The 117,996-nt window shown below is 36.4% G+C and overlaps 5 protein-coding genes across 7 annotated transcripts in view; 2 read left to right on the top strand and 3 right to left on the bottom strand.

Annotated features, from left to right (window-relative positions):
- Positions 1-1,342: 1,342 nt before the first annotated feature.
- Positions 1,343-15,801, bottom strand: tbata (thymus, brain and testes associated). Its single transcript, XM_051914862.1, has 7 exons — positions 15,453-15,801; positions 14,935-15,150; positions 11,876-12,031; positions 10,079-10,173; positions 7,675-7,845; positions 6,900-6,981; positions 1,343-2,112 (listed from the first exon to the last, which is right to left on the bottom strand). The coding sequence occupies exons 2-7, from the start codon at positions 15,143-15,145 to the stop codon at positions 1,955-1,957; spliced, it is 873 nt and encodes a 290-aa protein (XP_051770822.1). The 5' UTR covers positions 15,146-15,150; positions 15,453-15,801; the 3' UTR covers positions 1,343-1,954.
- Positions 15,802-17,616: 1,815 nt separating this feature from the next.
- Positions 17,617-30,714, top strand: qrfprb (pyroglutamylated RFamide peptide receptor b). The gene is made up of 6 exons (XM_051915022.1): positions 17,617-18,177; positions 21,982-22,140; positions 23,992-24,053; positions 24,739-24,974; positions 26,860-26,957; positions 28,425-30,714. The coding sequence occupies exons 1-6, from the start codon at positions 17,817-17,819 to the stop codon at positions 28,823-28,825; spliced, it is 1,317 nt and encodes a 438-aa protein (XP_051770982.1). The 5' UTR covers positions 17,617-17,816; the 3' UTR covers positions 28,826-30,714.
- A 679-nt stretch (positions 30,715-31,393) lies between these two features.
- On the bottom strand, positions 31,394-61,559 carry polr3a (polymerase (RNA) III (DNA directed) polypeptide A). Its single transcript, XM_051915021.1, has 31 exons — positions 61,347-61,559; positions 61,055-61,190; positions 60,822-60,959; positions 59,483-59,654; positions 59,247-59,401; positions 58,882-59,121; positions 55,572-55,734; positions 55,279-55,415; positions 54,966-55,069; positions 54,495-54,636; positions 53,921-54,061; positions 53,770-53,839; positions 53,517-53,644; positions 52,962-53,100; positions 52,580-52,744; positions 52,326-52,498; positions 52,103-52,214; positions 49,440-49,558; positions 48,799-48,936; positions 48,239-48,409; positions 45,821-45,934; positions 42,091-42,177; positions 41,933-42,015; positions 41,495-41,665; positions 40,470-40,563; positions 38,431-38,523; positions 38,027-38,191; positions 35,576-35,740; positions 34,377-34,508; positions 34,141-34,273; positions 31,394-32,058 (listed from the first exon to the last, which is right to left on the bottom strand). Exons 1-31 carry the CDS (start codon positions 61,388-61,390, stop codon positions 31,910-31,912), a joined length of 4,173 nt encoding a protein of 1,390 aa, XP_051770981.1. The 5' UTR covers positions 61,391-61,559; the 3' UTR covers positions 31,394-31,909.
- An 8,788-nt stretch (positions 61,560-70,347) lies between these two features.
- LOC127523841 (zinc finger MIZ domain-containing protein 1-like) lies at positions 70,348-111,818 on the top strand. Of its 2 annotated transcripts, none has more exons than XM_051914945.1 (23): positions 70,348-70,498; positions 86,143-86,210; positions 90,805-90,922; positions 91,824-91,937; positions 93,060-93,165; positions 97,775-97,913; positions 98,021-98,135; positions 98,212-98,414; positions 99,131-99,329; positions 99,407-99,631; positions 99,749-99,925; positions 101,173-101,232; positions 101,324-101,492; positions 101,628-101,769; positions 103,202-103,412; positions 103,497-103,602; positions 103,678-103,838; positions 105,219-105,286; positions 105,368-105,436; positions 105,600-105,841; positions 107,864-108,021; positions 108,278-108,511; positions 108,588-111,818. In XM_051914945.1, the coding sequence occupies exons 3-23, from the start codon at positions 90,854-90,856 to the stop codon at positions 108,693-108,695; spliced, it is 3,075 nt and encodes a 1,024-aa protein (XP_051770905.1). In that variant the 5' UTR covers positions 70,348-70,498; positions 86,143-86,210; positions 90,805-90,853; the 3' UTR covers positions 108,696-111,818. The 2 variants fall into 2 exon arrangements, with proteins under 2 accessions (XP_051770905.1, XP_051770906.1); XM_051914946.1 differs by lacking the exon at positions 70,348-70,498 and adding an exon at positions 80,052-80,071.
- A 4,727-nt stretch (positions 111,819-116,545) lies between these two features.
- The window catches only part of plaub (plasminogen activator, urokinase b), an 8,062-nt gene continuing 6,611 nt past the window's right edge, over positions 116,546-117,996 (bottom strand). For both annotated transcript variants that reach the window (XM_051914334.1, XM_051914333.1), the window contains 2 exons: positions 117,969-117,996; positions 116,546-117,036 (listed from right to left, as the gene is read on the bottom strand). The exon at positions 117,969-117,996 is cut by the window's right edge and continues 121 nt beyond it. In XM_051914334.1, the coding sequence (XP_051770294.1) occupies positions 116,851-117,036; positions 117,969-117,996 (214 nt within the window). In that variant the 3' untranslated portion in view covers positions 116,546-116,850. The remainder of the gene's footprint in view (positions 117,037-117,968) is intronic.

Below are 117,996 nucleotides of genomic sequence, written 5' to 3'. Positions count from 1 at the left end.
TCTGGACTGCTTCCTCTTCTGGCGCTTGGGTGCTAGAGATGTCTGGTGTAGAATTTGGCTGCAGTATCAGGTGAAGGGGGGTGACCTAGGGGGGACAGAGGGGGCTGGGCCCACGCTACCAGGAAGCAGAAGCTCTGGGCAAGGCTTGTTAGCGTTCTTGGTAGCAGAAACCCAAGCTGAGCAGAGAATAGCATAGTATTTAACGGGCTGGTGTTTTGTGATCTGGTGCCAGGATTCATCCGCAGACGGTCCTGCTGCATCTGGTCAGTGGTAGAACAAGGGAACAGATCCATTAATCCACTAATATGCTCTAACTGGTTAAAGAAGAAACTTAAGTTGCGGAGTGTTCTGTAAGCTGCAGAGTAATGAGGATTTAAACGGGGAGGTACAGAGCTACTAAGTAATGTTAATACTTTTATGCTATTTTACATAATTACATAACATTTTAAAGTTAAATACATCAATCTGGTGCCTTTGAGAGTTCAAATGAGAAGCTTCAACCTATGTTCAGTGATGCAAATTGAACGGAGTAAAAAGTCTTTGCATTGACTTGTACCTGGACTTTTAAAGTGGATTCAAACCTTTTTTTTTTTGTGATAGAGTGCTTCAGTTTATATACATTACATTCACGCTGGTGTTTTAGAAAGCCAAGCAATTACAATATAATTAATAATACTTTAATATTATTATTATTATTATTATTAATTATCCTAATACAGTAATACATATTGTAAAACAAATGCACTGTAAAATGAAAAATGAATATTTCACATGTATATTATTTTAAAATTATGATATTTTTGTCCTAATTTATTCACTTGCATGCAAGAGACACAGCCTTGAGCTTTTATTTTGGTGGGAAACTGCCATCTCTGTGAGAACAGGTTTACAAACGCATGTTTCACAAATCTCCACAAAAATGTTGGAAATTATGTGAATGTGAAAGTAATGGTGGCTGTTTTTCTCCCAAATGCATGTTAAAATCAATAGTGCAAAAAACAATGTTAGAGAACTTTTATGTTATGAGAAGTGAACCGAAACAAATTTCGGTTCATATGAAACTGTGTGGACAGATTAGACTGTGGCGGCCCACCAGAGTCTAGGTAATTAATGGTAAACACTTAAAGTTTTTTTTTTTTTTTTTTTTCATATTGGTGTGTATATATATATATATATGATATATAAATTATGTATGTAATAATATGTATACCACACATAAGTTATGAAACACAAACTTTTTTAGATGTGGTTAATCACGATTAATCAATTTGGTGGAGAAATTTAGTATCTTTGCGTTTCTAATTACAAGCTTGCCGTTGTGAATCGGGCTATGGTAAGGAGATAGTTTTGAAAACTGGCTGGTTATGTACTTGCTCAAAAAATAATTTTGGATAATTTTTAACCAAAAAAAAGTTACGGACAGCAGCTTTAAGAAAGTTTAGATATTTGTACTGGAAAACAGGTTGCATTTTATTTCACAGTACCTGTACTTACAGTGTACTTACCTAAGCAAATACTGGCAAATACAGGAGTTAAGGTTAGGTTTAGGGGTAGGTTCAAGATTACTACCTAGTTATTACCCAGTTATTATAATTACTGCAATAAGTACATTATACATTGTAATAAGTACACTTTATTTTACAGTCCTGATTCGCATGAACATACTATGTACTTATTGTAGTAATAATGACACTAACTAGGTACTAACCCTGAACCTGCCCCTAAACCGTAACTTAACTCATGTAGTTACCTTACACTACTCAGTACTTTTGTGCGCAAGTAAACTAAATAAAGTGCTACTGGAAAAACAAGACAAAAATACCAAGTAAGAAAAACATGTTTTGCAGTGTAGAATGTTAACATTGCATTACTCATGCGTTCCTAGTTATTCAATATGAATGAACAGTGTTACCAAAAATAGTAAGACAGCATCACTAAACCCTGCTAGAAACACTCACCTGGTCTTTCTCTGGCTGATGGACGAGCTGAGGAACATGTGATCCGGCAGAGCTTCAGACGTCAAGGGCAGCAGTGGGGATCCAGACGTCTGCTGGGTCAGAGAGCTCGAGTCGGCCATGGCTTGCTGGAGTAACCCCTGAACCAGCTCTTTCTCTGCCAACACAAACACATCTAATGAGCTTTCATTAGCACACAAATCTACAAGCGGACCGGGTCGAAATAATGAACTCACAGATGTTTTCATAATGGAAACTAATATAACTATATGTGCTGACCGGTTGTGTTTGTGGTGATGGTTGTGGTGATGATTTTAAAGGAAGTACATCATAACCAGCTTGAATGAACTTTTTTTTTCTCATGAAAAATTACATGCACACACCGCAAAACCTAACAAATGTCCTAACTAATACTTTTCAGTTGACTTTACTTAATGTACAACAATTTGTTGAACTTAAATTTAAAAATGTAGTAATCTGTACTATTTGCACACTACGCCTTTGTTACTCTAAAGCCAGAAAAGCTCGAGCTCTTAAAGCAGGATGGATTCTGATTGGCTGTCAGTGTTTTTATTGTTCATCAGATGGAAAAAATAGTTCTGAAAGTGATTCGTTATAGTATTGATGTGGATTCTGCTGTTCTTTTATCCATCTTTTTCCTAAGGCCCATGATGCTTTGTGTGAATTATGGGAGTAACTTCCGTTAAGCTGTAAACAATCAGCGAAATGTTAAACGCAATAATAAGCATTTTAAAAAACTAGCCACAATGAGATGACATTTATTCTACTCATCCTTCAAGTATCAAACATTAAAAGGACATTTAAAAGTGTAAAAGCATTAACGGGTCATTGACGAATGAGGTTTTTAAAAGTGTAAAAAAAAAAAAAAATGGAGATACAATTAATTTTGAAGTTTCATTAAGTGTTAACAATGAGATTATGTGGTTTTTATAATCAATTAACACTGTTTTTGTCATTTTTTACAAGATGGACAAAATTTGTCACCAAAAAAAGTAATTCGGTTTAACCAAAATTTCGGTTTTACCGAATGACACTTTTGGTTATACCGAATGACGATATTTTCAAACAATGCTAACAGGCTGATATCTATCTAGCTAGCAAAAGGACAATCAAACGTTTTATATTTAGTACAAGTTTTTAAAATATTACAACATTTTCTATGTTTTATAGCAGTTGTACCGAATGACCTGATGTTTCGGGACATGCGTATGAGCAAGTGAAAACATGAATTTTTCAAGTAGTTAAAAGAGAGTTAGTTACTTTGCTTTATGACCATGTGGTCCTTTGCAAGTGTCTGAATGATGTCACATCCTGTCACATGATATTGAACGCATGACTTGATGGTAATAGTCGCTTTATATTGTTACTACGAATGACATTAATGAAATTCATTTTTCCAGACATTCTTTCTCATAACAAAGCAACGACTTCTACACATAGTTTTAATCCCATTTTGCACTATGTTGATATATGATGTTATAAAATCTTGGCAGAATAAAAAATATATACATTTTACATTTTAAGATGTTTTAAATCACAAATGAAATGGCTGTATTGGCCTTTGGACGGTTAAACCGAATGACCTTTTGACACTTCAAAATCTTTAAAATACCTTTATATGTAGCAAAATATAATTAAAACCTTTTGGATTCAACAAAAGAGATCTAGTTGTACTACCTTACATACTTTGGATGTCATATCTTTGTTTTTATTATTATTAAGACCTTTGGACAAAAAATTGACCCATCACATCATTGACCCTAACAAATGACTACAACAGACCATGAATAACCTCCGCAGCAATATTACAGACGTGTTAAATATCACTGTAATAACATATGTCTGTATTATGTAACATGTTGCCTTAATCAAAAATGTTATTTAACTGATAATAATTCAAAGTGATTTCCGTCATTGTGACAGACGATAAATATATATTTAGCTGCTTTAGAAACATCCCAGTAAACACTGCTAATAGGGATTAGAAGTGAAAAGGAGAGACATTTACATTTTAAAGCATCCTGTGTGTAAACAAACCTGGAAAGAGACGTGAGGATTTGAGGAGAAAACGAGATATTCTTAGTGCATTCTAGTGAATTATTCATGGGATATATCGCAAATTAAATTGGGAGAACAGACCACAGATAGCGTATGTTGTCTTTTTCAGCAAGAATACAGCGAGAATACCAAGAAATAAAATATTTCAGAGGAAAATAAATGCAGCGACTGAAAAAAACTCTCGCCATAGATATTCTTGTTATACCAAGCATTTCTTTATTCTCCTGACGTGTGAAAATAGTACATGAAGGAAATTTTACAGGTCATTCAGTCAAACTGAAGGATAAAGATTATTTATAGCGCAACCTTAAGATTTGTTTCAGACTTTTTGAGTGGAACTTTCCCCAAAACAAGAAGTGCCTCCCATAATTTAAAACGCAGTAGACTCGTTAGGAAAAAGCTGGATATTTAGAAATATACGCTCTAAAAAATGCTGGGTTAAAAACAACCCAAGTTGGGTTAAATGTTTGACCAACCTGCTAGGCAGTTTTATTTAACTCAACTATTGTTTAAAAATGACTATATGGCTGACTTAAAATGAATCCAAAATAGGTTGGAAATTAAAAATCAGACACACAATTACTAGAGGCAACAATAATAATCAAAAGATGAACATTTATTAATAAGCAATTTAATAAATGTTTATTATTTAATTATTATTTATTAAACTTTATAAATGTTCATTTATTAAACACATTAATAAATGTTAAATTCCAACCTATTTTGGGATCATTTTAAGCAAGCAATATAGTAAATGTTAAACAATAGTTGAGTTAAATAAAATTAACTCTAAAAAATGCTGGGTTAAAAACAACCCAAGTTGGGTTAAAAATGGACAAACCCAGCGATTGGGTTGTTTTGACCCGGCGGTTGGGTTAAATGTTTGTCCAACCTGCTGGGTAGTTTTATTTAACTCAACTATTGTTTAAAAATGACTGTATTACTTGATTAAAATGAACCCAAAATATGTTGGAAATGAACATTTATTAATAAGATTAATGAATAATAATTAAATGATAATTGCTTATTAATAAATGTTCACCTTTTGATTATTACTGTTGCCTCCAGTAATTATGTCTGATTTTTAATTTCCAACCTATTTTAAGCCGGACATATAGTAATTTTTAAACAATAGTTGAGTTAAATAAAACTATCCAGCATGTTAAGCAAACATTTAACCCAACCGCTGGGTTTGTCCATTTTCAACCCAACTTGGGTTATATTTAACCCAGCATTTTTTTAAAAGTGCATCTTTACTGTTATCGTTCTAGTTAGGGATGCACCGATACCATTTTTTAAGGACTGAGTACGAGTACCGATACTTTTTTTCTGGTACTCGCCGATACCGATGCCTATACATTTATTAATTTTTCTCTTTCTCTCTCTTTTTTTTTTTTTTTGATGATGTTGCAGTTTTCCGAGCACAACACAGTGAGACTAATGAATGTAGGACAGCTTCTTTATTATTAGTCCAATGAAAAAAAGTAATCATTTTTATGTGCTTGTCACAAAATTAAAGAACAAAAATTTCACAGTGTCCAATAACCTTCAAAGGGCATAATTGACCGTTCGCAAAGACCCGCCCCCTTCAGTTACTGTTGCTACGTCCGACAAGCCATGCCGATCTCACGCCAGACATCATGTTCTCACGCAGTGAAAAATACATCGTGGAGCAAAGAGGACACTGACAACGCATTGACAGACAAGACAGAGCAGGTCACTTTTGGTATGAAACAAAGACATTTTTAAAGAAATTTAAACAATAAATACCATTTTGCGGCTCTTTAATGTGCCGTGACAGATCGCTGTAGCGCCTCGTGAACCTATCATCTCTTCCTACTAGTTCATTTATAGCATCAATTAAACATGAATGAACATCATAAGGAATGTTGTTTAAATCGTGAAAAGACGTCAGTACACACAATTTTTCAAGTTCAAGTCCACCTACATTAATCTGCTAACTCCCCTGACTGCCAAACAAAATGGCGGATTCGGCATTATGATTGGTTAGATCGCCTGTCAATCAAACTCCTGGCGAAGGGTCAATTACCAATAATTGTTGTTATATAAAAAAAATTTTACAAACAAATTACAAACAATACAACAAATACTATAGAGATACAAATTAAATAAACTTGTTTTTCAGATACAGTAGGTTTATTTACCATGTATACATTTATTTAACATCTTTTGTTGTTTTATTAACATTAATGACAAATATAGGCTACGGTCGCTTTAAGACCGAATCCATGGATACTGACACATATCCTGTTTTCACCCAAATGTTTACGTCCACTTAAGCCATAACCAACTGTATTTACGTGAGATACTCAACATGATGGACATTTTGACAACTATGTGTGCATTTGACCATTCAGGCGTGAGGAGAACTGACCGCGCGCTGTCTGAGAGAACTGGGATCGCGCGCGAGAGAGAGCGCTTCTGGTCTGTGTCATTCAGCGCGATTCCGCCTATCCCGCCTTCACTAATCGATAACGAATTGTGATTGAAAGCATGCAGTTTGCAATTGTCATCATTAATTTTGCAGTATTTGCACACCCCTGAGGCTGACATTGTTTCTGCTGCTGCCGCCGGTGTCTCTGTGCACGGAAAATTCTGTCAGTTACGTCACGCGAGGTATCGGTCTTTGGTATCGGGGGTATTTTTTTAAGAGTACAAGTACACGAGCCTGGCATCGGGCCCGATACCGATACTGGTATCGGTGCATCCCTAGTTCTAGTGATCGTCATTGGTGTGAACTTGCCTTAAAGTTTTTTAAATGATCTTCAAAGCAGACCACACGTCAGTTAATTATGGTTAACTGCTAATAAATGTAATCAATCTAATGAAAGGGCAAGTGTTCACCTTTGTCACTCGCCAGCAAAAGCCACTGCTGAACCATGGAGAGAGAATCAGTCTGCAGTATCTGACACAAGAGCTCCAGCACCTGAGAGAGAGAGAGAGAAGACTGATATCAGCAGCTCATTCCCACAGGGCAGGATAAAACCAGCTAACCAAATATTCAAATTCTGAAATAGTAATTAAATATTTGATTTGCTTATTAAATCTCTTTAGCATGCAGTCCGTGTCCTGTTTTCATATTCGCCATATCTTAAATTGAAAATGAGCAAAGAAGAAGAGCTTCAGGAGCTGCGCTCAGAACGGATTATTATTACTGCATATTCTGCAGTGTATATAGATTGCATAGTATTTTATGTGACGATAGACATTTTAAACAGTAGTAGGCTATATGGTTATCCACATCAGGTTGCATGTTGAATTCAGCAAATGCAATAAATACAACTGTATCCAATTTTGGGTAGAAATATAAACTTTTGGTAGTACGATCAAGTGAGTCCAAGATTATTCGTCACAACCCTGCTGAAAAACCAGCCTAATCAAACCTGATCTTCCAGGCTTGTTTTAGAGGGGATTTGACCACTTCTTTAGATGGTCAAGCTATTTTTTATTTCAGCTGGGAAAGGAAATAAAAAAAAATGTCAATACTGTGTACTAACTAGTTGGAGGTCACATTCACTGAACACTTTCGGATGTAACCATCAAACTGTGACATGAATGTGTTCAGATAAAACACTTGCTGTCATTGCTGAAGGTAAATAAATAAGTGCAGGTGTGTCACCTTGAGCTCCACTCCTTCCAGCGTCTGCGCCTGCCATCGCTGCATCCCCAGGCGTTTGTGTGACGTCCGGCTGCTGCGTTTCTTCCCTCCCCAGGACGAGGCGGGGATGATCCGGCCGGACTGAGCCGAATACTGCGTCTTCCTGCGAGGAGCTTCCTCATCACGGAGTTTCTTTGAGTTTATTCACAGACAAACACTTTAGTATTCAGGCTTCTCCTGTGAAATGTATCTGCTTCATTCAGCATCATCTAATACAGGGGTTTTCAGAATCAAAAATGTGCACATAAAACTGGTGCATAAAATGCTAAAAGAAAAGTTTACATTTATGCATTGGGCAAAAGCAAATTGCATTGCATTAAAGGTGTTTTTATCAGTTACTGCATTCCCTGGGAATCAAACCCATGACCTCCTAGAGAGTCATTTCACAAAATCTGACTTTTATAAGCCTAACTGAAACCAAATTCATAGGTAATTAATTTGATATCAGAAATAAATCTGTTTTTTTTTGTTGTTGTTGTTGTTGTTGTTTTGTAAATTTGTTTATCATATTTCAAGTCATTTGGGAGAGAAAATACAAAAGTTAAAGGGGCTATATCCTCCTGACTACCAGAAAAAAAGTTTTGTAAATTTAGTATTTTTTTCATGTCAATACATTGTTTAGAGCATAAGAAAAAAATGGGAAAATAAAATTTTTGAAAAATGATATTTTATTCATATGTTATGCTATATCCTCTGAAGTGGACACCAGGACTTAGTTTTTAAAAAATAAAATAAGACATGAATAAACATGAAAAGGCAAAAACAATAGGATTTTTTTTTTTTTTTTTAAATCGCCAATACATTTTTAGGTTTCAGCCTTTCAGGATTTTTTATACCAAACTTTATATAAAGATGATTCTTAACTATGTTATAAAATTTATAACAGAATGATTTGTATACAGCATTTTGCTTTATGCAATATGTGTGTAAAATGGCCATAAACATGTTTTCCCATTATATACAATGTATCTATACACTGTATCTAATTTGCATATTCATGTGTTTTTTGGACAATATGTAATGAAAAAAGAAGTGTAATAACTGGAGTAATAAATGGCGATATTTTTATAATAATATCTAATATCTTATAGGAATATTGTTATATAATTTCTTTCCCTATTCACTTGTTGTGTCTCCCAAAATGCATAATAAACATGCTTGAAGTCCTGGTGTCATCTACAGTGGACATGTATGAAATCAATGTCCTGTTTCATAACAGAAAGTCATTTTTGATTTGAAACCCCATAACATTTTCCTGAGATGAATTTTGAAACAATTTGAAAATGTGTCAGATTTAAATGATAATTACAAAATATGATCACGACTTCCTGGGTTGTCTATGTATGAAAGCCTGTAGACTGATTTTTATGTGAAGGACTCGGGACGTTTTTGCCGGGAAAATCAAAAGAATGCGACGGTTACGCTCACGACAGGAGAGCCTCTCTTCCGTTTAATGATTAAAGCTCAGGATGATACCAAAAGAGCCATTCTGTACTGTAATGCCAATGTTTCATAAAAAGACAAGAGATTAATTCAAACTATAGTCTCACATAGTCACAACTATATAGTCTCAAATATACTTTATATTCAAACTATCATAACAGATTTTAATTACCTTATCTGGCATGACATGATGCCGATGAATTGCAGAGCTGGTGTAAACATATCCACATCACTATTATCAGATGTTTTCTGAACTGTTGTCACTTACCACTCTCATTTTTGTTGTGTGTTTATTTTGTTCTTGAGAGGAAAGCGCGCGGCACATATTTACATATTCATCTAACCGTCGCTCTCAGCAGCGTGGACGGCGTCGGGGTGTTTGTTGCAAAGGTATTTCCAGTTTCTTTTTATTTCTAAGCGAAAAAGAACTTCGTCGTGAGTTTATCGCGGCCTTGAATCGCGTTCAGTCTCTTGAATACGAGCACGTGCAATAAGTAACTGGCTGCAGTTCACTTAACGGCCACTGGTGTCGCTAATAACAAGTGTTTCTTAATTCTACATATAGCTCCTTTTATGTTGCACAATATCCGCTCTAGAAAAGAATATTATGAAATATTTAACATTTTACATATTAAAAGAGAATTATTTGGCATTTTACACCGAGCCCTGGTTAATATCTCACTCTGTTACAGTCTGAAGAAATCTGATTTCACTGTGTGGAGAGGCAGTTGTTGACAAATCTGTGTCGTGTGAATTGTGCTCAAAGCTCCTGACAATGTGCCACTGCGATTTAAAAGCTGTAACGAGATGTTTCATAAAGACGGTTGGTCTTCGCTGTGGTAGGCTACTTTAGCTTCCTGCTCATTCATCAATCAGTGTTTTGGTCATTTGTGATGCCTACAGTAAAGGAAAGGTCAAGTACCTCTCTCTTGTCATGGTGGGTCTCAGCAGCTGCTGAAAGACTGACTTTAGTGGCCAAATCCTTCAGTTCCTCACGCCAGCTTTCAGAAATAAGTGCTGTGGAAAGACACAGGTGAAGGAGAGCATGAAGAAGAAACAGAAACGAGAAGAACAAAAAGGGCAAGAAAATGTAAATAAATAAGCAGAACTGTTTTTCTAAAGATCCTCTGAATATGGCCTGGTAGGTGCACTGAAAAAATTGGGGTAGGATTTTTTTTATTTTTTTCACACAAATAATTGCAAAGAAATGCCAAGTAACGCTTGATGTTTAGGTTGAATTAAACATGAAATTAAGTACAAAGACTGAAAAACATACTCCAATAATCTTGGTTGTATGTACAACTTTGATAAATATTTTTTTTACAGTGTAGTATACATACTTTCTGAAAGTCAATCTTACTAATAATGCCTCCTCTTACACCTAATTAACTAATTCTGTCCAACTCAAATGGCTGTTTCTGACAGCTTAAATACTTTTGTTCATCTAATGAGTTACAGGCAGTCCATCGAATTTAAAATATGAACACTGAACCATATGACAGTATAAATTAAGCCAGTAAAATGTAAAGTAATAATAGTTTTTTAATATTACTGTAGTAACCATTTAGTAACAAAATATATTTTTTCAAGCTGCAATGCATGTTGTGAACTTGTGCAATATTGTTTTAAAAAAAAGCATTAAATACAAAATAAATATAAATAAATTAGGCCTGTCAAACGATTAATCGCGATTAATCGCGATTAATCGCATACAAAATAAAAGTTTGAGTTTGCCTAATATATGTGGGTGTACTGTGTGTAATTATTTTGTATATATAAATACAAACACATTCATGTATATATTTGTGAAATATTTATATGTATAATTTATATTATATATAAATAAAAATATTTTGTACATAAATAACATATTTCTCTTAAATATATACATTAATTTGTGTATTTATATATACATATTAATTATACACAGTACTCACACATATATTATGCAAACTCAAACTTTTATTTTGTATGCGATTAATCGTGATTAATCGTTTGACAGCCCTAAAATAAATAAATTTTATTTATTTATAAAATTTCAAATCTTGACAAGCAGTTTTGGATATTTTGGTCTTTTCTTATTCAAGAGGCCATGAAGTGACTGATCTCATTTAAAGGCACCTTGATTTGGACAATGCATGTTTCTCATTATCTTAATGTGATTTTTATGCTAAAATACTTTGTTTTATCACTGTTTAATATTCAAAGTCAAACAAAGAGTAAGCCATGCATATGATGTGCATATATAACTACCTCCACAAACAATCATATTAAAAACAAAACAAAAAAAACCCACTTTACTTAAGGTATTCATAATGTACATTACATTGCATTATATCTTTTCATAAATAATTGTAACCAAAGTTAAAATGCATCATAATATTTGCAAATCGCATCCGAAATTGGTTGTTTGTCATGTGTTTTATGCATTATACTTTCTAACGGTGTAACATAAACATTATAATAACTGTGGTTACAATTATTCATGACATCATACAATGCATTATAATGTGCATTACAAGGCATAATTAATGAATTAAAAAAATTCCTTGTAATGCATTATATATAAAGGCTTTAAGTAAAGTGTTACCAAATATTTTTCTATGCATTTTTCTCTTTTTTTTGCTCCCTGAATAAAGAAAGTCACGTGTGTTTGGCACAACCTGAGGGTGATTAAACAATGACAGAAATTTGAGTTTTGGATGAACTATTCCTGTACCTGCTCGCGCTCCAGAGCGACCTGAGCCGATCTCAGGTGTGAGAAACGCCGCTGAACGACTCACAGACACTTGACTTTTAATGAGTGGATGCGGACAGAGAGGGGTGAAACCGTACCAGTCATCATTCACCATGCAAACCGGCTTGCCATTCAACCCTGCGGAAAGAAAAGACCGTGTGCTTGAAATGTGATCAAACTTAACTTTGACTTTCATCTCTCCCCGGCCCGGATTCACACAGCGTGTTGCGCACTGAACGCCTGCTGTGGCTGCAGGATTGTTCACAGGATAAAAGTCAGTTTTAAACAGATGCTAAAGGAAATGATCACAGGTTCTTGCAATCGGAAGGTTGTCAGAGAAACCAGCTGTGATGATGGTGCATGGAGGTCTAAGATGCCCGTGTGTGAATTTCCACAGAGACCGATCTGAACCGAGGCTTTTTTGTGCTCATTCTATTGGCTGACGTTGCTGTGATCTTACAGTAATTGCATATCATGTTTTCAGGCTAAATTAGTAACTTGTGGGCAGAATGGTGAGGGTTTTCAAATACAGACCTGCACATATTCACACTTCCTCGCGAAGTGTGAAGAACTCTGCGTGAAGTATGTAAATCAGTCGTGTTTGTATTTATCACAAAATATACTTTCTTCACATCTTTTATCACTCACTCATGCGTCAGCATTTTCTGACAGTAAAATAATGCACGGTCATGACAAATCTAGTATTGAACAATCTATGTGAGAAAATCTGAGGAGTTTGACAATCATATTTTGCATATCGCACATGCACTAAAACATTTGTTTTGTTTTTCTGGTGCTGCTAGACCTATAAAATGAGAGAAATTATCTAAAAATCTCAGTAACACTTTACAAAAACGTGTCATTTAACTAACAATGAACAGCATTTATGAATTTCAACATTTACTAGCACATTTTTTTTAAATCAAAAGTTAACAAAAAATAATGAATGACATTTTTTATTAATTACTATCGTTAACAACGATTAATAATTGCTGCAAAAATATTGCTAATTGACAGTTCTTTTTAGCTAATGTATTAAATACTGTTAGCAAATAAGACCTTAAAAAAAAATAAATTTAAATGATTAAATACACTTTGCTTCAGTATGATCGCTTTAATATCACCTGATTTTGTATTTATAGTGTTGTCTAGAACTGAAGTTTTCAAACCAGGGGGTCCGTGAAAATGTTTAGAGAAAAAGTTCTCACGCCCCCTACTGCTGATTGGCTCACTGTCTCTCCTTCCCCATCATAAATGTACACGCCCCCTACTGCTGATTGGCTCACTCTCTCTCCTCCCCCATCATAAGTGGACACGCCCCCTACTGCTAATTGGCTCACTCTCTCTCCTCCCCCATCATAAATGTACACGCCCCCTACTGCTGATTGGCTCACTCCCTCTCCTCCCCCATCATAAGTGGACACGCCCCCTACTGCTGATTGGCTCACTCTCTCTCCTCCCCCATCATAAATGTACATGCCCCCTACTGCTGATTGACTCACTCCCTCTCCTCCCCCATCATAAGTGGACACGCCCCCTACTGCTGATTGGCTCACTCTCTCTCCTCCCCCATCATAAATGTACACGCCCCCTACTGCTGATTGGCTCACTGTCTCTCCTCCCCCATCATGAGTGGACACGCCCCCTACTGCTGATTGGCTCACTCCCTCTCCTCCCCCATCATAAGTGGACACGCCCCCTACTGCTGATTGACTCACTCCCTCTCCTCCCCCATCATAAGTGGACACGCCCCCTACTGCTGATTGGCTCACTGTCTCTCCTCCCCCATCATGAGTGGACATGCCCCCTACTGCTGATTGGCTCACTGTCTCTCCTTCCCCATCATGAGTGGACACACCCCCTACTGCTGATTGGCTCACTGTCTCTCCTTCCCCATCATAAATGTACACGCCCCCTACTGCTGATTGGCTCACTCTCTCTCCTACTCCATCATGAGTGGACATGCCCCCTACTGCTGATTGGCTCACTGTCTCTCCTCCCCCATCATGAGTGGACACACCCCCTACTGCTGATTGGCTCACTGTCTCTCCTCCCCCATCATGAGTGGACACGCCCCCTACTGCTGATTGGCTCACTATCTCTCCTCCCCCATCATAAATGTACATGCCCCCTACTGCTGATTGGCTCACTCTCTCTCCTTCCCCATCATGAGTAGTCACGCCCCCTACTGCTGATTGGCTCACTTTCTCTCCTGCCCCATCATAAATGTACACGCCCCCTACTGCTGATTGGCTCACTCTCTCTCCTCCCCCATCATGATGGACACGCCCCCTACTGCTGATTGGCTCACTCTCTCTCCTCCCCCATCATAAGTGGACACGCCCCTTACTGCTAATTGGCTCACTCTCTCTCCTCCCCCATCATAAATGTACACGCCCCCGACTGCTGATTGGCTCACTTTCTCTCCTGCCCCATCATAAATGTACACTCCCCCTACTGCTGATTGGCTGACTGTCTCTACTCCCCCATCATGAGTGGACACGCCGCCTACTGCTGATTGGCTAAATCTAGCTCCTCCCCCATTATGAGTGGACACACCCCCTACTGCTGATTGGCTAAATCTCTCTCCTCCCCCATCATGTGTGCACACGCCCCCTACTGCTAATTAGCTCACTCTCTCTCCTCCCCCATCATGAGTGGAAACACCCCCTACTGCTGATTGGTTCTCTCTCTCTCCTCCCCCATCATGAGTGGACACGCCCCCTACTTCTGACTAGCTCACTCTCTCTCCTCCCCCATCATGAGTGGACACACCCCCCACTGCTGATTGGCTCTCTCTCCTCCCCCATCATGAGTGGACACACCCCCTATTGCTGATTGGCTACAAGTGTCTTACAGTGCTCGGTCTGATCCACTTTCAACAGCGTTTCTCAGAAATCGCTTACTGTGATTCAGCGCATTTTCATGTCTAAACCTAAAAATCAGGATGACCCGAACAGATTACAAATAAGCATAAACACATTTTTGAATGTTCCAATAAAACAGAATTGACACAGGTCTGTGTGTCTGGAGCGGCTCACCTTGCAAATGCCTGACTCTGTGTGGATGAGGATTGTGTCTGGAGAAGAAGGAGTGATGGCTGAGGGTCCCGAAGCGAAGGCTGCCTCTAGTGGTGGTCCTGCTTGTGCCCGCGCTCTCAAACAGCGGCTTCTCATGTTCCATAGACTTAGAACTCTTCTGCAGGCCTGTCCCCGGCAGACTTTCATTCACTCGCTCATCTGATGTCTCCATAATCTCTGGAAGGAAAATTCCAAGGTCATGTTAGAATATTCCAAATGCTTTTTCCTTTTACAGCAGCAAAATGTTCACCATTTAAACAAGCTTAATGCACAACAGCAGTCACTCACAGATAAAAGTGTTTCAAGAGCTTTACTCGCGTCCTTTGACACAAAAGGAAATATTACGTACTTAGACTTCATCATTTTAAGCTATTTAGACACACAAAAGACCACTTAGATTTCATTCATGCATTCATTGATTTTTGAACATGTAATGTAACTCATTTATAAGTACAGTTACTATAAAATACGCTGCTCACCTCAGTTCACTGTGTTCCTTCTGATGTTTGTTGTTGTTGCTTGGAGACTCTGAACAAAGGAACCTTAAAGCTCCAATAGCAGAGCTACTCAGAGACTGATAAAACACCTCGACCTACTCGTTTTACATTATTTTAAGCAACTTTGATTAGCCATGAGCTGAAGTAAATGCATTAAACTTTAATCTCTGTGAAGGATTAAAGTTTGGACACAAGGGTTACGTGAACATATGGGGATTAAATATGGATTTGAGGGATGTTTGTTCACAAATAGAAACCACTTAAAGGATCAATCAACTTATGAATATAAACTAACCTATGCAATAGCGTGACCATTTCTGATGAGTGCCAATTGTGGGCCCCACTTTTGTACGTCAGTCATGAGCACTCTGCAGTAATTTTCTGCACCATATGACGTATGTCTTACATAAGTACCATCATCACAGACGCTACAGGATGAACAACAACTCTAATAGCTCAATATTCAGTGCCTCTGTGTGTGATAAATTGACCCATGCGGACTGAATGCACACAAATAATTGAAAATGTCAATATATAGCTCAACCATGGAAACCCAAGTTGTTTGAAGAAAACGTTTGCCATAAATTGTGTGTGTGTGTGTGTGTGTATGTACATATTAGTGCTGTCAAATTGATTAATCGTTATTAATCGCATCTAACATAAAAGTTTATATATTAAGTTTTTCAAACAATGCTAACAGGCTGATATCTAGCTAGCAAAAGGACAATCAAACATTTTATATTTAGTACAAGTTTTTAAAAAATTACAAAATTTTCCATGTTTTATAGCAGTTGTACCGAATGACATGATGTTTCGGGACATGCGTATGAGCAAGTGAAAACATGAATTTTTCAAATAGTTAAAAGAGAGTTAATTACTTTGCTTCACGACCATGTGCAGGTGTTTGAATGATGTCACATCCTGCCACATGATATTGACCTCATGACTTGATCCAAAATGGTCCCTTAATATCGGTTACTCCGAATGACATCAATGAAAGTCATTTTTCTGGATTCTTTCTCATAACAAAGCAACGACTTCTACACATAATTTTAATACCATTTTGCACTATGTTGATATATGATGATATAAAATCATGCCAGAATAAAAAAATATATACATTTATTACATTTTAAGATATTTTAATCTCAAATGAAATGGCTGTATTGGCCTTTGGACGGTTAAACCGAATGACCTTTTGACACTTCAAAATCTTTAAAATACCTTTATATGTAGCAAAATATAATTAAAACCTTTTGGATTCAATAAAGAGATCTAGTTGTACTACCTTACATACTTTGGATGTCATATCTTTGTTTTTATTATTAATAAGGCCTTTGGACAGAAAAATGACCCATCACGTCACTGACCCATATATATATATATATATATATATATATATATATATATATATATATATACATATAGGCTATACTGCATAGTGTGTATGTATATATATATATATTTACGATTAATCAATTTGACAGTGCTAATATATATTACATTAAAAAGTAGAAACTGACATTAAATCGAAATTATGACATACTAATTCATAATTTTGACTGTCATAAGACAAAAAAAAACAACAAACAACAGTCGAAATTACAACATAGGCTACGCTAAAAATACTATAGTAATTCATAGTAAATACTATATTGTTTTTGAACCATACTATTAAAGTACTTGAACTAATTTGTTGTGGTAATTCTATAGTTGCTGTGTTAATATAACAACTAATATAAACAAATTACTATACCTAATACTGTACTAAGTTTTCTACAACTATAGGGTATATTATACACAACAATACACTTCAGTTTACTGTAGTAAAAACTACAATATTACAGTTTATCAGTTCACTCTATAGTGAATACTTCAGTTTGCTGTAGCATTCATTAAAAGTGTTGAAAATACTATAATATATATACAGTATACTACAATTTACTATAGTATGGTTTAAAAACACTATAGTATTTACTATAAATTACTATAGTATTTTTTCATGTGTGCCAATTATGACCTAAAAGTCGAAATTATAAGATAAGAGACTTAGTTTCGACGTTTTATATCATAATTATGAATTACAAAAAAAAATGTTTTTTTTCTTATGAGGTAGAAATAAGAAATAAGAGTTTCAAGCCCTATTTTGTAGCCTGTTCATGGCAGATACAGTACTGGCGAACGCGCACTGACGCTCCCCACAGACTCGCGCGCGCGCGCGAACGTCAGATGGAGCGAAACATCCTGACAGGAGCAGGGATTTTATTACAGTTCACTAAACGTCACTGGATAACTGGATTTGTACTTTTTCCCTTTGTATGTGATTAACTGAAGCAAGAAAGCGAGATGTCTTCGTCCACAGAGATGACGGCCACTACGAAGATCACTCCTGAGGTGCTCCATGAACTCCTGCAGTACTACAACCTCTCCCGGCAGGAATTTATCGACACCTACGACATTCAGCCTCTGGTTTACATCCCTGAACTCCCTGCCAGAGCCAAAACCACGTTTGTCGTCATGTACGTGATTATTTTCGTGCTGGCGCTGGTTGGAAACAGTTTGGTGGTTTATATTGTGGCGCGTAAACGCGCGATGCGAACGGCGACCAACATCTTCATCTGCTCGCTGGCGGTCAGTGATCTGCTCATCACCTTCTTCTGCATCCCGTTCACACTGCTGCAGAACATCTCATCAGAGTGGCTGGGAGGTCAGAGTCTGCTTAAAATCAATTTGATCACTTTAATTAGTCATTTATTGACATGAAGACGGTAGTTGGCAAGATACTAGGAAGTCATCAAACACTGAGAAGTGATTACATGCTGCTGTGTTCTTCATCTGAAACTATTTAAACATTTCTTGTTATTCTTCAATTTATAAGCTCATATTAATTAAAATACGTAGTGATTATATCATCTAAGCAAACACTATTGGAGCAGGTGGCGCATATAAAAACACATTTGCCTTATAAAATCATGTAAATGTCAACCTAAAATGTTGATGTTTGAGTTTATTTGTGAACTACACACAAATCAAATGTTATTATAGGTAACAATTTATAATAATTACAGTGACACACTTTAAATAATTTTTTTTTCTCATACATGCTGTTTTTTAATGATCTCATTAATTAAGAGGCTACGAGGAATATTAGTAGGTTTATGAAATCATTTATCACACTGCAGGACCATTTTAAATGAATATAAAAATGTGATTAAAATGGTGAAACATGAAAGAAGTGACCAGTCACAGCACTTGAAATATACATATTACATATATTAGTGACAGTATAACAGCATTATATATATATATATATATATATATATATATATATAATTTATAAAGTTTAACCTAAAAACTCAATGCTGAAAAATGTGCTAAATATATGTCACACACACACACACACATATATATATATATATTCATGATTAATCGATTTGACAGCACTAATATACATATATATTACATTAAAAAGTCAACACTGACAAAAAGTCTGAGATTATGACATAGGCCTAGTCGAAATTATGATTTTTATAACTATAATTACTTAGCCTATGACATTAAAAGTCGAAATTGACATTAAATCGAAATTATGACATACTAATTCAAGATTTTGACTTTGTCATAAGACATAAAACAACAAAAAGTCGAAATTATGACAGGCTACTGTCAACTATGACCTAAAAGTTGAAATTATAAGATAAGAGACTTAGTATGTCATAATTTCGTCATAATAGGCTATATATATATATCCTACAAAGTACCTTGGTACATGATATAAATATCGATTAGATAAATATAGATTTATGAATATGGCAATCATTCACGAATGTATGTTTAAAAAAATCCCAAGGTTTCACCATCGGACACCATTTCTGTCTGGTAACGCAGCAGTATTTTATAAGTGATGTTTTCCTCTGGGGTTCAATTAAAGAGACGCTTCAGGTCTAATACTAAAGTTTGAATATTAGGAACTGAGCATGAAGCAAACAGATGGCAAATATTTGCTTCCCTTATTTTTGTGGTTATCTTCACTGTATTAAAACTTCAAAAACTCTGTTTTTTAACAAATATACACACGTGTATGGAAACAAACATACTAACAACCGCAACAGAGCACTTTGGCAAGTTCAACTTTATGCAAATAAGCAACGACATGATCCGGTGACAACCAGTGAGAGCAGAGACTATTAAATTTCTGTTTTTAATACATAATAAATCACAAATGTGAAATATAGCATCTACTCCACTTTCCTATAAAACTGTCTGTAAATTATGTTGAATGTTGTATTCTACGTACTAAGCCAAGAGCTCAAAAGGTCATCAAAGCTGAATGTTAGAATGTAATGAAAAAGCTCTCCTGCATTAGTATATGTGTGAATGGACATGAATGGAGCACAGTGTCCAGTGTGACGCACCTTTAATCCTCAACACTTCAGTGTTTTGTGCTGCTCATTAGCTCTCCTTCCCTCTGGACACACGTTTTACTGCCCAGAAAATCACTTTGATGACTTTGACTGTTCATGTTGCAACTGCAAACAATATATGACTCAGTTCAGTGTTGGGTGCAATGCATTACTAAGTAATTAATTACTGTAATTTAATTACATTTGACTTTTACCCTTGAAAAAGTAAAGGGATTACTCTTAATGTTTCTGTAATTTAATGTACAGTTACTTCTGATGCAGTTGCATTAAATACTGTATAGACTAGAACAATTTTATAAAAATATAGCTGCAAGCAGCAGTTAAAGGGCCAGGCATGCCAGCATGGCTGGGAGCATCAGACCAACTGCAACAATGAGCAATTAAAGACATTTTAAGATGATTTTAATAAAAAGGGCTGAAAAATCAATGTTTTAATGGTTTATCACTTTCGACCAATAGGTGGCGCTGTGATCAAATTGATGTGGTGTGGTCAGAGTAAGGTGACAATGACACTTGCAAAGTTTGGTGTCAATATGCCAAAGCATTGCAGAAATACAGCCTCAGAGTCGTTTTGGCATCATGCCATCAAATTAGTTGAAGTGGTACATGAAAATGGTTTCGTCTATCTACACGATATCCTTAACTTTTTGCCGGCATGGTCTGAAGATGATCAGACTCGAACTTGGTGAAAATCGAACAAACAGTCTAGAAGGAGCTAGAAAAACTAAATTCTTTAAGAAAATCAAAATGGCGGACAGGAAGTTCAGCCGACTATGGCAAAATTGGTATCTATGTTCTCGGCGTGACCCAAGGAATCTATTAGAATATTTACTTTTATTACAATAGGCTAATTTAATCAAAAGTTATAATCATTTTTGGAAATTTCATTATAACTTTTGACCACACGGTCAACTTCTTTAGTACATTCAGGGCATGGTGCAGATTACACTTACCGAATTGTAATGATAAGCTAATGTGTTCGTAAAAAATAGCATTTTACGACAAAAATTCAAAATGGCTGATATGGGTATTGTTCAACTCGGCATGCTGCACCGAATCTAAAGAGACTAGTTTTGTGATTTTTGGCCAAACCGTTCAGAAGTTATAAGCAAAAAGAGCAATTTTCCATATCTCCTGACCACTAGGTGGCATTGTACCGAAACTCTGCAGGTACCCTCAGGTCATGGTTGTCATAACGCGCACCAAGTTTGGTCAGAATACGCTAAAGCATTGCGGAGATACAGCCTCATGTTCAGTTTGTTAAATTTGTTCATGTGTTATTCAAGAACGGTTTGATGAATCAGCTTGAATTCCATAACTTTTTGACGGCATTTTCGCAAAAACCGTACGAGGAGTTCGAAAATGGAATTCAAAATGGCAGAAAAATGTTCATGTCAGAAAATGACGTCATATGGTGGTTATTAGAAAGTGCAAATTGAGTGCAAATTTGGACAGTCAGTGGCGCTATAGCGATTGAGTTAGAGACTCCAAAATTTCTGTGATTAAAGGTCAGACTGTCCTCTATCTGTGTGCCAAATTTCGTAACTTTCCTGTAAGCAATTCTATGGGACTTCAAGAGCGGAATAAGAACACCACTAACGATTACAATAGGTGCTTACACACCTTCGGTGCTTGGACCCTAGCAATAATGGATTTAACATAAAAATTTAATCTCTAATGTTAAAATGTATGCTTTTAATGTAACCTTCTACCTTGAAATACTTTGGTCAGTTCAAGAATATTTTATGCAATTTTATATTATTTATTTGATGGAATTAAAAGACCAGTTTCATGTCTATCCTTGTATTGTTTGACGATACTGATATTGATATGGGATTCAGAAAGTAATTAGTAATGCAATACTTTTTAGGTAGAGTAATTATTCAGCATTATAAAGCATTCATAATAAACATATTCTGTTGTGGTTAGGGATTTTAGGTACAGAATGAGTGCTCATTTCATTGAATTTACTATCCATAAAATGTATTATAAATATCAGGCAACTGTAGATATCAGTTGAGCACTACTGTAAAGTGTCTTCAGGCTTTCACTGTGTGTGTATCTTGTTTTTTGTGTTGTACGTACAGGGGTACTAGTATGTAAGACCGTTCCTTTTGTGCAGACCACTGCCATTGTAACCGGCATCCTCACCATGACCTGTATCGCTGTCGAGAGATACCAGGGCATCGTTTATCCGCTCAAAATGAAAAGGCAGTACACACCAAAACGAGCCTACAAAATGTTAGGTAAGATCAAACACCCACACGCTCAACTCTGTTTACCTTCTTAACATGCCCGAGAAGCCCTAAAAATCAAATTTGACTCCACTTACGGTCCTGGTGTTACTGTACATGATTCACAGGTTCATGTTGTTATTCTAAAAAAAAAAAAAAAAAACTTGCTGCACTACTGAAGTGACTTTCCTTTCCAGATGACGTCACAAATCCATCTTACTTTTCAATGTCATCTCAGTAGGCTGCTCATGAGCTAGTGCCTCTGAAAGTCCTGATGAAGTAAATCCCATTAGTCACTGCAGCGTATCGAGATTTCTAAAGGATGGAGAACATCATTCTATCCACAAACCGTTGTGCTTTCTAATGTAAGGGTTTTCATTTGGAGGTCTGTGGACTGATATATAGAGAAAGTTCGAAAATTGATTAAAAGTAATGCGTTACAATATTGCGTTACTCCCCCCAAAAAGTAACTAATTGCGTTACTTTTTCTCACTTGGGTTGGGCTTCCTTTTTTTTTTTTTTTTTTTTATAACAACAAAAAAGTTATATTTTTGGCAAATATAAAGGCCTTTACACAATTAAAAAAATTTAAATAAATTTGCCTTGGGCTGAAGGAAATGCAAATTCACGTGTGTACAGTAGAGGGCGCTGCTCAAACAAACGAAGAAAGATCAACACTTACTATGGACTTTATATCTCGCAATTCTGACTATATATCTCGCAATTCTGACTTTATGTCTCGCAATTCTGACTTTGTCTCGCAATTCTGACTTTGTATCTCGCAATTCTGACTTTATATCACGCAATTCTGACTTTGTCTCGCAATTCTGACTTTGTCTCGCAATTCTGACTTTGTATCTCGCAATTCTGACTTTATATCTCGCAATTCTGACTTTGTCTCGCAATTCTGACTTTATATCTCGCAATTCTGACTTTGTCTCGCAATTCTGACTTTATGTCTCGCAATTCTGACTTTATATCTCGCAATTCTGACTTTATGTCTCGCAATTCTGACTTTATATCTCGCAATTCTGACTTTGTGTCACGCAATTCTGACTTTGTGTCACGCAATTCTGACTTTATATCTCGCAATTCTGACTTTGTGTCACGCAATTCTGACTTTGTGTCACGCAATTCTGACTTTGTGTCTCGCAATTCTGACTTTGTGTCTCGCAATTCTGACTTTGTGTCTCGCAATTCTGACTTTGTGTCTCGCAATTCTGACTTTGTGTCTCGCAATTCTGACTTTATGTCTCGCAATTCTGACTTTGTCTCGCAATTCTGACTTTATATCTCGCAATTCTGACTTTATAACTCGCAATTCTGACTTTGTATCACGCAATTCTGACTTTGTATCTCGCAATTCTGACTTTGTATCTCGCAATTGCGATTAAAAAGTCAGAATTGTGAGATAAAAAGTTGCAATTACCTTTCTTTCTTTTTTTTATTTTTTTTATTTAGAGGCGGAAACAAGCTTCCATATCTTACTACAGCAATAAAAAAGAAAAAAAAAAAAGAAACACAAATGTCATGTTTATCTAAAGTCATTTTTGCTTTTATATGGTTGAATTGGATTATCGAAGGTCAGCAGCAAAGACATTGGTTAATAAAGTGAGATTAAATACATAAAGCGAGATTAAATACATAAAACATAAAGCATCCCCCCCCTCTCTGTTGGGAAATACAGTGACAATGAAAACTAGTTTGTCATTTGCCTGTGCAAATATGAACAGTTCCCCCGAGGGCTTTTGTCGAGGTTTTTTCAGCTAGGTTTGGGTATATGCAGCGCTGCATTTCTGTTGCTTATTAACAAGACGGGCTCATGGGGAAGAATCCACTAATGATTTATATACATCTATGCAGGGCTGGTGTGGATCGCTGCGGTCATGGTTGGATCACCGATGCTGTTTGTGCAACAGTTAGAGGTGAGTGCCGTCACAAAAGCGCTGATAAAGAAACCGAGAGCAGCCACATAAACGGTTTAATTGAAATCACTGCAAGTTAATCACGGTCAACCGACAACATTTAACAAGCACAAGGTTAATTGCTTTCACATGTGAAAATCAGACACGCTGGTGCTGCATCAGTCTGTCCTTGAAATCAGTGGAGATGAAAAGTAGAAGTGCGGTTCACTTCTGAAAGGTCTCATCTCAGAAGTTCATGCGTTATTCATTGATTTATTTGAGTTCAGTCAACACGTTCCCATTTTACTCCCATAATGTTATTCATTTACAAATGAAACAGAAAAGTATCATAACAGTAGCCTAAGAGTAGAAGTTCAACAATTGCATAATAAATTCTAGATTTAAAGTTTCTGAAGTTAACCCTGTGTGGTTTGTGATTGAATTTACGCTGGTGTTATCGATTTCAGTCCTTTTGCAACTTCCACCGTTTACATGTCTTTAAACACACACTGAAACACAACTTCCAAAAGTTCAAAAAAAATTGACATTCAGAGAAGCACAAGCCGACTTTATTTAAAAGACGCACATTTCAGCAATTCCTTAACGGACAGTAGGGAGATTTTATGCATCCTACTCCAAAATAAATTGCTTACAGCTCTTTTAAATGAATACCAATTAGGTTTACTCTCTTATCTGTGTTCCTCAGGTGAAGTACGACTTCCTGTACGACCACCATCACGTGTGTTGTCAGGAGCGCTGGCATTCGCTGGTGCACCGTCAGGTTTACACCACCTTCATCATGGTGGCGCTGTTCCTGCTGCCGCTGGCTGCCATGCTCTTCCTCTACAGCCGCATCGGGATCGAGCTCTGGATCCGGAAACGTGTAGGAGACTCTTCCGTCCTCAGCACCATGAACCACAGAGAGGTCAACAAAATCTCCAGGTACTAAGTGTCAAAAGATCTCTCTTGTTCCCAACCTATTTTACTTCCATAATGTGATGCATTTACAAATGAAACAGAAAGTCAAAATGGCTTTTATTTACCGACATAAACAACTTTAGGCACATGCAATGACACATTTTACCCAAGTGCATTACAATCAAAATCTACTGGATAAAATCAAGCCTATTTTTCTGAATATTATGGTAACACTTAAGTATTCATAATGTGCATTGTAATGCATTATATATTTTAATAATCATAACCAAAATACATCTGAAATTGGTTGTCTGTCATCTGCAACAATGAATATTATAATGTATTATAACTGTGGTTACAATTATTCATGAGATCATACAGTGCATTACAAGCACTTTTATAATGCATTACAGGCTTCAAATGTTACCAATATTATTTTTAATTCAGAAGCTCATCACATTACACAAGACAAATGCATTGAATGAATACAAGTTTTTTAGTGTTGGGAAAGTTACTTTAAAAAGTAATGCGTTAAGGCCTTTGCACACTGAGTCCGATGCGGAAATAAAAAAACAAAAAACACACAAAACAATACAAAATGGAGTCTTCAAGCAGTGAGCACGATTTAGTTGTCCTATCTCTTCTTAAAAAGAGAAAAAGAAAGAGGAAATATTGGGTCCATCCAATCCCGAGATTGCACAGAGAGAAAGGAGAGTTCACCTCATCAAGGAGCTGCGGGATTATCCCGAGCGTTTCAAAGTTTACTTCAGGATGTCAGTGGCTCAGTTTGATGCTTTGCTAGCGATACTGGCACAATCTGTCTTTATATTCTGTCTCTTTGTATTCTGCACATTGTTTGTCATACAGTGCTGCTGCTTTGTGCTGCAGACGACGTGGATCAACTCGTCAGATGGCATTCTGAATTTTGGCGTTCGCGTACGGTGGCTCTGAATTATCAAAACGTCTCTCAAAATACATGCCACGGATGCGAAAAACGCAGAAAATCGAACCTGATCTGAATTTTTTTTTATGACGGACGAAAGTTTCGGAGGCAGTGTGCAAACGTGATTGACATAACGTGAGGTCGAATTTATTTTTTAACGTGCGAAAATTTCACATGCGAATTTCGGACTCAGTGTGCAAAGGCCTTTACAATTGCGTAACTCCCCCAAAAAGTAACTAATTGCGTTACTTTTTCTCACTTGGGCTGGGATTCCTTGCTCTTTTTTTTATAACAACAAAAAAAGTTATATTTTTGGCAACTATAAAGGCCCTTGCACACTAAAAGTGAAATGAATTTGCCTCGGGCTGAAGGAAATGCAAACTCACGCATGTACAGTAGAGGGCGCAGATCAAACAAACGAAGAAAAGTCCACACTTACTTCAGCAATGATAAAAAAAATAAACAAATGTGATGTTTAACTAAAGTATTTTTCAGAATCTTATTAGTATGGTTGAATTGGATCATTGAAAATCACCAGCAAAGATATTGGTTAATAAAGTGAGATTAAATACATAAAGTATATTTGTATTATTTAACATTTCAATGTTTTTATTCATATTGAGGAATACTGAATCTGTTTTTGTGCAAGTGAGAGGATTAAACGCTTGCTCACATTTATTCTAGAACTACAACAACCATTATGTTCACACACACACCTCTGCACTTACTCCCGATTTCTCAAAACATGGGGACAGAAGAGCTGTCAGTCAGTAAAAGGGAACTTGTTTGAAAAAGTAACTCAGATATTTTGTTGTGAATTTAAAAGTAATGCATTACTTTACTAGTTATTTGAAAAAAGTAATCTGCTTATGTAACTCGAGTTACTTGTAAATTGTTACCCTCTACACTGCTGGTGATATTACAGTAACGCATCTTCACTGCCGTTTATTTTTACTGTTCAAACAGGAAGAAGAAACGTGCCGTCAAAATGATGATCACCATTGTGCTGCTGTTCACCATCTGCTGGGCACCATTTCATATCGTGCACATGCTGTTTGAGTACAGTAAGTGTGTCACGGCCATTCACTCCAGCCGAATTTGTCCTGATACAATCATCTCACAGCAGCTCCATGTGAATAAACTGTAGTGGCGTGATGATTACACAGAGTACAGTACTTATCATTCAGATTCGCTGTGGCAGGTAAGTGTAATCGCAGTAACCTGTGGTTATGTGCCATTCCAGGAACTACTTCTGGGTCGCTCGTTCTTGAGGCTGAACCCACAATCAGTGGTAACAACCCAGATGATTAATCATTAGACTAGTACCACCCACAGTGCACGAGGTTAAAAAGGCCTAATGTTTCCACTTTATTTGATTGCCTGCCTCTCACTACTCCATCATAACTACGCTACACGAATGTAAGTTCAGATTTCCCTGCAAATATTCCAGTTTATGTTCTGGGTAACTAATGTAGGTGTCTTAAACCAGGCACAACCAGAAGTTTCTAGTGACAAGTAGGTTTCATTTAAAATTGGTGGTTGGTTTGGACATTATGTCTGTTAAGGACACAGTGTGAAGCTCTAACTCATCCCTTAGCTTGCAAAAATGACCAGAAAACACATTTACATTCATCCACTTAGCATTAGCATGAATATATAGAATATATAAAATATATAAAATTTCTAATAAATAAATAAATAAATAAATAAAATCCAGGTTTGCTTTGCTTCTTTGTAAGGCTACACAATTTGGCCAAAATTTTGAGATTATTTATATTTATGAATATAGCAGAAACTTTAATCTAAAAGAGCAATAAAAATAAGCAATTCATCACAGAGCCAACAATATTTGCAGAATAAAATGCCACATTTATTAGAAAGCTAGATTAGGAATTATATATCAATATGGCTATAAAATAATTATTACTAAAAAATATTTAAAAAAAAAAAAACTAAACAAAATAAGAATTATTACTATTGTAATATTTTACTGTAAAATAAGAGTATTTAAGAAAGATATTGTAATAATTTTATTTTACATTACAACTGTAAAATTACAATACTAATATGCATACTTATCTTAATTTCTTCATTTCCAAATGTTAAACCATCAAAATTTTGACAGAAAACTGCAGGGAGCAGGGATGGTTCGCCCAAAAATGAAAATTCTTTGTATGTATTCACCCTCAAGTTGTTCTAGACCTGTATGAGTTTCTTTCTTCTGATGAACACCGTTTTTTGTTTGTATTTTGAAGAATGTCGGAAACCAAACAGTGTCTGTTCCCCATTGACTTCCACTGTATTTTTTCTATCCTATGGAAGGTAATGGGGTCCATCAACTATTTGGTCAACCATATTCTCATCTTCTTTTGTGTTCAGCAGAAGAAAGAAATTCATACTAGTTTGGAACAACTTAAGGCCGAGTAAATGATAACTATTTTCATTTTTGGGTGAATTATCCCTTAAATTAAGCAATAAACATTTACAGCTTCATGTCCTGAAATCAAAATACGTGTCCATTATTCACTCAGATGACCTGGAGAAGAACTACGACGAGGTCACGGTGAACATGATCATCGCAGTGGTCCAGGCCATCGGCTTCTCCAACTCCTTCAACAACCCCATCGTCTACGCCTTCATGAACGAGAACTTCAAGAAGAACTGCGTCGCCACTCTTTCCGCTTACCTGCGGCGTCCCGGCCACCAGGGCGGCGCCGTACAGCGGCCGAACCTCAGCGTGCACTTCTCCAAACACCTCAAAACGGAGGCGTTCAGCAGCAACACCAGCGGGAACAACGGAAACCTGCAAACGCATCGGAACCGAGTGTTGTCCTCTTCACAAGGTGATCTGGAGATATCGACGGCATTCGCCGAGCAGAAAGTCACAACCGCTACATCCCAGCTACCTTCCAGCAGCTCCTGCGTGAAATAAACTCAGTATGGGCAGACGAGAACATAACTGCTATCTGTTGACATCATTCGCAGAGGATCCCAGACATTGAGGTGTTCTTGGCAACAAATGCAGCCTTAATCTCAATACTGCTGTCGGATGAGCTCGGGATGTCAAATCCATGACAGGAGACGCAAAAAGATGTCCTAGCGGTTCATGTGCAGCACAATGGAAACATTCAACAGACTGACCTCACTTGAACAAGTGCAAAGACCAGCTTTCTGTCATTGTTTACTAGCCATCATGTCGTTCCAAACACTGATGCTGTTATTTTTTTCTGTGGAACAACAAAAAGGGAATTTTTGAAGAATCTTCAGCTCTATAAAACAGTTCACGGTGATCACAACTGTCAAGCAAAAATAACAAAAGCACAGGGCCTAAAAGCACATGGTGAAGGGAAAATATATTTCCGTGCTTTCTCGGGGGAACGCAACAGTGTTATTTTAGTATCAATAGCTATGTTTCCATCTAAAGTTGCAGATTTAGCTTGTTCGCAAAATTTGAACAATTGGCGCCAAATATCACTATGAAAAGTGAAAATTGCTGAAGCCACTGTGGGTGTTTTTATTCAAAAACAATTGCTACTTTTCTAAAAGAAAAAAAAGAATTTCTACTTTTCTCAAAATGAATTCGCTACAAAAACTTTTAATAAATTTATTCAAAACGCATCGCTAATTTCCTCAAATAGAATTGCTACTTTTAAAAGAAAATTACTACTTTTAAAAAGAATCACTACATTTAAAAAAAAATTGCTACATATTTAAAACACATTGATACATTTATTCAAAAAGAATTGCTACTTTCCTCAAAAAGAATCGTTACTTTTAAAAGAGAATCGGTACTTTTTAAAAAAAATTGCTACATTTGCTACAAAAAAATACATGTATTCAAAAACAATCTACATTCATTCACAAACGATCGACACATTTAAAACGCGTCGATACATTCAAAAACAATCAATACATTTATTCAAAAACATTAGATAGAAAAGCAATAAGCACTGTCATGTTATCTTGCGTTCGGAGGCGGATGCTGTTTGGGAACACTGCCGTGTAAGACAGCTCTGGGAAGGAAATTAAACTGAACCACTATGATGACAGACTTTGGCATTGAATGAACATTACAACAAGATTGTCCGCTGGTTAGTCCAGTTATGCCGCCACATCGTGCAAAGTCACATGACTTTTTGATGCACAATGAGGAATTTATTCGGTAAATGTGTTTCCATTGTAATTTATGTGCATATATTCTTACTGTATAAAAAAAAAATCCGACTCAATGTAGCAAAGTTTTTTTTATGCGCATTTTAACGTTTCCATCCAACATTTTTTATGCAATATCCCAAAATGTGCATAAAAATAGGTGAGTGGGAAAATGGCTTGATTTATGTATAAGTTTTTATTTTTGTATTTTATGTTTTCATTTAATTTTAGGTAAAAGTTTAGTAATTTTTGCTATTTTTTTTTTAGTGATTTTTGTTATTTATAATGTAATTTGTTTTAAATTTTTATTTATTCATTTTGTTTTAGTTATTTTAGTACATCAAGTCAAACTAAAGGAGAAATGTTGCTTTGGTAACTAGATAAAATAGATTTTTGAGTGCAAAATGCATTTAAATATATATATTTTTGACATGAGGGTGAGTAAACAATGACAGAATGTTAATTTTTCTCTTTATGTATAATGCATTATAAAGTTTTTCATAATGCACACTGTAATGCATTATATCTTTTCATAAATAATCATAGCCAAAGTTAAAATGCATTATAGTATTTGCAGATTTGGTTGTTTGTCATGTGTTTTAATGCATTTTACTTTCTAAAGGTGTAACAGTTGAGTATTATAAAGTATTAAAACTGTGGTTACAATTATTCATGAGATCATACAATGCAAGGTGCATTATAATTCATAATGCATTAAAAACACCTTTATAATGTCTTCATAACGGTAAGCACATGGTAACAGCGCAACATGTAATTTAAGTCTTCAGCAACAGACTGACAGGAGAAGACGGTGTAAATACGGCAGCTCTCATCTTTAAACGCATCAAAGAATCGATTTATTAGTGTGTACTTTATATATTCACTTTGCTCAGATATTATATAAAGAAATTATTCTTTTAGAATGAAACCATTTGCAATGAACAGCCGGGACTGTTAAATTATTCTCGCTAATGACAATGATCTAACGAGTTTCATTTGGAAACATCTGTGCAATCGACAGGGTGAAAATGTACTTGTTAAAAGGTGGCGAATTGAGCATCTGTAGTAGATTCATGCTCGATTACAGATGCATTTTAAGGGCACTTACATGCTCTGATGGAGAGGAAGACGCTAGATCCGTTTTGAGAGCGCAGAAAGAGACGGTCAGGAATACATTGACATCTGAAAAACCTTTCACATGACGGAGCATCACATTTGTAAACCCGTCCCTCTGTGTTTGCGATGGATCTGAGAGGCCTTGATGTCTAACAGCATGTGACGTTCAGCCTCTCAAACGCATTCACAGCTGTGAACTTTTAAAAATAAATTAAGTGAAACAATGTGCTGCTGATGTTGTCGTAATTTACATTTTATTCACACCTGATACATATTTACATAACACATGGATGTCAGCCATGCCTGTTTTTCAGCAAATAGCTCAAAGAAAATTAAACAAAAACCCACGCTTTCAGTCGCATAAATTACATTTAGTACAATAGATTAATCTTTTTTTAACTCCAAGTGCCTCATTTAATCTGATCTTAATCTAACAACCAGTAAAGAACATAATCTTAAATGAGAAAGTAACAGGGCCGAATGTTTGCAGGGATCAACATAAAGGCCCAAGAGTCTATTATCATGAAGATAATAAAAAACATCAGTGATCTCAGTCTTACTCACGATAAAGGCGATTAAGTCATCGAATCATCATCCCTGCAAATTATTCCCACTGTCTCAAGTGGGAAAAACCGATTTGGCAAGGCAAGGCACAAAATGATGCTAAAGGAGCTGCAGAACAGCTGGAGATCTGCAGTAAACGCTCATTAGGCTGGACATCAGAGCGATCCGAACACAGGCCCGTAGATTATGGAGCCAAAGGGATGTGGAAATCAGGACTGTCAAAGAGCAGTGGTCTGCGCGGGGGATTGGGGTCCTTTGTGGCGCTGTGTAAAAGTTTAAAGAGTCCAGTGCCGATATTCATGGGGATTCCCATTATAATACACTCAGATACACCTGTAGAAGCACAGAAAGACAGAGGAATGACTGACATTCAGTTTGGTTATTCAAAAATAGGCCTCATTATATATATATATATATATATATATATATATATATATATATATATATATATATACACACACACACACACATCCTGTTCTGTTCACACACAGTTCAGTCATTTAAAGGATAAAGCTGGAGTGGTAGGCGCTGTATTTCTTGATTTGCAGAAAGTGTTTGATACTGTAAATCATAACCTTTTGCATTAATTATTCAATTTAAATTTTTCCGAGAGTTTGTAAATTTAAATCTAATCTTTCTTCCCATTCTCAATTAGTAAAAATTGATAATTATAAATGTAATTAAAGGGTTAGTTCACTCAAAAATGAAAATTCTGTTCATAATTACTCATCTGCATGTCGTTCCACGCCCGTAAGACCTTCGTTCATCTTCAGAACACAAATTAAGATATTTTTGATAAAATCCGATGGCTCTGTGAGGCCTGCATCGACAGCAAGACAATTAACACTTTTAAATACCCAAAAAGCTACTAAAGACATATTTAAAACAGTTCATGTGACTACAGTGGTTCAACCTTAATGTTATGAAGCGATGAGAATACTTTTTGTGTGCCAAAAAAACTAAATAACGACTTTATTCAACAATATCTAGCGATGGGCGATTTCAAAACACTGCTTTGTGAAGCTTTACGAATCTTTTGTTTCGAATCAGTGGTTCGGAGTGTGTATCAAACTGCCAAAGTCACATGATTTCAGTAAACGAGGCTTCGTTATGTCATAAGTGTTTTGAAATTTCAATGGTTCACCACTGGGGGGCATGACTCTTGCAGTTTGATTCACGCTCCGAACCACTGATTCGAAACAAAAGATTTGTAAAGCTTCAAAGCTTCATGAAGCAGTGTTTTGAAATCGCCCATCACTAGATATTGTTGAATAAAGTCATTATTTTGTTTTTTTTTGGCACACAAAAAGTATTCTCATCGCTTCATAACATTAAGATAGAACCAGTAGTATAGTTCAATCTTAATGTAGTCACATGAACTGTTTTAAATGCGTCTTTAGTAGCTTTCTGGGTGTTTGAAAGTGTTAATTATCTTCCTGTCAATGGTGGCCTCACTGAGCCATCAGATTTTATCAAAAATATCTTAATTTGTGTTCTGAAGATGAACGAAGGTCTTACGGGTGTGGAACAACATGAGGGTGAGTAATTAATGACAGAATTTTCATTTTTTGGTAAACTAACCCTTTAACTACGTCTATCAACTGGTGTTCCACAAGGGTCTATATTGGGCCCAATTCTTTTTAACATCTGGCAAAGGGCTAATTTGGGTACATTTACATTCATGAATGTTGATTAATGTACATTGTCCCTATTTGAAATAAATAAATAAAGTCATTTACAGGACTGACAACCGCATTATACAACCGACTTCCCTAACCCTATACTACATGTAGTCAGTTATTATTACTCAGTACTTAAATGTATAATTACTGTAACAAGGACACCTTAAAATAAAGTAAACTAAAATGTTTGCACTGCTAAAAACAACTGCAGGGTGAATCACATTTCTACATCTAAGTATTTAACTTTTATCTTCTCTCATTAAGGTAATTAACAATAAATGATTTTTGCATTAAGGACCATTAAGATTTTCAACATTTTCAAGCACATTTCTCATTAGATGCTCATTACTGTAAATTTGTACACAGACATATTGATTTAATTCAAATTAGCATAAATTAAAGAAAGAACAAACTACTCTCATCATGTATAAATCCTTTAAAATTGAAATTATTAAAAATAAACACTAACATAAATGTTAACACTTTACAATAAGGTCCCATTATTTAATGCATTAACTAACATTAACAATAAGCAATATTTGTTAGAGTATTTATTCATTTAGTTCAAGTCAGCTCAGGTACATTAAATAATATTAACAGATATAACTTGTGATTTTAATAAAGCATTAGTTCTGATATTACCATTAACTAAGATTAATAATTGTTAGTTCATGTTAAAAACCCCCTGATTTTTTCCATGGTGTCATTATACATGTTTCTGCTCATCACTCACCGCAGACCGAGTCTTTCTGCCCGAAATACGCCGCATCAAACAGATGATCCGCCGTCTTCTCAAAGGACGCCAGCATGAGAACGCTCTCCTTCATCTTAGCCAGACCGAAGCGGGTGATGCCCAGAATCTCACCCTACGGCCCACAAGAGTCATTGAGTCGCTCTCATCCCCATCAAATCATCGTCATCATCTCACGAAACATCACTCAACATCATTATAATCCATCAGCTGCTCACCTTATAAGACATGAGATCCGCCAGCAGCATGACGTGCCTGCGGTCGATGCTCATACCGTGGTTCACCATGGTGTACTGGATCTCATTAATGATGGTCGATCTCGCTGCTTCGATGCCTAACGTCTTCTCGACCTGATGAACACAAACAGATCATCACAGGCTCTACAGACAGATGTAAAGCCCTACTGGTGAATTCTGAATTAATACATCAAAAGTTGGGCTGTACAGTCAATCAAATTATGATATGGACTACTATCTGTCAGTGTTTCACCATTTCACTACATAAATACTGACATATAATACGGACACAGAAACTCAAAGGTCTTCATGGCAACCCTTCAAAATAAAAGTTAGGTTTAACTTGAAGAAATTATTATGGAAAGATGAAGTACTATTGTACAGTAGAATGTACTTCTCTATGAAAACTTTATTTTTCTCACAATCGCTCTTCCATGTTTTCCATGCCAAAAAATAAAATGAACTGTTAAATTTTCATTTGATGACATTTCAAAATAAAATAAATTTTTATGCCTTCATTTACCAGTTTTAAAATAATAAATAAATAAATAATATATTACATTTTTTAAAAACATAAATCCTGAAAATATAATTTTTGAAAATATAAAACATTTCATATGGCCTTATTATTAATATATTATTAAATGGTTTATTTATGAATTGAATCAATTAGGCATGCTTTTTGATCATTAAAATGTAATTAAAGCAATGAAATGGAAATCAATCTTGGAAAAAATCTGGGGAAAAAAAATTAAGATTTCATAGAGCCCTAAAAATTAAGTTTCTATTAAACTTAATAAATTGTTTCATGGTTTCAATTAATTAAACAAGCTTTTTCATTGCTAAAATGTAATTTTAACCATTAAAACGGAATGCAGAAAAATTAAAATGGAAAAAACAGAATCCAGGAAAAATTAAAATGTATAAAAATAGAATAAAATGGATTTCATAAGGCCCTACAGATACGAGTAAACATCTCCAGACAATACACAAGCTGAACAATAATGTGAAGGATTCAATGTTGATTGTCACTCAAAAAACACTGCAGTGTGCAGTACTGCCTGTGTAAAGACCGATGTTTAAAACACAAAACCTTGAATGAAACATTCAAAAGAAGAAGAGAAAACTGAAGAGCTTTCCCAAATGAGACAGAGTTAGATTGGACCGTGGGCGGCCGGTACCTCATAAGTGTTGTTGGATGTTGTTCTGTTGCCGTTGACGCCGTGTGTTGCCATGACAGCCCTGAGATTGTCTCCCTCCACTAGCAGTTTGAACTTCTGTTTCCCACTCTGCTCATCAATGTGAATGACGGCACGCGCCACTTCAGGGATGCCCTGGACCACCACCTACACACACACACACACACACACACACACACACACACACACACATTATATCACATTATGATATTATTATATATACTCCAGCCACTTGGAATAAGACGACGATATTTTGAGATTATCAGCTTAAAACAGGCCCTGCGTTTACAGCCTCTCCTGGCTCGATTAGCAAATACATTATGATTAAAGATAAATGAGTAGCACTTTACAACATGGTTCAATGTGTTAACATTAGTTAACTAAATTTGAGAATATGAACTAACAATGCATATTAGTATTTAATAATCTAGATGTTAATTAAAGGGTTCACAAAAATTATTATAATGTCATTAATTACTCACCCTCATGTCGTTCCACACCTGTAAGACCTTCGTTCATCTTCAGAACTCAAATTGAGATATTTTTGTTGAAATCCGATGGCTCAGTGAGTCCTGCATAGGGAGCAATGACAATTCCTCTCTCAAGATCCATTAATGTACTAAAAACATATTTAAATCAGTTCATGTGAGTACAGTGGTTCAATATTAATATTATAAAGTGATGAGAATATTTTTGGTGCAGCAAAAAAAAAACAAAATAACGACTTATATAGTGATGGCCGATTTCAAAACACTGCTTCATGAAGCTTCAGAGCGTTATGAATCAGCGTGTCGAATCATGATTCGGATCGCGTGTCAAACCGCCAAACTGCGGAAATCACGTGACTTTGGCGCTCCGAACCGCTGATTCGACACGCTGATTCATAACGCTCCGAAGCTTCATGAGGCAGTGTTTTGAAATCATCCATCACTATATAAGTCGTTATTTTGTTTTTTTGGCGCACCAAAAATATTCTCGTCGCTTTATAACATTAATATTGAACCACTGTACTCACATGAACTGATTTAAATATGTTTTTAGTACATTAATGGATCTTGAGAGAGGAAATGTCATTGCTCCCTATGTAGGCCTCACAGAGCCATCGGATTTCAACAAAAATATGTTAATTTGTGTTCCGAAGATTAACGAAGGTCTTACGGGTGTGGAACGGCATGAGGGTGAGTAATAAATGACAGAATTGGGTGAACTAACCCTTTAACATATCAAGTGCTATTTCAGTATTATTTAAATACACTATTACAGTATTTATCAATGTTTTGATTAGCATATTGTTATTTTTTTTCCAATATTTTTCTAATTATTTTTAGATTTTAGTTTAAGTTTTAGTAATTTTATGTGCTTTTGTCATTTTTATTAGTTATTTTTAAAATATTTCTGTTTAGCTTTACATTTATTTTGGTTTTAGTTTCAGTAATTTTAGTACTTCAACTTAATTTTTTTTATCTAATATTCATATTTATTATTTCTGCTTTACTTCAATTTACAAAAATTGAAGTTTTAGTTTACAATAAGTTTATTAGTTTTTGTTTGCAATGACAACACTGTTCCACATATACTAATACATTTTTAACAATTCAAACTGTATAAATGTATTTTGAACAAATATGAAAGAACAATATATTTATAACTAAACACTACATCTGCACGATTCCGGATAACTTGAGAATCACATTTTTTTTTGTTTCAAACAGAGATCACGATTCTCCCATGATTCTGAACAGACGAAACAAAATAACATGTAGTTTACTAGAGGTTTTGACAAAATGCTAACTACTGTAGTCCATTTAAAATGTTTAATTAATTTGAATGGAGTATTTTTTTAAAAAATGGTTTGAATGAATGATTCGATGACTCGCTCGTAAATACTTCACTTGTTTCATCTCTTGAATGAATGATTCAATGACAAATACATTTTTTAACAGTCACTTGTCGCCACCAACTGGCACAACAATGTAATTGATATAATCATTATTTGAAGAACCAAGTTACTTTCAAAGGGTGATTTGCTCTATATTGCCACTACTGTAGACGTCAGTGTTTATATCCGAACTATAAACTTTTATCCCAGCACTTCTGTGATAACATGAATCATTGTAACACAGAAATAATGATACTGTGTGGTTGAAGAGACTGTTTGTAATCATGCAGCTAGCATTTTATCGTTATTCTTTCCATATACTGTTTAAGCTTTTAGTTGATTGTTTTCAAAAAGACAAAGTTGTGTCCCCGGGTGTCTCGGATCATAATTCCCTTAAAATAAACAAAATCTGATTTGCTACTTAAACTGCATTACATGGTCACTCTGTTCTCTAGATAACAGCATCAGTTAGTGAACCTCATATCACTATTATGTCAGTGCATGGAAGTTCGTTCAAGTCCAACATTGGCATCATTACAGTGTCAGCGACTGACCTTAGGAAGCTGCTGTTTGAGCGACTGCAGGACGTAGTACATGGAGCTCTTGCTGTTTTCTCTCGGAGACACACAGACCACGGCCTCTCCGTGAACCGCGATATCACCCGGCTTCACCCGCAGCTTTGACGTGCAGATGGAGTATCGTACGGTCTCTGCGTTCACCTGAACAGAACAAACATCAATACGACTCTAGAAACCTCTCTGGAGATGATGATCATCATTGTGGAAAAAAAGTGATTATTTAAAATCACTCAAGAGAGAGAAAAAAAATAATGACAATGGCAGAACTATCAATATAAACCATTGGAAATACAGAGTGAGAAGTGACAAAAAACACTGATGCTTGAAAAATCATTTTGAGTTCAAGTCTAACAGGTAATTATGATCAGATCTGCCATTACCTCCAATCTCAGAAGACGAATCCTCTCTAGGGACAGCTTCACCAGGATGAAACAATCATCAGGCAGGAAAACCTCCTCAATGTACTCAGAAATCTGACAGAAATAATAATAATACTTTTTATAGGCGCCTTTCACGACACTCAAGGTGAAAAGTGTGATTTAAAAGAGGTTACGAATGTCCAGGGTAAGTGAGTTCCACAAATGAGGGGCAGCATAACGAAAAGCCCCATACTGTTCAGACAGATGCGTGGTAAGACTAAAAAGATTGATGAAGAGGATCTGAGGGTAGGGGCAGGAATATAAATTTGAGAAAGATCCGTGAGATATGAAGGAGCTAGATTATTAAGAAAATTGTAGTTAAAGAGCAAGATTTTGAAATCAATTAGATTTTTCCCTCCGGAAGCCAGGGCAAGTGTTGAAGAACAGGAAAAATGTGCGCTATGGGAGGGGTTCTAGAAATAATTCGTGCAGCTGAATTCTGGACCAGCTGCAGTTTATGTAGGAATTTAGAAGGAAGACCAAAGAGAATGGAATTGGAATAATCTATATGCGACGTAACTAGATCATGTACAAGGATAGCAATGCTGTTTGTTGTCAGAGAAGGACGAAGACTGTTTATGTTTCATAAATGAAAATATGCAGAACAAATAGTATTACTAACGTGAGCTTCAAAAGATTGGGTGCTATCAAGGATGATACCTTTTAACCTGTGTAGATGGAAAAACTATGGATTGGTTAAGTCACTGAGAAGCTATGAGATTTTGCCAGAGTAGATTTTGAACCTATCAAGAGAATTTAAGTTTTTACCACTATTGAGTTTAAGGAAATTAGATGGAAAACTATTTTTAATTTCAGCTAAGCAGCTGGACAGAGAAAGTGGAGGAAAAACAGAAGTAGGCACAGAAGACAGGTGAAGTCAGCATAGCAGTGGAAATGAATACCATACTTCCTAAAAATATGTCCAAGGGGCAGTAAATAAAAAATAAAAGAGGGCCCAAGACTGAGCCTTGGGGAACACCAATGGTAACTCGCAATGGCTTAGACCTGAAGTTTTTGAGTTGTACGAGCTGAATGCGACCAGAAAGATACAATCTAAACCAAGACAGACAGGTGCCCATGACGCCTGTCTAGGAGGATGTTACGTGAGATTGTATCAAAGGCAACACTCAGATCGAGCAAAATGAATAAAGTCAGCTGACCAGAATCCAGTGCCATTAGCAGATCATTAGTAATTTTGACAAGTGAGGTTTCTGTGCTATGAAGTGGACGGAAGCCAGATTGAAATTTTTCAAACAAATTGTTGTCTGAACGGTAGTGAGAGACCTGTGCTGCTACACCCTTTCTAATATATTGGAAATACACCAAGTTAGAAACACTAAAAATTAGTTGGATATGCTCCCCTTTTTTCCGTTATTTTAACCGTTTTAAGTGATGAGGGAACAATACCTGAAGACAATGAAGAATGAATGATGATTAAAGAAGACAAAGAAGATAAACTAAGTGTGTTGGAAGAGGATCAGGTTGACAAGTAGGGGATTTGGATTTCTGAATAAAACATGTTATCTCATCAGCAGTAGGAAGTTTAAAGATAGAGAATGTAGACAGTGAGAATTTAGGAGAAATGGGATCTGGAGAGACACAACCAACCTTACGTACAGGTATTTGCTTTTAGCTAATAATATAGAATCCTTATATTATTGCATATGGTGAGCATACCATTTTTATGATCAGTAAGATCACTTATTAATTTGAAAAAAAAACCCAACATAATACACAAACCACCCACATACTGGCTCGTTCTAAAAACAGTGTGCTGTCTATACAGTGTCAATGAGCAAAAGTACAAAATCAAACTCGTTGCAAGGCAATTGAATTCTCCATGAAGGTTGGTATTCTGGATGTTTGCCAGGGAGTTGCTATTTCAGTCAGGGGCATTTTAATTTCATATTGACTTTCTGAACACACTCCTAACAGAAAGCATGAGAAATGTGAATAATAATGCAGGACTTAGTGAACAGCACAAGTCAAAGTCAGCGTACCTCTCCCAGTAGAGTTTTCTCAATGCGTCCTTTCACCAGCCGAGCGAAGTCTGGATCATCATCTGTATCCAGGTTGGCACTTATGATGGGCGTACTGAGACACAGAGAGACTCGTTAGGAATAAGAACTAGGGTTACTGCAGCCATTAATCATCCCTGAAGCATCAACAGCAGCAATCATGCGGACACTCCTCAACTGCACCATGAGGGTGACAGGCGGTCATCCACCTCCGCCCTGCGGAGCTGAGCTCCAGGCTTCTCCCTCTGATTGACAAATGTGTTTTTCACCTTCAGGGGTCGAGATCAAACTCTCATGAATCGATTGCACGTCAGCCGCTGGGCGTACGGTCACCAGCACGTCTATAATTTTCACAGGGTCTCTTCCAGTCTAGAACTTTTGTTTCAGAGTCGTATCGCTATTTTGTGAAGGTTATTTCAGGATTTTTTCCTGACAGGTCTGTAAGGTCGATACAAGTCCCCAGAATGTGTCTGTGAAGTTTTAGCTCAAAATACCCCACAGATCATTTATTATAGCTCGTCAAATTTGCCTCTTTTTGGGTGTGAGCAAAAACACGCCGTTTGTGTGTGTCCCTTTAAATGAGCTGCTGCTCCCGGCACCCTTTCCAGAAGAGGGCGGAGCTTTAACAGCTCACGCTTCGGTTGCTCAACAACAACAAAGCTGGAGAATCTCACGCAGCCAAAATGAGGATTGTCAGTAATGGTGTTTAGCCTTACATTGTTCAAACCGGAGTCGACACTGATGGAGAGACTCAGGAAGAAGTTACAACTTTTAGACATTTCTGAATGGTTAGTGGATAAATTTATGTAGTTGCTGTGGAGTTGATTCAACTCATCCACTAGCATGTGTCGTCATGTTAATCTTTTGTGTTGAATTGACCCTCGTTTGTGAAGCAGTCCGGCGTAAAATGACGGCATGTCAACAACACTCTACTACAACTCTTTCATTTACATTTACTCATTTGGCAGACGCTTTTATCCAAAGTGTATTAGAGTTTCTGTAGTCACCTGATATTCTTGGATGCATTGATGATCTCTTTGATTCTCGGGACTCCCAGAGTTATGTTCATGGAAGCCACTCCAGCGAAGTGAAACGTCTTGAGGGTCATCTGAGTGCCCGGCTCCCCGATGCTCTGGGCACACAGCGCTCCGACGGCAGACCCCGGCTCCATCTGTGCCCTGAGCATCATACAACATCACATTAAAACCATTTCTGTAAATCAGCCTGCTTCTCAAGTGCTGTTAATTCATCACTAGATCTTATTTGAGACATGCAAGTCATTGTATCAGCTTTATCCAGCTGGAAATGAGCCTGACAGGGTCAGTAATGGTGCAGCTCTTTCCGCCCAGATTAAGCACAGCTCATTAGATCAGCATCCGTCTATTGAACCGTATGAGCAAAATTAGAGCCGAGCGCTCATCAGAAATTACGTACAGCTGTGTTACCTCATATATTTGTCTCTGCAGGTTTCCAGAAACTTCTCCAGCTGGGTCGGAGTGATCCTGTCTAACTGGTACAGAACTTTAGGCTGTTACAGATCAGAAAACAGGCTGTCAGACACAAGCGCCCACACACACACACTTATATGAAACTGAGCTCTTACCTCTGTTGTTCCATTGTCATTGATGCCGTACTTGTCACGTGTCTTTTTGATTCTCTCCGAAATTGTTTTTATGAACTTTCTGATTTCCTACAATTTAAAAGAATTTCAAAGCATTTAGAAAGCAAACTTACATGAGCAAAATCCTTCATTTATAAGTATTCAGCTTTGCATAAAAAAGTATAAAAAAATATATATTATTGGAGTCTGTCAAGAACATCAAATATCACCTCAAAAATCAAAAGAAACAAAAAAAATTCATATGAAGAAAAATGTAAATTATTTTTTCGTGAGATTTTCATGAATATTAAGAATAATTTAGTATTTATTATACATGCCAGTGTTGTTACTGTTGACTAAAACTATTTAAAATTTGTTTTGTTAAGTGAAATAATGCTGAAATAAAAAAATATATATATTAGATGAAACATTTAGAAATGTTAATTAAAAATGCTGCCTTGGAAACAAATGGAAATAAAATAAGTTGAAGTACAAAAACTGGAATAAAAAAAAAAAAAAAAAAAAAAAAATAACATCAAAAATTAATTAAAAGGCCAAAAGCACAAAAAATTACTCAAACTCAAAATGAAAACTGAAAATATAAAAATAAAATGAATGCTGGGTTAAAAATCTTAAAACAAGCTTGATTTGAAATATGAGCCCATACATTTTTTGACACTCAGTGAGTCATAGTGCAGTGAGTCGTATTTTGAGGCATAAATACGTAAATTCACATAAACCTGCAAACCTGTAATGGCCCGGACAGCCTGTTTGACTGAAAGCGTGCATCAGGATTAGTGTGTGTAGATCAGAATCAACACGTTAACACTGGTTACTACTGTAATTCATGCTGAACTAAACTCACACCTGGCTCTCATATATAGAAATTAAACCCAAACCACACTCACACGTCATGCGTACCATACAATACCTCTAAGTACTTCTCACTGCCAGTGTCTGTCAATGCCTTTAAATGAAAGACACAGACACTGAGCAGAAACTCTTCAGTCATCAGTTTCATTTAAGTGAAACACTGACTACATAACATAAACGTTGACATTTTAAAGTGCCCCAATATGCTTTTTTCAGATATTCCCTTTCATGTAGTGTGTAATGTAGCTGTTTGTAAATGTAAAAGCTCTGCAAAGTTTCAAAGATCAGATGAAAGAAAGAAGCGTTTTTGAACTGCTGAAACGAATCATCAGTAATTCCAGTCTTCCTTCCTGCTCAAATCTATATAGGTTTGTAACTAATTTGCATAATGCCAGCCTATGATGTTCACTGGCTGCAGGTGAACAGCGACTGCTTTGCCCCACCCACAAACACTGTAGTTGTATCTGAGACTGGAAGAGTTTGGTTCGTGTTGTCGAGAAGACGCCGTTTTCTGCTGCCAAAGCAAATCCACTTTGATGAGACTGATACGGTAAAACCGACGCCATCGTTACTGTTCGTATCACTGTGTATCAAAAGCTAAAATTCAGATATGCTAATAAACATTTAGTTTCTGACCAATCACAGCAGACTGTGCCATCCAACCAATCAGAGCAGAGCAGGCTCTCGGAAAGGCGGGGTTTAGAGAGACAGAATCCTTAAACTAACCGTTTCAGATACTGTGATAAAAGTATGGAAGCTTGTTTCTGCCACGAATTTAAAAAAAATAAAAGATAATTGCGACTTTTTATCTCACAGTGCTGATGTTTTCCTCAGAATTGTGAGATATCAAGTCGCAGTTTCAAGTTATAAAGTCAGAATTACAAGATATAAACTCAATTCTGAGAAAAAGTATTTTTTCCCCTCAGAATTGGACTTTATAACTCGCAATTCTGACTTTATATCTCGCAGTTCTGACTTTATATCACGCAATTCTGACTTTATATCACGCAATTCTGACTTTATATCTCGCAATTCTGACTTTATAACTCGCAATTCTGACTTTATATCTCGCAATTCTGACTTTATAACTCGCAATTCTGACTTTATAACTCACAACTGCAAGTTTATATCACGCAATTCTGAGAAAAAAAGACAGCAATTGCCAAGAAAAAAAGTCTGAATTGTGAGATAAAAAGTCGCAATTACCAATTTTTTTTTTTTATTCAGTGGCAGAAACAAGCTTCTATAGAGAAGAGCTGATGTTCCAAGTATATTATGAGAAAATGAAAGTGTTTTTTGACCTTGGATGAATGTAAACATACTTTAGGTCTCCAAAACAAAACTAGGAAACTAACATAGCATAGTAGGGGCACTTAAACCATGTACATACTCAAAAGTTTTAAGAGTGACAACTGCATTTATATGCAACCTGGACATTGACAGCAGATTTGCAAAAAGCTTTATTTGAGGGACACTCTGTAGCTGTCACTATATACACAACACATCACACAGTGTCCTCATGTCACTTCTCATGAACACAGTAAAACCATTCATTTTCCTTTATAAGAGTTGAGTGCATCTGCACTTTGAAAGACACGTTCATCTGAAGCGCTTTGATAAACGGAGCACTCAGAGTGAAGAACGCTTCAGGGGCTTTAGGAGGACAGACAAGAACTGCATTAAATGAGAAAGAAAATGTTTTTTTCTTTGTATGTTTTGTCCCCATGTGAATGTGTCCCCATTGTTTGATAAATTGTTCAATTCCCTTATCTGTGAGGTTGGATGGTCAATTCATAGATTTGGGATGTGGGTAAAATCAGCTGTGGATCATAGTAATCATGTTAATCTGGGTAAATTACCATGAGATCACAAGCTTAATGAGATAAAGGAACAATTCACCTCAAAATGTGCATTGTGTCATCTTTTTCTCACCCTCATGACATTTCATTTCTTGTGTGAAACACAGGTCGTCAGGCAGAACGTTCCTGATGGTCTTTTCCAACACAATGAAAGCATCAGTGACCTTTTTGATTTCAAGACAATCTTAAGTTCTTACCCATGACACATTAGGACACAACCCTATGAATGAACTTAAATACAGAATCGAATCATTAATCAAAATCGAATTGAATCGCATTATGAATCGTATCATGAATCGTACCAAATCATTCTGATTTGGCAAAAATCTTTCCTGAAACAAAAACCTATGAATTGTGAATCAATCGATTCGCTGTCTACCTAAAGATTCACACCCAATAGGAGAGCCAATATGTTAAATTATAATATATTTTTGGGGGGTTATCATCATCATCTCACAAATTTCTGAGCATTTTCTACCCAATAAAATGTAGAAATAAAATATGTTTTAAAAAAAATTATATTCATCATAAATTTCCAGGTCTATAAATAAAAATTTGTTCATATATCCAGGTTTTCCAAGGCAGTGGGAATCCTGGTTCATCAATAAAAAAAATATAGAAGTTGAGGCCAAATGCCAATAAATAAATAATAATAATAATAATAATAATGTCAGCTTACATCTTGATTTTTGGCCTTTCAGATTATTTTAAAGCTTATTTTATGCCATCATGCGGCCCGCTAAAGTCTAAAGTCAATTGCAGTCCTCACACAAAGCATAATATGAATATGTTTTATACTTTAAATGGCACCTTTTTAGTGATTTTTGGAGCTTGACATCTCCTGGTCACTTTCTGATTTCATTGTATGGAAAAGAGCAGCATGAACATTCAGCTAAGCGTCTACTTTTTGTGTTCTACTGAAGAAATCACGTCTACTGGTCTGGAACGACATGAGGGAGAGTAAAAGATAAATTTCTGTAGACAAAAGTGCAGGGGCTCACCTCCAGAAATGTGTCTTTACAGCACAGGAAGTCTTTTCTCTTCATGATGGAGTCGGTGGTCAAAACCAGCTCGTTTCTGCTCAGCGCAGGCTCACCTGGACAGCCGAACACCGCCTGAGAAAACAAACCTCAGCATCAGCGCTCAACAAGAATAAACACTGCCTCTAATGCTCAGATTCAGAGCGGCAAGAGAGAAAATGCGTGCAAAGTGCCCTTCAGCGTTCCCGCAGAGAGTGTTTCTATATCCCAGCATCCTCCAGCACCATTTCAACCAATTAGACTCCACAGAAAGCGGTAATCAGAATGTGAATGGGGATGAAAATAAGCCAGCAGTGATTGTAACTGATGGCGGATCACAACTCTATCATTTCATAAATGTCAGCTCACATTTGAGAAGAGACGCCACAATTCCCAGAATCCACAAGCAGAACAGCATGAAACAGGACAAACTAGACTTTAATTTCTCTGAAGAAAATGATGTGATAAATGAAGTAAATACAAAAAATGAATTAAATTCTTATATTGTAAAAATTCTGTTTTATGAATTCAATTGATTAGACATGTTTTTCATTATTAAAATGTGATTAATCCATTAAAACAGAATCCAGACAAATAAATACAATGGATTTCATAAGGAATAGCTGAACCACAAAAAAAATACAATTCTGTCAGAGCCACATCAAGTTTATGACATAATGGCAAACATCACTGCTGTATCATCTGACCAGCCAATTTGAATATGCATAATTGTAAATTACATTTTGATGCTGTAGAAGAGTACAAAAATTTCATTGAACAACTACTTAAACTTGGTCAATTTGAATTCTGAGGTAAGATTGTATGAACTCATTTAATAAACAAGTTTGTGTGCATGTTTACATGATGAACATGTTTTAGTACACACAGAGATGTGTTTAGCTGTATATGCAAAAATTTTGTATCTTACAGGCGTTTCGTCCAGACGGATCCGACGTTTTGGGAGCCTGAAACCGCTATTTTTTTTAAACCGGGTCTCAGAGTGGATAAATCTGAAAATGACACCCTTGAGTTTTCGTGTGTACAGCCAATCCGTATATTTTCTGAAATGATAATGTCATCACCCGCGCGTCTCGACCCCAGTCATGTAACAGCAACAACAACAACAGCGGACTACATGCTTGAGTTCGTGCCGCAGAAAGTACCGAGGCTATTAGCTTTACTAAAATAAAGCTTTATTTCTAAGCTTTACTAATGTTTGCATAGGTTTATGCGCATGCTCCAAGTCTTATTCTCTGTTCTCTGTGGCAGAATTACAGCGCCACATACCGATCTGGCATGTATACTACATCGTTTTGAGTCGGTTTCAGTGGTTTCGTGCGTACGCAGAGAAAAAAAAAAAAAAAAAAAAGATTGGATAGGGAACGCTCTGGCTTCGTGTGGATGTGGCCTTAGCTTGGTCGTTCACACCTCTGAGTTGAAATGGGCATGTAAAGCAGTGGAAAAGTGGGAGAGTAAAGGGTGGGAAAAAGGGAGACAACAACGAATAAAACAGACCTGCAACACACTCATTATACAGACAAATGAAGATTAAATATGACCATGGAGAAAAACAACAACAAAAAAGGGCAGTTGAGTTGAGGGCACCTTGAATGAGGGAGAAATGCGGAAGAACATTTAAAAGGTCTAATAATATTTTTGTTACATTTACGAGCACTAAAGTCTCTGAACAAACGACACGCGTCAGTTTAACACAGAATAAAAGCATAGTTACTTTTTGTCCATTGTTCAAACCATTGTTTGTGTATTAGAATAATTCCTCATGTCATCGCATTTATGATCAGACGTACGGCTGTGTCAGTGTCCTTATTTGCACATGCATTTCATTTGAAGAGGTGATTAAATATATGCGCATACACTGTACTGGTTCATGTTTAGAGCACTAGAGTATGTGAAATATGTCCATAAAAACTTAAAAACATGCTTACTCCAGTCCGTATATGATCTTTGATATGTGTTGTGAGCGTTGTTAAACTCATCGTGGCGTTCTGCGCTGAAAACGCTCTCATGTTGTTTGAATTCTCCGCTGTAATGCGATCTCATGCTTAATACAGCGCAGTGATTGGCTTAAAAGAGTTCACTGTCATGAATAAATGCAGAGAATCACTCAGAACCGGATGACGTAGATTCGTGCCTCTCCAGCCCCAGCAGCCAATCACACACTCCGGAGGCACGCTTCTACGTCAGATTCCCGTGACGTTACTTCGATTTTGTTTTTCAACCCGGAAGAACGAAATTGCTCAGAAAAACAACCATTTCCACTTAAATTTAGTTTAGATTGATGAGTGCTTTTAGTGATGTGCAGCATGTACATATCTGTTCACATCTCAAAAAATGTGTTTTGGAGTTTCATGACCCTTTAAGAATACTCTTTTGACATACTCTGATGTTGTCGAGGACTCTTTTGAACTCCAGCGGCTCGTCTTTTCCCTCCATGGCCGCGGGATCGAGTCCGTCTCCGCCGTAGATGAACTGTATGATGTCACCGGTGGAGCTGCGCACCGTCAGATCGTACTGAGAGCACAAGTCCTCCAGAGACTTCACCAGACGCCTCTGTATGACACAAACACGATTAATATGCATAAGTGCATAAATAAACCACTTACTAAGTGCATCATTATCCACCTTATTTTGCAACGTGGAAGTATGCTATTTACTGTGAATGTGCAAGACTTCTAATTCATTAGCTGCTATAGGTAATTACTAAAAGAATAACAAAATGGTTAAACTGATTGTGCTACAAACCAGTGCGTTTATAATTATGCCAATGCATTAAAATAATGTGGTTAGAAATACCAGTTTGCAACATTACAGCTAAAAAAAAAATAACCGGAAGCAGATGACACTGGAAGCCATTCAATTTACAAATGGCCGCACACACTCTTGTTACAAATAAGGTGAATAAAGGAGGCAAACGGAGACGCGTGCATCTGCCGTCGGACCTGCATGTATCCCGTCTCTGCTGTTTTTACGGCGGTGTCGACCAGACCTTCTCTACCAGCCATAGTGTGAAAGAAGAACTCAGTGGGGGTCAGACCAGAATAAAAGCTGTCTGCCACAAAGCCCTTCGCAGCAGGGAGCTGAAACATAAAAGAACAATCACACAAACATGTTTCTTTTATTCCACGCAGCCTTTGGTTTGTCTCTTCTTTAACCTCAGAAGCGTTTCCTCCAACCCAACAGAATCATAAAGCATGCTGAAACATTCATCACATGTCCTGGATCGACCTTCAAGCGAATTTTGGTACACTGTGTGATGTTACGGACATGAAAAGGATTCAGTTTTTGGACAAAAAGGTACATAAACTTTGGAATTGATAAAGCAAAGTTTGCTAGCAGTCAATTAAATAAAGACACATGCATTATTTACCTCTTCAAAATAGGGAAAAACTAATTGTAAAGTTATTAAAGTTCAAAGCTACTAAAATCTATCCTGTGCACCACAATGACTGGCTTTTTTATTACAAAAAGCATTTATTTGAAATCATCCCAGTGGAATAAGAACAAAAATTGCTGTAATTAAAGAATCACTCATGCATGCTGAGAGAAAGTGATAAACGCAAAAGAAGTGGTTCGCTCTTACTTTGGAGTGCTTTTCAAAGTGAGGCAGCGAACGGTTCTCAAATCCATCAGGAACACGAGAGCCGCTGATGGCCTGCTGCCCGACGCAAGCGATCATCTGTGAGATGTTAATGAATGAACCTGGAGAGGCAGAGATTATTTCAGAGTTATGCTCTAATCATACGTTTCTCACAGGTGTTACGAATACTGAATTTCTTGATTGATTCACATTCTGTCAGAGTAACTGTACAGACTTCAGTCAGGGTAGAGATTGATTTTAATCTGACACAAAGGAAATAAGGCTGTGATGTAGAGTTCATGGGGGAAGTTTATTTATATATTAGGGCTGTAAAGCTATTAAAATTTTTCATCTAATTAATTACACGATATATGGCAATTAATGAACCTAATTCATCGAACATCCAATTTGGCTGAGAAATTACCCCCAAAAGATCATTTAAAGTCACTATTGTGTTAAATGAGAAAAGCATCAAATATACATTACAAAAAAGTAGCTTTTGATTCACCATAGAATTTATTACACAAAATTTTAGGTTTCAACGGCCATAAGGGTAAGTAAATGACAGATTTTTCATTTTTGGGTGAACTATACCTTTAATTTTTTTTATTAAAAGGCACAATATGTAAGATTTTTGGATTAAAATATTCAAAAGCCACTAGAACAATGTTATATTTTGTTGACTTGTGTACTTGCATTATCCCAAATGTTTCCAAGTTGTTTACATCCAGAGAAATATGCAATTTTAACCAGGACACGGTGCCTGTCAATGACATCATACCGCGTTACCCTCAATTTCCGGTTTTATTTTGTAGAAACCATGGAAACACCAAAGTCGCTTTAATATATAATGTGTTCTATTGGACAGGTATGCAACTGTTTGGATACATTCATCGATAGAAAACTAATCATGTTATATAGCTCAACACAGCAAGTCTTGTTGTATAAATCTCGTTTTTTACCACGAGTACCATGTTTTACCATGGCTAATTTCGATCTCGCTTACTGCAGTGTGCAACAAGTGTCTCATAGCAGCCACCGAGCGAACGCAGAGTAGCACTATAACAACTTTCAACACACAAATGTATTTAAAATATGATAAAACAGCACTGTGTTACCCCACATACGCTTGACCGAAAGAAGCAGAAGCGGTCATCTGCGGCATAATAAAAGCTCCGCTGCTCTCGAGCCGTGTGTCGCACTCGTCTCTCATTAGCAAATCGCTCCAGCTGCCTCGATCCGCTTCAGCAGCTTTTAGCCATACCCTGCTTCATACTATAGTAATGTTAATAAATCTTTAATACATTAGCTCATCCATGAATATGATTTCTGCCCGAGTCCCGTCGGATTCTTTGCACCGGCTGTAGATGTGAGGACAACACCTCCCATGATTCCGCGAAATCAAGGCGTCATCAAGCTACTCCTTTGTTTTGAATAGCTGCGAAAACTACATATTGTGCCTTTAATACGGATAATTAGGTTTAATGAATACTGTAAATAAGAAACTAAAACTACCAATAGGTGGCAGTAAATGTCTAAATTAGAGATGCACCAATGTATCGGCCAACAAAAGCTATTATTATCACTATCGGCCATCGTCAATCAAAAGGGTGCGGAAAAACGTGTTCAGACTGCAACTCATACATACTGTGTGTGAAGAAAAATCACTTGTGTGTTGAATTTCTTCTTCTTGGCAGTTTGGCAGCTTTTGTGTTGAATTTTAATGCATTAACAGTTTAAAAATAGTGACGCTAAAGCAGGCTCTTTTTGACCCTGTGAATCACCCTTATTTCAAGCCAGGGTTGCCAGGTCTGCGTTTTTATTTGTAACGCCTCCCATCCAATAATCGCAAAAGGCCATTTTATCACGAAATTCAAACAATAAATGGCGTTTTGACGCTCTTAAATGTGACAGTCAGATCGCTGTAATGCCTCAGTTCAGGCGGCAACTCGGAGCGCGAGTCTTTTCTTCCTCTTCAATACAAGTTATCTCTCGAAAAACATGCATGATCATCAGAGGTATGTTGAAAGATATAGCCTAGTACAACTTGCCAGAATGTATCACGTCTCATGTAATCACTTTATTTGTGCTTCAACCGCGGAAAGACGTCAATAAAACAGCTTGTGAACAATATGTCACATGTCAAATTTACCTCAGGAATGTTTTCCAATGTTCTCAGTTCCTTAGCTATCTATATATATAAAAAAACACTAGAGAGGAGCTTATTTACGATTAATTAGGTTTGAGTAAATTTGCCATGAAGACAACAAGTGCTTATGAAAACTACCTTATGTGATACTAAGTTTTATACAAACATTTCAGTTTTTATTTGAGTGTAATTAGTATATCTGAAAATAAACAGCAGCTGAATATAAAACTTCTATTGTTAATTGTAACCTCTAATATTGTAGTGTACCAAATGAGAGGATTCCCTGTATAGTTTGCAACATTATTTGGGAGAGACTTTTTTTCCTTAAGAAAAAACAAACTATCGGTATCGGCCGATATCATTCTGAATAATCGGCTATCGGTGCACCTCTAGTCTAAATGAGTAAGGCCTAGAGAAAGGTATGGCACATTGCATGTCTATGCCTCAAATCTTTAATTAGGATATAAATTAAATATGATATCTACTCTAAGTTGCACTAGGGAGGTTCTGATGGTACCTTTCGATCCACACAGAGCCATAATCAACGGACTGTTGCTTTTGTCCAGTTCTCTCAAACACGCACTGCCAGCGTGATCTCTGATGACAGACAGCTCCTTCAGGATTAACGCCTGGACATACACATATACATCACACAGAGATAATCAGCAGAGAAACACAGCTCTAATGTGTGTGTTCGTGCATCTGTGTAACACCACAATGACTCATTTTCTCTCTCTCACCTCCAGCGTTTCCTCAGCGGTGCAGCCCGGCTGCTGCTGTAATCTGCCTGTCTTCAGGGCTTCGATATATTCATCACATTTCTTATATCCATCGTCCAGTAGTTCCTGTTTGGCCTTCAAGAGTCCTTGTCCAGGCGTCACGTCTCCGATACCAATAGAGAAGCCTCGATTTGCTTCAACACAGAAATCATGAAAACATCACGCACATCATGACTTTAACCAGACACACACAGAAACACACACTGAAGACTCACAGAGGTACACGGGAGCCAGACGGGCCAGACGTGACATGGCATCCGCGGCCTCCTGCTGACCCCAGTCTCGCAATAGGATGTAGAAGATGTTGTTCTTGGATCCGGATCCCAGAGTTCCTTTATCCATACTGCCGCACATCAGCTCACTGTTCTGGATCACCACAACTGCACGAACACATACGGGTTACAGCTTTAAAGTTCTCTTATATTAGAAGGGTTTCGCATTTTTTTCAGCAAATGTAGGGCCCTTTGAAATCGGTTTTATTTTTACCCCAAATGTCTAATTAATTGAAATCATGAAACTTACACAATTTAACAAATGTAATCATAGATGATTTTTCTAGTGCCTTGCGTGACTTAAAAGTGCTGTCGGGTGACTCACATGAATCATTGGAACACAGATCCTCCCCTTTACCGCAGTACTGTTTGCCTTTGGTGCGCAGGTTGGCCTTCACTGGACAGCTTTTACTGGGCTTGAGTATCAGACTAAAGATCTGCTTCCCCGTCCACAGCCTGATCGGCTAAAACAAAACACAGAAGTCAACTTCATTACACTTTAAAATAATATGTGCACAAACTCCTAAAAAAAAAAAAAAAAAAAAATGAAGTGCTTAACCTTGAGGAAAAGTTTTGTATCTACCTTAAAAGGTCAAAGTAACCCCCACACAGAGACAAAATCAATTCAAAAAAAAAAAAAAAAGAAAAAAAAAAAGAAGTGTCTCTCCAATAAAGAACTTTTCTTTTTTCTAAAATGGCTCCGAAAAAAAAAAAAAAAAAAAAAAAAAAAAAAAAAAAAAAAAAGCATGTACAGCCTTTACAAGGAAAGAATCAGCACTGGAGGGGCAATTTTGTCATTTTCCTTCAACAGAGCATCAATTTTACCTTTATGACAGACAGAAAGAGAGGGCGGGCGGGTGAGAGAGGATCATTCAATCACCTTGAGAATAGCAGGATGAGGGAGGGAGATCTTGATTTTCTCGTCTTTCCCCACCAGGATGGAAGCAACGATCTGACAGGCTTTGGTTCGGTCGAAGAAAGTGTCTTTGAGCGTGAGCAGGTAGGCACCTGTTACATGATACAAAAAAACCCCCTGAATATAAGCAGTTTAACAGCGCCATCTTCAGGCGAGACATCAGAGAACATCAGATGCTTGATATCTGATTGGCTCAGGTGGAAAAGGCAGAACTCACCTGTCAGGAAGTCCTGAATGGCTGCGATCAGCGGCTCACCGTTTCTGGGAGTGACCAGATTTGCCTTTGTCTATGTGAAGAACACAGGAAGAGGGGTTTATTTTATTAGCAAATACTGTACTCTGAGGGCGGTTTAGTTTCTCTTTCTCACCCCCATGAGGATGAGAGCTTCAGCTTTAGCTTCTTCTGTCTGCGGCAGGTGAAGGTTCATCTCGTCTCCGTCAAAGTCAGCATTGTACGGCGTGCACACGCACTCGTTGAAACGGAATGTCCGATGAGGTTTCACGCGCGCCTGAAACAGAAGAACGATTTCACACATTGATTCGATTTCAATTTTTAAGCCCTTGATTCAATTCAATATCAATATTGCTTATTAATGACTTATTACAGCGATCTGTCGTGCCACATTTAAGAGTGCCAAAACCACATTTATTATTTGTTTAAAATACTAAAACACTGTTTCATATCAAAAGTAAAAGCACAAACTTTATTGCGATTATTGGATGAGATGCATGCTATAAATGTTTAGTGAAGTTTTGTTCACACATCAACTGAAAATAGCATAGACTAAAATACTGATTTCGGATTTTAAGAATCAATATCGAATCAAATCTGATTCATCAATACTGTCAACCCACTTTTTTCATGTCATCTTTAAAATGCTGATTTGCATCCACAAACGCCCCCAAAGAGTTTCACTGAAGAATTGAGGAATAATAACTCACAATATGAGCCATGATACTGAGTTTGTGCAGAGACGGCTGCCGGTTAAACAGCACAATGTCGCCATCAATCATGTGTCTCTCAACCACGTCACCGTACTTCAGCTCTTGAGCCATCTTCTCTCGGTTACCGTACTTCAAGAACCTGAAGCAAATAGCCACAACATTCAGACGATGAACAAATGATGAAGGAAGAGTGCATGGAAGAATGAAAAACTTTCTTTGAGAAGTTTTAAAGAATGTATGAATAATGAAAGCGGATGGTGATTTATACCATCATCTACCGATGATGCTATAATCCAATATTTTGGAGCTGCAGCAGAATGCATCACTATTTTATTGTTTTGTTCGTAGCTGTGCTTTTATGATGCTTTGTAATAAAGTCAAATAGGTTTATGATCACATAATTAAGAGTAAATGATGACAGAACATTCATTTTTGGATGATTTTGAGCAGAGAGAGTGTGTATTTGACCTCTTCATCTGCATGTGTCTCTGTTGAATGAAGTTTGCTCCTGGGTGAAGATCAGGACCGTTACGCACTAGCTTCCTCATCAGCTCAATGTTGGCTTTATTTACCTGAAAGAAAACACACACATCAACTTTAAAACATAAAAAATTATATACTTGCACCAATTAGTCATGAAATAACCAACTACTGACCCATCAATCATCCATTGCATTATAACCAGGGTTTGTTTAGAGCGTACGAACCGGAATGCATATGATATGCAAGTTATTCATACAATTTTTCTTCCATGTTTTTATTTTAACAGTAAGCCTCTGACCTTCTCTGGGTAGGTGAGGATTTTGGCGACGTGCACAGGTACAGCGACCTCATCGATCCTCAGATTTGGGTCAGGAGAGATGACCGTTCTGCCTGAGAAATCCACTCTCTTTCCAGACAGGTTACCACGAAACCGCCCTGAAAATAGCAAAACAAGGCAAGTTGATGTGACACACCGATGCTGGAGGCGTCTAATGTCAAAGCAGCAGACAAATACAACATTGCCATTTCTACAGAGACTCATGGGAAAGGCTGGCGGTTCAGAGAAGCCCTTGAGCTCTCAGCAGGTCGTACCCTGTTTTCCCTTGAGTCTCTGCACAAAGCCGCGGGTCCATTTCTTGGGTGCCATGTTGAGCGGGATGCCCGACAGCTCGCTGTTGATGTACAGAGCGCACTGGAGCTGCAGGAAGTCCCAGTCCTCCATGATCATCTGGGTTTTGGCTCCTGACATGCGGTGCTGTGGGTTTACACAAGTACAATTACTACTAATTTACTGACACATGCATGTAACAACACTTTTATCCTGAAGACAAAATGAACTAAATAAATCATACTGTTTCTCAGTTGATACTCACAACATGATCAAAACTGCTGATAAACCAGCTCAAAATACCCCACAGATCATTTATTATAGCTTGTCAAATTTGCGCCTATTTGGGTGTGAGCAAAAACACGCCGTTTTTGTGTGTCCCTTTAAATGCAAATGAGCTGCTGCACCCCGCCCCCTTTCCAGAAGAGGGCGGAGCTTTAACAGCTCGCACTTCGGTCGCTCAACAACAACAAAGCTGGAGAATCTCACGCAGCCAAAATGGCGATTTTGTTCAACCTTACATTGTTCAAACCGGAGTCGACACTGATGGAGAGACTCAGGAAGAAGTTACAACTTTTAGACGTTTCTGAATGGTTAGTGGATAAATTTATGTAGTTGCTGTGGAGTTGATTCAACTCATCCACTAGCATGTGCCGTCATGTTAATCTTTTGTGCAAAACCTGTATGGATGCCCACTGTACATAGCGTACCTGTTTGCCAAACAGAGTCATACACACCAGGCTAACGTTTATGATTGCTATCAAATGCTTTGAACGGTCTAATATTTTTTTCCAAAATATCGCTCAGACAGAAACTTTTTTTTTTTTTTTTTTTAAGCAATCGAGCCTGCCAGGGTCAACAAGCTAACAAGACTCTAAATATTGTTCTGGGGCCGTATTCACAAAACATCTTAAGGCTAAAAGTAGCTCCTAACTTGCTGATTTAAAAATAATGGGTGTGTCAGTCCTAATTTTAGGACTCCTACATTTTTGTTCTAAGAGTATTTCACAAAGCGTTTTAGCACTAAAACTAGCTCCTAAATCTGTGAAACGTTAGGAGTCGTCAAGAGGACTTCTAAGTCACTAAGACCAAATCGCAAACATCCTAATCCACACAAAGACACTGTACACCACTAGGCAATAGCGATAGAGCCTTGGGTGCTGAACATTTTCTTCATAAATGCAATACATATTTTGATTTATAAATTTGAATTTATGATCAGACACCTAAAATAAATATTGTTTCGTACCCGCTCGTTATGTGTGCGCGAAAACTGTTTACTCCCGCTGACATTCCCACGTGCGCTGCAGAGACGCGGTTGATATTTCACAAAGACAGGGCTTGACAGTGCGGGCGCTTCTGTGTGCGAAATTTAATGTCATAAAAAGTCTTCAATACATTAAATGGTAAAACAAATGTCTTAATGACCATTTTAAGACGTCTTATATTTTGGGGATGGAAAAACATAAATCGTGATACAGCCTATTGATTATTAAACTTCAAAAGGCTATGATTTCATATGAAAAAGAGCGCTGCACATTGCAAAGTCACAAGGTGGCGCTGTTGTACGAGCCTGGAAAACGCGCAACAGCGCCACCTTGTGACTTTGCAATGTGCAGCGCTCTTTTTCATATGAAATCAAGCTTCAGACTGCTTCAAAGTGATTCTCAATCAATGAATAGTGCACATTCATGCCAAGCGATTGCCAATGAACTCGAGTTGATGAATTATGACAATGTCTACTTTATGGCCTTTATATAATATGTTTTAGACGGTTGTAAGAATGCATATTTTATCTCTCACATTTGAAGGATCAGCCCACAATAGTATAAACATTTCAAAATAAGAGTCCCGATGTACTGTGAACTTGTTTATAATTAAAAGTCACACGCTACGTTTTTTTCTTCTTCTTCTTGGCATTATTGGTATTTTGGTTACACAAGAAATTATTTAATTTGATTTCCATTTAATTCATAGTAAACTATTGTAGTCTCTGGCTGGGATGCTCTCCCACAGGAAGAAAAGATTAAGGACATTATTTGACACATATTATTCAATATATAGATTTTACTAGTATCAATATAATCTGAGAGAGACACGATATGACATAGCAAGGAGAACTCTACCATTTAAATGCTGTAATTCTGAATAATTTACAATGCATAATAATAAATAATATTAGTATGTAATTAAATGTAAGTGGCCTATGTAATTAAAATGAATTTCAATAAATGAAAATATAGTTAAAAATCACATTATTTGTTGTTTGTCACATGTAGCAGACCATTTTTGTGCCGTGGGTAATAGGAGGATTTTCCACCCGGCTACCACCGCAAGTATATTTCAAACCTGTGGGAAGCACTGCTGTGGGCATAGTTAGTAAGCACATTGACATCATCCATAGCAACGAGGTCAACCCCGCTCTTACTCTTAGCTTAAGACTTCTGTCTAGTCCCTTAGTAAAAGTTTGTCTCAGCAGCTTTGTGAATAGGTTTTAAGAGAAAACTCTTAGCTAAGATGTTTTACTGCTATTTAGGAGAACTCTTAGTGGTGAGATAAAATGTTTTGTGAATACGGCCCCAGAACAGTTAGCATGCTTAGCTTGAACTTTTGCCATGGCGTTAGAACTGGTACACCGTTGTCGCTTGCGAAAACAAAATGGCGGCGCCGCGGGTGAAACATGCAGATTAAGGGGCGATAATATTATAATAAGATCCCCTTCCTACATCACTAGGGGAGTGAAATCTGAGCGGCTCCTTTTTTCACATGCTTGCAGAGAAAGGCTTGCCAAAACAAAGTTACTGGGTTGTCCTTTTTCACGTTTTCTGTGTTGGTAGATGCACCGGGGACCCGGTTATAGCGCTTAAACATGGAAAAAGTCTGATTTTCTTTATTTTAATGCATGTAATTATTTAGCAGGCACTTTTATCCAAACGAAGCGACTTACAGATGTCTTTATTCAACTAAAATTGGATGGAAAAGAGAGATTTTAGAGTAATTACACTGGATCACTTGTTTATCACATCCTTCTTTATGTAAAAGCAGCAATATTTCAAATGCATCCACTTCAGTTGCATAGTAGATCTGCAACAACTAATCGGTAAAACTGATAATTGACAACGATTACCAATTAATCGCGTTTGCACACAGTGTGGGGAAAACACGCCAGTATGATGCATTTCTATGGACAAAATGCATCGGATTGATCCATCTAGTTACAACCTGGATAGTTTTTCCTCTGCAATCATCTACTCGTGTTTGGTATCTCAAACGAGCCTGATGCCACCTGCGTACCTTCTTGATGACGTCGTTGAGGAAGATGATTTCCGTTAGCTTCATGGTCAGATCATCTTCATTAGTGCCTGATTTGAGGTCGCTGACGACAGAGGGCCGGATGCAGAGGGGCGGCACTAACAGGCGCGTCAGGATGAGGTCAGCGGGTTTTCCGGATTCTGGATTCATCAGCAGAAGAGGAACGTCCTCGTTTGGAATCCTCCGGAAGAGATTCAACACGACCAGAGGATTGAGGTTTTCCTGGATGACAAGAACCGAGAAGAGGAAATATAAAACTTTTAGTTATATCAGATAAAACAACACTGCAAAATCCACAAAACACCATCACTGTTAGTTTTCCTGTATCCTGATTGGTGGATATTAACCTGTGCTCTGGTCAGTAGTGACTCCACTTCTTTGTTGTGTTCAATGGCCACATCAAACGACTGGAGGAAATCCGACACCATGGGATCGATGACTTTCTTTGTGGTCTTATACTTTTCATGAATGATCTTCAGCAAGCCACATTTCTTTACGGGGCCTGGAGAGACATGAGCAATATTTCATCACATCATAATAATCAATGCAGAAGAGTGCAGAACTCATCCAGCCGGTGTTTTACCGTTAAACGCGTTGCAGTTCACGCATATGGTCTTCTTCCTGCATTTGTCAGAGATCTTCTTCTTGAGGCCGCGCTTCTGCAGGTACGCCAGTCCAGGTCTACGCAAGTAATCCAGAAACTGAAGCTTTTCCTCTTTGGCGAGAAGGATGTGAGAACACGTCTTACAGATCATCTGAACGAACAAGAATATAAAGATTCGCATAACTGTAATAATAGGCCAATAATATAAAATAATAAAAACTATAAATTTAAATATTTATAATATAAAAATACAATATAATTCATAAAATCAATGTGAAATATAGCAAAAAATAACATATTATGATTTCTGCAGTATTATAATGTAATAAATAGTAAATGATATACGGAATATATCATTTATTAAAATCATATTATATTTATATTGTATATTATTATTTAGTTAGCTTTTATTATTTTACTAAATTATATGACATTTATATGATTATATTGATACTGTATTATATATTACTTATATTTATAGTTCTTATAATAATATAAAATATTAAGTCAATAATATGAGTCAACATAAAATACAAATCAATATAAAAAAATACAATAAAATTCCTAAAAAAAGTCAATAATATACAATAATTTATAATATAAATCATGAGTATGTAATATTTTTACTAAATTATATTATATTTGATATACACATGTAATTTAGTAAAAATCATTAAATTTATATTGTATAATATATTATTTAGTTTTTATTATTTTACCAGTTTACATCATATTAATATTAATATAATTTATATTGTATTTTATATTTATATATACTAAAATATATTATATTTGCATAATACGTAATTTATTAAAAATCATATATTTATATTGTATAGTATATTTAGTTTTTATATTTTGACTATAAATTATATGACTGATTTATATGGTGGATTTTATATTACTGACTTAATATTTTTATATTATAACTCATAATACAATACATAACAAATACATAAAATATTACACAAAACATTTAATGTACAATCATTTATAGTACAATTTAAATTATAATATAAATACATAGTTATTTTTACTAAATTATATTTGATAAACATATGTAATTTATTAAAAATCATATATTTATTATTAGTCACAGTTTTTATTATTTTTACTTAATATTATATTTATATGAACATGATTTATATTGAATTATAGATTTATATTTATAGGTTTTATATTATTGACTTAAAATTTTGCTGAGACATTATATATAATACATAATAACATAAATACATAATTAGTTTTGTGTGGAAACCGTACACCCAATTTTCTGTCGCACATTTGTTTCTGTAAATAAGGGCCACAGTGAACTTGCCTGTAGGATCCCAACAATAGCTTTAAAATATCCGATATGAAAGCAGGGCAGCTCCAGATCCAGATATCCGTAGTGGCCGAGACAGTCAGCAAGGTTCTTCCCACAGGTTTCACATGGTCTGTCCTTCTCGCTGGTACCCTGAACACGAGAGAGATGATCAAGCCTCTTTTAATCATCTAACAAGCCATATTCCCATTTTATTATGAGTGTAGTATGTGTATTTGTGCTGTCACCATGCGGTGGTCCAGGACTCCATACTGCAGCGGTGTGTGGCTGGTGTCTTGGCTGTAGAGGTTCTTGCTGACCACCTGAATATGAGCCTGTTGTCTCATCTGCTCTGCTGATTTCATGCCAAAACAGATGTGACTTCTGATAAAACCAGAGAAACAAACATCAATAGACTTTCACATGCAGGAGCAAATTCATATACACATGCACAGTCAGACAGACAGACACCTAGCTGGCATATCTGTATGTAAAGTTCTGATGAAACATGTTTATCCTGCATGCAACCCACAAACTTACATCTTTTTGGCCACATCCGTCTCTCTAAACTGCTCCTTCACCATGACTGCGGCGCGTCCACGCACTCAGCGTGTGAATTTAGTGAAGTCAATATTAATATGGAGATTTTTGCGTACACTACAGTATTTAATGAAGGTCTCGTCTGATCCTTCTGCCACATGCAGCACTGCTTTGACGTCGGTGCGCGTCCATGCGCCTCTCATGAAGACCGAGCGCGTCACGGCGTCTCATCTGCGCTCAGCGACACCTGCCGACGGGGAGCGCTCTAAAAAATACAAACAATAAGCAAAATCTTGTTAAAATTGTTATATTTGGACCAAAATCAGTTACATGTGAATGAGTATGAATTATAAACATTCTGGAGTAAAGTTATGTACGCTTTGAAAGGTTCAATCAAAGCGACGTGGTAGCACTTTTGCATTTTTAGACACAACCACTAGATGTCACTGCTCTCTTATTTATACACCGAAAAATACATTTTAGATTAATTATTTTCAATGAGACTGATGAGCACAGGAATGCCAAGCAGATGTTAATTGTCAGTATTATTAATTTATTCAAGTATCCGATTTGCATAAACAAGCTCTGTTTGACACTAATGAACCCCTGCAGCCTGCAATTCTGATGCAAAAATTGCACTTTCATTTCACTTCACGTTCAAGAAACAGGAAGACCTTGTGTTTTCATAATTACATTTTGTGAAATATAATTCATAAAATACCTGAGGGTCAAATGTCCTCACTGATATATTCAGTGAAATATCATGACTTGTCAAATATCGCGAGGATTTGACTTACAATGGCCCAGATTATGCTTATATTTCATGATGATTTGCACGGGTTTCTGTGAGCAGACACAATTATTTCATTAATTTTCCTGTCATAAATAATGACATACTCATTTAACACACTCACACACACACACACACACACACACATCACTCCCTCACCTGCTGTGTCACTCATTTAATGACTGAAGTAAACGGCGCCTATAAGCCCATGGGATCGCGGGAAACGAATGACCCCATCAGGGAGAAATGAAAACACGACTAAATATAGTATGTAAGTCTCAAATACTATAAATCCTGATGTTTTCTGTGAGTTTGGGAGAAGTAGTACCTTCTTTGCCTCTGTAATGCTGGATTAGTGGCGGTTGCCAGTGAGACGTTTGAACGCCACTCGTTTGCCGCCAAAAAAGAAAGGACCGTTAACAAGCTCGTGTCACTGTAAGGCTTTGATGTTGGTCTTCAAGACCATAGACATTATTATAATGTCTATGTTCATGACAGCCAAAGTGACTCGAAATACAGCCTTTTAACTCAATACAAGTGTATATTGCGTCTGCTTGTTCCTTCACAAGGAACCGCAAATTCGCTTTCCAGAGCCTTCATCCTCTCTGTTCCTCAGTAGTGGAATGCGATCCGATCACGATCCGATGAGACCACACAACGATCATGAGTAAAACTAAAAACAAAGGTACATCACAGGGTTGCCAGGTTTTCACAACAAAATCCGCCCGATTGCTACTCAAAACTAGCCCAATCGCGTTTCAGGGGAGGTCACCCGGTAAAAAAAAAACGCATCCGGGGGGTAAAATCCGCGTTTTTGGTGGGGTTCCTGGTAAAATTTGTATTCCAGGGGCTGAATATCATGGTATTTTGGACGTGAAAAACAACCCGCAGCAACAGTGTTAAAGCTTCGCAAAGACCCGCCCCCTTAGTTACTGTTGCTTTGTCCAACAAGCCATGGCACTGTCACGCCACATCGCGGGGCGATTTATAAATTTATAAATTCGAACAATAAAAAACGTTTTGTGGCTCTTTAATGTGTCGTGACAGATTGCTGCAGAGCCTCAGTTCAAGCGGCTCGTGAACGATCATCTCTTCCTACTAGTTAATTTATAGCATCAAATAAACATGAATGAACATGAGAAGGAATGTTGTTTAAAACGCGGAAAGACATAAATACACACCATTTTTCAAGTTCAAGTCCACCGAGGTTAATCAAAGTCCCTTTAAGACAAGTCATTTAACTCGGCGGCCATCTTTGAAACGGCTCTCGGGCATCCAAGTGCAGCTCCTATATATCTCTTTGAATGGGGAAACATCAAATTCTCTAAAGCTGTTTTCCAAGCTTTCGATTAAATTTCTTATTTGAAATCACCAATGAAATCTGACAACTGTCTCATAAATTTTGTTTCTAAACGCTCGAATCATGACAAAAAAACGGTATTTCTCAGGCTGGATCAAGCTAATGCGCATGCGCAGTCCTAAATGCGCGTCTCTTGTGCCTCATTTCGGAGGCGCGCGTCTGTCTGTTTCTATAGAAACCGGAGCTTCTAACGGCCGCTGCAGTGACGCGATGACTTTACCAATCTGCGATTGGCTCTTATTTAGAAGGCGGGACTTATTCCGCCATATTGCGTGTTGCACTTTCTCCCATTCATAATGATACGAGTGACGCGTCTCGTGTTATTCTATAGTCTTTGGGTTAATCTTCTAACTCCTGACTGCTTTGTCGGACAAAATGGCGGATTCGGCGTTATGATTGGTTAGATCGCTTGTCAATCAAACTCCCGGCGAAGGGTCAATTCCACGGGAAAACCGCGGACTTGGCAACAAACTATTATTTTAAAATAAAAAATCTCTCTCTTTCTCTATGTTCTGCATTACACTTCTGTAATAATCTAGTTTATATTTGGCATTGTGTTCTGCAGATATTGTTGGCTCTTATTATAAGTCAGATTCCAGCTGTAGGCCTATCTATCGGTCTGCCGATAGGTGGCGCTGTTTGATAAGGGTTTGTTTACGGCAGCAGCTAGTTTTGCAGAGTCTAACCAAATCAAATATAATGATCATGAATCATGATATTAATGTGGCAGTATTAAAATAATTATAGTCCGCATACTGCTACTCAACAAACTTGCAGATTTGAATTTTTAACAGAATCTTTAACCCTTTCTGGCTATTAATTTAAAAGTAGTAAGAATGTAAATTATTTAATTAATTAATATATTAATTCCTCATAAAGCATTTAAGCTTGTGCACAAAACTCACCATAGACCCTCAGTGCTTAATATGTTTTGTTTTGTAATGGACTGTAAATTTCAGTAGCATGTGATTTCATGTTTCATGTCTGACTCTGTAAATCTGTTAAAGGATTTACGCGCCCAGGCTTTTAAAAACCTTTTAAAACGTCCAGGAAAGCTCTGTCAAGCAGAATCTCTGCATTGCAGTGTTAATAGCTGAAGGACCTTCTGATGGAACAGATAGACGAAGCAGACATCAGCAGAGAGACTAAAAGATGTTTTCAGTGTGGAATAATTCGATTTTAATCTCAATAACTGAACGTGCAATGATTTATTAATCTGTAGTTTGTTTACGGCATCTGTTGAGATTAAGAAAGCTTAAGTTAACAGCTGACTAACAGGATGCTGATTCTCATTAATGTGCTTTTATCCACTATCGTCGTGTAATGATTTATTGTAGATGTATTGAAACTGTACATAAGAAGAAGCTGAGGCTGGTTATCATACTTTGTACACCAGTGAATATTTATTTGGCTGTTGATTTTTGAGAGCCTTGCAAGTCTTGTTTGATTTAGGTATTTGATCTTTGTGCAAATCCGGTTCTGTGGATCATGAAATGATGAATAAATAAAGTTTGTGTTTTGAGCATGTGCATGTAATGGCACTGTATGTGTGGTGTGTGTGTGTGTGTGTGTGTGTGTGTGTGTGTGTGTGAAGAATGAGTCAGTAATGGAAACGCTGAGTTGAAGAAGAGGTCAGAAATATGAAAGGCACTGTGTGTGTCAGGGCAGAGGATGGTTATAAAAAGTCTTTTATCACGAGATCAGACCATCTGACCATTACTGCTCCATCACAACACTGTGTGTGTGTGTGTGTGTGTGTGTGTGTGATTCAGATTGTGTGTAAAGTAACTAATGATGTTTTCAGACAGCAATTCACAGTCCTGCACAGTGCTTTACAGAAACACATGCATCGACACTTCACTGCAAAAAAAAACTAATCAATATTTTGTTGTCTTTTCCAATAAATATAGCTGCAAATACTTTAGAAGCAAGAATAATAATGCAGAATTAAATTCTTTTTTACATGGCATAAGTCAAGATATAAAAATAATATTTTAGACATTATTACTGCAGTATTTTTGTAAAGCTGCATTTAAACTGTGCATGGGAAAAGCAGTAAAAAGATTTTTTGCATTTTGATGCATGCATTCAAGTGTATCACGAGACATGACCTAGACACCTGTAGTCTATGTGTCTGTTTCAGGTAATGTCATTACTGTTCAGCAGATTAAGGTCAGTGTGTGAGGAGTCAGTGGCATATGTTAGCATTTAAGCTTTAGTTAGTGTCTGTTAAGCTGTAACCGCTCCGGCGTTGTGTGTCCTGAAGCTTTACTGTGCCGATGTGAGATTTAGCAGAGATGAAACCGAGAAGAGAGCGCTTTATGCTTAATTAAAATAATCATTATGCTTTATGACAATGTTCATTATACCACTGATTATTAGAATGCAATTATGGTTCATCAAATAAAAAACAACAACAACAACAAAACACCAGGTTATTACACATTCTAAAAAAATAACTGTAAAAAAAACATAACAAATACTAATACAGTAAAATACTGTTTTTCATTGAATACTGTAAAAACAATGCATTCTGGGTAATATTATTTGTCATTTTTGAGAAAGTAGCCTATAGGCTACTTTCTCGAAAATGTCAAATATTACCCAGAATGCATTGTTTTTTTTTGTTTTTTTTACAGTATATTACTTCTGTATATCACAATGCATTTTGGGTAATATTATTTGTCGTTTTCGAGAAAGTAGCCTATAGGCCTCTTTTCATAAATCTCACTACTACTAGGATATACTATATACTACACAGTGTGCACACATTATGTGCATTTCCTGTACAAATGGGATAACAATATAGCATACTACTGGAATAACTGCATCTGCTTCACTTACTATTTCAAAAAGGAATGATGCAGTAGTATTTAGTATGTAGTAAGCTAGTATTCTGTTTAGTATAGTATATATAGTTTAAAGGAGTCCTATAATGCCCCTTTCACAAGATGTAATATAAGTCTCTGGTGTCTCCAGAATGTGTCTGTGAAGTTTCAGCTCAAAATACCCCACAGATCATTTATTATAGCTTGACAAATTTCCCCCTATTTGGGTGTGAGCAAAAACACGCCGTTTTTGTCTGTCCCTATAAATGCAAATGAGCTGCTGCTCCCGGCCCCCTTTCCAGAAGAGGGCGGAGCTTTAACAGCTCGCGCTTTGGTCGCTCAACAACAACAAAGCTGGAGAATCTCACGCAGCCAAAATGAGGATTTTGTTCAGCCTTACATTGTTCAACACTGATGGAGAGACTCAGGAAAAAGTTACAACTTTTAGACGTTTCTGAATGGTTAGTGGATAAATTTATGTAGTTGCTGTGGAGTTGATTCAACTCATCCACTAGCATGTGCCGTCATGTTAATCTTTTGTGTTGAATTGACCCTCGTTTGTGAAGCAGTCCGGTGTAAAATGACGGCATGTCAACAACACTCTACTACAACAACTCTTCCTCTTCTCTAAAGCAGCCCAACATGGCCTCACCCCCTCACTTGCGTGTTCTCGGGGGCGGGGTTTATGTAAATTTTAGGGTTAGTGATGTCACTAACCCAGGAAGAAGCTTGTTGTAGTCCCTACCAGCCTCCAACTGCAAATTCTTTAAAAGAAAATATCTCCCTTTGAGCGTCGTAACTTTGCAGATATGCTCAAACAGCAACATTACACACTAACTAAAGTTAAAAAAGTGAAATCATAATCAACCACCCCTTTAAGCAATCTGTAAAATAACATTGAAGCACCAATTTCTTATTTAGCAACCATAATGTCTTAAAACATCGTTGGGTCTGTGGTTAATGAAGGGTCAGAGTGCAGAAGTGGTTCAGCATGTTATCTTCATGCAGTATGATGTGATGTCACTCCATCAGCAGCCAATCAGAGCTACGGAGCACCAGAGGAAGCCATCAGATTCTGTTTCCTGTGGTGTGTGTGGCACTTTATCACTCATTAAAGCTCAGCACACCTGCATGTGATAATATTCATAACGCCGTTTATGTTTTAGTACACGGCAATCTGTGAGATCAGGACCTGCAGGCTATAAATAACAGCTGAAGAGGAAATATGAGCATGTGTTTGCATGTTATCTGCTTTAGTAAATGAGAGAGTTGCTCTGACTGACATTTAATTAATTGATTCAGATCATGTGAGTAAATGGACCTTTGATGAACCCACATGTTTAAATCTGCTCTGCCACACCTGAGCGCAATACACAAATGTGCTTCTAAAAGTGTTTCTGCATGCAAATCATATGTTGATCTATATACGCACACATCAAAACAAGGCATTTAAAGGGGATAGTTCACCTGAAAATGAATATTCTTGTCGTTTCAAACCTGTGAAACATGAAATGAGATGTTCAGCAGAATGCTCATTACTGTGAGAGTAAAAGGAAGCGATAGGCTTGAAGTCATTTTTGTGATACTTTATGGTGCTTTTTGTCTGTTTTGAAGCTTGAAAGTCTGTTGGATTCTGCTAAATATCTCATTCTGCTCTAACATCTTTGTGTTCAACAAAAAATAGAAAGCCATATAGGTTTGGAACAAAATGAGGGCGAGTAAATAAACCAAATTCTCATTTTCAGTTGTCAACTTTCCTTTTTACCTTGCATACTCAAACTTGCACGTGTGAAACCTCATGCTTAAATCCAAATAACAGTGGTGTGAACGGCTTGAACGCATCTCACGTCGGGCAGAGGAAGTCATTCGGCGTGTGTGTCCCTGTCCGTACACCCCCAGGGCCGCTGGCTTGTGTATATTTGCATATGTGAAGATAGCAGAAAGGCTGCATGTGCAGATAAGTGGAGATGGGCAGAAATCAATGCAGATGGTGACCTTTAACACAACTCATGACCCTTATTGTTCAGTCCTGTCTTTCATACACACATGCATGCATTGACTGGGAAACATGCGTGTTTAAACAAAACAGTATAGTGCTAATTTGTAAATGTATGTTCATATATATAAACTGTATTTTCGTATATATATCTACATTAATTACACTGGTCACATGAGTCATATGGACTAATCTTATACCTTTATGGTGCCTTTTTGACAGTTTGTGTGTGTATATATATATATATATATATATATAAACTTACTGTTTTTCTTTTACATATTTATATTTTTATAATGCATTTGACTTTAACTGAAATCTTCTTTCCAGGTGCACTGCAGGTACATAAACCTGTCAAGATTTGATACAAAGTGTGTGTGTGTGTGTGTGTGTGTGGCTCCCTGACGTCACCGCTCAGTCGGGCTGCTGCTGCCGAGGATCTCAAATATGTTCTTTGTTACTTTGAGCTTTACACCGGGGAACCGCAAAACACGGAGCCCGGAACACATGCGAGGATTACTTACTGTACCGACTTCAGCCTGTAAAACATTACAATAGACACAGATACCCTTAGCCATATTTCATAACAGATAAAATATAATATTCTTACTGACCCCAAACTTTTGAACGGTAGTGTATAATGTTACAGAAGCTTTCTATTTCAGATAAATGCTGTTGTTTTGAACTTTCTATTTATCAAGGAATCCTGAAAAAACTGTTTTTAACATTGATAATAATCAGAAATGTTCCTTGAGCAGCAAATCATCACATTAGAGTGATTTCTGAAGGATCATGTGACACTGAAGACTGGAGTAATGATGCTGAAAATTCAGCTTTGCATCAGAAATTACATTATATATATACTGTATATATATATATGAAATTTATTTTATATTTATTTTTAATGTATCTTATCATTTAAATAATTTATTTAATAGAATTTGCATGTGTGTGTATATATATATATATATATATATAATTTTTTCATTTCTTTTATTATTTAAATAATTAAATAAATTATTTAATAGAATTTGCACATATATATATATAATTTATTTTATATTTATTTTTTAATGTATTTATCTTATCATTTAAATAATTTGTTTAATAGAATTTGCATGTGTGTGTATATATATATATTATTTTTTCATTTATTTTATTATTTAAATAATTAAATAAATTATTTAATAGAATTTGCACATATATATAATTTATTTTATATATATTTTTAAATTAATACATTTATTTTTAATTAAATACATTTATTTTTATTTATTTAAATAATTTATTTATTAGAATTTGCATATATATATTTAACAGATATAACAGATATTATACATATATATAATTTATATTTCAAACAGATATTATATATAATTATAATTAATTTTTTTAATTTATTTATTTTATTATTTAAATAATTTATTTAATAAAATCTGCATATATATATATATAATGTATTTTATATATTTTTTAAATGTATTTATTTTATCATTTAAATAATTAAATTATTTATTTAAAATAATTTGCATATACATATCATTTATTGTATATATATATTTTAATTAAATACATGTATTTTTGTTTATTTAATTTATTTATTTATAATTAATTAATTAAAATAATTTATTTAATAGAATTTGCATATATATTTTTAACAGAAATTATATATATATAGACCTATATAATTATAATTTATTTTTTAAATTTATTTATTTTATAATTTAAATAATTTAATAGAATTTGCATATATATATATATATATATATATGTGTGTGTGTGTGTGTATATGTGTGTGTATATATATATATATATATTTAACAGATATTTTAAAATGCTTCATTAAATTAATGTAGAAGAGACTGTTCTATTTTTAAGTGTGTATGTAGGTTAGTGTGGTTACACTGACACTTTTTGCTGCTTACACTTGCACAATTTGGGTCATTGTACACTCGACGCGCCAGAAGTATTTGGATTGGGTTTCCGCCAGAATCCCGGATCATTAGAATCCATGTCGTGTTTTCCATCTGCCCGCAGTGTGTCTGTGGAAATAGAATGAGCTGGATGTAATGTGACACTGGAACACAGCGCTGCTGCTGCTCTCAGATCATGAGAGAACACAACACACTTCAACAGCACAGCGGATATTGTCACTCATCCTCCGGTGGGATTTAACCGGTAAGACCGTTTGTGCCTTGTTCAACTGCTTCGGGATGGTTTTGTTCTGGTCTCTAAGAGAGTTTATATCTCCATCCTGCGGGATCTGGCCGGGACTCCGGTGCACGAGCTCCCGGTGTTCTGACGGTGCGCGCGCGTGTGCAGTCAAGATTCAAGCGGGATCGCGATGCGCCGTGATTCGGATCATTAATTCAGCTTCAGTCGTCTCGATTCGGATGATTTATTTATGTTTAGATGATTCGGGTGATTCATTCTACTTGGTTCGGGCGATTATTTGGATGTTCTGCACACATGGTTGCACTGATGCACGTTTGTTTCATTCATAAATCCCGAATATTGTGCTGCATTTGTTGAATGTTTGTGGTTGTTTTTGCTCACACTTTACATTGCAGTTCTTATTTTAGTGTTTTACTTACTTTTACACAAATAACAAAAAAATAAATATAAAAATAATAATAATATTCACTTTATTTTGTAGGGCTGCTTACAATCACACATTATTAAAATAACATTTGTTATTGGTATTTTTATTGGTTGATTTATTTGAATAGGGACAGTAAAATCATGATTCCACCCAAAAATAATACGTTGTATAAAGAATAAAACATGCTAATTTGCATCTCACCTTTGGTTAACACTTTTAACTAATATAATATACGGATCAATGATGTGACGGGTCATTTTTTTTTTTTTGTCCAAAGGCCTTAATAATAATAAAAAACAAAGATATGACATCCAAAGTATGTAAGGTAGTACAACTAGATCTCTTTTATTGAATCCAAAAGGTTTTAATTATATTTTGCTACATATAAAGGTATTTTGAAGTGTCAAAAGGTCATTCGGTTTAACCGTCCAATACAGCCATTTCATTTGTGATTAAAATATCTTAAAATGTAATAAATGTATATATTTTTTATTCTGGCATGATTTTATAACATCATATATCAAAAATGGTATTAAAATTATGTGTAGAAGTCGTTGCTTTGTTATGAGAAAGAATGTCCAGAAAAAATTAATTTAATTGATGTCATTCGGAGTAACCAATATAAAGGGACCATTTTGGATCAAGTCATGTGGTCAATACCATGTGACAGGATGTGACATCATTCAGACACCTGCACATGGTCGTGAAGCAAAGTAACGAACTCTCTCTTAACTATTTGAAAAAGTCATGTTTTCACTTGCTCATACGCATGTCCCGAAACATCAGGTCATTCGGTACAACCGCTATAAAACATGGAAAATATTGTAATATTTTAAAAACTTGTACTAAATATAAAATGTTTGATTGTCATTTTGCTAGCTAGCTAGATATTAGCCTGTTAGCATTGTTTGAAAATATCGTCATTCGGTATAACCAAAAGTGTCATTCGGTAAAACCGAAATTTTACTTAAACCGAATTTTTTGGTGACACATTTTGTCCATCTTGTAAAAATGACAAAAGCAGTGTTAACTGATTATAAAAACCACATAATCTCATTGTTAACACTTAATGAAACTTCAAAATTAATTATATCTCCATTATGTTTTTTTTACACTTTTAAAAACTTTATTCGTCAGTGACCCGTACACATGCATACATGTATATACCTAATAAGAGAGAAGAAAATGCTAACTTTTTGTCACTACCATAATAATTTTTATAGTAACAATGCAAAGTATTACTTTTATTTTTCTTAAAGTGAAAACAAAAATGTAATTATTTGAATTATTGAGCATGAAAATTGTTCATTTTGTGGTTGTAAAGTAAAAGCAGGTGTGTGTGTGTGTGTGTGTGTGAAGATGCTGCTGTTTCATGCCTTGTTGCGAAAACAACAAAAACCAGAAAATAGAGGTTCTTGTGAACCATTATAGATCTGTGTGTGTGTGTGTGTGTGTGTGTGCTCATGGAGGTATTTCTCTAGTTGAGTCATTGACCAGCCCTTAAATTCCACTTTACAAAGTGGACTTTAGTCACAGTGATTGTACTGTGAGTTGCATAATACTCTATGTGTTCTATTGCGGTTTATACATAATTAAAAACGAACTCAGACGTGATTCTTGGTAACAGGGTTTTGCTCGGAGTAACGAGAGTGATGTAAGTGAAGTGCAAGCTCTGATCGCTCTCATGTGTCTCTGGTGTGTTTGTAAACTCACTGTCCAGAAGCAGGAAGAGCAGACGTGAATCTGAGGAGGGATTTCATGTCCTCCTCCTGGATGGGCCCCAGAGAGCGTGTTGTGAGGGGGTCGTCTGTCCTATTCAGCTGTAGATGTAGACACAGCAGCCAGTGGACAAAAGACACACTGACACAGAGCAGTGTTTGTAGCACGTGTGTGAAGCATCATTTGTTAACTCTGCTTTCAGTCTTGATGGACACTGCTGTGAGGCTTCATAAAGTCGAGAGGGAGACGGGCTGGTGCTGTGGTTCCCAAACTGGGGTACGCAAACAAAGTTTTGCCGTTGGTTTAATGCATTAATTTTTTTGTTTTTCTTTTCATTTTAGTCAACTCAATATTACAAAACAAATGCCAGTTAATCGGACTGCAATCATTACACACATGACTGTCTGTCTTCTGTAATAAAGCAAGGCAGGCAATTTTATTTTATTTTTGATATTAAAAATAGGAACAAATAAGCAAATTACAAACAATAGGACAAATACAATAGAAAACAATTATTTACAAATTAAGTAATCTTTAATTTTTTTCAGGTGCAGTAGCCTAGGTTTATTTAACGTCTTAAATACTACAGAAATTGAATAATCAAATGTAAAAATAAAATCACTATATGAATTAAATATAAATCGATTCATATTAAAGATACAAAAGTGATTCAGTCAAAAACAGTGATTTAAAAACATTAATGAAACTGACAGCAACAGTTTATTAGGCTGCTGTCCCTTTAAGAATGAATGCACGGATCTAATATACTGTTACACATCCGATTTTCTGTTTACGTTCTGGTAGGACATAGACTGTGTTTATGTGAATACTGCACACGATGTGCATTTTCACATAATTGTGTGTGTGTTTGACCATACAAGCGCAATAAGCTGTGAAAGAAAACTGAATTCGGGATCACATGCATCTGTATCCGTCAGTCCTTTTCCGCGGCTTATTGTGATTAATAACACTCTAACTTGTCAATAACCTAAGTAGTACTGCGACGTTAAAGAAGTGTAACACTTTAGAAAATCAATTTTTGAAATTTTTTGCGAATTGGTAGAAGATAGAATCGCAATTCATATGTGAATCAATTTTTTTTCGCCCACCTATTTTGCAATGAAATAATAGTTCCAACGAAAGCCACAGCAGAACTGTTGTGCATCTCTAAGCAACACACAGCGTTGTTTCGTTACGAATCTGCTGCTTTGAATGAATCGGAAGAGTAAATGATTCAATGAATTCATAAAAGACAGCCACTTGATTCATTACTGAATGAATGAATCAATGAATCATGACTTGCCGCCACCTACAGATGGTTTTAGTTTAATGTTTAAAAGTATCACTTCGTTTTTTTACCATAATTTCATATTTCTCTAGTGAACTTTTTTTTTCAAACGTTATATCATAACATTATTTATGCCATTGCAATTGCTTTCATGCCACCTCTGAGCAGCATTAAACAGTGTGTAAATACATCTAGATGCAGATCATCAGAGAAGAGAGGGGAGGTTATTCTGATTAAAGATTACGAGGAACATGAATTTAAAATAATAATGATGCACACGGATAAATAATTTATAATAAATACTGCAATATTCCATTTAATAATTGCTCATTTTGCTTTCATGTGGACTTTAACGCTACAGCTTTACTGAACTCATTTTAACCAGACGGATGGCAGTTTGTGTGTGTTATGTTCGCTGTGTTTTGGGTGTGTAATCTCCGTTGAGATAACCTATCTTGCTCTGCTGTGATGAGACGCCTGCGAGTCGGTCTACATCAAACACACACACACACACACACACACAGAGGTCAGGTCAGATGGCGAGCAAACACCCAACGTTAGATCTGTGGAAAGGTCACCGACCTCTGGCTTCATCCAAAAACACATCCGTTTGCACAGATGCCACACAGTATCCTAGACAGTATCCTAGTTAATTATGATTTCCTAAAGATGTTTATTTGCCTCACAACACATGAATACATATGGAGTAAATTAGGCTTCTCTCCTGTATGATTTCACATGAGTCTCTTCAGACATTAGAACTGTACATGATTTATGAGCTTCTACATCTTTTGACCTCCAAACTGAACTCCTTTCCACGAATTGATCATAGAAATAAAAACAGTATAAATACAGAGCTGAGAGATGGTTACTCAGCCCAGCCTGAGATAGCTTTCATATTGGGAGATGTTTACATGCATTAGGGAGCCACTTTCAAACTGCAGGGTATTGAAATCACGCGCATTCGCGTTTTACTTTCGCTTTCGATTTCACGATCGTGCAATAGGGAGCGGTGGTGTTGAGTGCACATTGTACAAGATAAGACATTTGTCAGATGCTTATGCTGCCTTCACGTGCTATCGGAAATGTGATAATTCTCACTTCTTAAGTCGTGATTACAAGCACATCGCATTCAAATTCAAAATGAGAGGGCATTAATGTGCAATTTTTACCTATAGGAAACTCATATTTACAATAATTCCAAGAGCGCATGAAGGCAGCATTAGGTTCTGTCGTGCAACAAATCCTCTGCAATGGTCTTGTCAGTCATCTCATCACATGATCAGTGAACTCTGATTCCTGCTGCACTACGTACGACTCTGCAGCTCATGTTGGACGAGCTGGATGGGATTGAAGCGACCGTTATCCAACTGAATTAAATGTTTTCTATTTCTATGAAAAGCAAAATGACAGTAGAGGCGTTATGTAAACGTAGAAGTGGCATATTCTATCCTAATTTCACCCTCACACTCACCCTGCGTCCCAATGTCCATACTATCCATCCAAAATAGTATGTGAGATTAAAATAAGTGTGTCCCAAAGCATAGTATGTTGAAAAGAGTATGCCAAAAGTCCCTGGATGGTCTACTATATTCGAAGTGTGGATCCATGCACACTATAAAGGCTAATATTGCCCACGACCCATTGCGCTTTGGATGAGGATTCAGTTCAGAACTACAAACACGAGTAAAAAGTGTTAAAAAACTACAAAACATGGCGGATATGCGCGACTGATGCTGAGAGGTTTGAGTGACTAATAATCAGTTCAACCTGATAGAAAATATTTATTTAATGTTATCCGTGTTATATTTCATCTGCAAATACCAATGTGGACTTTTATAAATATCCGATTGGCCATTAACTTTTAAATGCATCATTATGCATTAATATGAGGAGAGTTCTCCACATGAAAGACCCGCGACTGCAGATCAACGTGGTACTTCATTTCTCTCCGATATGGTAGGAAATTAGCTAAATGAAATGTGGAGGATGTAAGATGATTGATAGGCCAGTTTACAAAGACGCAATTGTATGACGTGATGGTATGTCCCAAAGCGTGTCTACTCTTTTGCTACACACTCAAAAGTAAGTACTTTTTGTTCGCAGAAAGAGTACATACTTTTAGGGCGTAGTATAAGTAGGCGAATTGGGACGCAGCATCAGTCATGGCAATATCACGAGACAGCTTTTCACATCTCGCGAGATGTCGTGGCACGAGATCTCGTCACACCCCTAGTGGTAATGATATATATCGTCATACCGCCCAGCCCTATTCTGCAGTCTATCAGCACACATTGGCTGAACTGTGACTCTGTGCACTCAGCCAAATGAGTTTGATACACCAGATCTGTCAGGAAAATTGAGAAGAATTGCCAAGCCGGTGTCTGAGTGCACCGGATCCAGCTAATGGGTTCCAGAGACCGATAAAACAGACCTTCAAGAGCTTGTCCTGCAATCACTACACATTTACATCATAGAAAGATTATCCTTTTATACAATTAATAATCCGTTGTTGGTATTATTACAATAACTCTCATTATGCAGATATAAAATTATTATTACTATTAGTATTATTAAATATCATTACTGCACTAAATAAATAGAAAAAATCATTATTGAATAAAATAAAAATAATAACTTATTCTTAATGATTACAACTGTACTATAAAATAATGGTATATTTTTCATAAACATTTGTATAATAAAAAAAATAAAGTATTATTTGAATAAAACGTAAAGATATGTTAAATATTGAAATTATATAATTAGTATATTGTATTTTTATTTCATAGTACAAAAGTAATATTACAGCAGTAATTATTTCTTGTCTTATTTCTTTACGTTCACATGTTAAATCCTCAAGAAATTGAGCATGTTTCATGTTCTCATGGTTCATTTCAGTAAATGGACATGAATGGTAGCTCAGAACTCTTATCCAAAAAAGTCCTGTTTTCATGATCTTACCTGTAAACTTACTGATGTGGGTTGAGATCATTCAGTCAGCCTCTCAATGACGTGAGGAGGACGTTACTCAGTCGCGTGACGTAATGTGTTTGCTGTCCTCCAACAACATGAGTCTCTGTTGAACTTCTGAAAACAAGAGTGATTTTATCTGTTATGCAGCCGATGAGAGGCTGTGGTGTTTTCAGTCTGTGAGTCAGTACAAAACCGCTCGCAAAACAAGCACTTATCAGCTGCCTAGCAGAGGTCAGTGTGTTTTTAACAATGTGCTCATGTGCTCTGATGTTATTGGACAGAATGTTAAATATGGAGACTCACGGATGCTTCCTCGGTTACACACACAGATGATTTTGGATGAGAATTATAAGAAAATAAACTGTTTCTGGTTCCTTAATGATTTCATTAACAATTCTTTTAGTACGTTTAGTTGCACCAGTCCTTCATAAGGTCTTACTTAAAATGACTTAAATAAAGCAGCTACTTGTTTGGTAGTATTTTGTACTTAATTTGGTTGCTCAATCTGTTTTTAAATGGATAGTTCACCCAAAAATTAAAACAAATGAAAAAGAAGACTTTTGTCCATGCATTGGACAAAGTTCTAAAAAAAAATATTTTTTTGTGCTCCATAGACAAAAGTCAAACAGGTTTGAAACAAAATGATGACAAAATTATCATTTTTGGGTGAACTGTCCCTTTAAGCTGGAATTTAATCTGGCAGTTTATAAGCTTCTGTAAAATACATCTGTAATGTGGCAACGTTTATCTTTATTGATCCAGTAAATGACCTTCAAATTTTTAAACCAAAATATGAATAGATGTGCATGTTCATGTTTCAAACTTCTTGCTTCAAGTAATATCAACAGGAGGAAATTTCTAAATCTACTGAAATATGATGCATATATAATCATGAACTATATTAAATGACGTTTGCATATTCATGAACTCACTGTATGTAAATTTGTCAGGGGCAACAAATACATACTAGCCCTACAACAAACTGAATAATTCGATATTTATTGACGGCAAACGCGAAAATGCATGCAGGGTCCCCACGGGTCTTTAAAACGTCTTTTTTTATCAAATTTAAGGTCATAAAAAGTCAAATTTAAAAGGTTAATTTGGGGACATCCCTTTTCTTAAAAATGATTTAAAGGCTGAAATGTAAGTTTTTTTGTCAAACTAAAATAAGAACAAATAAGCAGATTACTAACGATAGCACAAATAAATACAATAGAATAGAGATACAAATTAAATAAATTGCTTTAAGTTTTTCAGGTAGGTTTGACAGTAGTAGGGCTATTCAGGTAAAAACTATTACAGAAACTGAATGTAAAATAACCTTGGATTGTCTTCATTGTAAAAATTAAATACAGATAAATACAAAAGTTGTCTTTTGTAAGAGATTTTCTTTGTCTTTTGTTGTTTGATTAACATAAAAACATAGACAGCAGCAGGTTTATTAGGCTGCTGTCACTTTAAGAGCCGATGCACGGATCCAATATACTATACTGTTACACATGCGTTTTCTTTCTCAACTGTTTAAGTTCACTTAGGGCACACAAATTGCGTTTATATGAATACTCAGCAAGACATTTGACAATATTTTTGAGTGTATTTGATCATTTAAAGGGGTAGTTGATTATGATTTCTCTTTTTAAACTTTAGTTAGTGTGTAATGTTGTTGTTTGAGCATAAACAACATCTGCAAAGTTACGACGCTCAAAGTTCAATGCAAAGAGAGATATTTTCTTTTACAGAAATCGCTTTTTAAGGACTGGTAGGGACTACAACAAGCTCTCGGGTCACATCACAAACCCCAAAATTTACATAAACCCCGCCCCAGAGAACACAAAAGTTTAACATGACGGCACATGCTAGTGGATGAGTTGAATCAACTCCACAGCAACTACATAAATTTATCCACTAACCATTCAGAAACGTCTAAAAGTTGTAACTTCTTCCTGAGTCTCTCCATCAGTGTCGACTCCGGTTTGAACAATGTAAAGCTGAACACTTTCGTCATTTTGGCTGCGTGAGATTCTCCAGCTTTGTTGTTGTTGAGCAACCGAAGCGTGAGCTGTTAAAGCTCCGCCCTCTTCTGGAAAGGGGGCGGGGAGCAGCAGCTCATTTGCATTTAAAGGGGCACACACAAAAACGGCGTGTTTTTGCTCACACCCAAAAAGGGGGCAAATTGACCTATCCCCCGCAACACAGTATTCATTTTATTCGTGCAGGTCATAAAAAATGCCTTCAATTTGATTTCAGAAACCCTGCAGATAGCCTGTGCACGGTAATTTAGATCTTTCTGTAAGCTGAAGGAGACTGTTTTTCAGCTTGACAGTGTAATATATCATGGTTTGAGAAGTTTTGGGGGCATTTACTGGTCACTGACTGGATGTGTGTGAGGGTGTGTCTGCACATGCAGTGTTTGATCTTCACGTCTGTGATCTTCCATCACAAATCCTGAGTGTCTGCAGACTGCTGACATGATGATGTCACGCCTGACTGCGTCTCCATCACAATGAAATGGAAGCGTTCCAGTGCGGTGAACACCAGCAGATCAGAGTTATTACTTTCCTTCCAGGTGAACGTGTGTCCTGATACTGAGAGATGATCGTCTGGAGCTTGTGCTCAAACACGCTTGTATGTTTCATCTATGTGTGTGTGTGTGTGTGTGTGTGTTGACAAAAAGCAGAATAAACAGCCAGAGATCGTTTTCTCAGCAAGGGTGGAGCTGTTTTCATCTCTCCTCAATGATCAATGATTGAGGTGCCAAAGCTCATAAAATGAGGGAATGAAGCAATGGGAGGAGAAGGAAACAGGAGGAGGATGAAAGTTAGTCGCTTATGAGATCAGGACCACAAAGGCATCCTGTGATTGTTCACACTCATCTCTTTCTCATGATTCAAGACGCTTGTGATTAAAATCATTTACGTAGCCAAAGCAGTGTTGTGATACTGATTTATAATGCAGATAGATCTGACTCTGAAGTCTGATTGGATGAGCTGCGTTTGAAGCTGTAGTATAATAGCTGGTTATCGCATTCGGTTATATGTTCATACAACAAATGAAAATAGCCTAAGGTTAAACTACACAATCTTTACATGCGTTTAGCACTTTGGTCAGACAAAAAGAAGTTCTCTCTCTATTGGAGCAGGAATCAGTCTGGATCTGGATCAGGGTGAGTCTGCCGTACTTCACTGCCGTCTTAAACTATAAGTTTAACAGTTTATCAGTATGAAGAAATCAGGCGCTTACATAGAGAAACATCTGGTCAAATATGAATATAGCCAAATGAAGTCAAACATGAGCGATTTTGCTCTGCTGTTCTGAGGTTATTTGAGGATTTAGACAGGGTTATTATCATTAACTAAAACTAAATCCATTTTTATTACTTGAAACAAAATAAACATTAACTGAAATAAAAAATGTATATCATTGTTTTTATTTTATCTAGTTGCCAAGGCAACATTTGTAATATGTTTAGTTTTAAAACTTAAAAACTGTATAGACATATTTTAAAAAGGAAAAAAAAAAAAATTAAACTAAAAAAATTAACTAATTAAATCGCACATTTTTTCTCTAATTAATTGCAATTAAAAACATTGGAGTTTTTAATATTTTTATATTGTAATAATTTCTCAGTTAATCTCCAAATTAAAGTAGAAACAACTTAAAGACAACTTTAAACATTAATTATAGACATTCAACATTACAGTTTAACTATGACGGAAAATTGCGTTAAATATTTTTTAATGCAATTAACATTAAAAAATATTAATGGCATACATTTTTACGCGATTAAACTGAAAAATGAATCACATGCATTACCGCACTAATTTTGACAGCACTACTTGAAATAAAATAAACATTAACTGAAATAAAAAATGTATATAAAACTTTTTTTATTTCAGCTATAATATTCATTATCATTTTCGTTTAGTTTAAAACGTAATAACAGTAAAAATGACAAAACTAATAAAAATGACAAAAATGCACAACAGATTTACTAAAACTTTAACTAAAATTAAAATGAAATAAGGAAATAAATAGAATCTGCTTAAAAATATTAACAAAAGCTAAAATGGTACAAAAATAACACTGCTGTTAGATCACGGTTTGATTTTGAAGGAAGAAAAATGTAGATTGGGACTTGATTATATCCATCAGGAATTGATTAAATGGTGGAAAGTGTCTTTATATGAAGGTGGTTAAAAAACAAGAGGCTGAAAGGGAAAGTTGTTTCAGAGATGGAGAAAGTTAATTAAATTATATGAGTTGGCTTACTCAGTATTTAAGTTCAGTTAACATGCTTGTGTGGAAGAAAATCAAAATCTAAAGTTCTAACAGTTTAACAACTTAAAATATTTTATTTAAGTATTTACCTCAAATTTTTGAGTTCTGCTAACCTAATAGCGTATTTTGATGAAAGATTATGAAGACAAACATTTATTTCTATAAAACAGTCACTGTTGAATCATTCACAGTAAGACCAGAATCATGAATTAAGAGAATAAATAGTCAGTTTTGATTTCCCTTTGTTTTTAATAGGCGTTTGAGCGTGTACCATCTTCCAGTGTGTGTGTGTGTGTGTGTGTGTGACTTTAACAGGATGATCTGATAATGAGTGTCTGATGTAGGAAATCCCTGGAGCTCCCAGAAGCCTTAATGTAACCAAGGATTTTACAGTATCTCAGGAAATTCACTGACGGCCATTTCCTTTACTAAACAATCACACACAACAGACTGAATTATGAGTAGTTCAGACAAAAAATTTAACTTCTGTCATCATTTACTCGTCCTCATGTTGATCTAAACTTTCGTTTTTTTTTTGTGTGTGTGTGTGTGTGTGTGGAGTCTTCACGTTGCTCTTTTCCATACAAAAGTTCATAATGTCAAGCTATGAAAAAAAAAAAACATTGTAAAAGACATCCATACGACTTGTGCACTATGTCTTCTGAAGTCATATGATATAAAATTTGGTTGTAAGTTGCTTTGGATAAAGGTGTCTGCCAAATGCATGAAAATAAAATTTAAATGCAAAAAAAATGTTTGTGTTCCATTTTAAAAAAATCAGCATGCAGGTTTAAGACAAGCAATGAGTAAACAGTGTGTATGTGAGCAACAAAAGACCAGTACGGCCAGTTTGAACGCATGCACAGCGTGGATTTGCATATTGAACGCAGGCAGATGAAGGTGCACAAACAATGTGACACGTTAACAGGCTCTGAGACGTCACGCAGAGGCTCTTCTGGGCTTTCACGGTTAAACGGTTATCCGTTAACATTGTCTGCACGCTGCGCTCAATAATAATACCCTACAATCATTCACTAGCTTCTGTTAATGCCCTTTTCTAAGCATGTAGCTTAGTGTAGCTCTCAAAGTCTGTGTGTTTACACTGCACAAACGCACACACACACACACACACCGGGTGGATAGACTCATTGTAATGGGATCTGATTGTAGACGTTACACTGGTGAGGTGTGTGTGTGTGTGTGTGTTTGTGTGTGTGTGTGTTTAAAGAGGACCTATAATGCCCCTTTCACAAGATGTAATATAAGTCTCTGGTGTCTCCAGAATGTGTCTGTGAAGTTTCAGCTCAAAATCCCCCACAGATCATTTATTATAGCTTGTCAAATTTGCCCCTATTTTGGTGTGAGCAAAAACACGCCGTTTTTGTGTGTGTCCCTTTAAATGCAAATGAGCTGCTGCTCCCGGCCCCCTTTCCAGAAGAGGGCGGAGCTTTAACAGCTCGTGCTTTGGTTGCTCAACAACAACAAAGCCGGAGAATCTCACGCAGCCAAAATGGTGATTTTGTTCAGCCTTACATTGTTCAAACCGGAGTCGACACTGATGGAGAGACTCAGGAAGAAGTTACAACTTTTAGACGTTTCTGAATGGTTAGTGGATAAATTTATGTAGTTGCTGTGGAGTTGATTCAACTCATCCACTAGCATGTGTCGTCATGTTAATCTTCTGTGCAAATCCAGTGTTGAATTGACCCTCGTTTGTGAAGCAGTCCGGCGTAAAATGACGGCATGTCAACAACACTCTACTACAACAACTCTTCCTCTTCTCTAAAGCAGCCCAACATGGCCTCACCCCCTTTGTTGTGTCTCAGGGGCGGGGTTTATGTAAATAGGGTTTGTGATGTCACAACCCAGGAAGAAGCTCGTTGTAGTACCTACCAGCTCAAACAGCAACATTACACACTAACTAAAGTTAAAAAAGTGAAATCATAATCAAGGACTCTTTAATGATGCTATAGCTAGAAGATATCAGGCTGTCATTTATTGAAACTAAGCTGCAAAAAATGACTTTCTTTTTTTTTTTCACATGGATAAACAGGAAAATATAAATAAAATATTCTAAAGTACTTAATTTAAACATGGCATGTCTGATTGGTAGAGTGAAAGATGGTCAAGAACATGACCGTCTTTACATCCTAAGTGTCCCTCGGGGGAAACTGTATGTTGTGACCCCTTTAAAAGCGTTTCCCTTGTCGGATGAATCCGCTGATCGATTGGCTCCAAGGGTATGATCCGCTCGTGGAACAGATGCTCCTGCCAAAAAAATGCAAGCATTTTCCCTGCTGTGGGCCGCTGAGATCTTCTGGGAGATAAGAGGCGTGTGGGTGCTGTGTTTATGCGTGTCTGCTGGTGTAGGTGAAGTTACTGCTGCCAGATGTTGTAAAACTCTGCTTTTGTCTGTATTTCATGTATACCATTTTAGGTTTTCACAGAAAATGTGAGTGTTTGCCCATGCAAAAGTTGATCCACCACTGTACTAGTGATGTTAATCAACAGTGATGCACCTAAATGTAGGAAATATTGTAGATTTGGAGCATTGTTATACTTGATCATTGATGTGTGTGTGTGTGTGTGTATTGCCTGTTGTATTGAATTGGCTTCCAATGTGACTCATCCAATCAGCATCATCAAATGATCCATTTAGCCTATATAATGCAATGTCAGCAAAATATTTTGATTCATTAACATTCAATTAAACACCCCAAAGTCCTAAAATCCAAATGAGACCAGCACACAAAAACTGGTGTTATGTATTATAGGACCTTTCAGTATATAAACAGATTGAGCTTAATGTAAGTCTGTCAGCAGCAGATGATTTCATTAATAACTCATTCTCTGTTGATTTCTGTGAACTGGGAGTCTGAGATCTTTTCATAAGTGTTTTAGCAGTGGTGTATGAATGGCGGTGTGTGTGTGAGGTGTTATTCTACTTGAAGAAATCAATTCCACTGCAGCTGGTACCTTCCTCCTAGTGTCTTTATGGCCTGTTTGCAGTTCTGACTCCATTGATTTTTTTTTTCCCTCTGTCTTTCTTGCTTCAGGCTCAGAGGAGCATGTGATGAATGGCTGGAGGTGTCGGAAAGATCTGGAATTAGAGAGAGAGAAAGAGACTTTTCCTTCCTATTATGCTTCAATGCATCATCTCCACACACACACACACACACACACGCTGCTCTCTTTAGGCCAGTATGTAGGGATAGATGCAGGAATGATTGGAAGAGCAGGCGTCATTGTAAGCTGTGGCATTCCCAGATACAAAACTCTCTTCCATTTGGAAAATGCTTCAGCAGCTGTTTCAGAAGTGATGCCGTTACGGTTACACTGTGGGCTGCTAACCAGCCATCACATGACACATTGTGTATGTAGGCACATAAACATTGACATGGATTTTGATATAATATAATATTATTTATTAATTTATGGAATTATGTGCTTGTATCAGAGTATATTTTGTGATGATAATAATGACTGTACATTATCTGCTTTACTTCATGACTTCTTGTCAAATAACTAACTAAATGGGCATTCTGGTTGCAGCAGTCTGAGATGTGGCACATATGATTAGAGCATTAGTCAGAGAAACAGAGAGAGAAAGAGATCTAAATAAATCAGCAGTGATCTGTGAGGGTGAGCAGGGGGTCAGACTGCAGTGAACGGCTGTCCTTAAACGCCGACGAACACTCGTCTCCAAGAAACTCTAAAAATAACAACCTCCAGAGAGAGAGACAGACAGCGTCTCTCATCCAGCGTGTTCTCCTTTTTGTACTCCTGCTGGAAAATCACTCTCGCTGAGATGAATTTAGCTGCGATTTTTGTCTGATGGATGGGAGTGTTTGTTTGGATGTGTAGGAACTGATCCGCTCAGTCTGTTTGGAGTGCCGGCTTCTTTCATCTGTCCGTTTATGGCTACTGGCTCATTGTTCATTAGATTAATAAATCACCCACTGTAATGCTTCATAATGATGATTTTGACCTGCTTTCGACTTACGCAACATTTAAAGGTTCGTTAACACTTTATTTTAGTGTCATTGTTACATGTTACATGTAGTTACTATAGTATTAGCTATAAATTATACATAATTACATGCAACTAAACCAAACCAAACCCTAATCCTAACCCTATAGTAAGTACATGTAGTTACTTAATATTACTCAGTACTTAAATGTATAATTACACTATAACAAAGACACTTTAAAATAAAGTGCAAACAAAGGTTCTCTCGACTCAACCCGATAATGCATTGCAAAAAAGTCCATCCAAGATCGTGGAAGTGAGATAAACAATGATTCTTTATTAATTCATTCAATACCAAAATATTATACATACTGAAGAATATGTTCTGTATGATGGTGTATGAATATGGTAATAGTTCTATGTGATGGAATATGAATATTGTAATCGTTCAGTATTATGGTATATGAATATGGTAATCGTTCAGTATGATGGTATATGAATATGGTAATCGTTCAGTATGATGGTATATGAATATGGTAATCGTTCAGTATGATGGTGTATGAATATGGTAATCGTTCAGTATGATGGTGTATGAATATGGTAATCGTTCAGTATTATGGTATATGAATATGTTAATCGTTCAGTATGATGGTAAATGAATATTGTAATCGTTCAGTATGATGGTGTATGAATATGGTAATCGTTCAGTATGATGGTGTATGAATATGGTATTCGTTCAGTATGATGGTGTATGAATATGGTAATCGTTCAGTATTATGGTAAATGAATATTGTAATCGTTCAGTATGATGGTGTATGAATATGGTAATCGTTCAGTATGATGGTGTATGAATATGGTAAATGTTCATTATGATCTTGTTCATTCTTTAGTACTCTGAAACAGTATTTCTTTAAGTGATATTTTGAAAATGTAATTTTGTTGCATTGTGGCTGTAGCTAATTACTGCTTGGTGTTTTTTCTTTCAGGTCAGATGAGAAACTGATGGATTCGTAGCATATTCCTGTTCAGTCCTGTGGACGCAGAACATACGCAGGTAAGAATTCAGCCATCTTGGGTCAAAAATGATGCAAAATGTGTGTGTGGGATGTTTCGTCTGAGAAGGCTTTTACTCCTCAAAGTCTGGATGAGAAAACACTCGTCAGAGGAGGGTTGTGGGTATAAACACACCTTTGTTTTAGCTGAGTAGAAGTCAGAACATGTTCGTTCCAAATATTTCATGAAGGTGAGATCGTGGAGTGCTGCGTAATACGTGTTGCTGCATAAACTGACTAATTTGTTAGAAAAGTCTGGTTGTTTACCAGAGCCAGAAAATGATGTAAACTCTTTTGATTTGAGTTTTGAGCTCACTAACATTTTCGGCAACACCTTCATATATAATGCATTATAAAGGTATTCGAAATGTATGTTATAATGCATTATATCTTTTCATTGGCAATTATAATTTTAACGTTGAATGTGACTGACAGAAAGGGAATGTGCATTACAATGCATAATTACTAAATACTTTTAGAATGCATTATATAAAGGATTTAAATAAAGTGTTACCACATTTTCTTCAGAAAATGTTAAAATATTAACCATAATGTAAAAATCTTCTATTATGATAGAGAATGTATAAACATCAAATGAAACTGGGATGTGTGCATATTGCAACGGATGACTGTGCGTTTGTTTGCATATGTTGACACATGACTCATGAACGTGTGTGTGTCTGCAGCTGGTGATGTATATTAGGTCGTATAATAGACTGTGTGTGTAAACTACGCAGTCAGAACAACGTGTTATTGTTGAGCGTGTGAACAGTGCCTATTGTGAGCAGCAGTGACAACCGCCTCTGTCCCTGTCTTGATATGAAGTTGTTTATATTAACGTCAACATGAAATAAAATGGACTACTTACTTTCTTAATACACATTCATGTGGTATTATTATGCATGTTAAAAAAAAATCTACTATAAAAATTGCAAACTTTACTTTTTCAGTTGGCATCGTTAATCTCTCATGTTGAACCACCTGACATATAAAGACACTTTCCATTGAGAAAATAAATTCCTGACCTACATTTTTTGAATATCCAGTTTCACTCTAAAAATATGTCAGATTATAGACGTAAAACACTTGTGTAATGCTAAAAAAGCAGTGCCGTGTTTTTATCCCGACGCAGATCTGTTCTGTATCCGTGCATGGCGTCATTTGCATTTGAAACCATGAGTGATGACATCATCATGATGACATCACGACCAACCTCAGGAGAGGCAGAGAATAAAAAAACATGCACACAGAGTGAATGTATTGTGATCTCAAATATGCTTTTCCACAAAAATTACAGAATTTTCAACAAAACTTAAGCACAAAAACATTAGTAGACGTGAAGATGAGCCGGGCGGCGCTGCACGGCAGGAACGTGATGTGCTTCCTGTGCGTCCAGTAGCAGAACCATAGCGGTTCACAGTTCAGATGGCAGTGTTCCTCCCTACACCAGTTCCTGTCTGAGCCTGTAAAACTCTCTCTCTTCCTCTGACAGGAAAGGCCTCATTTCCTGAGGCTGATGTGAATCAGAGTCACAGAGGGAAACATTCTGTTATGAGCGCTCTGACGACTCAGCTTTCAAACGCACTTGTGAATGAATATTTCAGACCGCACTCAGGGCTCCAGACTAACATTTAAGAGCAAGTTCTACAGCTCCTGATTTGGCAGCATCGCACATGTAATATTAATAATATTACATGTTTTATCTCATAGAAATGCACATTTGATAGTAGCTTACTAGCTTGTGCTCGAGTTGAGATGCGAATGTAAATGTAATTTCATTAACTTAACATCTGTAAAAAATTGTAACAACCTCATTTTATAGGGTAAATATTAAATATTCTGACTGTTTGAGTTAGGAATCTACTTTTATTAAAATTAACCATAAGGTAAACCACGGATGGCACCTCATTACCATTGTAAAAAAAAAAAGTAACTATATGGTTTCTGTGGCTTTTTGTAATGAAAAACAGTAGCCTGTTTGTTTATTGGTGGTAACTGATGCTCAAACGGTCTGATAATTGAGAATCAATCCGTATGATGGTATATGAATATGGTAATTGTTCGGTATGATGGTGTATGAATATGTAATCGTTCAGTATGATGGTATATGAATATGGTAATTGTTCTGTATGACGGTGTATGAATATGGTAATTATTCTGTATGATGGAGTATGAATATGGTAATCGTTCAGTGAATATGGTAATCGTTCAGTATGATGGTGTATAAATATGGTAATTGTTCAGTATGATGGTGTATAAATATGGTAATCGTTCAGTGACTATGGTAATCGTTTAGTATGATGGTGTATAAATATGGTAATCGTTCAGTATGATGGTGTATAAATATGGTAATCGTTCAGTGACTATGGTAATCGTTTAGTATGATGGTGTATAAATATGGTAATCGTTCAGTGACTATGTTAATCGTTTAGTATGATGGTGTATGAATATGGTAATCGTTCAGTATGACGGTGTATGAATATGGTAATCGTTCAGTATGATGGTGTATGAATATGGTAATCGTTCAGTATGATGGTGTATGAATATGGTAATCGTTCAGTATGATGGTGTATAAATATGGTAATCGTTCAGTGACTATGGTAATCGTTTAGTATGATGGTGTATAAATATGGTAATCGTTCAGTATGATGGTGTATAAATATGGTAATCGTTCAGTATGACGGTGTATGAATATGGTAATCGTTTAGTATGATGCCGTATGAATATGGTAATCGTTCAGTATGATGGTGTATGAATATGGTAATCGTTCAGTATGATGGTGTATGAATATGGTAATCATTCAGTATGATGGTGTATGAATATGGTAATCATTCAGTATGATGGTGTATGAATATGGTAATCGTTCAGTGAATATGGTAATCGTTCAGTATGATGGTGTGTGAATATGGTAATCATTCAGTGAATATGGTAGTCATTCAGTATGATGGTGTATGAATATGGTAATCGTTCAGTATGATGGTGTATGAATATGGTAATCATTCAGTATGATGGTGTATGAATATGGTAATCGTTTAGTATGATGGTGTATGAATATGGTAATCGTTCAGTGAATATGGTAATCGTTCAGTATGATGGTGTATGAATATGCTAATCACTCAGTATGACGGTGTATGAATATGGTAATCGTTCAGTATGATGGTGTATGAATATGAATAATTGTTTTGTATTCCTTTCATGCTGATTTATCTAAGTTCTGATTTTATTAAGTTCTGCAGAAATGCATCTACACAGGTTTATTTTTTCCCCATTTTTACTCCATTTGTTGTCTTTATACTTTCTGTCTTATTACACTCAGTGATTATTCTCTTCCTCATTCTTGACGTCTGTATTAACGTGATGATTGTAATCCTCTTAATCCAGCATGTGCGTGTCATTCAAGAGCATCAGAGACGTCTGAAGCTTTAGCACGCGTCTCGTGTCTGACATGTCGTCTTATACTCAATGATGCAACACAAACGAGACTCGTGTGATTAGACTCGCTTGATTGACGTTCACACTAAACAACAGGAAACGCTCCCTCTGCTTCTCTACATGTTTCCCATCGTCCTTCAGTTCTGCCAGGGATGTTTACACGTGTGCTTGTGTGTGTGTGTGTGTGTGTGGTGTGGCCTGTCTCAGCACATCATCTGCTAGTTACGCAAGTGTTCCAGCCACTACAGCCCACAGTCTGACACAGCTGATAGCTGCGAGTACATGAGAGATGGTGCGTCTTTGCCAGACTGTCTGCATATACTGCATATACATTTACACTATAAATCACCATCTGAGACGGATGATGTAAACGGGATATCATGGGATTATGGAATCGGCTCTCGTATTCTGTCCTGATTTCATTATTTTACAGCAGACACAGAAATGTTTCCTGCTCAAACACGCACACAAACACGTGTATCTTAATGCTGAAAAAATAGCCATGAGTTTATGTACTTCTTCATGCTGTAAATAATTAAGAAAAGATGCAAACTAAAGTATGACAGAAGAGAAATATCAGCAATATAGAACTGGATATTTACTAGTGATGCACCACTAAATATTGCTGTTTTGGCTGCAACGGTTTTTGAGGGCCAAAATCATTTACTGATATGGTGATGTTTAATTTTCTGCAGAGTAGTGATGAATATTGTATTTTGAGGGCTTTGCACACTCCCACATCTCTAATCCATAAACTCACATAAACAGAGTAATAAATACATCATGACAATGCATATAAAAAGGATAAAGTTATGTAAAGCATGCTTTTCTGTTATCGGCACACGCCAAATCCAGCAACTTTGCGACGGTTAAGTTTAATTATTGCTTCTCCGATGGCATTTTATGCACTCAACCTGGATAAACTGCAACAGGTAAACGATAAATGAGAACTTGAATTTCGGTTTCTGTAAAAAATTCATTTTGCATCACTGCTACTTGCAGTGTTTCCAAGAAATTGTGGTTGTAAGATGGTTACTAGGGTGTTCTGGTGGTTTTGTTCCTGTCTGGTGTGGAATTTCTCACCTGTTTTATGGTCCAGGAGGAGAAAATGGTACATCTGATCACTTCATCTGGCACTGTGTCTAAATAGTGTGTGTTTTACAGGGACTGAGTGTTGATGGCCGTGCGGTAGGGATAGAGAGGGTCCTGCAGGATGAATTCTTTCCCGTCCATGGACAGACACATCCAGCAAACCAACGACCGGCTCCACTGCATCAAACAGGTGAGAGAAAACAGACATGAGTCTTAATTTAGTTTTTGGGCTCTACTAGAACAGGTTTTCATGTTTTCCATGCTATTGTTGCAGCTCCTTTCTTCCCAGTCTGTCAGTAACGCTCTGTTTAGTTCCTGTCTCTATGAAGCCCCTCCTTCTGAAAAGCACAATGTGCTCTGATTGGTCAGCTAGAGCAGTGTGTTGTGATTGGTCAAGCGCTTCAAGCCTGTTTGGGAAATGTCCCGCCCCTTACCATAACCGAACTAAACCAGCCCCCGCCCCTTTCTTCTGCGCATGAATTATTTAAATGAGAAATATTGTGATGTGTTCGTTCCCGGAAGAAAACTCAAGACTACAATGGAGGCGTTTCAGGGAGTTCAGAAACAGAATAACTCCTGCTGGACGGACTTTGTAGACCTTTTTCATACTCAAACAGCAACATTACACATAAAGCTGAACATGGAAAAAAGCAGAATGGGTCCTCTTTAAAAACACTTTAAGGATCTCATCTCATCTCATCTTATGTCAGTGTTTCTTCATCACAGCTGTGAGACGTCAAAATGTCATTATTGAGATCATGTCAATCATTCAGGAATCAATGCTTCTGCATTTACAGTGTGTGAGAGTGTTTTAATAGGTTTCTAAGTCATACTCGACACTGTGATGCCCCCTACAGGACACCTGGAGAGCACACGCAATTATTAGACTTCATTAGGGGTTTATACTCTCAGAAACAATCTACAGAATTTTCTGTAGATTAGTAATATATTTTTAATAAAATGTGTGAATATATAACACATTAACATTTCAACTTACATAAACGTAATAACTAAATACATTCTTATATGTCTGAATCATACATATGAAAGGATAAATGAAGTGGTTTGTCATGTGATTTTTCTTTTATCAGCACCTGCAAAATCCAGCAAACTTCCAAACGGCAGCAACGGAGCTGTTGGACTGGTGCGGAGATCCACGAGCGTTTCAGCGGCCCTTTGAGCAAAGCCTGATGGGATGCCTAACGGTGAGATCAAAGCAATCAAAATTCAGTTCCAGTCAATGAATCAATCTGCATTCATCTGCTAGTTAGTAATAAAAGCAAATCGGCTCTGACAATTACCTTGTATGAAAATTTTCATCTGGCCCCACTCACGTCACATTAAATATTCTATATTATATTATATTATATTATATTACATTTTTTTAGGGCTGTTCGATTAATCTTAATTTATTTTCCATGCTTCCAAAGATTATGAAAACAAGATAATTGAGGTAAAATTAGCCAAATAACTGAGTGTTATAAAATGAAGTCTACTATTGCTAAACTGCGGGACGTGTTTGGTATTAAAAAAGCCACAAAAAAAGCCTTTTTGGAGAGTATTCATGTAAACACATTTGGTTATGTCTTAAGTAAACGTACACAGTTGAGAAAGAAAACATACGTGTAACAGTATATTGGATCCATGCATTCGCTCTTAAAGTGACAGCAGCCTAATAAACCTGCTGCTGTCTGTCATCAATGATAATCAAACAACAAATGACAAAGGAAAATCACTCACAGATCTTGATTGAATAACGTAAGTAGCTTTAATGAGGATTAATCTATATTTAATGTGTACAGTAAGACTACATAGTGTTATTTTACATTTGATTATGCAATTTTTTTGTTGTTGGCTATTACTTATCTCAGTACTGCTGTTAGATCTGTGCCTCAGACACTTTTATTCTCTTTCTGCAGTAACGTCTAATTGTGCTGATGTGAACTCTGACATGTTTCCACAGCAGAGAAAGAGCAGATCTAAGCTGCATTTAAGGAGAATGTGGAACGACGGCTAAACCAAACCTCCCTCAGATGTTTATTTTAGTGCTTTAGACTCTGCCTGATGTGTTTAACTGTAATTAAGACGCAGATATGAGAGATTTCTTCCTGAACGTCTGTGTTTCAGAGGGAAACAGGCCTCGGGGTGTGGTGGTGTTGAGCGTATGGGCCAACCTGATGAGGGTTTGCAAATCAGGAGAGAGATTTCATTCTCAGAAACCCCAAAAACCACAACCACCCTGTGCAATTTTACTATGACAAATCATGCATGCCTGAATGCTGATATTTCAGTGATGTTTGAATATTGTTTGTCGGTCTCTCTGTCAGGTGGTGAGTCGTGTAGCAGGTCAGCAGGGCTTCGACATGGATCTGGGGTATCGGCTGCTAGCCGTTTGTGCAGCAAACAGGGACAAATTCACCCCAAAATCAGCAGGTGAGACTCCAGGATCCTCTACGATTGTCTCGACACCCATTTTTGAGGCTTCTTTAATCACGGAGTGTGACGTCAGAGCCCATATGAGCATATGAATTATATGCTTTTTCACTTTTTTTGTGACCTGATGTTCAGCACAATGATGACCTAACTAACTAGTTTACTACATCACCTTCCCAAAAAAAAGAACTTGTTTCGAGTCTTATACCTAGTTTTGAGAAGATATTTTAACTTCCAAAGTAATTTCAGACCATGTAACACTTAATATATAATGAATACAAATTTGGTGTAATTAATTCATATATATAAAATCTGAAAACTTGCTTAAGTGAGGGTTATTATTGTTAACTAAAACTAAAACTATTAATAAAATTCCTGTCAGTTGAAATAAAGCTGAAATAAAATATAAATATTTGTTGAAAAACGTAACCTTGGAAATAAACTGAAATAAGTTGAGGTTCGAGCGCTAAAATTATTACCTGAAAATAAATAAAAACTACATCTAAATATCAGTATTTTAAATTAATAAAAATAATTAAAAAAAATTGCAAATGTATATAACTAAATCACTAAAAATTAAACTAAAATTAACATGAAAACTAGACCAGTATGCTGATATGGAAGGCCAAAAGGTTCAAAAACGTGAATTTTAACACGTTAACAACGCGTAAAATATGCGTATTTCATGCATTAAATACGTGTTGTTTACATGTTAACGTGCTGATTTTTCACATGCAAACACGCATTTAACGCATGAAATATGCATTAAATACACGTGAAATATGTGTATTTTACATGATGTTAACGTGTTAAAATTCACATTTTTGAACCTTTTGGCCTTCCATACACTGATAGACGCCTGCTTTCAAATGCTTCCGTTTGTATCTGTATAAGCGCTCGGTGAAGAGCATCATTGATGTCTATTTACAACATGTTTTTGAAGCATTGATCATTGTAGCCAATCACAGACATATCTGATGAGCGCGTGAACACAATGACCAATCAGAGGTGTTTACGAATCCGCTCAACAGCACTCAAAGCGTCGCATTTTTAAATTTCAGTACCGACTAGGTACCGAAGTTGGTACTTTTGACAACACTAGAGCGTCTAGTTTGTATTTGGTGATACTTTGTTAGTGTTATCTAACAGTTTCATGAGAGATGGTTTTTCTGATGTCAGAGTGATTCCTGTCTGGTGTTAGCTTGACTGAAATCACTCTGAGATGATTTTTTTCTACTGTCTGAGAATGATTCTGCCATCAGAGGAATCAGCAATACCAGAAACAAACACGTTTATAGCTGTCTGATGTCGGTCTAGACTGGGTGTGTGTGGGGTTTTCATGCACTTCTTAAGTTCGCTACTGAATGAATGCTGGGGAGAAAGTCTGACAGCAAGGGACTCAGTCTGTGTAATCCTAGAGTAGGACATTGACATGTCCTGTTTGAAGATCGTTTAATGAGTGGTTTTTAATATGAGAGAAGGGACCAGCGTGAGCACGCAGGAGATTACGGTACACTTTAAGATCATGTATTACACGACTCTCTGCATTCTGTGGTCAAATGAAATATTTAACAGCCATGCTAATTTATGTCTTCCCACAATAAAAAATAAACTCAAATCAGTGTTCATGTCCATATTTATTCATTTATTCATATATATATATATATATATATACACATCAGGGTATATACACATATATTATATAAACAAACTTTTATGTTGTTTATGTATATGTTTATGTATGCAATTAATCGCAATTAATCGATTTGACAGCACTATATATATGAACATTATGAATGTTATTGAGGTTTCAGAGAGTTCAAAAAATATTTTAGGTCAGAAAAGTTTGGAAATCCTTGTCCTACAGGATTAAGTATTTGCATGCATTTAACAAAACGCAATCCAAATATCATGAGTTTGAATGCATAAAGTAATAAGAAAATATTCAATAAAAATTGTATGTGTACCTTGAATGCAATGTAAGTTGCTTTGGATAAAAGCTATATATATATATATATATATATATATATATATAAATAATTTTATTTAACTGTTTAAAGGTGTTTTAATTTAAAGAACCTTCGTTATGTCTTTGATAAAGTGGCAGCATCTGTATCTCACTGGTGGTTTTCCCTGTGGATCAATCGCTCCTAATTGCTTTCGCTTCAGTAGACGGCAAGAATTCCACAGCTGCTCTTGCAGAAGAAGACGCTCGACATTAACCCTTCATTTACTGCAACTTAAAAACTGCTAAAATATGACACAACATCTCCAGACTTGAGTGTTTTCATTATCTTGTGAATGTGTGTGTGTTTGCAGCATTATGGTGGTTCAGGGTATATGAGAGATCAGATGAAAGGCCTTTGCTCAGACTCCTGATGGTTTAACTAGTTCAAGCATGAACCACTCGTTTAATGGAATGTAAAACACACTTGCGCTGTTTTCTGCACTAAGTGGAAGCATTTAGAGAGTCAATAGAGCATTTAAAATGCTTGTCTAGAGGAGGAGATGCCACACTTAAGGGCTTATGTTTCTTATTGTAACTCAGAGAATCATCCTGATACAGACAGAGAGAGAGAGAGAGCTGTCTCTGTTTTCACAGAAGATGTCAAAAATGTAACCTTGTATCCGTTTGAAGCTGAAACGCTGAGATTTTTGCACATACGTGTCAGTGTTTCCGAATGCAGGATTTTCCAAACTTATAAAAAGGAGTAAATCATTTTAAAATAAAAACACTTCAAAATAGAACACTTACTGAAATAAGATGGAGTATTTTATTTGTTCATCTGCATGTCATGTGACCATTAACCGACATCAGAGAACTGCGAACATGCAAATGCGATGTTAAATTATTTAAATATTAACTTAAAGTTTCAGAAACGTTTGGGAATCCTCGTCCTACAAGATTTAGCTTTTGTATTGCATTTAACAAAATGCATTGCAAATATGAAGCGATATAAAATGCACGTGCACCTTGAATGCAGTGTAAGTTGTTTTGGATGCTCGGAGATGGTTTAAAGGGAAAGTTTAACATCAGCATTTACATACAAAACCAAACATTTAAATGCATGACAAATGCCACCTGGAAACTTTTGTGAATATTTTTTGCAAACAAATTACTGAACGAGAGTTTTGAATGGATTCACTGAATTGTGTATACAAATAAACTCTTAATTATCTCTCTCGCACACACACATAGAGATTTCACAGTCTGTAATTTTGTACGGGTGTCTCTCAGGGTAGAAACTGATAGTTAAACTGTGGCTTTTCCTAAATAGAAAATGACACAGACATCTGAGTGAAGCTGACAGCAGCCCTCTAGTGCGTGTGTGTGCATGTGTGTGTGGGATTCATCAGACTGTAGCTCTGTCCTTGTCTTCTCATATCTGTTTCAGCTCCGATAGATCACACATACACACGTCACCGAGTTTCTACTTCAGAGCTCTTAGTACAGAGTAAAGAGTAAAGTAGTCTGACTGTATTATTGCTTTTATTTTCTGATGGTATTATAGCAGTCAGTCAGCAACTGACTAATCAGTTTTATGTGCATGTTTAGGAGCAGATAAATCTGGAATTGCATTTAACAACATTGGCTCAACCAATGGCTTTAATTGGGGGCGGGGCTACCCGTTTGGCCGACCAATGGCAGATAAAATGAAATATTTGGAACTTGTTTGAAAACAGGATTTTTTTGTAGTTCCGATCAGAGAAATCGCACACTTCACCTTGAATTAATCTTCTGGCAAAGCGAATATAATGCTGAAAACAGAGCGAAATATACAGCTGTGCTCGTGGATATCTTGTTTACTTGCTGCTAATCAACTGTTTTAAGATTTGATTCCACTAACTTGACAAACTCCTTCAGATCCAGTTTTTATTTCACACTCAAAAGTGCTTTTTCATCCTTTAAGAGATGTGTTAATGTTTAAAAAAAATTGTCTGAAATACTTTAAATCTTGCAGCAAGATTGTTATAGTTAAACTAAAACCATAAAAAATGTTACTTGAAATAAAATAAAATGATTAAAAAAAAAACTTAATTTCAGCTAGTTCAGCTCATTTTCATTTAATTTAGCCTGATGTACTAAAATAACTAAAACTAAAACTGAAATACAATTAATTAAATCTATAGACATATTAACAAACTAATAAAAATGACAAAAACACAACAAAATGACTAAAACTTTAACATAAAAAAAATGGACAATATAAATCTAATTCAAAATATTAATAAAACCTATAATAGTTTCTCAATTATACTAAAATAACACTGTAAACCTTTTAATACATGTGGTATAATAGTCTTTTAAAAAATATTTTCTACAAGTGGTAATTTTTAATAAATTAAAAATGTACATTTTTATAAAATAATTTTTAAAAATATTTTTTAAAGTGGTAAAAATGCATCAGCAATTAAATTAAAGGCTAATATCATGAAGAATCAGTGTTCTCTTGATCTTTTGATGTTTTCTGACTCAAATCTTCCTCACCGGACCGTTTAATTTGAGTGTTTTTGAGAGGAAAAAAAACTCCAGGACCTCAAGGAATACATCAAATAATATGACCTATATATTAAATATGACCCATTTAATGTGTTTGTGTTTGTGTAGCATTGCTGTCCTCGTGGTGTGAGGATCTGGGTCGACTGCTGCTGCTGCGTCATCAGAAAAGCAGACAACCCGATCCATCTGTGGGCAAGAACCCGATGCAAGCCAACATCAACAACATGAAGCCAGCGCTCTCACACGGGTCAGTTTCTTCCACACACACACACACACACACACACACACACACACACACTGACTCACACAATGTTCCACACATTAACTGTTTACAACCTTCTATAATCTCCATAGTGATGCATCATTTCAATATGACTCCGTCTCCTGGCAACAAAACACCAATCAACCGCCGGGTTCTGTGTCCGTGGTGACCACCGTATGGGGTGTGACCAATACGTCACAGAGTCAAGTAAGAATGTATTTAACACCGTTCAGAGCACATGCTGCTGTTTCAGTCTGTGTCGTAACTCTGTGTGTGTGTTTAGGTGTTGGGGAACCCCATGGTAAACCCAAACAGCCATATGAACCCCATGACCGGAGGTAACGGGGCTATGAACCCGGGACAGTTTACTGCACCGCAGCAGTTTTCATCCAAGGTTAATGCAAACCAGGCCTACATGCAGCAGGGGATGTACGGGAGATCCAGCTATCCTGGAGGAGGAGGAGGAGGAGGAGGGTTCGGGGGAAGGTCAGTGTCTCTTGCTTTTTATTATTCCTATAATTTTTGAAAAATGTCTGTCAATTTTCTATCTGTTTTAAGCTACACATACATAGATCACATCTCAAAAGAGGAACAACAAAGAAATGTGAACAAATCAATCAGTAAAAACAATGGGATGCTGAAAAACACTCCCTGATGTACTTAGAAAATATTAAAAGATCAAATTCAAATGCAAGCAGATGAACCCAGATTCGATGAAAGTTTCATGTTGAATGTTTTCCCATAGAAAACCATTATAAATGCTTAAAGGGGAAGTTCACCCAAAAACTGTGTTACGCAGCACGTTTGAGCTTCCGCAAGAACCAATGAGGTTCATTCTCGTGTTATGCAGCACATCTGAGCTTTAGCAAGAACCAATGAGGTTCATTCTCGTGTTACACACACGTTTGAGCTTCCTCAAGAACCAATGAGGTTCATTCTCGTGTTACGCAGCACATCTGAGCTTTAGCAAGAACCAATGAGGTTCATTCTCGTGTTACACACACGTTTGAGCTTCCATTTTTTTCTTCAAGACTGTTCACTGCTTAGGTCAGCTACATGAAACCGTAGATTGGTCTAATTTGTTACCGAAAAGTAAGCCTGATTACCCCTAACTAACTGCTAGTTGGTCATACTAGTTCTTAAGACACATAATGGCTATGTTTATGCAAATGGATCCTGAACTCTTTCTCTCTCTCCTGCAGTTATGGGGGAGGTCCTAACCATGCAGGTGGGATGGGCCTGCCTTCACAGACACGCCCCCCTTCAGACTTCAGCCAACCAGCTGCTGCCGCCGCCGCTGCTGCTGTAGCTGCTGCTGCTGCTACAGCGACCGCCACAGCCACGGCGACGGTTGCCGCCCTACAGGAGACGCAACACAAGGACATGAATCAATACGGCCCGGTGAGGGAGCGTCTTTAATCGTGACACAATTATTTCTAAGTGAAAAGATGAGTTTGAACAAAGTGTTTGTCTTCTAGATGTGTTCCTCCTTTCAAATGGGACCAAACCAGGCTTACAGCACTCAGTTTGTGAATCAGCCCGGCCCCCGGGGGCCCCCTGCCCACCCTGGCACCATGAACATGGGCCAGCCTCGGGGGCAGATGGCACAGATGGGGCCGTATGGGGGTCACCCACAGAGGATGCCCCAGCAGGGCTACGGGCCACGACCCATGCAGGGGGTGAAGAGACCGTATCCTGGAGAGGTGAGGAAACTTTGTGTCAAATAAACAGTTAATGGGGGATACAGCAGGTCAGTAGCTTAGCTAACAATGTTCTTATATTTATGTATGATTTCAATGAAACTGTTTGTTTTACTCTAGGGGAGCTACGGGCAGCAGTACGGACCAAATGGGCAGTTTTCCTCTCAACAAGGGCAGTTCCCGAACCCCGCCGCCACCAGAGGCCTCTCCTCGCCCCATTACCCCACGCAGAGGACGCCGGCACAGCCCGGGACCGCAGCACAGTACCAGACCGGCAGCATGGGACACTTCTACAAGGTCCGTTAGGAAACACTCAACTAATGTTATGCTGCCTTCTAAGACACCTTATTTTAATAATTTTTTTTAATTTATTTTATTACAAAATATATTTTATCAGCGGTGGACAAAAAAAATCAACTGTTTTAATTTATTATATATTTTTTATTATTTTATTATATTAATAATAATTTATTATAGTTTATTCTAATAAATTGATGACAAAATAATTGATTTAATTTATAAAATAATTTATTTTAATTTTTATATAATATATATATATATATATTAAAACCAGTTATTTTATAAATAAACCAATTATTTTATATATATTATGAATTAAATAATAATTAATTGTAGTTGATTCTAATGAATTCATGATTAAATAATTGATCCAATAAAATTTACCTGTAATAATGGACTACTACAAACCACTGTTTTAATTTGTTATAATTTTTTTTATTATAATAATAAATAATACATTCTGATCAAATAAAAAGTAACTGTAATACTGGATTACACACCACTGTTTTAATTTATTATATTATTTATTATCTTATTATAATAATACATTTAATAAATAATACGTTCTGATAAAATTATTAATACAATAAAAAGTAACTATAATACTGGACTACACACCACTGTTTTAAAGTATTACATTATTTTATTATAATATTATATTATAAATAATATAAGTAATACATTCTAATAAAATCATGATAAAAAATTGCTACAATAAAAAGTAGCAGTGGACCACACCCCGTTGTTTTAATTTATTATACATTTATGCATTTAGCAGACTCTTTCATCCAAATTATATATTTTTAAAGCATTTTAATAAAATAATAAAATCAAGAATTGTTTATGATAATTTATTTTATTATATTATGATTTTATAATATAAATATTATAATATGCTTTTATTATATTTATGTTTTAAATATTTTATTAAAATATATTTTTATATTACATAGCCAAATTCTAAGACAGTCTTGTGTATATATACTTCCCAAAAACAATCCAATCCCATAATGCTGAGAAGCTCATTGAAAAAATCTTCCGAAATGGTGGATGCGATAAATGTGTGTCACGTTTTGTTCATGTTTTCAGTCCGTGTTTATGTTATGGATTAGATGCAACAACATTTCATGTAGTGCATAATATTATTTATGATTTTTTTTGATAAACATGACACAATGTAACATTATGGTTACATGAAATGTTGGCAACATAACTATGCGTCTTTCTCTCCGTCTCCACTACAGGAACCCAGTAATAACTTCAACACGGGGAACTTTCATTACAGCCAGTCCAGCGTGAACGGGGTATGTTAGTACAGTGTCCAGTCAGGGGCAGTTTCAGCTGTTTTCCTGTTGTGACTTCATGTGCGTGTGTGATTTATTGATGTGATTGTAGCCTCCGCGGTCGATGGGCAGTTACCCCCACTCTCCGTTACCGGGAAACCCCACGCCCCCCGTGACGCCAGGAAGTAACATGCCACAGTTTCCGTCACCAAACCAGGACATAAAGCCCCAGTTTCCTCCCGATATCAAACCCAACATAAATGCACTGCCGCCCCCTTCAGGTATGAGCCTCGTCCAGCCATGACCACACTGTATAAAAGTCACGTTCTTCCTTGTTTTCCAGTATAAATATCTTGTAATTTTTGTAATATGTCCTGTAATGTGCACTAGCTTGTCGTCCGCATCTTGTTTCCCAGGTAACCTTAACGAGGAGCTCCGACTGACATTCCCGGTTCGGGATGGTGTGGTTCTAGACCCGTTTAGACTCGAACACAACCTGGCCGTCAGTAATCACATCTTCCACCTGCGGCCCACCGTCCACCAGACGCTCATGTGGAGGTGAGACGCAGCCACACAAACACAGTGTGTGAAGATGCTGCTACGTTTGCCACTAGGGGGCGCTCCAACCCAGACTTTTGTCACTCTCTCACAAACTACATTCCCCATAATCCCTTGCCTGGACTCATCAATGATTGCTTTCAGCTGTCACATCATCAGCCTTCACATCCCTGTGCAGTTCATAACAATTAATAAACAAAAAATTAATTACAAAATTATGTTTGGGGAAAATCAGTTCTGATTCAAATCGTGATTCTTGAGATGAAAATTACCATGATGAAAATTAGATTTTTAAATGCTGTGATTTATACAATAACAAGTATGTAATACTGGACTACACTCCACTGTTTTAATTTATTATATATATTTTTATTATTTTATTATAATATTAAAATTAATAACAATAAATGATAATGAAATTATGATAAAATAATTTTATGCAACGTAAAAACCGCACACCACTGTTTACAATTTTTATAATTTATTTTTATTATTTCATTATAATAATAAAATTAATAATAATTTATTATAATATTTTACATTATATTTTATTAAAATGTATTTTTATTTCATTATTACAAAACTTTTATAATTATTTTTATAATTAAATATTTAAAGCGATTATTTTATTATAATATTAAAATTAATAATAATTAATTATAATAAAATGATGATAAAATAATTTATACAATGAAAAGTAACCGTAATACCGCTCACCACTGTTTAAAATGTATCATAATTTATTTGTATTATTACATTATGATAATAAAATTAAGAATAATTTATTACAATATTTTACATTATTTATATATTTTATTAAAATGTATTTTTATTTTATTATTACAAAACTTTTATAATTATTTTTATAATTAAATATTTAAAGCGGTTAAACAGAAATCAATATTTTTTCTTATTTTATAATAATATTAAAATTAATAATAATTTATTATAATATTTTATATTCATATATTTTTATTAAAATATATTTTTATTTTAATATTACAAAACTTTTATAATTATTTTTATAATTAAATATTTAAAGCAGTTAAACAGCAATCAATATTTTTATTATTTTATTAAAATTAATAATAATTTATTATATTTTATATTGTTTATATATTTTATTAAAATGTATTTTTATTTTATTATTACACAACTTTTATAACTATTTTTAGAATTAAATATTTAAAGCGGTTAAACAGAAATCAACATCAAGAGTTAATATGTGTAAAATGCTAAATGCATAATAAATCATTTTCAATGCATATTGAATCTCGCAGCTAGGTATTGTAATATGAAATCGAGAGGTCTATGGCAATTTATTAGCACTCTACTATCATAAACGCTCACACATGTATGAACATTCAAACACCCACACAAAGACTCTTAGTTCACATCTGTGTGTGTGTGTGTGTGTGTGTGTGTGTGTCAGGTCTGATCTGGAGCTTCAGTTCAAGTGTTATCATCATGAAGACAGACAGATGCACACTAACTGGCCGGCGTCGGTGCAGGTCAGCGTCAACGCCACACCTCTCACCATCGAACGGGGCGACAACAAGACTTCCCACAAAGCCCTGCACCTGAAACACGTGTGTCAGCCGGGCCGGAACACCATCCAGATCACAGTGACGGCCTGCTGCTGTGTGAGTTTACACACACACACACACACACTCTTGTGCTCATCAGGTGGATGTCGTGTGAGCATTTGTGGTCTGTTCTCTCTGCAGTCGCACCTGTTTGTCCTTCAGCTGGTTCACCGGCCGTCGGTTCGATCGGTTCTGCAGGGGTTACTGAGGAAGAGACTCCTCACCGCTGAACACTGCATCACTAAGGGTAACGCTTCAGTCTGTCTCTCTTTCTGTTAGTCAGTGTTGCATTTCTGTGCCTTCATTCTCTCTGTCTCTTCAGTGAAGAGGAACTTCAGCAGCGTAGCCGTGTCTGTGGCCGGTGCCGGACTGAACGCTGACGATGGGGTGGAACAAACGGCCATCAAAGTGTCTTTAAAATGTCCAATCACGTTCCGGCGTATTCAGCTGCCGGCGAGAGGCCATGACTGCAAACATGTGCAGGTCGGGAAGTCTTTCAAACACCTGTTTTGATGTCTAATGCACGGGCCGCAAGAGGGTTCTAATGGGGTTTTACAAAAATAATATTAATTATAAATATTAATAATTTCTCTTCAGGTTTCTACATCCAAAATTAGTCTAAAAGATAGGGCTGGGCGAAGAAAATCTTTTCTTTTCTTTTCATATGAAAGTATGGAAGCTTGTTTCCTGCTACTGAATAAAAAAATAAAAAAGGTAATTGCGACTTTTTATCTCACAATTCTGACTTTTTTCTCAGAATTGCAAGATATAAAGTCAGAATTGCGAGTTATAAAGTCAGAATTGCGAGATATAAAGTCAGAATTGCGAGTTATAAAGTCAGAATTGTGATATAAAGTCAGAACTGCGAGATATAAAGTCAGAATTGCGAGTTATAAAGTCAGAATTGCGAGATATAAAGTCAAAATTGCGAGATATAAAGTCAGAATTGCGAGTTATAAAGTCAGAATTGCCTGATATGAAGTCAGAATTGCGAGTTATAAAGTCAGAATTGCGAGTTATAAAGTCAGAATTGTGTTATAAAGTCAGAATTGCGAGATATAAAGTCAGAATTGCGAGTTATAAAGTCAGAATTGCCTGATATGAAGTCAGAATTGCGAGATATAAAGTCAGAATTGCGAGTTATAAAGTCAGAATTGTGTTATAAAGTCAGAATTGCGAGATATAAAGTCAGAATTGCGAGTTATAAAGTCAGAATTGCCTGATATGAAGTCAGAATTGCGATATATAAAGTCAGAATTGCTTGTTATAGTCAGAATTGTGAATTCGCAATTCTGACTTGTTTTCTCAGAATTGTGAGTTTATATTTCGCAATTATGAGTTTATATCTCCAATTTTGATAAAAAAAAGTCAGAATTGTGAGATTAAAAGTTGTAATTATCCTTTATTTTTTTTTATTTCGTGGCGGAAACAAGCTTCCATACGAAAGAGAACCCGCACACTGTGTGAGAAGTTTTGTGCGCACACATCCGAAGCGCACACAGAAAGCTACGTGTCTCAGACAGAGCGCAAATAATAAAATTAATTCTCTTTCATGTCTCCTTGCAGACAAATTCACACAAATTTATCTCAAAATGCCCATATTGGCAAAAATCCTAGTAAGCATAGTCAGTTATGGTTTAAGTGAACATAAACAGTAGAGAAAGACATCAGTATATTGGATCAGTGCATTAGCCTTAAAGTGACAGCAGCCTAATATTCTTGGTGCTGTTTTTAATATTAATCAAACTACAAAAGAATGCACTTATATTTTAGAAAGGAGTTGGATATCATCATATTTGACATCAGAAAGATTGAAAACCCCCGATCTAATGTAATTAACATTGTGTTAATGTTCTCTTACAGTGCTTTGACCTGGAATCGTATTTAGAGCTGAACTGTGAGCGGGGCACATGGAGATGTCCGGTCTGCAAGTAAGAACCTCCAGTCAGTCCTGAGATCACATCTGAGATGGTTGAATTGTGCAGAACTGATCTTCTGTTTCTCTTCTTCAGTAAATCAGCTCTGTTAGAAGGTCTGGAGGTGGATCAATACATGTGGGGGATCTTAAACGCTCTCCAAAAGTAAGTCTGCCCTTGATTTGGCTTAAAAAGTTAGCACTCACTTTTGGTTTTGTAAGTTTGTGCAATTTGTCCCATTCATTTTCTCATAAAAGGTTTTTAAAAGTTTATAAGCCTTGAAGCAAACCAGACCGTCTCACTAGACTGATCACAGATCCACTTTCAGCTCAGAGTTCGAGGAGGTCACGATAGACCCATCGTGCAGCTGGAGGCCGGTTCAGATCAAATCTGAGCTGCACATAAAAGAAGATCCAGACGGGCTGATGTCCAAGCGCTTCAAAACCACGAGCCCCAGTCAGATGGTGCTGCCCAACGTGACGGACATGATCGCTCAGCTCGGCCCGGGAGCGTCTCCGTATCCTAACCAGAACCAGCAGAACAACAGCACTAACCAGTTCAACAGCCCAGGTACAGACAACACTCGCATCCTACTGAATCACCCACAACACTGGGGCTGCTCCATATTGGAGTTGACTTTTTCTGCAATATTCACAAATGTTTAGAATAATGAGGATTTTTTAATGCTTCTGAAAGAAGTCTCTTCTGCTCACCAAGGCTGTATTAATTTGATCAAAAATACAGTAAAAAATGTGATATATTTTTACAATTTAAAATAACTGTTTTCTATCTGAATATATTGTAAAATGTAATTTATTCCTGTGATCAAAGCTGAATTTTCAGCATCATTACTCCAGTCTTCAGTGTCACATGATCCTTCAGAAATCATTCTTATATGCTGAAAGAGGACCGCCAGTGTATATCGCAATATGAAGAAATAAAGGAAGGTCAACCAGATGACTTGAATAGCTATATTTGGAAAAAAAATAATTATTGTGAAATGAGTGGGGTGATTTTGTTGGGGATTGCAAAATAAAATCAATTGAAAAAGAAGGAAAATATTTTTTTATTCCTGAATAATTTTATTTATTTATTATATTTTATTTATTTATTTATTTATTTATTTATTTATTTTTCCTTAGTGCAAACCAAACCATCCTTTTAGGGTTGAACAACTTGGGCGATTTTAACGTTTTTATTTATTTATTTATTATTCTATTTATTTATTATTCTTTATTTTTTCTGAAATTTGGGTGTTCACACTTGGGTTTACTCTCTACAAGAACTATAATCCTCTTTTTCAGTAACCATAAAGTGAGGAATTTAATATATATATATATATATATCCACTTGGATTTGCATAAAACTAAGGAGCCCCACACATGACATGCAAGAAAAAAAATTAAATCGTGCGCACGATTTACTATTTCATTCCCTCGATTTACTAAAATGTGCGTACGATTTACTATTTCATTCCCATGATTTATATTTCGTTCCCTCGATTTATAAATCATGCACATGCACAATCGTGCGCACGATTTATCCTACTATTTTTTTTCTGCATGTCATGTCCGGGGCTCCGTATAAAACACATTCTCACAGTTTTTGACCAATTCAGTATAAAATAATAATTTTGATTATTCTTGTGATTATTTTTTAAATAATATATTGAACAAAATAAGAAATATATAGTAACATTGTAACTGTTGTAGTGTAAAATAAGAAATTGAGTAAATAATAATAAAAAAAAAAAAAAAAATTATTTACATCCTAAAGGTATAGTTCACCCAAAAATAAAAATTATCCCATGATTTACTCACCCTCAAGCCATCCTAGGTGTATATGACTTTCTTCTTTCAGACGAACACAATCTGAGATATATTTAAAATATCCTGGCTCAAGCTTTATAATGGGAGTGAATGGGGCTCAAGATTTTGAAGCCAAAAAAAAATGCATCCTTTAATCATAAAAGTAATCCATACGGCCTTCTGAAGTGAGGCGATTGGTTTTTGTAAGAAAAATATCCATATTTAAAACTTTATAAACTAAAATAACTAGCTTCTGGCAGACGACCGTACACATCGATTTGCGGCAGAAGAGTGACCTCTGACCTGACGCATTTTTCATTATTTGCATCTGTGGATTTGAGTTACATTACATATCTTTAAAGGCGGTGAGTTTTAGTCAGAAATCTCCACTTCAGCAGCTTTACATACAACAATCTTTAGTCTTGTTCTAAAGGGTTTTACAGAGGAGTTTATTCATACATCATTAATCTGATTTTATACAGCATATTATTCATAAAACATTTTTTTTCTGGCTGTTGGAAGTATTTTTTGATTTATGAAGTGATAAAAAGCGAAATCACATCAGCAAAATGAAACAAGATTTTGAACCTGCCTATTTTGTTCTGAAAATGTATGCAAATTAGTGCAGGTTTAATTAGATAATGCATCATTTGCATATTTAAACATTTCAGAAGACTTGGAATACAAAACATGTCTGCTATTTTATTTTTGCTGTGTTTTTGCAATTTTATCTCTATATGTATGTAAATACACATGCAAATTCTTATGTGATTGGTTTTACCAGGAAACAGTTACCAGGGCCACAGTAAGTTTGGTGACTATCCCCATGGCAACCCTGCAGCATCATCAGTTAGTGAGTTCGTTCAGGGGCCGCACCTGTCGCACCCCCCCGCTGACCTGCTGACCTCTGAGAGCGGCCTGACACACGCGCTACACGACACGGTGAGTCACGAAACCACTACTCTAATGACGTAAGGACCGCCCACTCAGTCAGGAAGAGGCTAATCACAGTTTTTTGTTCAGCATCATGTTTACAATTACCATCAATACATTAATGTGTACCTGCATATGCCACAGATATATATTATTCCATTAATTAATGAACCTTAACCCTTTTCCCTTAATCAGACAATATGATAATTAAAAACATTATGTGAGTTATAAATGTCAATTCATGTATATTTTCTGTTCTTCACAGATGCCTCGCCCACTCAACACAGATCAATCCCACAATCCCCTGCAGCACAGTATGCATGGTCCGCCCAACAGTCAGCCGTTACGTCACAACGCCCCGCCCCACCCCTGCAGGCCGCCGCCCACCCAGCAGAGCTCCACCCCCGGCAGCCACATGCACCCAGAGATGACCTTTAACCCCTCGCCGGCCAACCTGGAGGGTCAGAGCAGCGCGGACGCACGCGAGGCCTCTTTAGATGTGAGTTCAGACTGACTCGTGACACTTTTGATCATCTGGTTTTCCTTAACATTAATCCGGGTTTTCCCTCCTGCAGCTGCTGCCAGACCTGATGAATCCAGATGATCTTCTGTCCTACCTGGATCCTCCGGACCTTCCCAGCAGCAGCAACGATGATCTGCTCTCTCTCTTTGAGAATAACTGAGACTGTCAAACCCTCGACTAGCAGCTCCTCCATACTTGACAAACACAAATGCACTTACCGTCGTTTCCTCTTCCTGTACAGATTTCAAAACCAGCGTGAACAGACGCGTCCGCAGAGGTTGTGCTACAAATAATTATTCATCACTAATGCTTCACTGTAAGGTTTCAGTTCTTAACATTAGTTAACTACAGTCTAAAGCATTTAATAATCTTAGTAAAGTTTAAGTTCAACATTCACTAATACATTATTAACCCTCTGGTGCTTTTCTATCATTTTTGACGGAAAAAAAAAAATTTACATTTTTTTTTTTTTCTTCAGAATTTTTTACTTCATCGGAATGATACAAAACTTGGTAAAGGTTTTTAAGGAAGCTTGTTTCCGCCATGAAATAAAAAAAGAAAAGGTAATTGCGAGTTTATATCTCACAATTCTGCCTTTTTTTTTCTCTGAATTGTGAGATATAAACTCACAATTGCAAGTTATAAAGTCAGAATTGCGAGTTATAAAGTCTGAATTATGAGTTATAAAGTCAGAATTGCGAGTTAAAGTCTGAATTAAGAGTTATAAAGTCAGAATTGCGTGAAAAACTCAGAATTGCGAGATATAAACTCGCAATTGCGTGTTAATGTCCAATTTTCAGGGAAAAAAGACAGATTTTTTCTTGCGATTGCAAGTTTAAATCTCGCAATTCTGAGGAAAAAAAGTCCAAATTGTGAGATACAAACTCATAATCACGAGAAAAAAAGTCAGAATTGTGAGATTAAAAGTCGCAATTATCTTTTTTATTTTTTTATTTAGTGGTGGAAACAAGCTTCCGTAGGTTTTGGCACTTGCTATGTGAAAACACACACACAAAAAATAAAAAAATAAATAAAAAAATAATAATGGACATGATTTGAAAAGGTTAAATTGTCCTGAAAAAAAAATAGTCACACTTGTACTTCTCGCGGTCAAAAATGAGCGTATTGGATACGAATGGGAAGCGAATCTAGTGGAGACTTTTCTTACTGAAACAAATCTTACTGAAAGCTCATTTTTTGAGATATCAACATTCAATTTAGAACACAACTTGTTTAGATGTACGGCTTTGATTTTCTCACAGTTTTAGAGTAAAACATATTTTGGAAAATATGTACTTCATGTAAAAATTGAAAATAGTATTTTTGTGCATTTTTCATAACAATAAACGTAAAAAGTTCACTTTTTAAAACATTTGTCACATCAGCAATAATCTTTCAAGTGTCTTCTTTAAAAAGAGACCAAACTTCAGTCTGTGCTCCATATAATTCAAGATTTACGACAGTTTAATTTTCAGGTCTACGAATAAATAGATAACTACTGCATAAATATAATTTAATTAATATAATTATAATAAATATAATGTACCATAAAATTCCCTAAAAATTAAATAAAAAACATTATTGAACTAAAATATAGTACATTTATTTTATTGAAATAAAACCGCAACGTGAGCAGCACCAGAGGGTTAAAATCAAAAGTTGTTAATTAGCATTTAATAGACCTGAGCTAACATGAACAAAGAACAGTTTAATTTTTATTAACTAACGTTAACAAAGATTAATAAATACTGTAACAAATGCATTGCTCATTAACTAATGTTAACTAACAGGACTTTATTGTAAAGTGTTTTACCTTATACCTTATTTTTATCTGTCAAAATTACAAAGCATTTCCATTATCAGTCAGCGTTTTTATCATTAAATGATGGAAAGTTAGCGCAACCTCTGAGCGTTTAAGCTGAAATTAACTTTGCAGCTAAATTCAGTCTTTTTTACCACATGAGAGCGAAACTCGTGAATATATGTGCAAGCGTTTTTCTACTCACTTTGACTTTGATATGAAGAACCAGACAAACATCCGTCCGCTGTCGTACTGTATCCTCTGTTTCTGCCACAGTCAGCTGTTTTTGTTTTTCATTTCAGCACTGATTCTCAAATGTCCACGCAAACATCTCAAAGCACAGCTCTTATTTGAAACGATTCACTGTTTGGAAATGTAAAGGGAAAAAAAGGAGTTTCAAATTACATGAGAACAGAAAACATACACATGCAATTATCCGTCTAGTTCACTACTGTTCATAATGCAGTTGTATTATTTTTGAGAAGCTCATGTAAATATTTGTGAATACATTTGTAAGGTCTTTTGTATTGGTTGGTCATCCATGTTTCTTCTGCCACTGTATGTTTATGAATATTCATTGCAAGAGCGAGAGAAAGACACGGGCTGCGTTCAGAATGCAATACTGTACTATAATGCATACTAATTTATAGATCGGCTTTAAAATATACTGTAAAATTCAAAAGTTTGGGGTCGGTGAGACTTTTTTTTATGTTTAAGAAGTCTCTTCTGCTCAGCAAGGCTGCATTTACTTAGTGTATATATATATATAAAAAATGTACCTAGTATATATATTTTATACTGCAAAAAGTTGTATGTTATTCTGAAGGCAGCCTGTGTCACGTCCACACGCAGCAACAAATACACTTTCATTTAAGAAAACCAGTTGTGTGTAAAGCTGTCAGAGGCTCAGTTAAGAATATTTTATTGTAATACAGAGTTTCATGTTAATATGAGAAATATTGTTAATATGTACAAGCAAATATAACAGCCTTATGTGAAATAAATCTATACATGTTTGTTTATTTGTAGAAAGGGCAGCTTTATGTAAAAGCTAACAGCCATTTGAAATTGGTTTAAAATGTTGAGTATTTTATTATTTTTTGTTTTGGTAAATTATTTTTTATTGTTTGTCTTATACTTTAATGCTTGTTCTGATCACATAGCAAAAAATTATACACATGCAATGAATTTTTTTAATGAATTTGAATATGCGACACGAGTCTTCCCTTTTTTATGAAAGAGACGGATGATTTTAATATCTGATTCTAAATCGTTTTTATCTGTGAAATCATTACATTTAAACACTGAGCATCAGGATTTTCTTTCTTCAGAAATAAAGCGTTTCATTGTGATTTCTTTGGTCTGATTGTAGTGAGCAGCAGACGAGTCTCTAAAAAGATGCTTTACTCTGTAAAGTCTTCAACATCACAGTCTGTCCTCTTCAAACATTTCCAAACTCAATAAACTCATCTGAAATCTCCAGCTCAGTGCCCATTTGACTCGATATTTATTGTTATTAATCTGAATTATTGATTCTGTGGGTTCACACTCAGTTCAAATTAATTTTTGCCATGCTGGAAGTCTGTAACAAAAACTGAATTATTTATCTCTTAATTAGATCTTTAAAAGACATTTTTAATCATTCAGGGTGTGATATTATAGTCACCTTTATGTCATTGTGCATTGATGACAATGGCTGCGTTCGAAGCCGCATACTTTCCTACTATACAGTTGGCAAAAAGCAGTAGGCAAACAAATAGTATGTCTGAATCCTCATAAAACAGTAGGCGAGAAATACCTGGGTGGTGTATTTCACGTGAGATTTGGACGTGAGTGTTGCGTCCGAATATGCCTACTTGCCTACTATACAGTAGAAGAAAACAGTACGTGAAATAAGTCCGAATAAAACAGTAGGCGAGAAATCCCCCGATGGCCTACCGCTCCCGCCCAGATTCTGAAAGGGTTAATTCGCGCCAAAATAGAAATTCTGTCATCAATTACTCACCCTCAACACAAATGAATATCTTTTTCTGTCCCTCCATTGACTGCTTTTGCAACCACCACTTTGACGCTTCAAAAAGTTCATTAAGAGATCGTAAAAATAATCAATGTGAATCGAAGGGTTTAGTCCAAATTTTCTGAGGAGACTCGATCGCTTTTTATGATGAACAGATTGAATTCAGGCTTGTAAACACTGATCAGCAAACATTAGCAGAAGCTCAACCGAACCTGAATGACGTACAAGAACAAACCTCTTCCGGAAGCTCAGACGTGCTGCGTAACACCAAAGTCCCTTTAAGACAAGTCATTTCACTCGGCGGCCATCTTTGAAACGCCTCTCGGGCATGCAAGTGCAACTCCTATCTCTTTGAATGGGGAAACATCAAATTCTTCAAAGCTGTTTGCCAAGCTTTCGATTAAATTTCATATTTGGAATCACCAATGAAATCTGACAACAACTGTCTCATAAATTTTTTTCCAAACGCTCGAATCATGACAAAAAAACTGTATTTTTTAGGCTGGCTCAAGCTAATGCGCATGCGCAGACCTAAATGCGCGTCTCTTGTGCCTCGTATCGGAGGCGAGCATCTGACTGTTTCTATAGAAACCGGTGCTTCTAACGGCAGCTGCAGTGAGGCGATGACTTTACCAGTCGGCGATTGGCTCTTATTTTGAAGGCGGGACTTATTCCGCCATATTGCACGTTACACTTTCTCCTATTCAAAACAATACGAGTGACACGTCTCGTGTTGTTCTATAGTCTTTGGTAACACCTTATACCTTATTTTTATCTGTCAAAATTACAAAGCATTTCCTTTATCAGTCAGCGTTTTTATCATTAAATGATGGAAAGTTAGCGCAACCTCTGAGCGTTTAAGCTGAAATTAACTTTGCAGCTAAATTCAGTCTTTTTTACCACATGAGAGCGAAACTCGTGAATATATGTGCAAGCGTTTTTCTACTCACTTTGACTTTGATATGAAGAACCAGACAAACATCCGTCCGCTGTCGTACTGTATCCTCTGTTTCTGCCACAGTCAGCTGTTTTTGTTTTTCATTTCAGCACTGATTCTCAAATGTCCACGCAAACATCTCAAAGCACAGCTCTTATTTGAAACGATTCACTGTTTGGAAATGTAAAGGGAAAAAAAGGAGTTTATCAGCGTAACACCAAAGTCCCTTTAAGACAAGTCATTTCACTCGGCGGCCATCTTTGAAACGCCTCTCGGGCATGCAAGTGCAGCTCCTATCTCTTTGAATGGGGAAACATCAAATTCTTCAAAGCTGTTTGCCAAGCTTTCGATTAAATTTCATATTTGAAATCACCAATGAAATCTAACAACAACTGTCTCATAAATTCTTTTCCAAACGCTCGAATCATGACAAAAAAACAGTATTTTTTAGGCTGGATCAAGCTAATGCGCATGCGCAGACCTAAATGCGCGTCTCTTGTGCCTCGTATCGGAGGCGAGCATCTGACTGTTTCTATAGAAACCGGTGCTTCTAACGGCAGCTGCAGTGAGGCGATGACTTTACCAGTCGGCGATTGGCTCTTATTTTGAAGGCGGGACTTATTCCGCCATATTGCACGTTACACTTTCTCCTATTCAAAACAATACGAGTGACACGTCTCGTGTTGTTCTATAGTCTTTGGTAACACCTTATACCTTATTTTTATCTGTCAAAATTACAAAGCATTTCCTTTATCAGTCAGCGTTTTTATCATTAAATGATGGAAAGTTAGCGCAACCTCTGAGCGTTTAAGCTGAAATTAACTTTGCAGCTAAATTCAGTCTTTTTTACCACATGAGAGCGAAACTCGTGAATATATGTGCAAGCGTTTTTCTACTCACTTTGACTTTGATATGAAGAACCAGACAAACATCCGTCCGCTGTCGTACTGTATCCTCTGTTTCTGCCACAGTCAGCTGTTTTTGTTTTTCATTTCAGCACTGATTCTCAAATGTCCACGCAAACATCTCAAAGCACAGCTCTTATTTGAAACGATTCACTGTTTGGAAATGTAAAGGGAAAAAAAGGAGTTTATCAGCGTAACACCAAAGTCCCTTTAAGACAAGTCATTTCACTCGGCGGCCATCTTTGAAACGCCTCTCGGGCATGCAAGTGCAGCTCCTATCTCTTTGAATGGGGAAACATCAAATTCTTCAAAGCTGTTTGCCAAGCTTTCGATTAAATTTCATATTTGAAATCACCAATGAAATCTAACAACAACTGTCTCATAAATTATTTTCCAAACGCTCGAATCATGACAAAAAAACAGTATTTTTTAGGCTGGATCAAGCTAATGCGCATGCGCAGACCTAAATGCGCGTCTCTTGTGCCTCGTATCGGAGGCGAGCGTCTGACTGTTTCTATAGAAACCGGTGCTTCTAACGGCCGCTGCAGTGACGCGATGACTTTAACAGTCGGCGATTGGCTCTTATTTTGAAGGCGGGACTTATTCCGCCATATTGCGCGTTACACTTTCTCCTATTCAAAACAATACGAGTGACACGTCTTGTGTTGTTCTATAGTCTTTGGTAACACACGAGAATGAACCTCATTGGTTACGCAGCACGTTTGATCTTTAGGAAGAGGTTCTTGTGCGTCATTCATGTTCGGTTGAGCTTCTGTTTATGTTTGCTGAACAATGTTTACATGTGAATAAAAGTCCAAATTAAATCTGTTCATAATAGCGATCGAGTCTAATATGGCAGCACAAAACAGTGAGGCCGTAGCCTTCCATGGCCAAATCCTAACTCACCTCCGAAGCTAAGTGGGCTCGAGTCACGTGGATGGGAGAACTTTTTTGAAACAATTTGATTGTTATTGGAAGATGCTTTAGTGAGGCCAGCAGGGGGTACTCACTCCCAGGCTTGTATGGCTCCTGAAGTCCGAGTGCAGCAATAGGAACACTAGACTGTAAGAAGAACCATCATTTAAACCGAGGTCCTGACTTGCTGTGGTCATTAATTGCCACTTTAATTATTAATGTGACCTCGTTAAATAATGTAGTAGCACATTCTGATAAGGGTATATTCAGTGGCTGTAGGACTGACAAATGACCAAAGAAATGTTATCAGCAAGATGGTGTAAAAGCGTACACTGCTGCTCACACCAACGGCGGAAATAAGGCAGAATATGTGGGAGAGCATTGCTATAGTGTGACTATACAGTACTTCAATACAGGTGGTAGCTCATTCTGAGGGACATCTTGAGCCGCTTAGGATGCGCTGCCGCTCTATTGGACCCATTTTAATGCGGCCGTAGCCTTCCATGGCCAAATCCTGGTCCACTTCCGAAGCTAAGCAGGCTCGGGTCAGGACATGACATGGATGAGAGACCTTTTTTGAAGAAATTTGATTGTTATTGGAAGATGCTTTAGTGAGGCTAGCAGGGGGTGCTCACTCCCAGGCTTGTATGGCTCCTAAAGTCCGAGTGCAGCACTAGCATTACCAGATTATCTTATTACTAACCAGATTGACTTTATTTCTGTTGTTTCTGTTGTAATGAATATAATAGTTTCATTTGAAATCACCATGATGGAGATCAGTGGTGACTTTAGTTTGGCTCTTGACCCTTTAATTTTTAATATTAGATTTTCTCTGGCTGTTGCAACTTTATGTTTATAAAGCACATTTGTCATGGCAAGGAAAGCCAAGAGAAAATTTTATCAGTTGATGTTGGTTATTAATTGATAATGTACATAAAGAATCAGCATATGAATCTCAACAATGGTGACAATAAAAAAAATATTCAGTAAACAGATTTTAACTAAGTTTTACTGAACTGTTGGATGAAATCAGCGTCACATGTTCAGTCATGATAGTAGTCGGGAAGAAGACACTCTTGGTTGTGTGATGTTGCTGTATCATATGTTATAAATATAAAAAACTCCACATTTTGATTTTTTACCGCAGTAAGTTAACATTTGTTTTAATTTCTCCCTGAGAGCCTCGACAGCTGTATTTTTTATTATCCACTATCGATCGTCATTTATAAAATAAAATCAGAGTCATTATTGTGTTTTGGTGATTCCCTAGTTATTTATTTATTTGTTATTGACGTTTTAATCAGGCTGCTTGTCTGGTTGGCAAGTAAAATTCTCTTTCACGTGCCCATTCAAAAAATCCAGTGTATAAATATGGTGTTTAAAACCATCATATCAACCATAATATTAACCATATGGTATATAAATATAATACAAATACAATAGTACTTGTTTATTGGCTAATAATAGGCTTGGCCAAATATAAATAGTTACACAACAATATAAAATTACGCAACAATAGAAATGAAAACACTGTACAAATGCCACTGTACATTTGAAGAACTATGCAAAATAGTACGTTTATAAATATTCTTAGATCTGCTATCATAAATTGGCAATAGAATAGAATATAAGAATGACAGATTTATGAGTTACTGAACACAAATCAGTTTGAACATGACTGGTTTGCAGTTTGCTCTGTATATCAGTCTCTGTGTGTGAAGTGAACGAGGGCAGCTGAGCTCATGTTCTCCGGTGAGCTGTGAGTGACGACAGGCCGGTTTTCTTCAGGATCCAGTGATGGTAGTTGCTCACTTTGGCATAAACACCAGGACGAAACTCTCTGGAGCATCCCTCTCCCCAGCTCACCACACCGAACAGGAACGCACGGTCATGGACGCGACACACCAACGGCCCGCCGGAGTCACCCTGAGTCAAGCCATGAGAGCAAACACATCAAACTCAGAGGCTGCTCGTGGTTCTCAGTGATAAAAATCTGCAATAATTTTACTTGTGCCAATATACACTACCGATTAGGTTTTGAAAGAAGTCTCTTCTGCTCAGCAAGGCTGCATTTATTTGATAAAAAAATACAGAAAAAAAAAAGTAAAATTGTGAAATATTTTCACAATTTAAAATAATGTTTTTCTATGTGAATATATTGTAAAGTGTAATTTACTCCTGTGATCAAAGCTAAATTTTCAGCATCATTACTCCAGTCTTCAGTGTCACATGATCCTTCAGAAATCATTCTAATATGCTGATTTGATGCTCAAGAAACATTTATGATTATTATCAATGTTGAAAACAGTTCAACAGTTTCATATTTTGTGGAAACCTTGATACATTTTATTTTTTTAGGAATTTTTTGATAAATACAAAGTTCAAAAGAACAGCATTTATTTGAAAAAGAAACATTTTGTAACATTATAAATGCCTTCGCTGTCACTTTTGATCAATTTAATGCAACCTTGCTGAATAAAAGTGTTACTTTTTTAATTTATTTCCCAAAAAAAATATTCTTGAGCATCAAATCAGCATATCAGAATGATTTCTGAAGGATCATGTGACACTGAAGATTGGAGTAATGATGCTGAAAATTCAGCTTTGATCACAGGATATAAATTACATTTTACAATATATTCACATAGAAAACAGCTAATTTAAATTGTAATAATATTTCACAATTTTACTGTATTTTGGATCAAATAAATGCAGCCTTGGTGAGCAGAAGAGACTTCTTTTAAAAAATCTTACAGATCTAAAACTTTTGAACAGTAGTGTAAATAGTCAGTGAAGAAAGTAGTGCCTCATTTTTATAATATTCCAAATCATCCGTAGGGATCATTATTGTGTCTCACCTTACACGCGTCCATGCTCCAGTCAGGA

Source organism: Ctenopharyngodon idella, chromosome 12 (genome assembly GCF_019924925.1).
Source record: "Ctenopharyngodon idella isolate HZGC_01 chromosome 12, HZGC01, whole genome shotgun sequence".
Classification (NCBI taxonomy): Eukaryota; Metazoa; Chordata; class Actinopteri; order Cypriniformes; family Xenocyprididae; genus Ctenopharyngodon; species Ctenopharyngodon idella.
This window is presented reverse-complemented; position numbering and strand designations above follow the sequence as displayed.

What these genes read in the sequence shown, in the direction of transcription:
- tbata (XM_051914862.1), bottom strand. Translation starts at nt 15,145, where the DNA reads ATGGAGACATCAGATGAGCGAGTGAATGAAAGTCTGCCGGGGACAGGC. An exon ending in CCCACCATGACAAGAGAGAG is followed by an intron (nt 7,846 to 10,078) that starts GTACTTGACCTT and finishes ATAAACTCAAAG; the next exon opens with AAACTCCGTGATGAGGAAGC. An exon ending in TTTGCTGGCGAGTGACAAAG is followed by an intron (nt 2,113 to 6,899) that starts GTGAACACTTGC and finishes TTGTGTTGGCAG; the next exon opens with AGAAAGAGCTGGTTCAGGGG.
- qrfprb (XM_051915022.1), top strand. Translation starts at nt 17,817, where the DNA reads ATGTCTTCGTCCACAGAGATGACGGCCACTACGAAGATCACTCCTGAG. An exon ending in ACGAGCCTACAAAATGTTAG is followed by an intron (nt 22,141 to 23,991) that starts GTAAGATCAAAC and finishes ACATCTATGCAG; the next exon opens with GGCTGGTGTGGATCGCTGCG. An exon ending in TGTTTGTGCAACAGTTAGAG is followed by an intron (nt 24,054 to 24,738) that starts GTGAGTGCCGTC and finishes TGTGTTCCTCAG; the next exon opens with GTGAAGTACGACTTCCTGTA.
- polr3a (XM_051915021.1), bottom strand. Translation starts at nt 61,390, where the DNA reads ATGGTGAAGGAGCAGTTTAGAGAGACGGATGTGGCCAAAAAGAT. An exon ending in GAGTCCTGGACCACCGCATG is followed by an intron (nt 60,960 to 61,054) that starts GTGACAGCACAA and finishes TCTCGTGTTCAG; the next exon opens with GGTACCAGCGAGAAGGACAG. An exon ending in TCAACGACGTCATCAAGAAG is followed by an intron (nt 55,735 to 58,881) that starts GTACGCAGGTGG and finishes GTAAACCCACAG; the next exon opens with CACCGCATGTCAGGAGCCAA.
- LOC127523841 (XM_051914945.1), top strand. Translation starts at nt 90,854, where the DNA reads ATGAATTCTTTCCCGTCCATGGACAGACACATCCAGCAAACCAACGAC. An exon ending in GGAGGAGGGTTCGGGGGAAG is followed by an intron (nt 98,415 to 99,130) that starts GTCAGTGTCTCT and finishes TCTCTCCTGCAG; the next exon opens with TTATGGGGGAGGTCCTAACC. An exon ending in TGGAGATGTCCGGTCTGCAA is followed by an intron (nt 105,287 to 105,367) that starts GTAAGAACCTCC and finishes TCTCTTCTTCAG; the next exon opens with TAAATCAGCTCTGTTAGAAG.